The 113,463-nt window shown below is 47.1% G+C and overlaps 3 protein-coding genes, 1 long non-coding RNA gene and 1 pseudogene across 4 annotated transcripts in view; 2 read left to right on the top strand and 3 right to left on the bottom strand.

The window, feature by feature from the left end:
* Positions 1-13,631: 13,631 nt before the first annotated feature.
* On the top strand, positions 13,632-18,296 carry LOC123623888. Its single transcript, XR_006730037.1, has 6 exons — positions 13,632-13,739; positions 15,065-15,089; positions 15,201-15,254; positions 15,443-15,517; positions 15,621-15,719; positions 18,118-18,296. It is a non-coding gene; the product is annotated as an uncharacterized LOC123623888 (long non-coding RNA).
* A 39,089-nt stretch (positions 18,297-57,385) lies between these two features.
* On the top strand, positions 57,386-60,006 carry CRX (cone-rod homeobox). Its single transcript, XM_045531293.1, has 3 exons — positions 57,386-57,485; positions 58,487-58,638; positions 59,359-60,006. The coding sequence occupies exons 1-3, from the start codon at positions 57,386-57,388 to the stop codon at positions 60,004-60,006; spliced, it is 900 nt and encodes a 299-aa protein (XP_045387249.1).
* A 6,858-nt stretch (positions 60,007-66,864) lies between these two features.
* On the bottom strand, positions 66,865-67,210 carry LOC123623886 (annotated as a pseudogene).
* Positions 67,211-88,027: 20,817 nt separating this feature from the next.
* Positions 88,028-99,672, bottom strand: SULT2A1 (sulfotransferase family 2A member 1). The gene is made up of 6 exons (XM_045531292.1): positions 99,484-99,672; positions 97,905-98,113; positions 96,190-96,316; positions 91,931-92,025; positions 90,302-90,479; positions 88,028-88,515 (listed from the first exon to the last, which is right to left on the bottom strand). The coding sequence occupies exons 1-6, from the start codon at positions 99,617-99,619 to the stop codon at positions 88,403-88,405; spliced, it is 858 nt and encodes a 285-aa protein (XP_045387248.1). The 5' UTR covers positions 99,620-99,672; the 3' UTR covers positions 88,028-88,402.
* A 9,447-nt stretch (positions 99,673-109,119) lies between these two features.
* The window catches only part of LOC123623884 (binder of sperm protein homolog 2-like), an 18,532-nt gene continuing 14,188 nt past the window's right edge, over positions 109,120-113,463 (bottom strand). The window contains exon 5 of the mRNA XM_045531291.1: positions 109,120-109,242. Coding sequence (XP_045387247.1) covers positions 109,236-109,242 — 7 coding nt within the window. The 3' untranslated portion in view covers positions 109,120-109,235. The remainder of the gene's footprint in view (positions 109,243-113,463) is intronic.

The following is a 113,463-nucleotide window of genomic DNA, read 5'->3' as shown; positions in this document are numbered from 1 at the left end:
GAGTTCATGGCCAGATGGGGGGTGGACAAGTGTCCAGTGAAACAAGTTCAGGGTAGAGTCTAAGTGGGGGGGTTAGGAGTGTTCGCAGGAAAATTCTCAACTTTGTTGTTTGAAGATTTTCTTAATGGAGCAGGCACGTTGGGATTTGCGGTGATGCTGATGTAGCTTAATGTATAATGGGGTTTCAGGGTCACATGTTTGCACAGGTCTCTTCCAAGGCCCTGCAACCTGCTTTTAATTCTGTAACTTCATTGTTTTTCCGAAAGAGGATCCCCCAAATTGTAAAGGATTGAGGCATCACAAAACCTAGATCTGCCTCTGATTGTGAGCAACAAAATCAAAAGGACTGTCAGCTGATTGGGGGGTACATCTGTGCTGCCCAGTGAGCAAGACTTGGCTATTGAAAGGGATCATGACTGTCTGCAGGCAGCAGCACAGCCCTGAGTCTGAGTCCCAGCTCTGTTACATGCTGGCTTGGTGACCTTGTGCAGGTCACTCAACCTCTTTGCCTCAGCGTCCCCATCTGCAAAATGGGCCTATGGGCCGGGCACGGTGGCTCACGCCTGTAATCCTAGCACTCTGGGAGGCCAAGGCGGGAGGATCACTTGAGGTCAGGAGATCGAGACCAGCCTGAGCAAGAGCAAGACCCCATCTCTACTAAAAATAGAAAGAAATGATCTGGACAACTAAAAGTATACATAGCAAAAATTAGCCAGGCATGGTGGCGCATGCCTGTAGTCCCAGCTACTCGGGAGGCTGAGGCAGGAGGATCGCTTAAGCCCAAGAGTTTGAGGTTGCTGTGAGCTACACTGATGCTATGCCACTCTAGCCCGGGCAATAGAGTGAGACTGTCTCAAAAAAAAAAAAAAAAAATGGGCATATGTGTGATGGTGCCTGTCTCACGTGGGCTATTGGAAGGATGAACTGAGCTTGCATACGAAAGCACTCAGGACAGGGGCTGGCACACGGATAGTCCTAGGTGAGTGTTAGCTATTATAACAACGCTGGTGGAAAAAAAAACACGTGGGAACTTGCAACTTGTGCCAAAGCCTCCCACAAATGCTCTGACCTTTTGACTCAGTGATTGCTCTCTCAGGAACATGCCCTACAGAAATGGCCGGAAGTTCGGGAAAAAGCGTCATGGCAAAGGCAGGTCTGTCCTGTAGAATGGAAGGAAACGTGGTAATGACCATGGGGCAGGTTCCGTCCACTCGGGGGAGGACTCTGTGGCCGTTAACCCAGGGGTGGGAGCACGTGCGGTGACCGGGATGTGTGTGTGTGTGTGTGTTGGCGCTTTGTGGAAAAAGGCAAAGGATCTGCCGCCGCCCACGGGGGCATTCATGCGACAAGCCCCGTGCTAAGAGTCTCCTGGGTAGGGGGATTTCAGAGGAGTCTTTATCTTACTAGTTTTTCCAGCATTTCCAAACTTTCTATAATGGACCAAGCCTTTAAAAAAAAAATAGAAATCCATCTTAGCAGTGGATCACTCAGCAAATTAAAAAAGGAAAAAACCTAAAATACAGGCATTGAAAATGTTGGCAAGGATTTCCTGAAAAAGGCATATCTGCAAAGATGTCTGCTGTTGTGTTATTTGGAACAGTGAAAACAAAGGCTAATAGAAAAATCAGGAACAGTTTACGTGTAGAACGATAGCAAACAGGTTTTCACCAGTGGTATGTCTACACAATGGGACATTTCACTGCCATTAAAAAGAAAAAAAAAATAGCTTTGGGAAGATTTTTAAGGATCTGAGGAAATACTTGTATCTCATAGAAATGTTAAATGGGGAAAAGGACTCCATATGACCCTGCCTGATTTAAAAATGCATATAAATAAATAGAAAATAATTTGGGGAGGCTGCACACCACGGCGTTAACAGGGCTACCCTCAGATGGCGGATTGTGGGGGGCGTTTATTTCCCGCCTCACATCTGCTCTGCACCTCTGCATTGCACTGCGGTGACACTGGGTGGGCTCGGCTGACTTCCACCCTCCTCCCCACAGCAGAGGCTGATTCCCAGACTCCCCAGCAGCTGGGATTCTGGATGGAGAATTAGGTCCCAACAGTGAGATGCCCTCCTACGAGGTGTGGATGGCAGGAGTGACCCCAGAATCATAGCCAGACCCGGCGTTCTGGAGCCCAGCGCTTCCGGCAGCCGCCTCAGGCAGCAGCGTCCCTGGTGGGTCGGTTCTGTGCTGTCCTGGGTGTCTTTCCTGACGGCCTGGCCTAGAGCCGCTCCTCCAGCCTCCCACGATTGCCTAAGCACCTGCTTCCCTGTATTCAACCCCTTCCTGTTCGAAACACCTGGAGTGGTTTCTACTTAGGCTCTGATCCCTGCCAGAGATGATCTTGCATTACTTCTATAATCAGGAAAATCATTTTTTAAAATTCTAAGGCCTTTCCAAGGTCTGCATAAAATAAAACTAAGCCGCTGTGAAAAGTTGACACTTGCTATGTTCATTTGTTAGCGAAAGAGATGATGGTGGCCCGGAGACGGCAAGGGGCTTGTCACAACACTCACATTAAGTCCCCCAGGCTGGAAACCTGGCAACATCGTGGATTCCTTTCCCTGAATGATAATAATGTCATTAAACAAATTAATCCTTGTTCCATATGTAGAAAACCGTCTCTGTGGCAGGTCTTCCTGGTCTCAGTGCTGCAGGAGATACTGTGACTCCATCTTACACCTGCAGGACATAAGGGCAGAGATGGAAAGTGACTTGCCCAGATTTGAGATTCTAACCCAGGTCATGTCCAGTCTCTTTGAAATAGCCATTTCATCTGTGTCCATTCCACTCACCCACCCAGGTGCCATGCCAAAATACTGCATCCTCTCCAAGGAGTTGACATTTGGGCAGAGGCTGGAATAAAAAGAGAGGTAGCCAGGTGACTATCACAGGAAAGAGCTTCCCAAGTCGAGAGAATAACAAGTGCAAAGGCCCTGAGGTTGGGAACCTCAAGAAGGGCAGGGACACTGGGATGCTGACAGCCACGAGAACCAAGGCAAGAGTGTGGGAGGTGAGGGCCATGGTGCAACCCAGGGCCATGCGACAGGAATCCCTCCTGCGGGTGGGGAACAGACTGCAGGAGGCAAGAAGAGAAGCAGGGAGCGACTGCAACAGTCCAGGCACGAGACAATGGCGGCTGGACCAGGGAGTCAGGCAGTGGAGGTGAGGAATGGTCTGATTGTGGAATGCACGGAGTGGCAAAGGGGCTGCAAGTGACTGTGAGCACTGGGGGGCGGGGCGGGGGGGGGGGAAGCAAGGTGACCCCAAGGGTATTTGGGGCAGGACATTTGGATGGATGGATGGAGATGTCCTGAGATGGGGTGTGGATGGTTTCGGGAACATAAATTCTGGAAAACTAAAGCTCTAATACCTTCTTTGCCCGTGGAGAGATGCCGAGGGAGCCAGAATGAGAGAAAGCTGAGGGCTGAATGGGTGGGAGGGTGGAAGGGAGGGGCACGAGTTGAGGCAGGTTAACCCAGGAGGGACCACTCAAGTGACAGTGGGTTTGCAGCACAGAAACTCGGGTTGAGCTTTGGCCAGAGGAAGCCTGAGCCGCCTGTCCAGCTTGCACAGGATGGTGGCACCGAGGCCACGGGACACAAGAATCAGCTCAGGGGACCCGCCAGGGGGAGATAGGCGTGTCAACACGTGGTGTGGGCAGCTGGGCCGGGTAGGAGTTGAGTGTGGACCAAAGGGGGAGGTGAAATCGGGACGAGTGGGTCGGGGAGGAGAGGAAGATGAGGGTCCCACACAGGGCTCTGAGCAGGGACACCGGGGATGGGGGAGAGTTAGGGCTCGGACCCACCTCTCCCGGACCCCCATGAGGCTGGAAGTACCCCCAGGAGGGAGGAGGGTGGCCAGAACTGTGACAGTGCTGGGAGCAGTCTTGTGGCACTGCCAGTGCCCGTGCGTGAACGTCCCCCACTCTCTGAGGGTCCCGGGTCCCATGTGGACTGTCAGGCAGGGTTTCCCAAGTTCAAGGAGAACGGAGATGCGGGAGACAGTGGCCGCCAGGAGGCGCTGAGAGCCCACGCCAGGAACCAGACAGCGGGGAGGTTCCCGCAGGGCCCAAACTCTCCCCTCACCCCTACTGAGGACCCCCCAAAGGGCCACACGGCAGCGGGCGGGATGACAGCTGGACCCAATGGGGTAGCGCTGCTTTCTGAATGGGCAGGAGACCCCTTTCTAGCCTGCCCAGGAGGGTGTCTGGGGGCCTGGGGGCTGTGGTTTGGGGTCAGTTGATGAGGCTTGAGTGGACTTGTGTCCACACTGGCTACAAACCCCTTCCATCTGGCCCTGACCCAGACCTTGGCCTGGCGGAGTGGGGGTGAGCAGGGGTCCTGGGCCTGGAGAGGTGGGGGAGGGGGGCTACAGGGGAAGGGCCAGTGGGAGGGAAGGACGTGGGTTCTGGCAGTGGACCTGGAGGTGGGCAGGGGTCCCCAGCCATACTTGGCATGTGTAGAGCACTGGGGGCGGTGGGGGCGGGAGGGCAGAAGTTGCTGAGACTGTCTGTACAAGCCCTCATTGCTTTTCAGTGGGCAAAGGGTGTCAGGACTGACCCCTGTGGTGGGACCACATCCAGACCTTGGGCCTGGTCTTCAAGTCTGGCCACCTTGCCCTTTCTCCTCCTGGAACATCAGCCTTGTTCCCCTCTCCCTGGCTCACTGGGTTCCTGCCCCTGTCCTCAAGCCCCTCTACTCCAGGAAGTCAGAGAGCAAGGCAGAAGCCACAATCCTGTTTATAATCTAGTCTTAGAAGTCACATACTGACATTGCTGTGTACAATTGACAAAACAGGGCCAGCCAGTCCCAACTTAGTCGAGGAGACGACACAAGGGTATAAACACCAGATGGCAAGGATCATTGTCCATCCATTGTACTACCCATCCCTCCACCCTTCCATCTATCCATTCATCCATCCACCCATTTATCTATCAATAGGACCATCTATCCATCTATCAGTTCATCCATTCACTCATCCACCTATTGATCCACTCATCCATGTAGCCATCCACCCATCCATCCATTCATCTATCCATCCATCCATCCATCCATCCATCCATCCATCCATCCATCCACCCACCCATGCATCCACCATAGACATAAAGTGCAGGAAAAAAATCTGGATATAAAGAATACACACTATATGATTCCATGTCCGTGAACTTCTAGAACAAGCCAAACTAATCTATGGTGAGATAAGTCAGTCAGGCTAGTGGAGACCCTTATGGAGGATTAATTGGCTGCGAGATGCCTGCAAGAACTTGGGGACCTGGAAATGGCCACATGTGGATCTGGGGTGATCAAATGGCTCATCATGGCTCCTTTGAGTACCATATTCCCCAGGATAAGTCACAACAGATTCCTGTCCCCTCCCGCAAACTGAAGAAGGCTGACCGACGGGAACTCAGGGGGTCTTTGGAAAATTCTGCCCCCAGTGGAGGAAGAGCCTCTGAGCCCTACTTTAAAAAATTTAAAATCTGAAATATGCCTTTTTCCTTTAAGTATGCAAGTCAGCTTCTTATCAGCTGCAGGCTTGTTTGAGCAGGAAATTGAATGGACAGCCCGCCCCCAGCATGCCCGAATTCTAAGTGCTGGGTACTTGCCCAGAGAGAGATAAGAATTATGGCAGGGAGAGGAAGATAAGAATTCTCTTGGTACTAACAAAGGACTGAGTTTGCTTTCCTGTTTCACAGTAAGGTTTTACGTGATTCAATTGTTTTAAATGTTTGTGAACATAGATGGTTTTTGTGAAAATTAAGAATGTTCACAATTGTATCTATTAATGTCCATTAATATAAGTGACATTTAGTAAGATTACTAAGTAATTTCTTAAAGATGCATTTATCTGACAAGCATTTCCTGAGCGCCACTGTGTGCTGTTCTCCTAGATTCTGGGCACGTACCAGGGAAGAGGACCAAAAGGAAGAACTCAGAGTACACATTCTACTGGGAAGAGAGAGAATGCCCAGGGTGGCAGGTGGCACAAGGAAGAGGGTTATGGAGTGCTGAGGGAGGGGCTGCAATTTTAAACAGAGTGTCAGGGGAGATCACATTGAGAAGTGACATTTGAGTGAAGATCTGAAGACAGTGAAGAGAGAGCCCTGTGATTATCTGAAGGAAAAGTGTTCATGGCGGAGGGAACAGTCTATGCAAAAACTCGGAGGGGGGTACGTGCTACGATGTGGATGAACCTCAGAAACACTAAGTCAGACGCAAAAGGTCATGGATAGTATGATTCCATTTGTGTGAAATGCCCAAAATAGGAAAATCCATAGAGGCAAGAAGCAGATTCCAGTGCCAGGGATCGGGAGGAGAGGGGAAGTGGGAGGTGACTGCTTAGGGGGCACAGGCCTCCTTTTGGGGTGATGACAATATTTTGAAACTAGATAGAGGTGATGGTTGCACAAGATTGTGAATGCACTAAATGCCACTAATAGTACATTTTAGGTTATGTGTATTCTACCACAATTAAGAAAACCAGGCTGGGTGCAGTGGCTCACGCCTGTAGTCCTAGCACTTTGGGAGGCCAAGCTGGGTGGATGGCTTGAGGCCAGGAGTTGGAGACCGGTGTGAGCAAGAGCGAGATCCTATTTCTATAACAAATAGAAAACAAAACACAACAACAACAAAAAACTTAGCCAGTGTGGTGGTGCGCGCCTGTAGTCCCAGCTACTGGGGAGGCTGAGGTGGGAGGATCACTGGGGCCCAGGAGTCGGAGGCTGCAGCGAGCTGTGATGACACCACTGCACTCTGGCCCAAAGGAGACCCCGTCTCTAAAAACAACATACAGGCAAGTCCCATCTAGCATCACTATCATTTCCTATGAGAAATGATGACTTACGACCATTTTAAAAAATAGGAAAAAACTTCGTGAATGTCCTAAAAGCCACTGACTCACACACTAACATGGTTAATTTCACGTTATGTGAATTTTACCTCAATTTTTAAAAAAGGGAAAAAAAAAAAAAAGGACAAGGAAGCATGTCTGCTGTGTTCCTGGAAGAGCAAGAGCCGGGTGTGGCTGGGCACCGCGAGGAGGGGTGGGCGGTGAGATCACAGAGCCCAGGGGCCCAGGGCGCGCAGCCTCGGGGTCGGGGTCCGGGTCCGGGTGAGCAGGAGCCGCGCGGCGGGAGCGGCGCCCTCTGGCGGCCGTGTGGGGAACAGGCAGGGCAGGGAGCCCCGCGAGGCCAGGTGGGCGGTGACGGCGGCCCCGCCTATGGTAGCAGGTAGAGGTGGGGAGGAGCGGGTGCATCCGGGCTATATTTTAAGTACCTCCACCAACATTGGCTGACATATGAGGGAAAAAGTAGCCAAAGGTGACTGCAGGGGTTTTGGACTTGGTCTGTAGCTGCCATTTCCTGAGATGGGGCTTCGAGGTAGGTAGGGGGCGGTGGAGCGGAGAAATCAGGGACTCGGGTTTGAAATGCCCGTTAGATGCCCAAGTGTGGACGCCCAGCAGGCAGTTGTTTGTAAAAATCTGGAGATGAGAAAATCCCTGGGATGGAAATATGCATTTGGAATTTGCATTCTATTCAAAACCTTTAAAACGTGGGAGTGTGCCTTGTAGCCCAAGCCTGTGAAAACTGCCCGTTCTTTCCTTACCGAGTGCAGTAGAATTTATTTATTTTTTATTTTTTTTGAGACAGAGTCTCACTCTGTTGCCCGGACTAGAGTGCCATGGCGTCAGCCTAGCTCACAGCAACCTCAGACTCCTGGGCTCAAGCGATCCTACTGCCTCAGCCTCCCAAGTACCTGGGACTAGAGGTATGTGCCACCATGCCCGGCTAATTTTTTCTATATATTTTTAGTTGTTTGGCTAATTTCTTTCTATTTTAGTAGAGATGAGGTCTCGCTCTTGCTCAGGCTGGTTTCAAACTCCTCAGCTCAAACGATCCGCCCGCCTCGGCCTCCCAGAGTGCTAGGATTACAGGCGTGAGCCACCGTGCCCAGCCTGCAGTAGCATTTTTATTTCATAAAGTGATCCCTGTCAGCATTTCTCCTTCAAGTCCCCAAAACAATGAAACAGTGTGGGGTGGTTTGTGGTTTGTTATTAATTTTTTCTTCCCTGTCCTTCCCTCTCCATCTGGGTCTGACCAGGGTGACCAGTGTGTCAGAGACCCCAAACCAACCCCTAAGTTGGGAGATTTGCCAGGAGGACTCACAGAAGTCAGCGTACGGTTGATTTATTACAGTGACACAGCAAGAACACACACCAGATGGTAATGGAAAAATGACCCCATGAGGAGTGACGCAGGGCAGTTTCCCAGCAACAGAAATGTGGCACCTTGCGTGCCAGGTTTCTGCCCAGTGAAGCCCATTAGAGACTCAGCACCCAGGGTTTTTACTGGGGGCTGGTCCCTATGCACTCTTTGTCTAGCGTGCAGCAAAATGTCAGACTCCCAGAAGGAAATCAGGTGTTCAGCAAAAGCCACGTTGTTTTGTACAGTCTAGGTATGTCAAACCAAGCTAATCATTTAGGGTAGTTTTGTGTCACAGGAGGGAACTATTTACTAGCTGATTTCCCAGGTGAAAATTGGCAGGCAGGGGCCAGTCTTGCAAGCAGGACTTTCTAAGAATAGCAGCTCCAGGCTGCTGCGTTCACTGTTTTCTGCATCCCAGACCTCCCCTGTCCCGGCCTGCAGGCTGAATTTTTTTCTTTTTTTTCTTTGTTTTTGAGACAGGGTCTCCCTCTTTTGCCCACGCTGGAGTGCAGTGGCATCATCATAGCTCATTGCAGCCTCAAAATCTTGGGCTCAATCGATCCTTCTTCCTGCCTCAGCCTCCCAATTAGCTGAGACTACAGGTGTGTGCCACCATGCTTGGCTAATTTTTATTTTTATTTTTATTTTTTGTAGAGGCACGGTCTGGCTGTGTTGCTCAGGCTGGTCTCAAACTCCTGACCTTGAATGATCCTCCTGCCTTGGCCTCCCAAAGTGCCGGGATTACAGGTATGAGCTACCCCATCCCTCAGTCTTTATCTCAAAGAGGCCACGTGGCAGTGATTGATTGGACAAGACAGGAAGCTAGATCCGGAAAAGAAATACATAACATCTAGAAGAGCTAAAAGTATACAACTTCTATTAGAAAACATAAGACAGACTCAGTGACCCTGGGTTTGACATGGATACCTTGAGCTGTGACACAAAAAAAGCATGAAGTACGATTAAATAAAGAAAAAATAAATTGGACTTCAGCAAAGTAAACATCTTTTGCTCTTGAAAAGCCACTGTTGCGAAAATGACAAGGCAAGCCACAGCCTGGGAAAATATTTACAAAACATGTATCTGAAAAAGACAAAACCTAAAAAGAACCCCTCACACATCTGACAAAAGACTTGTGTCTAGAACATGTAAAGAACTCCTAAAACTTAATAATAGAAGGCGCAAGTTATTCTGGGAAGAGTTACAGTGGCGAGATTGAGATTGCTGGCTGTTACCAGGGCAACCGGAGGCGACTGACAGTTAATCTGTGGTTTGGACCCGTTAGCAAGAGAGGCTGAGATGCTCAGAGGTCTTTTGGGATGAGTGGAACGGTGATGAGAACCCCCTTAAAAGAAAATTCTCCTGTCATGGGCTTATCTAGTAGTTCCCTGAGGCAGAACTGCTGGACCTGGGGATTTGGTCACTGTCACTTCTGTAGTTTTCTGCCTCCTTTTAGAAAACTGAGTTGAAAAGACAGAGATGAAGTGGATGTGGCATGTGGAGACAATTCTTTCAAGAAGTTTGGCTGTAAAGGACAAAAGAGAAGCTGCCCAAGACCATATAAGCGCGGAGCAGACAGGACACCTTTGCTACCACACGGTGGCTTGTCTAAATTTGGAGCTAAAGAAGCCAAGCTGCAAGAAGAGACCGGAGTCCTGATGACATTGTTTGAACTCAGGGATGCAGGCATGCCGAAAAACTAGCTTTCCCGCTGGACTTCTCAGTTAAATGAGCCAATACACTCTCTTTTTTACTTAAGAAAGAACTTAACAATAGAAGTCAACCCAAGAAAAAATGGGCAAAAGATCTGGACAAATTGACACTTCATCAGAAAAGATATAGGATGGCAAATGAGCATGTAAAAAAGATGCTCGAAGTTACTAATCTTTAGGGAAATGCAAATTAAATCACAATAAGCCAAGAATGGTGGTGTGCACGTGTAGTCCCAGCTACTCGGGAGGCTGAGGCAGGAGGATCGCCTGAGCCCAGGAGTTTGAAGTTGCTGTGAGCTATGGTGATGCCACTGCACGCTAGCCTGGGCAACAGAGTGAGACCCTGTCTCAAAAGGACAGACAGAGAAGGTCTGACCTTCAGCCTCCCCCGCACCCAGGTGTTGAAGACATTTACTTGTGTGAAGGGGTCTCTCTGCCACTCTCCAGGGTCTCTGGGTTGAACACAGAGCCCAAAGCCTCACCTTTCTTGGGGCAGGGATGATGCAGAGGCTGGGCCTCCTGGCCTCTCTGAAGTCCAGGCCTCCCTCACCCCTCAGAGGTTTCGGGGTCTCTGACACACATCTGTGCCTGCCCCCACCTTTCTCCATCTTGCCCCTAGGAAGGTGGCTCAGGGCGCGCAGTCACAGGAGCCAGGCATCTGGGTTCAAACCCATGCTTTAGTTCAAATGCAGGCAAGGGCCTCATTTTGCCCATCTGTAAAATGGGATGATCACAGTTCCCATCTTTTGGGGCCAAAGTCGGTGCTATTTAAGTACTGGCTGCTCTCATCAACAACACGGCTGCCTTCCCTGATCTATTTAGGAAACTCCCCTCCCCACGTCCCTCCTCCTCCCCCAGCTTCCTTCCCCAGGGTGGCCTCACGGAATGCATATTTATTAATGTTTATGCTATCCTGGCTGGGAGCCCCAGGAGGCAGGGACCATGCCTGTTTACCTTGTGTCCTCCAGGCCTGGGCGGGGGCCCCTGTGCAGCTATGGGTGGGACACTGTGCATTGTGGGATTGGGCTATGGTGTCGTCTCTGTTGGGTGTGTCTCCGCAGTGTTGCATAGGTCTGCACCTGTTGGCTGGAAGATGGCGTGTGCCATTGTGTTATTGTGTGGCCGTGTCTCTGCAGGGCAGGTGGGGCTGTGTGTTGCTGTGCGAGTGTCAGTGGCCCTCAGTGATCATGTCTGTGTGCAGCTGTGCTGTTGTGCCCCCACTCCCCATCAGCTGGATCTTGGGGTGGGCTTTTGTGTCCCTGGCTGGATGTATGTGTTATGTTATTGTGTGTCTGGGGTACAGCTGTGTGTCCCACCGCGTGGCAGGGTGGAGGTGGCGGCCATTGTGCGTTGTGCATTTGGATGTGTATTGTGACACCAGCTGGGTAGGGACTGGGCTGTTGTGTATCGAGAGCCTGGTGTGCCTTGTGCTGTTGTGTGGCTGAGTAAAGGTGTGTGCCGATGTGTTGTGTCTCTGGCTGGGGTGGGTTAGTCTCGATGTGCAATTGTGTAGCCGGGTGAGAGTGATCACTTGTGTGTTACCATTGGTCTGCGTGTGTACGTGTGTGTATGAGAGAGACAGAGAGAGAAATGGAGAGAAAGTGGGAGACAGAGAGAGATGGACCCCCAGCCCAGGAGTCATTAGTAATTCCTCCCACGTCCCTCACATCTGGGCAACAGAGACCCCCTTGTTCTCAGTGGCAGAAGAGGGGATGTCCCTTCTCTCTTGAGGCCCCTGGCAAGTTCTCAGCCCCAAGCCTGGTCAACAAAACATCCTCTGAGCTTCTGCATTGAGTGTGGCACTTGCTGGGAGTGCTGGGGTATCAGTGGTGGCCCTGACCTGTGACCACCAGAGTGGTGGGGGCAGAGATGGAGGAGCCCAGAGGGGACCGTGACCCAGCCCGAGGGGCTAAGAGAGGGCTTCCTTGAGGATAGTATTGTTACAAGATAATTGTGGGGGAAAAGGGAAAATCACGACTCTCCTACAGATTTAACATGTGCTAGAGATTTGACTTAACTCATTAATCAGGGAACTGGCAGGTGTTACAAATTCAAAGGAGAATCAAAGACAGACACAGCAGATCAGGAATATTGAACTGAATGTGCAAAGGCAGGGAAAATACCGGAGGGGAGAGGGTTGTCCCTCCACCAGACAGATCTCATCAGCATGTCTGTAGAAGTATTTTACACTGTTGTCGCTTATCTATAATTTACAGAGTTGCAAAATAGATCCCATAGAATCAATCACTCTGAACGATGTTGTTATGGGTTGAATTGTGTGTGTCCCCTCCTGATAAATTTATGTGGTTTAAGCCACTCAATTTGTGGCCCTCTGTGAGTACTGCCCTAGCAAATTAACACAGATGTGCTCCAGACAAGGCATAGTTTTCCATGGATGCGCAAAGATTTCCCTACAATATGTTGGAGCTGATTCTTGGAGGAGGAGCAGGAGTCAGGCAGCAGGAGGGGGCAGGAATAGCATGTGCAAAGGTGCAGAGGCAGGAAAGAGGGTGAGGTCCCTGGTGAAAGGACAGTGGGCAGTGGTTCAATGCTGCTTGGGCATTTAGAGAAGGGACAAGGTGGGAACCATGGGACCAGGTAGGGCCAAGTCCTGCTACAGTTTGGGCTTTTGTTCTGAGGGCCTGGGAGCCACAGGAAGCTGTATTTATGGCCATTCACTCTTAGTCCAGCCCTGCGTTAAGTGTGCTACATAAACTCACTCATTAAATCCTCCCAAGACGACTGGAATCAGGGGTCACACAGCCAGCGACAAGGGTGGAGTGGGACTTGAACTCAGCCTGCCCAGAGCTGTCAGGGTTCTAACCGCTTAAGGACCCAGGGAGGTCGGAGACAGAAGCCCGAGTTTCTCTCGATTGTACCAGACGCTGTTCTAGTTCTTTCTACGTGTATGAACTCATTTACGGCTCACATCATCAGCCCACAAGGGAAGTACTGTTTTCATGTCGCTTCACGCCCTTTAACTCCAGCTGCCAAACCGCTCCCATGAGGGAAGGGCCTTTGTCTACTTCCCGATCGCTGCACCCCTGGAAACTAGGCCTGCAGGCGGTCAGGCAGGGCACATTTGCCTAGTGAGCGGACATTCCCCGCAGGCCATAACGCCCACCATCCAGACGGGGAAACTGAGGCTCGGAGAGAGGCGACCGCACCCTAACCCCTCAACTCGGCTGCCTGGTGCCAGCCCTTTCCAGGAACCCCTCTGCTCGGGGGCGGCAGGAGGGGTTCGCGGAAAGAGAGCCCCACTGTGCGAGGATCAGGTGGCGCCGGGTCAGGTGTCGGGTCTGTAAGGCGGCTGGGGGCCAGGAGCGCCCCCCGGAAACCTCGCCCTCGCGGCCTCGGCCCCAGCGTCCACCCCGAGTCCCGAGGGCCTCGCGCCCTCACTGTCCCCAAGCATCGCGCCTCCCCCACGCGCACCGGCCCCTCCCGGCCCACGCGCTGCCAGTCCCCAGCCCGTCCCCGCGGGGTCGTACCATTCCGGCCCGGGGGACTCTGGGCGGGGACGCGCGGGGGGGCTTCTACCCGGGACTCCCTCTGTCGGGACGCCCCCCAGCCCAGCAGGGGACAGGAAGTAAGCTGGCGAGGGGGCATCGGGATGGCGGATCGCGGGCACCGAGTCCCCCGCCTGGGCGCCGCTCCGCCCCCCCCCACGCGTTGGTTCGCGCCGCGGAGCGCGGGGAACAGGTCGCTCTGCGCAGGCGCCGGCGGGCGCGTCCACACCGCGGGTCGCTCGCTGCCGGGTCCGCTCGGGCGCGGGTCGCGCTCCGCAATCATGGGTCTCCCGGTGCAAGTCGTTTATTGGTAAGCGCGGCGGCCGGAGGATCCGCCGTCCGGTTGGAGCCGGGGTCTGGCAGCGTAGCGGGGAGGACTCGCGGGCACCCCGAGAAAAGGGATCCGAGTGCGGGTGGCGTGGCGCGCGGAGGGCGCGGATCCGCCCGGGCCGGCGTGTGACATGCTGGGCATCTCAGACTGTGGAAGGTGGATCTGGGACGCGTGTGCGTCCCTTGTGAACACCCGACCCCGGGGCTCGGTTGGGGGAAGGGGGTGGGGAGCAGTTCGTGATGGGACTTAAGCTTCCGTCTACCGTTAGGCCCCCCTCCCCCAGTATCCTGAATAGCTAAAGAGTCAGGGAGAGAAGGTTCGAGAATGTCCCTGCCTGTGGTTCGAAAGGAGTTGAATAAATACATTTTGAACCTCCGCCCAGTGGGTTCCCTTGCTTTGCTAACCACTTTCCTTTTCTGGCCTCAGTTTCCCCATCTGTAGTGGGGGAGTAACCTTACTAGTTACTGAGGGTGAAGCGCTTTGTACTCCTCCCCCCCTACTATGCTGGCATGCAGTAAGTGCTTAATAATTACATGTTCAATGAATTTACCCTCCCAGAAATCTCTTCACGGAGAGGAATTTTAGCTCCATCTTACAGATGAGGAAACTGAGGCTGGGAGTGGGTCAGGAGCAGGTCAGTAGCTTGAGGTCCAGACTGCAGGTGACAGGAACATGTGAACCCAAGGCCGTGCCGTGTGTAATGCCCACCCAGGGCTCCGATCTGTCCCGGCATTAGACATGTCTTTGCCTGCTCGACAAAGCAGAGGCGGGAGTGACGTTTTGAGGCCCCACCGGGCCTGTGCACCAGATTCCAGTCCCGAAATAGCCTGCGTGGGGGTTGGGAGCTTGTGTTTCAGCCCCGGGACTGGGAGGGCGTTTAGGATCCAGGGGTAGCAGGGCTTTCCTCGCACCGCGAGGGGGCTCAGGGCACAGGGACAGGGCAGGGTGTCCCGTTCTCCTCCTAATCCAGTCCTCTCCGTTTCCCTGCCTGTTGCCTTCTCTGTGTCCTGGTCTCCTTGTACCTGTCCCCCCTCCACCTTCCCCTTCTCTGTCTCTTGTCTCCGTGCTTGGGTTTCGGTTTTCTTTGTCTGCATACCTCTGGGTGGGTGTCCAACTCTTCCCTGTGTCTCCGCCCCCCATCCCCACTGTTCCACAACACCCTCCGTGTCTCTGGTGTCTGTCTCCTCTCTCGAGGGGATCTGTCGCTGCCTATGTTTTGTCCCCTGTGCCCCTCTTTATCTGTTCCCTGGATCCCCCTGTTTCCTTCTCACCCCGCGGACCCGCTCTCTTGGACCCTCCACCAGTGGAGCTTGAGGCTACAAGTCCAAGGTAAGGGTGGCGACAGGAGATGTCCCTGGAGGTTGGGGAAGGACTGGAGTGCATGCCAGGAGGAGGGCTGGCTGGTGTGACCCGTGTTGTGACCTCCCACCCTGTTTTCAGTATCTTCAGCTCAAGAAGAAGTTAGAAGATGAGTTCCCCGGGTGCCTGGACATCGTGAGTTTCGGGGATGGGGAGGAAGACTCAGCCATGGGCACCTTGTCTGTCCCTCGGGCCTGGATGGCAGTGGGGGGTGGGTTCGGCCAGCCCTGTCCCCTTCTCCCATGTTCTCTGTTCCCTGGGAAGGGGAGAGGGTGTCCCCAAGGGGACATCTCAGCCCTTCCGACACCTCTGTCTTTCCTCAGTGTGGCGAGGGGACTCCTCAGGCCACTGGGTTCTTTGAAGTTACGGTAGCCGGGAAGTTGGTTCACTCCAAGAAGGTATGTCTGTCTGTCCCGCCTCTGTTTTTTGGTTAGTGTGGGGTTGGGCTGAAGTTGGGGTCTTGTTCCCAGCTCACCCCTCCCCACTTCCTCCCCTCCCCAGAGAGGCGATGGCTACGTGGACACAGAGAGCAAGTTTCTGAAGCTGGTGGCCGCCATCAAAGCCGCTTTGGCTCGGGCCTGATGTGCCCTGAAGGCAGAGGTGAGGGGTGGCCGCCGAGGTGGGGATGCTGCCCTTCAGATAGTCCCCTCCCCCATACTGTGACTCCCTGGCCCAGGTGCAGAGTCTGGGAGATGGGGCCACACCAGGTGTGTCCCCAGAGCAAGAGGAATGGAAATTCGACCTGGGGTGGTGCAGGATGACACCCACAATGGTGATGGGGTCAGAGGACTGCCCTAAAACTGCTCTCCTGGTTTGGGAATGAAAGGTGCCAAAGGGACAGAACAGTTCAGAACCTGGAACCGTGGGTCTTTGAGCCATCGCCAGGAAGCAGTTCCCAGCCCGACAGGCCACATAACTGAGTGCCGGCCCGAGTTGCCAGCATGTTTTGAATTCCCGTGTCCAACACCTTTGACCGACTGTGAATTGTTATCAGGCTCTGAACCTGAAAACTGGTTCTAGAAACATTCCAGAGCTGACCCCAGCTCCAGAAACACACCCGCTTTACAACTGACCAGGAGTCTAAGAATGCTCTAGAAACAAATGCTAACTCTAGAACTGATCACCTGCTCCAAAACTACCCTAGAATGGACTCCTAGTTCCCTTATATATAATCTAGAATCAAATATGATACCAGCTCCCAACACAGCATAAACCCGGGCTCCCTTACTGATCCGGTAATTGGGTTCAGAGACCCAATTCTGAGTTCAGAAACTCAGAACTCTGAGGCGAGTTCTAGTTTCTAACCCAGTCCTTGCTGAATAAGCAGCAATTTCCGTGTTGCCCCGGGGCACAGAACTGCCTTCTAGCACCCTCTGAGTCTGATTTTCCAGTTTTGATGCCAGTATGTTCCAGATGAGCTCCAAACCCTGCCTACTCTGGAACTGGGCACCAGTTACTAGCCCTTCTCACAGCTAAGTTCTGGGTCTGCCACTGAAGAACCTAGAACATACTTCTACCCTCCTCTAAACTTCAGTACCAGTACCCACTCCGTGGTGGTCTAGGATGGAGAGTCCCAGCCCAGTACACTGGGGACCCACATACCCGGTCCCAGTGTGCTCCGTGCCAGAAAACTAGGTTCAAATGTTTTAAAGTGAAGTTCCATTTCCTAGAATTCTTTACCAGAGCAGAATGAGGTGACATTCAATGTCAACGGGGACATGCAGATTTGAAGTAGTGCAGTGTGATGATAGAAATAGTGTCTTGCCTCATGTGCAGGTCTGAAATGAAGTGAATTGTCCCCAGATAAAAAAAGGAATTGCATAATTCCAAAGCTGCATAAGCTGCCAAATTGTGGATTGTCGCTGTGAGGAGGGTGGGGGTAGGTGCCACCATAGCAGGATTTGAATCCTGTTTATACACACTGTCTGCCAGTTCCTGTCAATAACTCAGATCTGTTGTCTTAATTCAGCTAGAGATTTACTTGGATTCCAGAAAGGTTAAATCAGTAGATGATTTCATCTAACATAGAAATGGGATTTATTATATAAGAAAAACGAGGGAAGGGAAGAAACCACAGCCAATCTGGCAAGAGTGATCCTAGTTTGCATGTTTTGTGGGTGCAGTTCAGAATGTCCCCAAGACCACCGAGGACCCTGGGAACTTGGCAGAGCTGTGACACTCAGTTTATTACAGTGAAAGGTACAGATTAACATGACCACAAAGGGAAGAGGCACGTGGGCAGGGTCCGGCGTGGTGTGGACAGCGCTGAATTCTCCCAGCCATGGTGTGTGACAACGTGTGTCAAATTTTGCCAATCAGGAAGCGCAGCTGAGCCTTGATGTCCAGGGTTTTTACTGGGGGTGGGTCACATAGACGAGGCTACCCTTAGTCCCCAGCCTCCCCCTGCAGAGGTCAAGCAGATACCGCATGGCCCACACACCTGACACAAATCACGTTGTCAGTGTGGACTGTCTGGCATGCCCCGAGGTCCCTGGTAGACCAAGACCCTCTTACCAGGCAGGACATTGTAGGGGCTTAGAGGAGACCTCCCAGGAGCTGGGCAGGGTGAATCTGGCCTGCCCAGGAGGGAAACCAGTCAGTCGGTGAGGAGCAAAGGGGTCGGTGTGGGACACTCTGTGCCCAGCTGGACCGACGCGGGTATCAAAGAAACCTGGCCACCGATGGGTTGTCTGGAAACCAGGTTTCCCTGTGGGCCGGGCTCATGGTGCTTTCTGTGAGGTCCGCTGCCCGTCAGCCCTGACAACCTGCCTCATTTTCCTCATCAGAATTCCTCACTGCAGACTCCACCGAGGACGAGGTCTCAGTCCAGCTCTATGTTTTCGGTTATAACGTCCTTCCCTTCCGGGGCATCCCATTTCCTTGTGCCTATTTCTCTCTGGGCCTGCATTTCCCTCCATGTCTCTCTCTCTTTGAACTCGGGCCCCCGGCTAGCCTCTGTCCCTGCAGGCTGAGCCCCCTGCACCTTTTCTCTCCGCAGTCCAGAGGCCTTGACCCCGCCCCTCTCGGCAGACGCTTCGTGACAGGAAGGACTGAAATGTCTCGTGGACGCCTGGTCTTTCCTCGATGTTCCTGCGGCCGCCGTGTGGGGGCAGAGATCGACGCCCCTGGTCTTTGCCCGTGTGGGAGTGTGTGTGTGTTTCCCCCAGAATCTCCCTTTCCCCATCACCCTGCCCCTCTCCTGTACCCAATTTCACCACCTCTCCCTGCACCCCCCATATCTCCCTGCTTGCCCCCTCACAGTCTGGGGGAGGTCCTGCCTCCGGCTTCCTGCTCAAAGGGAAGCCGAGAGAGGGATCAGGATGGGTGAGTCTCAATTGCAGTGACATTTGCAACATTTCTCGGTTCAATAAACATTGGACAAGTTTAGCCGAGTGTACCCGTGTCCATGTGTCCTGCTTTGCTCCCAGAGCCGCCTCCTTCCAGGTCCCGGGCCCAAAAATCAGCGACCACGTGTTGTGCTCAGTGTGCCTTTGCTGACGAGTAAGCGCTTTACAGCAATGCTGAGGTTATACAGGGGAGGAAATGGGTGCAACGGTGATTTTAATTCAAACGAGACCCTAGCTGGGCATGTGGCTCGCGCCTGTAGTCCAAGCTGATTGGAGGCTGAGGCAGGAGGATCGCTTGAGCCCAGGAGTTAGAGGCCAAAGTGAGCCATGATCCTATCACTGCACTCCAGCCTGGGCAGTGACAGAACAAGACCCTGACCTCCTCTGGATCCTTTGTTTAAATAAGAAACCTTGCCATGGCCCCAAGTCCTTTGTCACTTGTATTAGTCCATTAGGGCTGCCATAACAAAATACTACAGATTTCAGGGCTTTAAGAACAGAAATTTATTTTGTCACAGTTCTGGAGGCCAGAAGTCCAAGGTCCAGGTGCTGGTAGGGGCTAGTGTTCTCCTCGGCGTCTCCTCGGCTTCTCACTGTGTCCTCACGTGGTCTCTCTGTGCACACACGTCTCTGGTGTCTCTTTGTCCAAGTTTCCTTTTATAAGGACACCAGTCAGATTGGATTAGGGCCCACGCTCATGGCCTCATTTTAACTTCCTCACCTCTTTAAATGCCCTGTCCCCAGACACAGTCACATTGTGAGGCACTAGGAGTTAGGGCTTCAACAGAAGGATTTGGAGGGGACTCAGTTTGGCCAATAACGACTCCCTTTGGCAGCTGGGGTCTACGCTTCTTCCTCTGAATCCCAGTGATTCCTTCCGCCAAGAGCATGTGGCAGAACTGGTACCACGAGATTTCCAGGGTTAGGGTCAGGAGAAGCCACACACAGGCATGCTGGAGTGCTTCCAAACCTCCGTGCACCTCACTCCTGCTGGCGGGTCATAGGCCAAAGCAAGTCACATGGTTGAACCCAAATTCAAGGGGTAGTGACATGTACTGATAATGTACTCCCTCTTTTTGGTGGGAGGTATTGCGAAGTCACGTGGCAAAGTGTGTGGGAACAGGCAGGGTGAAGAATTGGGACTATTCATTCAGTTAGCTGCAGGGTATTGGCAGTCTCTGTTCCAGTTTTGAGGAGACGTGCCTAGACCTCTGTGTTCTTAGACAAATTTCAAGCCACATTTGCCCCATTGGGGTGAACGGGCAGTCGGAAGCAGGAACTGGCCAGGTTCGGTGGTTCACACCTGTGATCCCAGCACTGTGGGAGGCCGAGGTGGGGGTATTGCTTGAGGCCAGGATTCAAATCCAGCCTGGGCAACATAGGGAGACCTCATCTCTAAAAAAAAAAACAAAAACAAAAACCAAATTAGCTAGGCTTGGTGGCGCTCCGGTAGTCCCAGTTGCAGGAGGATGGCTTGAGCCCAGGAGTTTGAGGCTGCAGGGAGCTATGATGACGCCACTGCGCTCTAGCTGGGGTGACTTGGTCATCATGTTTGCCAATAAGCAGTTCCTACTTCTTTTTTTTTGAGAGAGGGTCTCGCTCTGCCGCCCTGTCTGTTGTAATATGTTGTAGATTAATACATATGGTGTTATATTTGTATTCATATCACATTAATATTTATATTAACATTGAAATTATTAATAGATACTAAGGGTTGAATTTTGGCTAGTGGCCAAGGCTAAGGTTGTCTTGGGACAGCACCAGGAGCTTCCGGTGACCGCTGGTTTGAAGTGGGTCCCTGATCCCTGTGTTTGGGAGAAAAACTGCAGCTGTTTGGCAGGTGCTAGGTGGTAGTGCAGGAGACTGTGTTTTGAGCTCCACTATTTCACCCCTCTTCATAGCCGAGACTTTCCGCCTTTGTAACCCTCCTACTAGAGAATTGTTAACTTCCTCCACGCTTGACGGTGGGTTTGACCACGTGACGCCCTTTGGCCAATGGAACGAGGCAGGAGGAGCAGGGCCTGGCCTGGGCTTCCTGTTGCCTTGCTCTTGTGCGCCCCCTGCTGGTCCCAGAGGAGAGAACAAGAGACACGTGGAGCAGAGCAGCCCCAGCCAAATAGCCCTAAGGAAAAATAGAGCAGAGCCACCCTCTCCGTGGACAAAACCCACGGACACAACCCACGGACACACGAGCAAGCCCTGCTGAGCCCAGCCCTGCTGAACCCAGCCGAGAATGTCCTAGATCGAAACAATCCCCCGCCAACCCTCGGACACATGAGCTATAATAATACATTGTTTAGTCCCAGCTACTCAGGAGGCTGAGGCAGGAGGATCACTGGAGTCTAGGAGTTTGAGGTTGGAGTGAGCTATGACACCACTGCATTCTACCAGGGTGATGGAGTGAGACCCTGTCTCAAAAAACAAAACAAAACATTGTTGTAAGCCATTGAATTTTGGGGTGCTTTGTTACACAGCAATAACTGAAGAGTGCAATAGGGAATTGACATCTTATAATGGGAGACATGGATCCCAGATAGAGGCCTTAGCACCTGAAAGCTAGATTAGGAATTGCTTGGGTTTGATCAACCCCTTCTAGCAAGATTCAAGGACTGTTTTCCTAGAACCTGGCTGTCAGCCATTACGCAGTCACTGCTCTGTGTCAGCTGAGGTCGGAGTGCTCTGACATCCTCCATTAGTGCACCGTCATCATCGAACGGGAACCCCAGCCATCACATTGATATTCCACCGAGGAGAGGACACTGGGAAGTGACTGGAAGTCTTACAGGCCCACTTATTAATATTTCATGTGCCAAGGTTGTGAGAGCTATGGGAGTCTGCCCACTTTTGCTTCTGTACAAACCTCAGCCTGTTTGCTGGTTACAAAGTCCATTTAGATATTTCACTACCCAAGCACATTCTGGCTAATGTGGGCCGTACAGATGTTGGTGAATCATTGAGGTTTAAAAAACTTCCTTCAGAATCTGTTTCATAAAGAGTGGGTTCTGGTGGCTATTAATAAATGATGAAGGTATTTCAAAATAAGGAATAGCCTCTTTGAAACGTCCTTTCACTGACAGCCATTGTGTTAACTCTACTAATCTAACGTCTACCGATCCTGAAAAAGTTGATTCAAATTACTGAAATATGTGAACAGAATTTCAGCTGTATAAAATCCACCAGAATATTTGTGAAAGGCAGGAGGATGTTATTGTTTTTGTTTTGAAAGCTCTTCTCTAATTGTCGGCTGACAAATTGGGAGTTCTAACCATCTTGTTAGAAAAAATCTGGAAAGTGTTTTAGTAAATCATTCATGTCTAATTATGCCCAAATTCTCCTCCCTGCTGGGCTGAGTCAGGCCACTGGGTGGCCTAGGTGAGGCCAGAAAACCCATCGGATTCTGCAAAGAGGGATCGGTATGCAGAGGTCTCAGTCTTCGAGGCTTCTAAGTTGAAAACATCTACAAAACCACGTGTGGAAGGGACGGGTCAGATGACCAAGATGAGGGGAATGTGCCGAGAACAAGAAAAAGTCACAGCCTCAGCTATGATGCTTTTTCCTTTTAAAAATAGCTTGATTGAGTTATAGTTCACACGCCATAGGATTCACACATTTAAAGTGCACAATTCAATGGTATTTAGTATATCACAGTTAATCTGAGAATATTTTCATCACCACAAAGAGAAACCTCTATACTCTCTGCCCCCAACCTCTCTCCTACGAAGCCACAAATCTACCTTTTATCTCTGTGGATTTGTCTGCTCTGGACAATGCATATAAATGGTATCATACAATACCTTTTGTGGCTTCTTTCACTTTGCACAATGTTTTCAAGGTCCATCCGTGTGGTAGCATATCACCATTTTGTTACTATTTACGGCTAAATAATATTCCATTTGTTTATTAATTTATCATTTGATGGATATTTAGATTGTTTCCAACTTTTGGCTATTGGGACTAGTGCTTCTATGAACGTTCATGGGCAAGTTTTTGTTTGAATGCCTTTTTGCAGTTCTTTGGGACATACACCTAGGAGTGGAATGGCTGGGGACGTGTCCTTGGGGATACCTTCCAAGATCCGCCCCCAGTGGATGCCTGAAACCATGGATAGTATACTGAGCACGAATTTCTTTTTGTTTTTCACAATTGAAAGGATAGAAGACTTGTTCTTACCGTAGATCTTAGCAACCTCAGCATATGATTTTTTTCTTTCCTTATTAAGTTGGGAACTTTCATCTTTTCACTTCAAGGCAGCACTTTATGTCTTCTCTTTGGCATATCCAAATGGACAGCATCACTACTCTTGTGCTCTGGGGCCATTATTAAGTAAAATAAGGGTTACTGGGATACAAGTGCTGCCATACCATGACAGTCAATCTGATAACCAGGGTGGCAACTAAGTGACTAACGGGCAGGTGACATATACTGTGTGGATACACTAGACAAAGGGATGATTCACCGGGGAGGATGGAGTGGAAGACATGAGATTTCATCCTGCTACTCAGAACAGTGTGCAATTTAAAACTTGTAAGTTGTGTATTTCTGGAATTTTCCATTTAAATATTTTTGAACCATGGTTGATCATGGGTATGATGATCCACTGAAACTGTGGAACGAGAAACTGCAAATAAGTGGGACTCTTGTATTCTATAACCTCCATGGCAGAAGGTCACATGAAGACCACTGGATGTTTCAGTTCCTTCAGAATTGAGGAACTCAATGTTTTTGTAATTTTTTTTTTTTTTGAGACAGGGTCTTGCTCTGTTGCCTGTGTTAGAGTGCAGTGGCATCATCATAGTTCACTGCACCCTTAAACTCCTGGGCTCAAGTAATCCTCCTGCCCTAGCCTCTTGAGTAGCTGGGACTACAGGCATGAACCACCAAGCCTGGCTAGTTTTGTTATTTTTTATAAAGATGGGGTCTTGCTCTTGCTCAGGATGGTCTGGAACTCCTGGCCTCAAGCGATCCTCCCACCTCAGCCTCCCAAAGTGCTAGGATTACAGGCGTGAGCCACCACACCCCGCCTCTGGCCGGGTCATGAAGCACATACTTTCCTCAAATCAAATACAATTCTAACGTGATTAACTTTCAAACCTTGACCCACTCATTCTATAAATAAAATGGCTTCTCCCCCAAGCCAAATGCTGGTGATTCATGAAATCACCCGTGTTCCATGGCTCTATGCCCAGCGACATCTGCGAAAAGGCACAAGATAACCATCAACAATAACAACAAGAAACGAAGCCCCCACATGTCTTTATTTTTAATGACACTGATGATTTTCTTAGTATAACAATCCTTTGGTGGCATTGTTCTAAGCCACGTAGAGAGAGATCATCAAGAGCGACATGCGAGCAACTGAGATCCAATGGAGTTGGCCGTAACCTCAGTTGCCAGCTTCTCTCATATTTGGGGTCAGCGTGGTATCAACATTCTCAGCTCTCAGTTCTCTGCGTTAGCTAAGCCACATTGCGGCACCAGTTGATAATTTCATTGACACAAGACTCTTAAATTCTTTGTTTAAACAAGAAATCTGGCAAGGCCAGGCTAGGTTGGCTGTGCTTCAGTGGAATCTAACAAGAGCAAACTCAAATCTCCAAGGATTAACACAACACATGCAAAGCCCTCTCCCCGACAACTGTCCTCTATGTACCCAGCGAGCGATCCAGAGCAACACTATCCAATAGAACTTTCTGCACAATGGAATTTTTCTCTATCTGCCCTGTCCAACACCATAGCCACTGGCTTCATGTTGTTGCCGAGGACTTGAAATGTGGTGTGACTAAGGAAATGAATGATTCAGTTTATTTAAATGTACATTCAAATGCATGCAATGTGTGGCTAGTGGCTATCTTATTGGACAGTGCAGCTCTACACTGATGCAGGCGCCGTTCTCCTGTTGCTGCACCTGGAACCGCGGCATTTCAGCAGATAGAGCAGGGAGAGCCCAGAGACCCGTGCTTTGGCTCTTAAAGGCCTCAGCCAGGAGTAAAGGTGAGCACATCACCTTTACTCACAGCCCATTGGCCAGAATCAGTTACACAGCCCCGCCCACTGGCCGAGCCCCGCCCACAAGGCCCCTGCGCACCTGCAGCACCTGGCTGGGAAACTCAGTCTTCCTATATTCAGGAAGCGGACGAGAACTTGAAAAACCTGTGAGCCCTAGACATATCTACCACGGCTCTTTGATTTTTATTTTACCGTATGCCTGAAAGTGCCGTGATCCTATTTTGGCTTCACCAAGACAATTCACCCCTTCAGGAAAAGGGAATTCAGCTAGAACGTCACTCAGCCTGAACGGGGCGACACAGTGACTTGCTTTCCAACAGCGACAACATGTGGCTGAGTCTGAGAACTGCATCTTCTCAGTTCACCTGGGATCACCGTCCAAGATTATGGCATCCCAGTGGCTTCCCACGGATCGCTGTGCATCACCAGGAGTCACTCCTGGCCATCGAGATTCAGTATAGTCATGTGAATCACCTCTTTGACTTGGTGATATGACATTTTTAAAAGAAAAAATGTCAAATCGTTCTTTCTTCAGAAACTTTCCTGCTATAACCCATCCCAGCTTTGCTACTTGCTGCCTGTGGGATCTCAGACAAAGTGACTTCGTCTCTCGGGTGAAGATTTGGTGGAGGCAGGAAGGAAGGGAAACGGGAGTGGAGGGTCCAGGCAATTCCCTGCTGAGCTTGGGCACACGAGGGCAGCATGACCAAGGTCTCGTGCAAAATGAGGGACTTTTTTGCCTTCAATGTCTCGTTGACATCTGGGGTCTTCCCGTTCTGACTCAGAGAACTGCCTTTTTCTGGCCTCCCTGCCCTTCCTCACTTTTCTCCACCCAGGAAAAAGGCCAAGTTCTCTTCTTCCCTCAGCCCAACCTCTCTGCAACCCCACTTTGCAGCAAGTACCTTGTCACAGGCAGGCTCTTCCCCGCCCCCCCTTTTTTAACTTCAAGGACATGCTGTCAAGAGGTTTCAAGGTTGGTAGCCAGCTCAAGGTTTCAGAATTTTTCTATCTTTTAATTCTCTGATCTTTAGCTTGGTGGATTTTCATCTGTTTGGTTTCAGCACTTGGCAATGGCTAGACGGCCATTGCATCTCCAGGCCTCAAATCTATGTTTAAAGGAGGAAGAAGGAGGAAGGTGCCCATTCTCCTTTCATGCCTCTACCCCCTGGCCATTTTTTTTTATCGTGCTAAAATACACATGACACAAAACTTACCATTTTAACTATCATAAGTGTGCAAGTGGTTCAGGGTCATTTAGTACCTTCCCACCATTGTGCAACTATCATCACTTTCCAGTTCCAAAATGTTTCATCACTCCAAAAAGAAATCCTGACCCCGTTAAGCAATCACACCCCACGTCCCCCTCACCCCCACCCCTGGCATACATTAATTTACTTTCTGTCTCTATGGATTTGCCTATTCTGGATGTTTTATATAAATGGAATCATGCAATATGTGGCCTTCATGGCTGGCTTCTTTCACTCAGCATAATGTGTTCAGGTTCTTCCACTTTGTAGTGCATATCAGTACCTCATTTCATATTATTATTGACGAATAATATTCCATTGTATGGATAGACCGCATATTGTTTATCCATTCATCAGTAGGTGGACGTTTGGGTTGTTTTCACCTTTTAGCTATTGTATTTATTTATTTTGAGTCAGAGTCTCGCTCTGTTGCCCAGGCTAGAGTGCTGTGGCGTCAGCCTAGCTCACAGCAACCTCAAACTCCTGGGCTCAAGTGATCCTCCTGTCTCAGCCTCCCGAGTAGCTGGGACTACAGGCATGAGCCACCATGCCCAGCTAATTTTTCTATATGTATTTTTAGCTGTCCATATAATTTCTTTCTATTTTTAGTAGAGGCGGGGTCTTGCTCTTGCTCAGGGTGGTCTCGAAATCCTGAGCTCAAACAATCCATCCCCCTTGGCCTCCCAGAGTGCTAGGATTATAGGCATGAGCCACCGCGCCCTGGCCTAGCTATTGTAAATAGTGCTACAATGTATCTGTTTGAACACCTGTTTGGACATTCAGTTCTTTTGGGTATATACTCAGCATCTTCACACCTTTTAAAAATTGATTTTTATTATGGAAGAAAAAGGATACTTTTTTAAAGTTGTCTTTTTGAGTGAGATCCCCAACAAGATGGACACATTGCATTTGGGTCATATGTTCCTTGAGTATCTTTTCACTCTATACCTGTCCTCAGTTTCCTCCTTATTTTATTTCCATGTTTAATAAGACCTGTTTCAGAAGCATGGCATCCTCCCTAGGTTATGAAGCTCCCCTCAGCCCTAAATGCAGTGGTTCTTTGTTTTTTTTTTAAGTGGTGGGGGTCTTACTATGTTGTTCAGGCTGGACTGGAACTCTAGGCCTCAAGTGATCCTCCCACCTCAGCCTCCCAAGTAGCTGGGACTACAGGCCCGTGCCACCCATGCCACCGTGACCGGCTAATTTTAATTTTTTGTTTTTAATTTTTTTGTAAAGATGGGATCTCACTATGTTGCCCAGGCTAGTCCTGGCCTCAAGTGATCCTTCCACCTCAGCCTCCCAAAGTGCTAGGATTACAAGTGTGAGCCACCTTTCCTGGCCTTCTTTCTCTTTTGAGGACCATCATGAACCCATGGACTTCAGTGTATTGGATGGGTTTCAATTCATTGCAGCTGTTTTTCTTTTGAAGCTCAAATTGTTAAATTGTTCTGCCTTTGGCTTCTTCAAGTTGGCGCCTGAGTTCTGCCAACATAACCCCCATCAATTTTTTTTTTTTTTTCCTTTGGAGGCAAGAGACTCACTCTGTGGCCTGGAGTAGAGTGCAGTGGCATCATCATAACTCACTGCAACCCCAAACTCCTGGGCTCAAGCAATCCTCCTGCCTCAGCCTCCCGAGTAGCTGGGACTACAGGCCCGCACCACCACACCAGGCTGATTTTTTCTATTTTTAGGCCGGTCTCGCTCTTGCTCAGGCTGGTCTCAAACCCCTGGCCCCAAGCAATCCTCCCACCTTGGCCTCCCTGAGTGCCAGGATTACAGGCATTTTTGAGAGCTTCCTATTTTCAGGCTTGATGAGATGTTCCAGGCAAGACCTGAGTCAGCCTTTGTGCCAAGGAACTCAGGTTCCTTTCCGAGGGAAATGCTATTGTATGTAGAGACGGTAATCTGTGCACCTAGAAATCTAGATGAGACATAACAAAGTCCCCAGGCCCTCCGTGGTCAAGAGGTAGAACACTGTCCACCCCTCTCTGGGTGGGAGACTCATTCTAATCCTTTCTGTGCCTCTGCCCCTCGGTCTGCTCCGTGTGTGTCTCTTGTGTGTCCCTACCAGGGTCTGTCAGCTTAGCAGGAGGGCTTTTGCCTCTGTCCCCGCCCCCTCTCCCAGTGGCCTGTCATGTGTCTCCCACCTGCAAATCGGATCTAATTCTGTCTCTGCTCTGCCGAGGCTGGCCTGGCCTAAGAGGATTGGAACATTTGCTAACTGGGACCAGGCCAGGGTCAGAGAGCTGGCAGTGGGGAGGCCGCGGCGCCAGGACGGCCACAAGGGGGCGGCAGAGGACGCGGGACGGGAGCCCGGGAAGGGATGGAAAAAGGGGACGTGCCCCCTTGTCAGGGCGGGCCAGCAGGATTCTCATGGTCACCGGACACATATGTAAGAAATAAAATAAGACAACGTATAAATGCCGAGGGTGTGAGGAAGATGAGGATGGAGGAACTGAGAGACAGCAGGAAAACTGTCGGAGTTGGAAGCAGTATGGTCTAGTCATTGTGCTAAGAACTCATTGACGCCTCACAAACTTGTTACGCACACGCAGACACACACATACTACGTTTTTTTCTTTTTGATACACTTTTTAGATTTTTTTTTTTTTAAGAGACGGGGGTCTCACTATGTTGCCCAGGCTGGTCTTGAACTCCCGAGTTGCTGGGATTATAGGCGTGAGCCACTGTGCCTGACAGATTTTACTTTTTTTTTTTTTTTTTTTTGAGACAGAGTCTCGCTCTGTTGCCCAGGCTAGAGTGAGTGCCGTGGCATCATCCTAGCTCACAGCAACCTCAAACTCCTGGGCTTAAACTATCCTCCTGCCTCAGCCTCCCGAGTAGCTGGGACTACAGGCATGCGCCACCATGCCCAGCTAATTTTTTCTATACATATATTTTAGTTGTCCATATAATTTCTTTCTATTTTTAGTAGAGACGAGGTCTCACTCTTGCTCAGGCTGGTTTCGAACTCCTGAGCTCAAACAATCCACCTGCCTCGGCCTCCCAGAGTGCTAGGATTACAGGCGCGAGCCACCACGCCCGGCCAGATTTTACTTTTTAAGAATGATTCTGTTTTTACAGAAAGATTGAGAAGATGGTACAGAGAGTTTCTGTATATATTCCTCCCTTACTTATTATTATTATTTTTGAGATATGGTATTTCTCTGTCGCCTGGGCTAGAGTGCAGTGGCATCATCACAGCTCACTGCAACCTCAAACTCCTGGGCGCAAGTGATCTTCCTGTCTCAGACTCCTGAGTAGCTGGAAATACAGGCTTGCACCACCACGCCTGGCTAAATTTTCTTTTTGTAGAGAAGGGATCTCACTATGTTGCCCAGGCTGGTCTCAAGCAATCCTCCTACCTTGGCCTCCCAACCTGTTGGAATTACAGGTGTGAGTCATCATACCCAGACCAAAATTCACACAACTTTAAAGCATCAACTTTTAAAAAATAGATGTTTTATTTACATTAGATAAAATGCAGTGGTCTTAGGTGTTCAGTGTAATTGACTTGATAAATATATACAACTGTGATATCAACACCCAAAACAAGAAGCGCCCATCCCCCCAAAACGTTCCCTGGGGACTCTCTGTGGTCATTTTCTCTATTTCCCCTTCACTCCCCCTTGGCAACCACTGATCTGCCTTCTGCAACTATAGATTAATTTTGCCTCTTTTAGAATTTCATAAAAATGAATTTGCACCATACGTAGTCTCTTGAGTCTGGCTTCACTCAGCATCATGATTTTGAGGTTCTTCGGTATTATTTTGGGTATCTGTAGTTTGTTTCTTTTCATTGTTGAGTGGCCCCTTGTTGTATGGATGTACCACGACTTGGTTTGCCATTCACCTGGGCTGTTTCCATTTTTGTCTCTTATGAATAAAGTTGCTATGAACATTCTTGTACAAGTCTTTTTGTGGACATATGTTTTAATTTCTCATGTGTAAATACTAGTAGAAGAATTTCTGAGTCATATGGTAAGTTTATGTTTAACTTTACAAAAACTGCCAGGCAGGGTGTGGTAACTCACTCCTGTAATCCTAGCACATTTGGAGGCCGAGGTGGGAGAATCTCTTGAGGCCAGAAGTTTGAGATAAGCCTTAGCAACATAGTGAGACCCTGTCTCTAAAAACAAAAACAAAAACAAAAACAAAAACAAAACCAAAACAAAAAAACTGCCAGATTGTTTTCTGAAGTGATTGTACCATTTGCACTCACCGGCAATGACAATTCTGATTGCTCCAAATCCACGCCAACACTTGAGATTGTCAGTCTTTTTGATTTTAGCCATTCCTATGGGTGTGCATTGGCAGCTCGTTTTGGTTTTAATATGCATTTTCGTGATGACTAATTACGTCATGTGTTTATCGGCCTTTTGTATGTCTTTGTGAGATCTCTTGAAGTCTTTTGCCTATTTCAAACAGTTAGACTGGAGTACAGCCTCTCCACATCTTGATTCTTTTTTCCTCTTCTCTGATGCATCCCCACTCAACCCCAACCCAGGCCCAACTCTCTTCTTCCAGTCGGGGTGACCCTTGGGAGCTGGTGTATGCTCGGGGTTGGGGTTGTGAGTGAGCCCTAACCTTTGGTTCAGAAGCCGACATTTGGTTCTGAATGAACATTCACTCCTCCAAGGATCGGCCGGGCTCTGGCCATTGTGGTAGATCCGTGGCTTCCTGGATGGTTGCCCATGGTGTCGTCCTAGCTTAACTCACGTTCCCTGGTCTCAGTTCGCAAGCCTCACCTGTGTAGGCCTGGCTTGGGAGGTGATAACTGAAACCCAGTCTAACTTCTCAGTAGTTGTCTTTTTGAGTGTCCCGAGGGAGGGAGCCTCTTGGTTGTGGGATTTTTGCTGATCCTTCTGTTTTCCTACATCGTGTTCCTGTTCTTGCCTCGGATCTATCACCCTACCTTGTGGGCTCTCAGTAAATAGGAGATAAGCCTCGGAAGTATTTTAAAGCATGTTGAAGCACCTTTCTTGGTGCTTAAAAATTGGACCTGATAACTCTCTAACTTCTAGAGCCATTTAATCATCATCACTACTTCTCAGGTAAATCTAGCTTCCCATTTGGCACTAGAAGTACTGGCCAGGCACGGTGGCTCACGCTTGTAATCCTAGCACTCTGGGAGGCCGAGGCAGGAGGATCGCTCGAGCTCAGGAGTTCGAGACCAGCCTGAGCAAGGGCGAGACCCCATCTCTACTAAAAAAATAGAAAGAAAGGATCTGGACAACTAAAAAATATATAGAAAAAAAAAATTAGCCGGGCATGGTGGCGCATGCCTGTAGTCCCAGCTACTTGGGAGGCTGAGGCAGGAGGATCGCTTGAGCCCAGGAGTTTGGGGTTGCTGTGAGCTAGGCTGACACCACAGCACTCTAGCCTGGGCAACAGAGCAAGACTCTGTCTCAAAAAAAGAAAAAAGAACTACAGATTGGTGTCAGGTATCCACCACCACTGCATGGTTAAAAAAGGATTCCAGAAATCCTCTGGTGGATTATTGGGTCTGTTAGTCACATTCTGTGCCTATCTGTAGATATTTACTGTAGTGAAGTAATTATCTGCCCTACTTTTTCTGAAAGTGAAAAATAGGTATTTAGAAGGACCATGCAAGGCAGCGGAAATGGTCTAGGAGCCAGAAGATCTGGATTACAGTCTGGAATAGGAGCGATTAACAAGATGCGTTTGATACTTGACGCTTTTGTGCCTCATTTTCCTCATCAGTGAAATGGAAGTAGAATCTGCCAGGCCTACATTACAGAGTTGTTCTGAAGATCAAATGAATGATAAAGTGCTTTATGAACTGGCATATGTGCCAGAGACATTTACAAGTTCTATGCACACTTTTAGCATTGGTGGCTACTCTCAGAATGTTTGTATTAATTTTTTGGCCGGGCATGGTAGTTCATGCCTGTAATCCTAGTGTTTTGGGAGGCCAGGTGGGAGAATCACTTGAGGCCTGGAGTTTGAGACCAGCCTGGGCAACATACTAAGACCCCTGTCTCTACAAAATATAAGAAAAATAAATAAATAAAAATATTTTTAATCTTTAAGATTGTTAAAAAAAAACAATTCAGGCTGTTTATTTTTTTATTGTTGATTTGTAGGATTTAAAAAATGGAGCCCAGATACGAGTTCTTTGTCATGTAGACTCACTATGAATATGTTTTCCAAGTTTGTGGCTTGTTTACTGATTTTGTTAATGAGATCTCTTGATGAGCAGAAATTTTTAATTTTGACAAAGCCCAATTTATCATTTTTTTTCTTTCATGTTTAGTGCTTTTTGTATCCTAAGAAATCTTTGCTCACTCCAAGGTTATGAGAATATTCTTCCATGGAACCTTCTAGAAGCCTCTTGGGTCTAGCTTTTCCTTTGGAGTGAGGTGGCAGTCAAGGCTCATTCCCCTCCCCCCCCCACATAGATATCCAATTGTCTCAAACCGTTTGTTATACACTCTCCCAATTGACTTGCTGGTTTGTTCAAAACAAGTTGATTGCAAATAAGGAGCTATTTCTGGATTTATTCTATTGCTCCGTTGATTCTTATGCCCATAACATATTTTCTTGACTGATGTAGCTTTACAATAAATCTTGAAATTAGGTAGTATAAATTCTTCAACTTTGTTCTTTTTCAAGATTGTTTGGCTATTCTAGATCTGCACTTTCATCTACTTTCAGGATCATCTTAGCAAGTTCATCAAAAAACCTTGCTAATATTTTGATTGGGATTGCATTGAGTTTATAGGCAGATTTGGGGAGAATATTCATGAACATGGGTGCTTTTCTATTTATTTAGGTCTTCTTTTTTTTTTTGAGACAGGGTCTCACTCTGTTGCCCAGGCTGGAGTGCAATGTTGTGGTCACAGCTCACTGCATCCTCTAACTCCTGGCCTCAAGTGATCCTCCTGCCTCAGCCTCCTAAAGTGCTGAGATTTACAGACATGAACCACCTTGCCTACCTATTTAGGTCTTATTTAATTTCTATGAGCAATGTTTTGATAGTTGTAGTTATCTTGCACATCTTCTATTAGATTTCTTCCTAGGTATTTTATGTTTTCAAATCTTTTGTAAGTAATGTAAATTTATTTCTAAAATTTCATTTTCCAATTTTTTGTTGCTACCATATAGAAATATAATTGATTTTTCCTTATTGCTTTTGTATCCTGGGACTTTGCCAAATTCATTTATTAATTCCAGGAGAGAGAGAGAAAGAGAGAGAGAGAGAGAATTCTGTAGGGGTTTTCCTATGTCAGCTACAAGTATTACAGCTTTACTTTATCCAAGATACAATTTTTTAAAGATAAAATCAAAGCACTTCTCTGGCAAGAAATTCCAAATTCCAAATATACAAAAGTGAATGATTACAGTACTAAAAATGAATTTCCATCCTATTCCCATTTCCAGAGCTGAGTGCAGCCAAAAGAGAGAATAAAAATTAGAAGGTTTTACATTTTTTTCATTAACTGTGCAAAGACAATCAAGTGTGTCTGTGAACATGTACAGCATGTCGTTTCAGCCATGGCCCAAGTCATTGATGACAAATCAGGGACAGCATCTCCCTGGGGCTTATGCAGGGGAGGGGATGGAAGAGACCCCGACAGCACCTACTGCTGTAACTGAAGTCTCTGTCACTAAGGCGGTGTGAGGAGGTGCCAGCAGGGGCCTGAGAAGGGTTTTGATGTCATCTGCCAGTATGTCCTGTGTCCCCTTCGACTCTCCCCTGACCTGGCCGGGATTCTGCAGGTGCTGGCCTGGCTCTAAGAGGATTGGGGCAGGTGGTGAGCTCGACTAGGTCAAGGCCAGGGAAACCTGCTAGGAAGAAGCCCAGGGACTGACAGGGAGGGAGAGAGACCAGGGAAGGAGAGGGAAGGGGGAACATGGGTCTGTGCAGGGCAGAGAGGTGGGAGATGAGTCAGAGGAGGGAAGAGATAGAGGAAGGGGGTGTTGTCTAAATGGCAGAATAAAATCACCCCTTTACTCGGTGCTTCCGGCAAGCCAGGCTGTGTGTTGAGTGCATAAGTGGCACAACTCCATGCCGGTCACACCCCACATGCATGGAGAAGGTGCAGTTGTTACCCAGTCTCATGGATGTCCAGCTGTCCACACGTCCTTCTCCAAATAGTCCAAGAAGCAGATGGGCTCGTCCCAGCTCGATAAGAGTAGCGGGGTTAAAGGCTGTGCTCTCCAGCTGGGCGGCCTGAAGGATGCTCAGCTTGGATATTTTCTGTCTACTCAGAAAGGCACTTAAACACTCTGATGTTTGGTGTAACCCTGCATAGGTAAAGGGATTAAAGGCTGCCAACCTCAAGGGACCTTTTGTAAGATTATTAGAGCACACAGGGCAGCTGCTATCACATGAAAAGTGACACATGCTAGGGGGACCGTGCCTGTTCTGGTTTTGAAGGCAAGAAACTCCTGTGCCTCAGTTTCCCTCTCTCCCTGCCCCTCAGTCTTTCTCTGTCCCTCAGTCTGTTTGTGGGGTCTCAGTCTGTTTTTCTGTGTGCCTTCCTATCAGGGTCTCTCTGTTAAGCCAGAGGCTTTTTCATTATATCCAGGCAGTCTGTCCCCACCTCCAACCACGGCCTCTCACATGTTCCTCCAAATCCCCGCTAATTCTCCCTATGTTTTGCTGAGGCTGTCCTGACCTAAGAGGATTGGAGCATTTGCTAAATGAGAACAGGACTGGGTCAGGGAACTAGCTGTGGGAAGACTCAGAGGCCAGGATGACCACAGGGGCTGGCAAAAGATGCAGGAGAGGACAGAGGGAAGGGGCAGGATGGTATTGGTGCAAGGAGCTAGAGACCAAGAACCCAAAATAAAAATTTTGTAGCTACAGACCCATATATTGCTAGGCCCTTGATTTATGAGAAAGAAAATTACAAGCTTCTCAATAACTTAACAATTGGAAATCCATGAGAAAAAAAGAATCCCTACCTCACACCATACACAATCAATTCTAAGTGAATTAAAGACCTGTGAGGGCTGTCCGGAATGTATCCAGCCGTTGTTACATGGAAAACTAAAACTATAAAAATTTTAGAGAGCAAAACATGTTCATGACCATGTGATAATGAAAGCTTTCTTAAGCAGGCAAGCAAGAGAAAACATTAGTCTTAGAAGGAAAAAGAAAATTGAGCAATTTTCAAAGCAGTAATTCAAGCACTTCAGACTAGTGCCACATGTAAGCTGTCTCCAGAGTAGTAGTAACAGAGGCTTCTAGAAACACCAGCTTTAGGAAACTTTTCCGTCAGTTTGAAAGCAGGGATATCTTGTAAAAGTTATTTTAATATGATTAATAATATTGTGTTTTACAACATATGTCTGCCACTGATGGAAATGAAAAACAAAACAAGACAAAACTGGCCCATAGCACCAGGTAATTTGAGAAATAGTAAAATAGACATTAAAATCAAGAAATGCCATTAATGAAAAAAAAAAAAAACAAATGGGAAAGACGTTTGCAGCAAGTTAATTGCCAAAGAATATGAGAATAAATTCAAATAAAGAAAAACAGGTACAAAAGTGGACACATTATGAGGATTTTTATTGTTCAGTGAACATGTGCCAATCTCAATCTCTCAATCATCGGGGGAATTCACATTAAGACCACAATGAAGTCACAAGCTGGTAGCATGGCAAACATTAAAGTCACAAATCCTGAGGAGGGGGACGCTGACCCCCAGAAGCACTGGGAGAAGCCCTTTAGAAAGCTGTTAGGCTAACGCTAAACATAGCCACGAGCGGCAATCCTCGCCTAGTCCACAGAAATGCTCATGCTCCACCCAGATGACCAGGTGGGGACATTCATAGCAGGGCAACCTGTGATGGCTGCACAGGGAAGGCAGCAAATTGGAACTTTGTCAGCAGGCTGGGTAAAAGGCAGTGCATTAGCCTGAAGAAAGGACCTAGCAGTGAAGACGGAGTTGCAGGCACAACACCCTGTAAATCCAGTTAGGACCTGGGGCCTGGGTCATTTTTATCCACAAAATCATGCCCCTCTTGGGGCCCAGACATGGTGATGGAGACCAAGAAGACCTCAAAGGGGTCTTGGGGTGGGAAGAGGTCTGTGATGTCAGAGAATAAATTAGCTGAGAAGTTGGAGGCATGGGGGCTCTGAGGACACAATGGGCCTGCGATTGGGTCTGGGTGTGGGCCTGGGGGTGGGCTTGGGCCCGGGATTGAGAATGGGCCCGGGATTGGGCCTGAGCCTGACAGTGGGCCTTGGAGTGGGTCTGGGATTGGGCCTGGGGTTGGGCCTGAAATTGGGCCCGGGGCGGCCCGGACGCCCTCCTGGGCACTGTACCCAGGGGCCCCCCAGTCCTGGTCGAGGCTGCAGAAGGCGGGTTCAGCTGCTGAGGAGATTCCTGAGGGGCCAGGCAGAGTGGGGTTCTGGAAACCCGGACCCTGCGGGAACACGGGGCCCCCCGGGGCAGGGGCTCCACCGCCCGGCCCCTCTGGTCGCTGCAGTTGTTGCTGGAGCCGAGAGTCTTTGGCCCTGCGGTTCTTGAACCACACCTGGGGGGGGCAGTGGACAGAGGGGAGTGAGGAGGTGTGAGACACACGGGTGGGTGGGGAGGAAGGAGGAAGGCCGGCCTCAGGCCTCTCCCTCCACCCCAAACCCAATTAGAGGTCCCGGGGGTGAAGGGAGGGGTGGTGGGGCAGGAGGGGCAGGCCTGGCTCCCAGGACCCCAGGAGCCCATGGCCTGGGGAGGCTCTGCGGGAGTGGGTCCCCAGGGTCACAGGCGCACTCTGAGGTCCACGCAGAGGGAGGCTCCGTGGAGCCAGTCTGGGCCTGTCGTGTTGGGTTCATGCCAGCACAGGGTTGAAGTGGGACTTGGGGTGCTGCCCTGGAACCCCTTGCTAGCCAGACCCAGGGGTGGGCTCCTCACTTTTGTGGGAGGGAGGGAGGGGGGCACCAGGACAGTGACAGTGATGGGGAACGGTTCTTGTCATTACTGGGGGTGATGGGGGGGCCAGACCTGCACTTGGTACTCCGTTAGGTTGAGTCGTTCAGCCAGGGCTTGTCGGTCCTCTCGGGTGGGGTGCTCGTTCCTCTCAAAGTGTTTTTCTAGCTCTTCCAGCTGCTGTTTGGTGTAGACGGTGCGCTCCTGCCGCTGCTTCTTTGAGGCATCTGAGGACAGTGGGAAGCCGCCCGAGGGAGGGAGGGCAACAGGCTCAGATGAGTCCCAAAGCAGCCCGCAGCCCTCTAGGGACCCCCTTGCCCTGGCCCAGGCTCGGAGCTCACTCAGGGTCTAAGGTGGGAGGTGGCCCCTGGGTGACAGTGGCTACTTGGACCAGAGGTCCTGGGTCAGTCCCTGGCTCGCCACCTCCTAGCCCAGACCCTGCACCTCTCTGGGCCTCAGTGTCCACATCCTTGAAATGGTTGTGACAACAGCTCCTGCGTTATTAGGGACCCCACAGTTGGGGGAGGCAGGCAGGAGGGCTGTGAGGCAGGGAACTGGCAGGCACTACTTCAGGCATTAGTACAATCGTTGCCTGAGGCATTGCTGTGGGCGTTGTCACAGCAGTAACTAACTGAGTCAAGAAGTCTCAAAACAAGGCCGGGCGGGCGCGGTGGCTCACGCCTGTAATCCTAGCACTCTGGGAGGCCGAGGCGGGTGGATCGCTGGAGCTCAGGAGTTCGAGACCAGCCTGAGCAAGAGCGAGATCCTGTCTCTACTAAAAAAAAAAAAAAATAGAAATGATCTGGACAACTAAAAATATATATATAAAAAGTTAGCCGGGCATGGTGGCGCATGCCTGTAGTCCCAGCTACTCGGGAGGCTGAGGCAGGAGGATCGCTTGAGCCCAGGAGTTTGAGGTTGCTGTGAGCTAGGCTGACGCCACGGCACTCACTCTAGCCCGGGCAACAAAGTGAGACTCTGTCTAAAAAAAAAAAAAAAAAGAAAGTCTCAAACCAAAGTTTCAGATTCCCCTAATCAAAACAGCATGGAGACAAGTTCCAATCGGTTAAAACCAAGATGGTAAAAAAATAGAGGGTGTCACCTGATTTCAGGAAAACACCGCCCCTTCTGTAAATATTCCTCCCCTTGTTAATTAAGCCGATACTTAAATAAAAAGACAATAGAATCCAGGGGTGCTGATTCTATTCTACAGAGAACAGAGAACAGAGAACAAATAAATCTCACTTCTACCTTATGCTGTCTGCTGGCTCCTGAATCCTCTTACACAAAGTCAAGAACCTATTCATTTTTTATTTTTTAATTTTTATTTATTTATTTTGAGACAGAGTCTCACTTTGTTGCCTGGGCTAGAGTGCCGTGGCATCAATCTAGCTCACAGCAACCTCAAACTCCTGGGCTCAAGTGATCCTCCTGCCTCAGCCTCCCGAGTAGCTGGGACTACAGGCATGCACCACCATGCCTGGCTAATTTTTAGTTGTCCAAATAATTTGTTTCTGTTTTTAGTAGAGACGGGGTCTTGCTCTTGCTCAGGCTGGTCTCAAACTCCTCAGCTCAAACAATCCGCCCGCCTGGGCCTCCCAGGGTGTTGGGATTACAGGCGTGAGCCACCATGCCCGGTCTCGTCTCAAGAACCCACTTAGACTTCAGGTGGCTCCCAACATGGGGAGTCACTTTCCTGTGCCAGGCTCCTCACCCCACAGCACCCCTGGCTGGTGCCTCAGGCCTGCTCTGCCCTCCCCCAGCTCCCCCTCCCATCCAAGGGCTAAAGGACCCCGGACACTTGGGGGGAGGGGACCATGTGCCCAGTCCTCTGCTCAACTCACTTGCATAATTTCATTTCCCAAACACCGCTAAATCCCCCCCACTCCAGAGGGCAGGAAGCCATCCTACACAAGCCCAGTCCTTCTCTGGGTGCCCCAGCTGCCACTCTGCAGCCAGGGCCACAAGATCAGCCCGGGACCCTCACGTCCCCACCCCCACTCACCCTGCGAAGGGTTGGGGTTGTCCATCCTGCTCCCGCTCTGCCTCGAACGTGCTGCTGCACTCACAGGACCCAGGGCTTAAATATGATTCACCTCCAAGGCGTGCCCACCCAGGCCCACCCTGCTGGGACCCTCCCTTTCCTACCCCACCCTGCAGTCCCTGCCCCCTGAAGGAGCTGAATGATTGATTAATCCTTTCATTATTGAGCAGCTATTGTTTGCGGGGTTTGGGGGGGGGTGGGAGGGCCGGGGGGGCAGGGCTGGGAGACTCCTGTGGCCAACACAACTTTACTTTCACCCCCGTGGGGCTCTAGCCCAGGGGGAGGTGGCATTCTTCCTCGACAAGGGACTCCAGGGTGTCATTCAGCATCATTACCCGTGGTAGGGTCCCCATCCTAGGACAAGCAGCCAGTCCCCTGGGGCCAATGCCAGGGTGCCTGCTCCTTCCACCTCCCTGCTGCCCACCTGGTGCAGCCACCACCCCTCCTGCCTGGGTCATCCAGCAGCCTCCTCCCCAGTCCCTTGAGGCCACTCTGGCCCCCGCCATCCATCCTTGAAGTTGACCCTATGCCTGGGCGTGGGGCAAAGTTCTGATGGGCGTTCAGGAGGACTGTGAACAAACCAGCTTCTGATGCATACATGGGACCCACAAATTTGTCACACGAGTCCAGTCCCTCAGAGGTGCAGCTACTCTGCCAGACACCTGGCTGCCCTCATGGCAGGGTCTGTGTGGGCTCAGGGGTCAGGGAGACCAACCAGGGTCACAGTCGTGGGAGCCAGAGATGACCCAGGCAATCAAATCCAAAATTAAATAAAACATAGACATTGTTATCACAGGTCTATTCATTATTTTCAGTTGCTCCTTGGAGTTCTGTCAAGCAAAGTACCATGTCTATCCACCGTCCCTCATCTCGAATATTGTCACACTTTATATACAGGACACGCTGGGACCACAGGGGTGACCATGAAAGCAATGTCCCTGCCTTCAGAGATTTTTCACTGTGGCTATTTACTTGGCCAATAAAGGCATAAATAGGTGAACAAACTCACTGATAATAATTTGTGAAAATGTAAGTTTCAATATAAAAAGTTCACGGCAGCATTATTCACAAGAGCCTAAAAGGAGAAACAACCAAAACATCCATCACCTGGTCAATGGATAAACAAAAACCCTCAAAACCATTCCACTAAGAATGAAGTGGACACGAAGGGCCACATATTGTATGACTCCATGTATATGAAATGTCCAGAATAGGTAAATCCATAGAGACAGAAAGTAGATTAGTGATGGCCAGGGGTAGATTAGTGATGGCCAGGGGCTGGGGGGGGGACAGTAATTGGGACTTAACTGCTAATAGCTATGAAGTTTCTCTTGTGGGGGATGAAAATGTTCTGAGATTGATTGTGTTGATGGATGTACGACTCTGCAATATACTAAAAAAAAAAAAAAAAACCCAAACATTGAACTGTATACTTTACTTATTTTATTATTTTTTTTGAGGCAGAGTCCCGCTCTGTCACCCTGACTAGAGTGTCATGGCGTCAGCCTAGCTCGCAGCAACCTCAAACTCCTGGGCTCAAGCAACCCTTCTGCCTCAGCCTCTCGAGTAGCTGGGACTACAGGCATGCACCACCATGCCCGGCTAATTTTTTCTATATATTTTTAGTTGTCCAGCTAATTTCTTTCTATTTTTTAGTAGAGATGAGGTCTCACTCTTGCTCAGGCTGGTCTCGAGCTCCTGAGCCCAAATGATCCTCCCGCCTCAGCCTCCCAGAGTGCTAGGATTACAGGTGTGAGCCACCGTGCCCGGCCGAACTGTATACTTTAAATGGGTGAATTTTATGTATGTGGATTACTTATCAATAAAAAATATAAAACCGGCGAGGTGGCTGGCACTTTTAGCCCCAGCTACTTAGAAGGCTTGAGGTGGGAAAATCACTTCAGACCAGGACTTGAAGGCTGCAGTGAGCTAGGATTGTGCCACTGCATTCCAACCCTGGGCAACAGAGGGAGAGAGGGAGACCCTGTATCTAAATGTGTGTGTGTGTGTGCATACATATAAACTAATGCAGTGCTCATTATATTGCCAACTGGACTGGCCAAGAAGAAAGAAATGGATCAAGCACCTAAACCTGGGAAACGCGGCTTTCTCTCGCCATTGGTGGAGTGCAGCTTGGCAGAGATGTTTGGAGATTTTGGAGACCTACTTATTGGCATCTCTTAAAGGATAGAATGTATCTAGTACCCCTTGACTCAGTGATTTTATTGTAAGAGATATATCCTGGGACAATACTTGCCCCCATGTGAACAACCATAAATATATATGGACGTTCAGTGTAGCCTTTATTTGAAATATCAATTAATTCATGCCCATGAATAAGAGGCTGGTTAAATAATTTGTGGCAACTTTATTTTTTTTTTAATTTTTTCTTTCTCTAATATGCTGCTGCTAGGAGGCATTTGTGGCAACTTTAGACGATGGTATGCTAATTCAGAGTTAAAAAAAGGAATGAAGGGGGTAAAACTATTACTAACAACTAATGATTTTTAGTGCATTTATTGTTTTATTTGTGTGGTGGATATCTGTCTTCCTCTTGCTGAAATAAGTGTATCCTGAACACAGGGACTGTCTTAGATTGTTTCTTTTTTTTTTCATTTTGCTTCTTTTTTTGTTTTTTCTTTCTTTCTGTGATTTTTTCTTTTTTGCTCCTGAATCTCCCCATGTCTACAATAGGAAAAGCTCAAAGTTGCTGGCTAACGATGCATGAAATGATTGAGGCTGCAGTTTTTCATATTAAGTGTTATCTCAGGCATATTGTTTATTTTAATTAATGTATATACTTAATAAGCACTTGCAAAAAATATATACACATATAACACGTTTAAATTAACAAAATAAAACACCCAACCAAAATTAATCGCCCAAGGAGTATGGGGAATGTTCATTTTCTCTTTCTCTCTCTTTTTTTTTTTATTATTTCTTTATTTTAAAATTTCTCTTCCATTTTTTTCTTTACCTCATCAAGTCAGTGAACATATTCTTTTTCTTACTGCTTCATTTTTTTTTTTTTTTTAATTTGCAAGCAGGAAAATAGGAAACATTTCTGGCTTTGGATGCCACACCGGGGCACATGTCATGCTGTCCCCCAAGAGGTCCCCCTCTGCCCTCTGTTCTCCTGCTGCCTTCAGGGTTGGATGAAAATCCTGAGAGAGCCCACTCTCAAATGGAGGGGGAGGAATCTTTGAGGATTCCCACTGGGGCTTTCCAGGCAACCAAACGCCATATTCCTAGATTTAGGTGGGTGTAGGGTGGTCATCTGCGGCCTGGCACCCACTTGGGCAAAAGAGATAGGAGTAGGAGTGAAGTCAGTGGAAATGTGTGCTAAGAGGAAAGGGTTAGGGGTTAATCCATTCATTTTTGATTCTTTCAGAACAGAAACAATGGCTCTCTCCTTGTCCTTCAATTCCTTAATCTCTTCTTGTTTTCTTGTTTTTTGACAGAGTCAGTCTGTTGGCTAGGATAGAGAGCAGTGTTGTCATCACAGCTCATAGCAACCTCAAACTTCTGGGCTCAGATGATCCTCCTGTAGCCGCCCAAGCAACTGGAACTACAAGCAGGACCCCTGGCTAATTTTTCTATTTCTTGTAGAGACAGAGGCCTTGCTCTTGCTCAGACTGGTCTCGAACTCCTGACCTCAAGCAATTCTCCCGCCTTAGCCTCCCAGAGTGCTAGGATTATAGGTGTGAGCCACTACACCCAGCCCTTAATCTCCTCTTTCACTCCTTCCCCTGCAAGCCCTGATCCTGGGGCTTCCTGTAGGGTCAGATCATCTCTGCCCCCACCCCGAACACACCCACAGACCCCTCCCCGTCTTCTCTGCACTGTGAGGGTGTCTCTTGATGTATGGGTGGGAGCTCATGAAGGGTGTGTGGGCAATGAAGAGTTTGGGCTTTGAAGACAATGTCAGGTAGATGGAGGGGGCTGAAAGAGCAGGGTTGGTCTCTGCCTTCTAGAACTTTCTGGCCCAGCTGTCTTTTAGTCACTGGGGTTCCTATCAGTGTCTAGACATTGCTGTCTGCCTCCTTCTGTTTACATTCATTCTTGAAATACCGTCAGTCCTTATCTGTAAATTTCTTGGCATTCTAAAATTTCTTTGTAACCCCCAAATCAACACTCAGTGTGCTTTCCTAGTCATTCTCAGACGTGTGCAGAGCTGCAAAAAAACTGAGTCACCCCATAACGACATTCCCAGCAGAGGTCGAACAAAGCCACCCTCTGCCTTGTTTCAGCTCTTATACTGTAAACAAGTGTCCATTTTGAGGTATATTTAGTGCCCTGTTTTTGTATCTTTGTGCTTTTAAAAATTGTGGTAAAATACACATAACACAATAGTTATCATTTTAATCAGTGTATACAGTGGCATCAGATACATTCACAATATTATTACTATTATACACTATTATCACTATCTATACCTAAAACTTTTTTGTTATCCCCAGTAAAAACTCTGTACCCATTATGTAATAATTCCCCTTTCCTCCTCCCCCAGCCCAGATCATCTCTATTCTATTTTTTGTCTCTAAGAATTTGACCAAGTATCTCATTATAAGTGGAATCACGTAATATCTGTCCTGTATCTGGCTTATTTCACTAAGCATGTTTTCGAGGTCCAACTACGTTGTAGCATATACCATAATTTCATTCCTGGCTGGGTGCAGTGGCTCACGACTGAATATCCAGTACTTTGGGAGGCCGAGGTGGGAGGACCGCTTGAGGCCAGGAGTTTGAGACCAACCTGGGGAACATAGTGAGACCCCTGTCTCTACGAAAAAATTAAAAATTAGCCAGGTGTGGTGGCACGTGCCTGTAGTCCCAGCTGCCCAGGAGGCTAAGGTGCGAGGATCATTTGAGCCCAAGAGTTCAAAGTTGCGGTGAGCTTTGATCATGACGCTGTACTCCAGCAAGGGTGACAGAGTGAGACCTTGTCTCTAAAACCAAAACAAAACAAAAAAAATCATTCCTTTTTATGACTGAATGACATTCCATTGTATGTACATACCACGTTTTGTTTATCCATTCATCTGTTGATGGACACTCAGGTTGTTTCTACCATTCAGTCTTATGAATAACTCTGCTATGAACATGGGTGTACAAATAGCTGTTTGAGTCCTTGCATTTAATTCTTTTGCAGCTATATCTAGGAGTGCTTCTGGTTGGGTCATAAGGTATTTTTGTGCTTTTTATTGGTGATTTTCCGGTTTAAAATGTCCCCCAGGCTGGGTGTGGTGTCTCACGCCTGTAACCCTAGCACTCTGGGAGGCCGAGGCAGGAGGATCGTTTGAGCTCAGGAGTTCGAGACCAGCCTGAGCAAGAGTGAGAGCCTGTCTCTACTAAAAAATATAGAAAGAAATTAGCTGGACAACTAAAAATATATATAGAAAAAATTAGCTGGGCGTGGTGGCGCATGCCTGTAGTCCCAGCTACTCAGGAGGCTGAGGCAGGAGGATCACCTGAGCCCAGGAATTTGAAGTTGCTGTGAGCTAGGCTGACACCACCACACTCTACCCTGGGCAACAGAGTGAGACTCTAAAATAAATAAATAAAAACAAAAATAAAATGTCCCCCAAGCATAATAGTGCAGAAGTATTGTCTGGGTTTTCCTAAGCACAAGAAGGCTGTGATGTAACTCACAGAGAAAACATGTGTGTTCGAGAAGATTTGCTGAGGCATGAGTTACAATGCTGTTGGCCCTGAGTTCCATTCAAATGAATCAACAATATATATTAAATAAGATGTCTTTAAACAGAAACACACAGAAACCAAGGTGATGGATTGATCTGTTGATGACAATATTGTGAACAGAGGCTTGTAGGAACCTGACCCTATATTTCCCCTGGGAACAATGGTTCTATATTGGCTAATACAGCGTTCATGGTGACTTCGTAGAACTTAACCAGTAAGAATAATGGGAATTGACTATCAAGTGTCTATCAAGTGCTCAGTGCATTCGAGGGACTGATCTGTGCTCCTCCAGGTGGTCAGCAGACACACTCCTTGTCCTCACTGAGTGCACAGTCCAAGGGGAAGGCAGGATCACAGAATCACAGCGAAGAATGTCAAAAGTTGAACTCACATCAGCACTTCCAAGGGAGGTGGCTTTGCAAAGACTTCACAGGGTCTCTGATCTAATCTGGGTGCGGGTGGGGTGAGTCCAAAAATTCCCTGCAAGGTGTTAGGAATGTAACTCTGGTGCCCAAACAGCTTTCTGCCTCCGGAAGTTCCTCTCACTGTCTCATCCTCACCTATTCAGAAGGTTCTAGAAAGAATGTGATTGGTGGAATCTGTGAGGTCCAGGGGCTGCCTGCAGAATGGTGTCCTTGGGAGAGAGGCCCAGAGCCTTTATCAGATGTCGGAAGGAAAACCGATGCTCTCCCTGCTCCTCTGTTCTGGGGAGCTCCCGACAGCAGCCCGGGGCTCCCCGGCTTCCCGGGCTGGAGGGAAAGGGTGAACGGCCAACACCTGTCCCATAAAAACACACATGCCAAGAACGGATGATTCTGGATGAGAAAGTAAGGCCCTACAGACAGGGGAGATGCTCCAAAAACGCAGGCAGAGGCGTTGGGCGCTGAAGTGTCCACGGAGGTGAGAGCCAAGTTGGGGACACACTTTCCAGTCACGGGGAGCAAGACATCTCAGCTTCCAGGTCCCCTCTCTACCCCTTTGTGTCCCCGTCTTTCTGCCGCTCTGTTTCCCCCTTTGCCCCCCTCCTCTGTCCCTCAGTTTCCCCTTCTGGCTGCCCCTCGCGGGGTCTCAGTGTGTGAGCTGTGCTGGGCCCAGGGGGGTTTCATCATATCCTGGCCACCCCCACCCCCCGTCCCCCAAATCCGATCTAATTCTGTCTCTGCTCTGCCGAGGCTGGCCTGGCCTAAGAGGATTGGAGCATTTGCTAACGGGGACCAGGCCAGGGTCAGAGAGCCGGCAGCGCGGAGACCGCGGCGCCAGGACGGCCACAAGGGGGCGGCAGAGGACGCGGGACGGGAGCGCGCGCGGGCGGGGCGCGCACACCCGGGCTGTTCAGGAAACCCGGTTGAAGGGGTTACAAGGACGCCAGCGTTGTTGATTTTTAAAGTCTGTCATGCACTTACATCTTGACTTCCTACTCACTCTCCTCTCTCTGTCCCTTTGGGGGTAACAGGAGATTCTGGAGACTGGGAAAGGGGGTGCAAGTGCAGGGGTCTGGGGGTGTCAGGCCAGGGGACTCCCGGGCTGGCCATGGTCTGGGAGGGGGTGACATGGAAGGAAACTAGGGGAGCCCAGGGGTCTCTCTCTGACGCGAAGCATCTTGCAGCTTTGAGCTGTCGAAGCAAAACATTAAAAAAAAATTTGATTCAAAATTCAAAGGACATTTTAAATGAAGTTTAAAATATTTAAAAATATTTTTAAAATTCCACAGTTTTAATTTCTAATACAGTAAGTAGCAATAGATATAACTGATATCAACCAAAGGTCTTTGGATCCTCAATTGCTTCAAATTTCGAGAGCTGGGGAGGACCCTGAGGTGTGTTTTGGGGACTTGGGGAAAGTCTTTTTTATTTCCTCAAACTCCTGGGCTCAAGCAATCCTCCTGCCTCAGTCTACCAAGTAGCTGGGACTACAAGCATGCACCACCATGCCTGGCTAAATTTTTTATTTTTTATTGAGACGTGTTCTCTCTGTATTGCCCAGGCTGGTCTCGAATTCCTGGCCTCAAGTGAGCTTCCTGCCTCCCATAGTGCGGGGACTACAGGTGTGAGGCACTGTGCCCTGGCTGGCAGCTGTCCTTAAAGGGGGTCCAGGGACTCCCGGGGACTATCAAGACCCTCACAGGGGGCTGGTGAGATCACAACTATTGTCATAATAATGCTAATATTTTCCCTTTTCACTTCATTCCCTCACCAGTTGACAGTGGCGTGTTCCAGAGGCTGTAAGACACAAGATATCTCAACAGACCCAATGTGGTAGCAGCTATGAGAATTCAGCTGTTTTCAGCTGGGCCCTACATTAAAGAGGTTGGCAACAGCAAGACTATAAACAATGTCACTCTTCTCACTAACATTTCATTTTGGAAAATATGGTTTTTTTTTTTCATTAAAAAACATGCCATTTTATGTTAACATGTCATGGGTTTATTTCAGTTATTTTAAATGGGTCAAATAGATTATGTTGTTTCTCAATTTTAATTTTTATTCAGGTAAATGGCAATAGCTATAACTGATCTGAACAAATGCCCTTTGAGTATTCAATGGTTTTTAAGAACACAAAGAAATCCTGTGAGCAAGGAGGTATAGACCCTTCTCTGCGCAGGATTGTTCTATGTGGATGAAGCAGAAGGAACTTACCTATTCTGCTACTGACGGGCATGTGGGTAGCTTCCAATTTGGGACTATTGTGAAGACTGGTGCTAGGAACTTCTTGTTCTTGTCTTTTTGGTGAAATAAAGACAATTTCTGTTGGGTACCAAGGAATGAAAGCACTGGGTCATACAGTAGGCATGCCTTCAACTTTTAAAAATACTGCCAAACCAGTTTGCAAAAGGGGCTCTAGTATAATACTTTACTTGCAGTGTGTGAGAGTTCCGATTGCCCCACATCCTCGACAGCACATGGTATTGTCAGTCTTTCATTTTAGCCATCCTGGTGGGACATGGAGTTATCACTACGAGCTTTTAATTTGCACTTCCCTGATGACTGATGAACGTGAGCCCTGTGTTATTCATTGACAGATTAGTTGCCATCCTCACTTTTGAAATGCCAAAGTCTTTTACAAACTGGATGGATTTCAAGGCAATGATGTTTCATGACCTCAACGAGTGGAGCCAGAGTCATCAGTGTCCCTGCCCTGGGGTCAACCTGTGAGGCCGGTTCTCAGAGCTCAGGTGTTCAGCATCCACCGAGCCCGGGTTCCCACCGGAGCAGTTGTCCTCACAGGTGAGGTCTGAACACTCACACCCGCCTCGTGGGGGGCAGACATGCGGATGAGCCCATTCCACAGGTGGGGAAACTGAGCCCGGCAAGGAGGAAGGTGCCCACTGCAGGTCAGGCAGCTGATGACAGTAAGGACCTCCAGGGGTTCCGCACTGCTCACTGTGTGCAGCCAGGACCTTGGGGACAAGAGCCTGGGGAACAATAACCCAGTGCAGACTTCCTACAAGTAGCTCCTAGTGTCAGCCCCACTTCACAGAGCAGGAAACTGAAACTCAGAGAAGCTGAGTCTCCAGTTTTATCACACACATCAGTGGCAAGGCCAGGACTGAGCCAGCACCTGCCCCCAGAGCCTGTGCCCTGTTGACCCCCAGGCTACCCGGCCTCTTAGGACGCTCACCACAGCCCCACAGACCTTAGAGGTCCGTTTCTCAGATGAGGAAACTGAGGCTAGGAAAGGTTCTGTCAACTCCTGAGGTCACGCAGGTCATGAGTGGCAGAACCAGGGATGGAATTCAAATCTCTCTGGCCCCAAAGCCCCACTCTTTAGCCCCAAATCTACCTGGGGTCCCTGGAAGTGGAATGAGTCCAGCCCCCTCCCCTGATCCCACCATAGGCCAGGCCTGTGACACAGGTTTCCCATGGCACATCTGACAGGACCGCCATGAAAACTGTCATTGTCCCCACGTTACAGATTAGGAAACTGAGGCCCCGTGAAGGGCCCAAGGCCACACAGTGAGAAAGGGATGTGGTATAAGCCCAGTCTCGTGTGCCTACACATCAGCCCTTGGCAAGACCACCCCCAGCTCTGCCACGTTCAGGGCCCTCCCTTGTCAGCCCCTCCAGCTTCCCTCTGCCACCCCATGGCCACTCTGTCCAGTGGGGAAAAGGAGCTGAGTGGATGGTCCCACTACCGGACATGGCACATGGGGAAAACCTGGATTCATGGCACAGTTAGAGCCTGAACTAATCAGCTCAGCAGTGATGTGATCCCTGAAGCGTCCAGAGTTTTAGACATCAGTGGCAGCCCCACCGTCTGACCTTGCTCTGCTGCAGTCACAAGCCCTTGGTCCTTTTGGTAAAACCACATCACACCTCTTTTCTGTGAGTCACTCTACCTGCTCTGTCCTGGTTCTATTCATTCATTCATTCCATCCGTATTTATTGAGCACCTACTTTGTGTCGGACACTGTCCCAGGCACTGGGAATACAAGACAGGCAAGGTGCCAGCCCTCCTGACAGGGGCAGACAAGAAACAGGGTGTCAAGAGTTTTCCATAAAATACAGCAGGGTGACCGTGCTAGGGAGGTAAGGGGGTGCAGGTGTGAGGAGGCCCACAATCCTGCAGTAGAGTCTGGACTGAAACGTATCAACAATCTGGTCCTACCTAGGACGCTCCAGCATCCCGCAGGGCCTGGGGCTGCCACAGTCTAACCCCACTCCCTGCTGTAGTCACAGACATTATAGTAAGTCTCAGAGTCAGGTAGTATGAGTTCTTCAACTTGCTTTTTCCCCCCAAGACTGTTTTAATTTTTCTAGGTCTTTTCTATTTCCATATAAACTTCAGAATCAGTTTGTCAATTTTTGCAGAAAAATCTTGCTGATTGGGATTGCAGTGAAGCTAAAGAATAGTTTAGGCAGAACTGATGTCTTAATAGTGTTGAGTATGCCAATCCATGAACATGGTATATTTCACTGTTGACTTGGGTCTTCTTCAATTTCTCCCAGCAGTGCTTTGTAGTTTTCAGTAGGACAATTATCTGGTAGAAGAGGTCACAGGACTTATGGATGGATTGGATATGTAGGGTGAGAAGAAGGGGTTGGGGACCAGGCTGAATGCTCAGATTTCTGCTTGAGCCAGTGGGTGTAGATGAGAAAGAAAGCAACTTGCCTCAGGTGACCCAGCTCAGAGGGGGGACACATATTTTGATTCAGCTTAATTGACCCCAGGGCCACATGCATGATCATCTGAAACCCACCTCTCTTCACCCCCATCCCCAGAGCCAACCAGTGCCAAAATTCCCAGGGGAAGTGATTTAGAGTGGCTGACACCTTCTCCCTCCTGCAAAGACCTATTTTCTCCTCCTGTCCCCAAACAGCCAACCTTCCTTCCCTGCTCCAGTGCCACAGGGTCTGTTCCAGGACTGGATTCTCCCATCAGTGCCTCCTGACTGGTCACCAAGGGTCAGACGGCCCCTCCCGCTCTTGCTGTCACCCCTGGCTCTTCAAGCTAATGAGACCTGCCCTGATTCCCCAGCCAGGCCAGCAGCCTTAATCCCTCCTAGCAGGGGGACTGGGGGAGGGGGAGAAGAAAGAAAGGGCCCCTTATGGTGAGACACAATGACCCAGCCACAAGGAGGGATTACTGAGTGTGTGTGTGTGTGTGTGAGAGTGGAGCAGACCCGCGTGGGGCCCAGGAGCCAGGGAGGTACATCCAGAGAGACAGATGAGAGGAGACACAGAGAGGGACAAAGAAAACCAGAAGTGCAGAGCAAGAGTGGTACCAAGACAGGGAGAAAGAACAGAAGGGGGACCCAGAGAGGAAGAAGGGACAGAGAGTGAAGCTCCCCAGAGGCCAGGCTGGATAAGGAAGGACAGAGGGACCAAGACGGGCTGAGGTGCAGGGACAGGAGGACAGAAACAGGGCACAGGGAGGGACAGACAGACACGGGGGAGGGGGAGACAGAGAGGATAAGAGAGACCGAGACAGTAATACGGGTTAATCAATAAGGACAGGGACAGAGAGGAGCAGGCGGAGCATGACAGAGTTCACAGGCAAATAGGCAGAAGTGGCAGAGCCTGAGGGCCCCCAAAAGAGAAACTGAGGCAGGGAGACCCTAAACAAAGACCAAAGGTGTGGGGAGAGGGAGAGGGAGAAGATGGGAAGAGAAAGTGGAGAATTTCTTGTCCGACAAAACACAGGAAGAGAAAAAAGGGAAACTGAGGCAAGAAAAAAAGTGAACAATGAGGGAGGATGAAGATGAGCTACTTGGCAGACAGACTGTTTGGGAGAGAAAGGGGGATCCCAGAGAGCCCTGTGCCCCTTGTTTTCCAAATGATCTCTCAGGAATACCTGGCCTTTCTCTCCTTCCTCTTTGATGTTTCTCTCTTGGGACAATAGCCCAAAGCTGGAGGGACACCAGTTAGACCTAAGGAAGCACTTCCCTGAGGAGTAGGGGGGATTATGGTCACGGGCGGGAGCTGGGGCCTCTCCCTATCGGCCCTAATTGCCAAGATGTCATGGGGGAGGGGAGGGGATTAAGCAGACGGGTGCCCCTCCCCCTCCCAGCCAATGTCACCTCCTGGCGTCCAGTCGAGTCCCCCACCTTGACCAGGATTACCCTCCGAGATCCAGGCCATGGCAAATGACATCACTCCCAGCCTGGGCTTAAAATCTCCCTGTGTGAGGGGACCCGTTTCCTTCAGCCTCTGCTGTCTGGAGACTCTGACCAGGACCTGGGCCACCAGGGGAGCCCCGTCCCTCCTTGCTGAAGGTGAGTGTCTGCAGGAGCAGGGGCACCGAGGAAGGGGCAGGAAGGGGCAGACAGGGCAGAAGGCGGGTGGATTTTATCTGTGGCTGTGCTCTCAGTGGCTGGCGTGTGATGTTTGCTGAACAGTCACACATGGGACAGAGGGGCCGTGCTGGCATTTGGGGAAAGGGGACCGGGCTGTGCCAGCGCCAGGAGGAAGTGAGGTTAGCCAGTGGGGACTGGCCCACGGCACGCGGGGCACTGAGCATTCAGGGGTGGCTTGTTGGCGAGGTGATGCTATCAGGCCCCACGGTGTCCAGGATGGGGGCCTGTCACCTGGTTCCAAGACAACTCCTGATCCCGGTTGTAGTTCCTTTAAAACTCATCGCTGCCTGAAATTTCCCTCTCGTTTGTGCGAGAGGGACTGCCTGTCTCCCTTGCTGAACCTTGATTTCCTCCCAGTGCCTGGCGTGGGGTTGGGATTCGCTTATACTATTTGCTGAGTGGATGGATGGGTGGCAGAAATTGGCCCGAAGAGACACACATGGAGGGGCCGAGGTCTGGGCTGCAGCAGCAGGGACGGAGGGTAGACTTCAGAGACTGCCCGAGGGGGCCGGGAGTATGACGGTTTGGGGGTCACTGTGCGGTGAATTGATCACTGGGGGCCTCGTTGCACCAAAAGGCTCTGGCTTTCCCAGGTCCTATCTCGGGTAGTGGACACAGGCACCCAGCTGCTTGTCCCCACTGGACGAGTGGCCACGGGGGCAGCAGACGGAGGCTGGAGGGGCGGGAGGGGGGCCCTGAATGTGGCAGAGCCGGCCGGGGTGGGGGTGGTCTTGCCAAGGGCTGACATGTAGGCACGTGAGACTGGGTTTACACCACACCATTTTCTCACCTGTGTGGCCTTGGGCCCTTCATGCGGCCTCAGTTTCCTCATCTGTAACGTGGGGACAATGACAAGTTGTCATGCTGATCCTGTCAGATGAGCCATGGGAAACCTGTGTTACAGGCCTGGCCTATGGTGGGATCACGGGAGGAGGCTGGATTCATCCCACTTCCAGGGACCCCAGGTAGATTTGGGACTAAAGAGTGGGGCTCTGGGGCCAGAGAGATTTGAATTCTATCCCTGGTTCTGCCACTCATTGCCCATGTGACCTCAGAATTGACAGAACCTTTCCTAGCCTCAGTTTCCTCATCTGAGAAATGGATCTCTAAGGTTGTGGGGCTGCGGTGAGCGTCCTAAGAGGCCGGGTAGCCTGGGGGTCAGGAGGGCACAGGCTCTGGGGGCAGGTGCTGGCTCAGTCCTGGCCTTGCCACTGATGTGTGTGACAAAACTGCAGACTCAGCTTCTCTGAGCCTCAATTTCCTGCCATGTGAAGTGGGGCTGACACTAGGAGCTACTTGTAGGAAGTCTGCACTGGGTTATTGTTCCCCAGGCTCTTGTCCCCAAGGTCCTGGCTGCACACAGTGAGCAGTGGGGAACCCCGGGAGGTTCTTACTGTCATCAACTGCCTGACCTGCAGTGGGCACCTTCCTCCTTGCCGGGCTCAGTTTCCCCACCTGTGGAATGGGCTCATCCGCATGTCTGCCCCCCACGAGGTGGGTGTGAGTGTTCAGACCTCACCTGTGAGGACAACTGCTCCGGTGGGAACCCGGGCCCAGTGGATGCTGAACACCTGAGCTCTGAGAACCGGCCTCACAGGTTGACCCCCAGGGCAGGGACACTCATGACTCTCGCTCCACCCGTTGAGGTCATGAAACATCATTGCCTTGAAATCCAACCAGGCAGGTGTTGCTGTCAGGCTCATTGTCAGTTCCCAATGAAAGGTAGAAATTGTTCTTGTCGTTGGGCTCCATCATGTCTTGTATCCAAAGCCTTTGGCAGTGTCTGCTGAGTGACTCAAGGCTCTTATATCATCAGCTGTCTCATCTTGTTGCCAAACGTGGGCAAAGGTTCCAATGGATGTTCCATATTATTTTTGTTACTATTCTTTGCTGACATCTTGTCTACATAGCACTTATTGGATGCCGGATGAGTGGGTAAACACTCAGTTCTCAAGGTCATAATCGTTACCAGCTGCTTGGTCTTGGGCAGGTGCCTGTCTCCCCCTGAGGCTCAGATTCCCTATCCATAGAAAGGGATGGTCTTAAGTGTGAGAACTCTTGGCTTTTCTGCAAGGTCAACTGCTTAACTGGGCAACTGGGCTCAGATTTGACGGGGGAGACGATGAAAGTGGGTGCTTTTGTTCCAGCCCCTGCAGATTGTCCCTAGCAGGGCAAGTTCACAAGTCTCCCTGTTTCCACCGTCTGGAGGTTCATATTAAACATTTTTGCATTTTGGAGGAGTGGGAGAGGACAGAGGGAACCCAGGTTAGGGGGCTGGGAGAATAGGACCTTCAGGAGTGCTTCAGAGTTGTAATCCTGGGTCCCCACTGCCAGCCTGTGTGTGGCCCTGGGTGAGTCACAGCACCTGCACCTGAAGATGCCCTCCTCTTAAAAGTGTGAGCATCATAGCAATACAGTCTCGACCTCCCAAGGCTGTGCTGGATTTAAGGACATTCTGCCTAGAGAAGCCTTGTGTATTAGGTAGCTGTTGCTGTGTAACAAATGACCACAAACTTAGTGGCTTAAAACAGGAAACACGTCTGATCTCACACAGTTACTGAGGGACAGGAATCCAAGAGTGGCTTAGCTGGGTGATTCTGGTTCCGGGTATTTCATGAAGTTGTAGTCACATGTTGACCAGGACTGAAGTCATCTGATGGCTTGACTGAGGCTGGGGAGGCAGCATCCACGGTAGCTCATGTGCGTGGCCGTTGGCAGGAGCCCTCAGTTCCTTACCGTGTAGACCTCTCCATGGGGCTGCTTGGGCGTCCTCACAGCATGGCAACTGGCTTTCCTCAGAGCGAGTGCTGGCCTTGGAAACCCCACTGTCATTTCTGCAATATCCTGTTGGTCACACATGCCAGCTTGGGACTGCACGAGGAAGTGAATTCCAGGGTGTAAGGATTATTGGGAGTTACTTTGGAGGCAACCTGATTCTTAGGATTTAATGATGCTGTTTTTGCTTTTATCAGCCCTGATACTCCTATCAGGTTCTACATGACCTTTCCGTGTTCCTCCTTGATCACTCTGCTATGGTCACGCAGGACACTTTGTTTCTCCTCCAGCAAGAGAAAGTGAGCCCAGCCTCCAAGCCTCGCCACTTGCTATTCCCTCTGCCGGGAACCCTCAGATCTTGTTCGACTTCATTAGCTGCCTCTGCCACCCCAGACTCCTTCACTGTTGTATTACCCTGCTTTATTTCCCCATGAGTTCTTTTTTTTTTTTTTTTTTTTTTTTGAGACAGAGTCTCACTCTGTTGCCTGGGCTAGAGTGCCATGGTGTCAGCCTAGCTCACAGCAACCTCAAACTCCTGGGCTCAAGTGATCCTCTGCCTCAGCCTCCTGAGTAGCTGGGACTACAGGCATGCGCCACCATGCCCGGCTAATTTTTCTATATATATTTTTAGTTGTCTGTATAATTCCTTTCTATTTTTAGTAGAGATGGGGTCTCACTCTTGCTCAGGCTGGTCTCGAACTCCTGACCTCGAGCCATCCTCCTGCCTCTGCCTCCCAGAGTGCTAGGATTATAGGCGTGAGCCACCTCGCCAGGCCCCCAGGAGTTCCTGAAACCCTCTGAAAGCATCTTGATTCAAAAAAAAAAAAAATCTGCTTCTTTGTTCCTTTTCAGTTTCTCTGACCGGAACCTAGAAGTTCAGTTCCATGAGAACAGAGATACCATGGGTCTCATTTCCTGCCGCATCCTTAGAGCAGGGTAGGCAATCACGACACATTTACTGAATGAGCAGGAGAACCTCAGCTTGTAGTAAACAGAACCTGCCCCTCAAGTGAGGGATGAGAAGGCCAGGGTGGTGGGAGGAAGGAAGAGGGTGGGAGGTAAAATAAATCTCACCCGGTTTTTATTCATTTCCTTAGTTTTCAAATATTTATTGGGGGTGTGTGAGAAATCCAGCTTGGGGTGCAGGATGGCTTCCCTGGGAAGTTATGTTTCAGCTGAGACATTGGGGAGGAGAAGGGGTTAGTTGGTGACAGGGGCCCTGGGCTTCGGCAGAGACGTTCCTGGCCCAGGAAACAGCTTATGCAAAAGCCGCAGAGGCTGAGGTTGTCTGAGGCCATCATAGCACGGGCAGTGGCAAATCCTCCAAAGGTTTTCATGTTTTGATTGCTTGTTGGAGATTTCATTACTGCTTTTGTTTTTGAAAAAGTAACACACACACACACACACACACACAATGAAAAAGTAACCCAAACTGTAAAAGCAAGGTATGGACACAACACACCTTCCCAGAGGCAGCCGCTGTACCCAGTAGCTTGTTTCCTCCCTGGGAATTTTCTGTGCATATACGAGCATATATTATATACATGGGTACAATCACTGCTTTGTTTTAAAAATCACCATTGACAGCATATTATGCACACTGCTCAGGACCAGCCTTTTATCATTTGAATAAATATATTATTATTTTTATCAAAGTGTAATTAAAAAAAATTTTAAAACCTGACTCTTAAGTCACATATATAATAAGTGTAGGTCAAAGGTTTATTTAAGTCGTTAGTGAGGGAACCAGCTGTTTCAAAGGAGAATTCCATGCACAGAGGTTAATACGATTATTCGGGAAAGGTATGCTTAAAAGAGTTTGCCAGGTTAGATGCAAAACCGGGGAATAAAACTGTACCTGTGAGGTTATCTTCTCTACCAGAGAGAAATCATTTGCAACCAAACTTCCAGAAGTTACTATTTACCATGTCAGAGTCTAGACCCTAACTGAAAATGCATAAGTAGTAAATCGAACACAGGTACAGTCCCCTAGAAAATAATCTATGGGTGGGTCTGTTAGACTAGACTCCAGAATGACTTGGAAGTGACATGTCGTCAGCCCTTTGTCTTATTGCCAAGCCTAGGACAATTTTTCTTAACTGTATACTGGAGATCTTTTACAATCAGTTCACAGAGAGCAGCTTTGTAATTTTTACTGACTTTACAGTATTCCCTTACATGGGTATACCATAATTTACTTAATATAATTTAGTTAATATATCCCCTTTGGTGAACATATAGGCTGTTTCCACATTTTGGCAACTGTAAATATGTTACATTTAAAAATCCTATTGTATTCTGGCAGTGCTTTTACAAGAAATAAACAAAAAAGTCCTAGTGTAGCTGGGCGAAGTGGCACACACCTGCAGTCCCAGCTACTAGGGTGGCTGAGGTGGGAGGATCGCTTGAGCCCAGAAGTTCGGGGCTGCCAGTGAGCTATGATCACAGCTGTGAATAGTCACTGCACTCCAGCCTGGTCAGCACAGCGAGACCCCATCTCTAAAACAAACAAACAAAAAAATCCTAGTGTAAAGTCTGTGCAAACATCTGTTTGCAAATAACAACTACAGCCACTAACAGTTGCATAGCACCTACTATGTGTCAGGTGCTATTCAAAGTCCCTGCGGAGCGTGAATGCATTTAACCCTCACACCTACCTAAAGATATACATGCTATTTTCATTCCCATTTTCCAACAAGGCAACTGAGGTATGCATGGAAGGCAAGTAGCAGGGACAAAAGGAAGATGGCATTTTACTTTGATAACTGTTTCCGGTTTGTTCCGATCTGCACCCCCACCGACCCGCCACAGGGGTGCCTGTCTGTCCACACTGAGGCGGGAGCTGGGAGTTACCAGTCTCTTTCATCTTTGCCAACCTGACAGGTCAAAAGTGGTTGTGGAAGATCATTCCTCACTGTTTTAGTGACTCTCCCTGAGGGTGACCATCACAGTTTGTCTGGGACTGTTCTGGTTTTAGCACTGAGAATCCTGTGTCCCCAGAAACCACCCCTTCTGCATTCCGGCCAAACAGGGACAGTTGGTCAGCCTATTCTCCCCGGTTATTTGTGAGGCTGAACATCTTTTCCTGTGGTCACAGAAAGAAAAGATCTTGGAGAAGGGACTGTGTCGGGATCAGATATTTTGAAAGGATAGAGTAGGAGAAAAGGCTTTCATTTGTGAGATCCCTTGGGGCTTCAGCTGTCTGCTGTACCGAGTCACAGTGAAGCTCCAACAACCCTAAGCAGAGGGCCACGTTACAGGGGAGGAAACTGAGGCACAGAGAGTTGAGATAAACGGTCCCAGGCCACAGACCTAAGAGGAGTCTGAGGCAGGGTTTGAAGCTCCACCTGCATGTCGCCAGACAATTGAGTAACTGGTGAGTGTTTGAGTGTCCCCACACCTTCTCTTGCAGGCCCCCTGACCTGGGCCCCAGTGTCTCCGAGGATCATGATGGCGTATATGAACCCGGGGCCCCACTATTCTGTCAACGCCTTGGCCCTGAGTGGCCCCAGTGTGGATCTGATGCACCAGGCCGTGCCCTACCCTAGTGAGTACTGTCCTTCTCCTCGACACCCCTGGCCGGTCTCCTCTCTTGGAGATCTCTGGGGTCCCTTGCCCTCAGGAAGAAAGCGCTTACAGGGGTGCATCGAGGCCATACACCAGCCCTATGCGTTCACCTGCAAATGCAAAACACTACCACATATATGTCACTTAGGGATGTAGGAAAACATGGACATTACCTAGAAGTTTAGGGTAGTGGTTCCCTTCGGGGTGAGGAAAGAGGAAGCAATCTGGAAGCGGAACCAAGAGAAAGGAGGTTCCAAGAGAAATTGTCATCCGTTAGCAAAACTTTTCTTCTTTTCTCTTTTCTTTCTGACAGAGTCTCACTCTGTCGCCCAGGCTAGAGTGCAGTGGTATCATCATAGCTCACTACGGCCTTGACCTCCTGGGCTCAAGCAATCCTCCTGCCTCAGCCTCCCGAATAGCTGGGACTACAGGTGTGGGCCACCACACCTATCTAATTTTGGTAGTTTTAGTAGAGACGGGGTCTCACTCTTGGTCAGGCTGGTCTCAAACTCCTGACCTCAGGCAATCCTCCCGCATCAGCCTCCCAGAGTGCTAGGATTACAGGCGTGAGCCACCGCGCCTGGTAGCAAAGCTTTATTTCTAAGAGAAGTGAGCGCTGTTATTCCTGGCAGTATTCTTCAGCGTTTTTTTGTTTGTTTGTTTGTTTGTTTTGCATTAAGTTGAACTGTCTGAATGGACTTGTCACTTGGATAGGCTAGAAATGGCTGAAGGTCAGCAATGTCATGCTTTAACTGAAAATGTCTTAGTTTAAGAAAGTTTAAAAGGGGGAAAACACAACTCACACACCTTGCAGGGCTAATGCCAATTCCCCTCGGGGCGAGGCCTGAGCGACAGAACGACAAGCCAGGGAAAGGGCGGGGAGTGTCTACTCCACCCTTAGTTTAGGCAGGTGGGCACCCAGGGGGGGACGTCTTGGCGTCCCGCCCCGATGGCCTGAGGCCCGCTCTCCCCCCGCCCCAGGCGCCCCGCGGAAGCAGCGGCGGGAGCGGACCACCTTCACCCGCAGCCAGCTGGAGGAGCTGGAGGCGCTGTTCGCCAAGACGCAGTACCCGGACGTGTACGCCCGCGAGGAGGTGGCGCTGAAGATCAACCTGCCCGAGTCCAGGGTTCAGGTGGGGTGTTGGTCCCTGGGCCCCTCCCTGTGACCTTCCGGGATCCCTCCTGGACCCAAGTGAAGGGAGTAGTAGTCACGGGGCAACAGCCACTCTTATAAAGCAGCCTAGTAATCCCTCCCTGCACCGTCCCGCTGACCCCTCTCCGCCCCCTCCCCCATGCCCACGCCACTCCGGCCACGCACACTCCTGCCTGTGCACTCGCCGGTCCTCTCCCTGGGTCGCTCATTTTCCAGATAACCACGTGTCTGGCCCCATCACCTTGCTCAGGTCTTTGCTTATGAACCAATCAAGCCACTCTGGCAATCGATGAGACCCACACTGACCATGGCGTTTAAAATGACCACCTTTCCCCACTACTCCAACTCTCTTTGCTCCCCGTTGTCCCGCTCGATGGCTTCCTCCACGGTATTTATGACCTTCTGAAATACTATATGAATTACCGATCGACTGACTATTTATCGTCTGCTTGTCCCAACTGGAATGGCAGCTCCACTGATGGATGCCCAGAGTGGTGGAAGATGGTTAATGCACGTTTGTTCGCTGATTGCGTAGGTGGGTGGGTGGGTGGATGAATAGATGCTCCATAGTTGGATGCAAAGTTGGGAACTGTGACTTCAGCACCTGTTACCAATAAGCGTCCTCATTCCTGGGCACCCTGAGGGTTCTCCTGGGCCTCTTCCCCACGGACCTGCCCCAATCTCCCCTCTTGCCCCCCAGGTTTGGTTCAAGAACCGCAGGGCTAAGTGCAGACAGCAGCGGCAGCAGCAGAAACAGCAGCAGCAGCCCCCTGGGGGCCAGGCCAAGGCTCGTCCTGCCAAGAGGAAGGCGGGCACATCGCCAAGACCCTCCACGGATGTGTGTCCAGACCCTCTGGGCATCTCGGATTCCTACAGCCCCCCTCTGCCCGGCCCCTCGGGCTCCCCCACCACGGCAGTGGCCACGGTGTCCATTTGGAGTCCGGCCTCAGAGTCCCCTTTGCCCGAGGCCCAGCGGGCTGGGCTGGTGGCCTCGGGGCCTTCTCTGACCTCTGCCCCCTACGCCATGACCTATGCCCCAGCCTCCGCTTTCTGCTCTTCCCCCTCCGCCTATGGGTCTCCGAGCTCCTATTTCAGTGGCCTGGATCCCTACCTGTCTCCCATGGTGCCCCAGCTGGGGGGCCCGGCTCTCAGCCCCCTCTCTGGCCCCTCTGTGGGACCCTCCTTGGCCCAGTCCCCCACGTCCCTGTCAGGCCAGAGCTATGGCCCCTACAGCCCTGTGGACAGCTTGGAATTCAAGGACCCCTCGGGCACCTGGAAATTCACCTACAACCCCATGGATCCTCTGGACTACAAGGATCAGAGTGCCTGGAAGTTTCAGATCTTGTAGAAGATTCTCTCTGCATCTCTCCGCACCTCTCCATCTGGCCTCAGGACCCTCTTTGTCTAAATCTGCCTCTCTGCAGCTTAGACGCTGGGACGGCATCCCTGAGAAAACATCAGGGACTAACGACTCTTCCAAGGATGTGGCCTCCTTGGCTCGGGGTGCAGCTTAGCTTGACACAGCCCACCCCTCCCTCCTTAGGGACAGCCCAGCAGCAATTCTCTCAACCCCGGCCCTGCCTCCTTAGCTCCCGACTCCAGAAGCCGGTGCTGAGAACTTGCCCCAAGGAGAAATTAAACCAAGCTGGCAGTTGATTTGGGGTGATGTTTAGGTCAGAATCACCGTGCCCTTGAACAAACAGGTAGGGCGGCTTAATTCCTGAAATTTCCAGAACTTTCCATTTGGGTCCTTTTTTTTTTTTTTTTAGCATAGGGTTAGGGATCTTTCTAGAAATCCCAAAGACAGACTTTAAGAAGCCCCATCAGGAAACCCTAGGCTAATTATACAGTTACATTAAAAAATTCATTAAAAAATTTTACAGTCTTCACAAATGTCAGGCTTACATGTTAGGTTTTTGATATATACATATGTATTTTCTTCTTAGTTTCTTTTTAAAGACATTTTATCATTCATTCACTCATTAGCACACTGGAAATGGGCATATTTGGTAGGAGAATGAAAAGCAAGTTGTCTGTTCTATCTCTACTCTTTTTTATTTTGTTTTAGGATTTTGGTTTTTTTTTGTTTGTTTTGTTTTTTAAATAGAGACAGGATCTTGCTCTGTTGCCCAGGCTGGAGTGCAGTGGCATGATCATAGCTCCCTGGAGCCTCGAACTCCTGGGCTCAAGCGATCCTCCTGCCTCAGCCTCCTGAGTAGCTGGGACTACAGGCACATGCCACCATGCCCACCTAATTTTTCTATTTTTTTGTAGAGATGGGGTCTCTGTATGTTGCTCAGGCTGGTCTTGAACTTCTGGCCTCAAGTGATCCTCCTGCCTCGGCCTCCCAGAGTGCTAGGATTACAGGCGTGAGCCACAGCACCCTGCCTTAGGATTTTCTAAAGGTGAATTTCACCCAAACATTGGTGGAATTGGGGTGATTGCATGGGGTGCACCACCTGTAATTGTAGCTGTTTGAAAGAGAAGACGCAGAGGGATGGGCTTCCCACCTGTAAATAAACAACCGATGAGGGAGAGAGAAATGGATTTGGAGGTAGCTCTGCATTTTAAACGCGTGTTCTCTCTTTTAGATTTTCTGTTTTCAGTTTTGATTGTGGGACTGGAAAATAGAGCTTCGCTTGAGGAAGTTTTCGTGGGGTGGCCCCATTATTTCCTGAAATACAATTTCACACACAGCGACAAAATCACTGTGAGAATTCAAAGAAGGATTCAGGTATTTTGACACTCTAAGAAGTTTGGTGCTTGGTCCCTGCCTCCTCAGTCTGAGTTCTCTTTTCGTTTTTGGAAGGGGAGGCAGGATCCAAAAGCCATTCACTGGGGATGTCTCAAGGCAAGTTGTGAAAGACAGCAGGGCAGGAAGGCAGTGGTGGTGCTCCGGTGGAGGTTTAACAACTGGCTCTCCACGGAAGTGGGAAAGCCCTGATTTGTAGTTTGCCAATTTCCGTGGTGTAAATACCCCCACCATGGCTGATTTCAAGCTATCGACCTGCGGTCACTGAACTTGGAGTTGGGAAGAGATGTGGCATCTCTGAGTTCATGAGCTAGTACAAGCTGGCACCAGCACCCCAGTGTCAGGAGAAAGGCATGGTGTGAAGAGAGAGGCTGGGAGGCATCCAATGATGCCTCCTGCTGCAGACAAGAGATCTGCACACCCGAGACCCCCGGAGGGCCACACGCTCTGATCACTAGAGCACACCAAGATGCTTTATTCAACACCCATCTTGTTCATCTCTCGTGGGCCTGAGTCATGCTGGGCTCTGGGCCATTAAACTCAGGAGTGGCTCAGAGTCCAGTGTGGGACACAAAATATAAACAGAGGAAGACAACACACGGCGGGGTGGAGGCTAGGGGGTCCAGACAAAAGTCACAGGGTGGGGGGACAGGGATGAGATGACATGGTGCCCTGGGTCTGTGCAAAAGTCGGGACGAGCATCCAGCGTCAGTTTTTCTTTCTGCAGAGATGCCAAGCCTCTGTGCTGGAGGCTGGGGACTCAGGCCATGGGCAAGAATCTGCCTCTGCCACAGAGCTCCCAGTTCTGGGGGAGGCCATGTCTTGTGCAGACAGTTCAAAGGCAACTTGACATGGAGGGGTCAAGAAGGGTTTGGAGGACGGATGCAAAGTTCTTGGGAAGCATGGGAAGAAAGAGAGGCTGAGGGGCCCCAGTCACAGGCCAATGGGGTAAGAGTTCAAGAGACCCTGATCCGAGGTCTTCTGAGACTTCTCCAGGAGTTGGATCTGATCAGGAGGTTCCGAGTCCCTTTTCCTGGGCCAGCCTCCCGAACCCGGCTCTTCTGCTGCCGTTTGCCCTGCTTCCTAAAGCCAGGAGGGGTGATGACGAGGCAAGTGGGCGTGGAGGACAGAGGCCTGGAGCCTCCCTCATTCTGTGTCACCTTCTCTGTCCCCTCTTCCCACACACTGGCACCCCAGGTCCCCCTTCTCTGGCCACCCACACAGTGAAACTGATTAAAATGTTGAATCCCATTTAAAGTCTGGGTGATTTTTTTTTTTTTTAATTTCCATGATTTTCCCTGGAAGGGCAGGCTGGGGCAGTTGACACAGGGATTCCTCTGTCCCTTGTGCCTCTGGGGACATGGGCCCATGCATGTGCTTCCTGTCTTATCACCCATCACTTCTTTTCCTTGTTATCTCCCTAAAGCGGATTAAGAAGGAATACAGGCTCCAGGGCTTCTGGCCAGCAGGAGAGCACCGCCCAGCCCCAGGACATCTCCCTCTGCAGCTCTGTCTCTCACCCCTGAAGGGTCTCGAACTTCCCCCTCTTCCTCTCTCATCTCTTCTCTGTCTCTTTCCTTTCTTGCTCCTGGCTCTCAGACTCCCGGGCGTCCCTTTCTCTTTGCTGAATTTTCATCTTCCTTTCTTTCCCCCTCTGTCTTTTCGTTTGCCTCTGACTTTCTGTTTCTCCTGCTCTAAGTTGTCTTTTTCTGCTTCTATTCTTCTCAACTGCTGAGTCCCAGGTTCTTTTCGTTGGTGGGGGGACATCGGACATGGGATTGAGGGGATCAGGCAGGCCTGCTGTCCCAGCCTGGCTCAGTCCCTTCTGGTCGTCTGACTTTGGGGGGTTCATTTCTCCCGGCCTCAGTTTCCCCACCTGTAATATGGAGCCTCCAAGAAGACCCACCTCAAGAGAATGAAAGGAAGTTATTGTATTAAGTACTTGGTCCTGAAGGCTAGTATGTGGTAAGAGCTTAATAAATGCTTATTTATATAATTTTGTGGTAAAATGCACACACCGTGAAATGTACCATTTTTCCCATTTTAAGGATCTTAATTTATTTTGTCCATGTTAAGGTAATTCATTCAGGGGCATTAAGTGTTAATACATTCACAGAAGAAGCCAGACATAAAGGGCCACATACTGTATCATTCCATTTATATGAAGTATTCGAATAGGCAAAGCCGTGAGGCAGAAGGCAGATGAGTGGCTGACGGGGTCCGGGGTGGCCCTCTGAATGAGAGGGTGACTGCTTAATAAATATGGAGTTTCCTTTTGGGACGATGCAAAAGTTCTGAAACTGGATAGTGACCTAACAGTTCCACTCCTAACTCTATACCCAAAAGAACTGAAAGCAACAGGAGTTCAAAGGAAAACACGTACACTCAAGTTCAAGGGCAGATCTACTCACAATAACCCAAAGACAGAAACAATCTGTCCACTGAGGGACAGAGAAACAGAATGTGGTCTAGCTCTACCAGGGAATGTCACTCAGCCATGAAAAGGAACGAAGCGGTGATACATGCTACAACATAGATGAACCTTGGAAACGTCATGCTAAACGTGTGTCTTAACCTGTTATTATTTTTCTTAACTGAACTTGTACTTGGGCCATTCTTGGCTGCTTTGTTCCTAACGGCCCCGAGCTGGAAACGGTGCCAGTGCCCACCGGCAGGTGAACGGAGAAACGGACCGTGGTGCGTCCGTACAAAAGGGTGCTCCCGAGTGGTGACAACGTGGATGAACATCCCAGTGACGAGGAAAAGAAACTAGGCACAAAGTGGTCCGTGTACGACGCCACGCATATGTAATTTCAGAAAAGATGAGCTGATATGGGACAGAAAGCAGAGAGTGTTGCCAGGACCTGGGGAGCAGCCAATGGGCTTGACCACAAAGGGACAACAGGGGACTTTTTTGGGGTGCTAGAAATATCTTTATCTTGATTATGGTGGTGGTCCCGTGACTGTATATAATTACCCAGACTCACCAAACTGTACACTCAGAATGGGTGGATGTTATAGACTGTAAGTTATACCTAAATATATCAGAAGGAAAAGAAAAGAAAGAAAAATTAACGAGCAGTTACTATTTGTCAGACACTGGGGTAAGCTGGTCCTAACTCGTTTAATTCTCAAAACAACCCATCCGATAGATGCTAATTATTATTCCCATTTCACAGATGAGGAAAGTGAGGCAGAGGAGGCTGGGTGACTGCCCGAAGACCCACAGCTAGGCATTTACGTTCACCTTGCCAGGGTGCAGGGCTTCTCTGTGTGTCTCTTTCCCTCCATCTTTAGTATTTCATTTTAGTTCTCTTCTCCCCTGTTTCTTCCTTCCTGGGTCTCGGGTGTAATTCTCTCCTTCTCTCTTTCCCTCTTTCTGTCTCTCTCCTCGCTCCCATATTTCTCTGTCGCTCCCCATCTCTGAACCGCACCCCTCCCACCGCCCCAGCTGTTTCCTCTGTCCCTGACCAGGACTAATTTAGCAAATGCTCCAATCCTCTTATGACAATGGCCCAGCCTCAGCAGGACGGCAGGGGAATTAGGGAGGATTAGGTGTGGACTCATGACCCACAGGGGAGGGGACTTCCTGGAGTTTTAACTAAATGATGCACCCTCCCCCGCTGTCCCTTCCATGTGAAATCAATCGTGCCTGGGACACACCATAATAATCAAATCACAGGCAACACTCTTCATTGGGTGCTTCCCACGTGCCAGGCCCTGTTAAGCAGTTTCCTTGTATTTCTCACTCCTTGAAACCTCACATCTCCCCAGGCCATCCCCCTCCCTGGTTTTAAGGAGTTGCAGAGGTTAAGTGACTTTCCTGAGGCAACAGAACCCAGTCCCAGAATTCCTGGGACTTCTCAAGTTAAAGATGAAAAAAATCAGGTTGGGAGCAGGGAGTGCAAAGGCCCTGGGGTCACATAGCAAGAGAGGCAACCTCTTTGTGAGTAACTTCAAAGACGATGCCTTTAGGCTGTATAAAGGATGGGGGAGATGAAAGAGAGAGAGAAAGAGAGGGCGAAATCAAGAAAGGTAAAAAATGAGGAAGAAAATGTATTTCAGAGAAGGAGAAACAGAAAGCAGGAGGGAGAGATTAGGCTGTCACCTTTTCAACTCCCTCAACAACTCCCTTGTTCCTTGTGTAGCCGCCACCTTGGCTTTCTTTCCTCTCCCCACACTCGAGGGCCTTTGCCGGTGCTGTTCCCTCCACCCAAATGCTCTTCCATGCCTGGTCGGCTCCTCAACTCTTATTTTATATGTCCCTTCCTCAGCAAGGCCTTCCCAGACACCTCCTCTAGCACTCTGCTGCTATCTCACCATCTGCCCTAGCGCCCTTGAACTCTCTTGTTTGTATAATGAATGATGCTCACCCCATGCTAGCCATATTTCTAAGTGTTCAAAGTGTGTTAACTCATTTAATCCTCACACGCGTGCTCTAGGCAATTATTTTTACCTTTTTATTGCTTTTTTCTATTTAAATGCAATTTTAATCCTTATTTTAAGATAAGTGCAATAATAATTTAATACAATAAGCTATATACACACAAAATCTGTATATCCTGAACTACAAAAGTAGTTTCCATAGACATATATGGTTTCCAGCAAGTACATAATTCTACAATGAACAGGGCTTGCGAATATGTTAGTAAAACGCTACCCTAAATGCTTATCTTGCCATCAGCGCCGTTCAGGTTTTTAAGCAATGCCATTCTGGCTACTGAAAGCATTTATTTTTAGAAGCTTTACTCTGATCTGGGAAAAGGAGTTATTCTGAAACTTAACAAATAGTATGTTTTATAATCCCCCAAAGTTTTCAGTCAAAAAAGCCTTCTAACAGAAGCATTCATGTGAAACCTTCAGTTTCTCCAAAAAAATAAAATTATTCTTGTGATCTGAAGAAAAGAATATTAAAACAAATTATCTTTTAAAACAGGTGAACATTCTTACAAAAAAATGTGCGTTTTCCTATATCATCTCCTTAAAAGAAACACAAAAAAGTTCACTATGATAACCTCTCAGACTACTTTTGTATAAAAGTTTCAGAATTACATAAAGCATGTTTTAGAGTCAAAGATGCCATTTGGATTTTGCATATTAAACAGCTACTTACATCGTAAGTATAGCTTCCAATGGCACAAATATACCTAACACATAAATACTATTTCATCCTTTAGATAGTCAAAGTCAGAAGGAACTGCACGGTTTGCAAGGTACTTCAACTTATGCGTGGTCATTAAAACTAAATAAGTAATTCAAGTATGGTCATATAAAGGCAGGCAATCAATCCAATATCACTCTAAAATCCAAAGCATGAAAATAAAGGCAGAAAACTCTATGTTTTTCCACCTTCCATTTAAATAGGTTGCTATCAGGACCTTACTGTAGAATATATACAATTATTATATATGTTTTCCCTAGAACATTACGGAGTTTCAGAAACTACAAAAGGTGTCATGATCCATAGTTTGCTTCATTAAATGCTTTTGTAGCTTGTTTCAATTCTTCATTCATAGGAAGCAAGTCTTTAACCCTAGCAAACTTCCTTGGGTCCTTCTGAATCATGAAGACAATATCTTCAACTTGTACTTGACCTTGTCTTCCAGTTGACATTGCCTTGTGATGAACCCTATGACAAGGTCTTCAAGAATATCTGCTGACTCGGTGCAAGGGTTCTGGCCATCTCCAAAGCAATACATCTCAATTCTTTAGAAAAAAGTCTCTTTCTTTTATCTTGTCCACCTCCTCCAATTTCTTCATTTTCGTCCTCAAAGGTGGGGTCTTCCTTCTCGTCTGCCATCCCACCAGCCCTCAAGCCTACAGCACCCCAGTGGCTTGCTTCTAGCAGGTTTTCCCCTTTCATTGTGTTTATTTTCCAACGCCTGTACTATTCTTGTAAGCCCCGGAAGGCAGGAATTAAGACTGTCTTGGTCACAGCTGCATCTCCGGCACCAGGACAGGGTAAGGCTTGAAGTTGGATCTGAGCAATTATTTGTCTCAGGAAATAACAGAAAGGGAGGTAGTCCCTGCATGGGTCTGGTGGGACTGGTCCAGAACTTGCTAGAAGGACCAGGCTTTCCGACTCAGAGACTCTGGGACTGTGCTGAATAGAGGTCGTGAAAGCAGGTATCCTTGTCTTCTTCCTGCTTAGGCGGGAAGTGTTCAGTTTTGCACCATGAAGTATGGTATTACCTGTAGCTTGTTCATAGCTGCCTTTTATCTGATTACGTAAATTCCATTCTGTTCCTAGTTTGCTGAGCATTTGAAAAATCATGAATAGGTGTAGAATTTTCTTTTCTTTTCTTTTTGTTTTTAGAGACGGAGTCTTATGTTGCTCAGGCTGGCCTCGAACTCCCAGGCTCAAATGATCCTTCTGCCTCAGCCTCCTGAGTAGCTGGGACCACAGGGTGTAGAATTTTATCACATATTTCTTTTACATCTATTGAGATGATCATGTGTTTTCCCTTTTGTTCTGGTAATGAGGTTAATTACATTGATCGATTTATGTTGATTGATTTTTGGATGCTTAACCAACTTGTATCCTTGGGCTAAACCCTACTTGGTCTTGATGTATTATTCTTTTTATTTATTGTTTGACTTGATTTTATTTAGGAGTCTTGCATCTATTTTGTGAGGGATGTTGACTTATAATTTACTTTTTTAAATTAATTTATTTTTTTTGAGACAGAGTCTCACTCTATTGCCGGGGCTAGAGTGCCATGGCGTCAGCCTAGCTCACAGCAACCTCAGACTCCTGGGCTCAAGCGATCCTTCTGCCTCAGCCTCCTAAGTAGCTGGGACTATAGGCATGCGCCACCATGCCTGGCTAATTTTTTCTATATATATTTTTAGATGTCCATATAATTTTTTTCTATTTTTTAGTAGAGACGGGATCTCGCTCTTGCTCAGGCTGGTCTTGAACTCCTGACCTCGAATGATCCACCTGCCTCGGCCACCCAGAGTGCTAGGATTACAGGCGTGAGCCACTGTGCCCGGCCTATAATTTACTTTTATTGTAAAGTCTGTATTAGATTTTGGTGTCACAATTATGCTGGTCTCATAAAATGAAATGGGAAAAACATTCTCTCCCTCTATTTTGTAGGAGAGTTTGTGCAAGATATTATGTCTTCCTTAAGTATGTGATACAATTTACCAGTGAAGCAAATGGGCCTGGAGATTTTGTTAGAAAGGTTAATTATGCACTTAATTTAATGAATATATAATTTTCATATTTTAAAATTTCTTCTTGTGTCAGTTTCAGAAAGTTCTATTTCTCAAGGAATGTGTCCATTTCCTCTAAGTTGTCAAATTTATTGGCATACATTTTTTAATAATATTCTAAGATCCATTTGATTTCTCTGTTGCAGTAAATGTAACAGATATCAAATAAGAAGAAAGACTAACATCAGTCATTTTTAACATCATCTCAAAAAGTTAGAAACAGAACAGAGGGAAGAAATAATAAAGGTGAGAGCAGAAATTAAGAAAATAAACAATGTACAACAGAAAAAAGAAACCAACAGACATACGACTTTGTTTTGTTAAAGACTCATAAAAATCAACAGTGACCTGGCCGGGTGCGGTGGCTCATGCCTGTAATCCTAGCACTCTGGGAGGCCGACGTGGGTGGATCGCTCCAGGTCAGGAGTTCGAGACCAGCCTGAGCAAGAGTGAGACCCGGTCTCTACTAAAAATAGAAAGAAATTATCTGGCCAACTAAAAATATATATATAGAAAAAAATTAGCTGGGCATGGTGGTACATGCCTGTAGTTCCAGCTACCTGGGAGGCTGAGGCTACTTGGGAGGCTGAGGCAGAAGGATCGCTTAAGCCCAGGAGTTTGAGGTTGCTGTGAGCTAGGCTGATGCCACAGCACTCTAGCCTGGGCAACAGAGTGAGACTCTGTCTCAAAAAAAAAAAAAAAAAAAAAAAAAATGCACTCCAGGTGCATTTGGCTTTGTCAGTGAATTCTACCAGTTAAGAAAGAAATAACATTGATTTTATGCAAATTTCCAGAGAATTGAAAGACAGGGACCATTTTCCATTTTATTTCATGGGGCCTGTATAACCTGGGTCTAACAACCCAGGCAAGAACCCTAAAATAAAGGAAAATTATAGGTCATGAACTTAGATACAAAAGTCTAAGACAGAATATTAGCCAATGAAATCCAGAATATATAAAGGATAACACATTCTGACCAAATTGAGTTTATTCCAAGAATGTAAGCATGGTTTAATATTCAAAACAAACTACTAATGCAATTTGCTACATTAACACAATAAAGGGAAAGTGATATCATCTCAATATATGTAAGGGAAGCATTTGATAAAACTCAAAATTCACTTGTGATTAAAAGCAATGAACTCTTAGCAAATGAGGAAGAGAAGTGAATTCTTTCACTTAATAAAGGGACATGCAAAAAAATCCTACAGAAAACATGATGTTTAATGCTGAAATGTTGAAAACTTTCCTTCTGTTACTGGGAATGAGACAGGAACATCCAGTACTTGTTACTTTTATTCAACACTGTTTTTGCAATAAAGAAAGAAAAGGAAATATTAATAAAAGGTACAATGTTTAGAACGGAAGAAATAAAACTATCATTATTTGCAGATGACACGATTGTTTAGGTGGAAAACCCAAAGAATCTATAGATAATCGTTTAAAATTAATATGAGAATTTCACAAGGTCACTGGATACAAGTCAATGCAACAAAACTTGATTACTTTTATATATTCCAGCTGCAAGCAATTAGGAAACAAATTTTAAAAAGTGGATGCAATTTACAGCAATATCAAATAAGTAGAGAAAAAATCTAACAAAATTTGTGTATTTTCTCTACACAGAAAACTATACGCAACATTACAAAAAAAAAAAAAAACTTAAAGTAGACCACAATAAATGGAAAAGGTGCTCAACTTCATTGGTCATCAGGAGAATACAAAATGAAGCCATAATGGTCTTCCTCTATTGCTGTGACAATGCCATCAGCATGGCTAAAATTAAAAGACAGACAATGCCATGTTTTGTTGAGGATATTGAGTAACTGAAAGTGTAAACTGGTAAAATCACTTTGGAAATCTATTAAGTATTATCTATAAATTTGAACCAATGATTTCTCTATCACCCCCAAATTCCACTTCTAGGAATATATTAACAGAAATGCATATATATATGTGTGTGTGTGTGGTGTGTGTGTGTGTATATATATATATATATGCCAGAAGGCTGCACGAGAAACTTCACAACATCATTGTTTGTAACAACCTAATTGGAACCAACCCAAATGTGCCCCAGGGAAAGAATGGATAAATTAAAGGTTCTATATTACACAATGAAAACCACACAGACGTCAGGATGAACCGATCGCTGCTACAGGCAACATGGATGAATCTTGCAAACTATGATGAATGAAGTCAAACACCGTGGAAGGCACACTCTGTGATTCAGTGCATAGAAAGTTCAAAAACAGGCAAAACTGTTCATCAGGAGGCAGGATAATGGTCATCTTTAGTCATCTTTTGGGAGCTATGGGGGGGGGATCTTTGGTGTTGCTGGGAATATTCTGTTTCTCATGCTGGGTGGTGGTTACACAGGTGTGTCCCCTTTGTGAGAATTCATTGATCTGTGCATTGTCCTCACCCAATGTCATACTTCAGTGCCCCTACAGGTGGGCCAAAAATGGAGGCATTTTCCAGTGAAAACCTGAAGCAAAGAGCAGTAGACAGAAAGGGCCTCTTTTCCATGGAGTCAATCTGAGGCTCAGATGAGCTTAGGAAAAAGGAGTTCCTGTCCCAGAAGGAAGAGAACGTGGTCCAGAGAGATCAGAAGAAAGGACGCAATTTTCTAAAACAATGAATAGACTTTATTTTATTTTACTTATACTTTGCATGGTTAATAACTCTGCACCATGGGGAATTCACAGCATGTGCCGTGAAAATTCTCCCCAGCCCCACAGCTGTCCTTCCACGGGGCTGCCACTCTCAGCTGCTTCCTGTGTGTCATCCAACATGACGACATATGGGAGCAAAACGGTACCTATGTCCCGTTTTCAAATTTCTACACGTTCTTGTCTCTCTGCTTTGCTTTACTTATATGTGGAGTCTAAAATAAGTCAAACTCATAAAAGCAGAGTGGAATGGTGGTGGCCAGGGTGGTGGGGAGGGGGAAATGGAACTCGTTTTCGTGTCCCACCCCCAGAGCTGCTGAATCAGAAACCCTAGGGCTGAGGCCCAGGAATCTGCATTTCAGCAGTCTCTCCAGGGGATCCTGGTGCCTGATAGACCTTGAAAATCTCTCACCTCCCCATGCCACGCAGAGGTGGTGGCAGGGAGGCTGGTTTCCAAGGCAAGAATGCTTTTGATCTGTGTTTCCTGCAAGGTGGAAGTCAGGCAGTTACTTTGCCCTGAGGACAGACCTTGGCGACAGGAGAGGGTTCTCTGAGCCACTGTGACTGGGCCTCTCCTGAGCAGATGTCATGATAAGAGATGTTTAGATGCTCCCACCTCTTGGGGGCAGACATTGAGATAATCCCATTGTATCGGTGGGGGAAAAAACCAGAGCCTGGGCATGGAGAGCAACGCCTTTGCCCCAGGTCAGAAAGCTGATAATCATAAAGACCTTTATCTGTATGGAGAAAAACAACAACTTGATCTATACATTGTACTATTCACAAAAAATTAATTTGAGATAGATCACAGAGCTAAATATGAAAGGTAAATTATCTGGCCAACTAAAAATATACATAGAAAAAATTAGCCGGGCATGGTGGCACATGCCTGTAGTCCTAGCTACTAGGGAGGCTGAGGCAGGAGGATCGCTTAAGCCCAGGAGTTTGAGGTTGCTGTGAGCTAGGCTGACGCCACGGCACTCACTCTAGCTGGGCAACAGAGCGAGACTCTGTCTCAAAAAAAATAAAATAAAATAAAATAAAATAAAAAATAAAAAAAAATATGAAAGGTAAAATATAATATTTGTAGAAGAAAATGTGAGATAATATCTTCATGGCCTTGGGGTATACAAAGATTTTTATCTCCATCAGTCTGGGATTGGTGGCTGGTGCCTTCACATTTTTTTCCTCCACTGAATTGTCACGAAGGGTTTGTTGTTAAATCAACATACTGAGTAGAGGGGGGATCAAGTTCTGGACTCTTTTTCTACTTGTCCATATTCTTTTACTTAATACTACAGTTCTTTAATTGATACCACACTATTGTAATTAATAAATCTTTATATTAATTCTTGGAGGAAAAAAAAGACCTTTAGCCATTCCCATCTTCTCTCAGACCTACACCTGCAACCGCAGAGTTCAAGGGAGTTTGCTGAATACCAGAAAGAGAGAAGCAGCCCCCCAAGGTCAGGAGCTGGTCCAGCACTCACAGCCAGGCCCCCCGCTCTCCTGTTGGATAGAAACGATCTCACAGGACACAAATGGACAAGGTCATTCTTTGACTGTGTTGCAGCGATCTGTGAGAAATCCTGTCTGAACACAGAGAAACACACACATTGTCCAAACCACCACTGAGACCAATGTCCCCCTATCCTGGCTAATGTGAGTGACACCGTTTCTATACAAATCAGAGTTCCAGCCACACTCCACTGTCCTCACCTTCAAAGATAAGGTAATCACAGAGTGACCCTCGTTCTCTGACAGCATCCAACCTGCGGTAAAGCCACTTTTCTTTTTTCTGTATAGTGTGGTAAAATAAGCATAGCAAAATCTACCACTGTAGCCGTTTTAGGCATACGGTTCAGGGGTATTGGGCATATTCATATGGTTGCACAACCATCACCACCTCCCATCTCTAAAGTTTTCCCATCATCCTAAACTGAAATTCTGCACCCATTAAACATTAAACGCCCCATTCTCCCCTCCCCCAGCCCTTGGGAATCTCTAGTCTATTTCTGTCTCTATTAATTTGCCTATTCTAGATATGTCATGCAAGTGGAATCACACAATATTTGTTTTTTTGTTTTTGTTTTTTTTTAAGAGACAGGGTCTTGCTTTGTCACCCAGGCTGGAGTGTAGAGGTGCTACCATAGCTCTTGGGCTCAAACGATCCTCCTGCCTCAGCCTCCCGAGTAGCTGGGACTACAGGCACATGCCACCACACTTGGCTGATTTATTTATTTATTTATTTTTTCATTTTTTAAGAGACAGGAACTTGCTATGTTTCCCAGGCTGGTCTTGAACTCCTGACCAAAAGTGATCCTCCTGCCTCAACCTCCCTGTCCTGTTTTGTCTGGCTTATTTCATTTAGCATATTTCCAGGTTCACGGATATTGCAGGATGTGGCAGAACTTCCTTCCTTCTTTCTTAAGGCTGAAGCATATTCCATTGTATGGAGAGACACCCCCTTTTGTCCATCCCCCTCATCCATTGATGGACATTTGGATGGTTTCAACCTTTTGGCTATTGGGAATAATGCTGCCATAAACATTAGTGTGTTTGGGTTCCCGATTTAAATTCTTCTAGGTATAAAAGACATTCTATTTTGAACCCTTTCCCAAATCATCAAACACAAACTCAAATCCTACCCTCCGTTCTTTCAAACACCCTCTTTCTGAGACTCCCCACAGACCCTCTCCTTTGTCCTGTCTTCCTCTTAGCAACAAGACAATAAACCCAACTTGGCTTGACCACTAGTGTCCCCCCTTGATGGTCTCTGGCTGAGCGATGTTGACCAATATCTCAAAAATCAACCTATGCTCCAAAAGCATTTCTGGGAAAACACCAGATTCCCCATCCCTTCACCTACTAATCCCAGGCATGGTCTCTCTTCTTCATTTTCATCAATCTTATAAGCAAAAATTTACATTTAATTTCTCTAAAAATTTATAGAGGGGAGGCCCATTCAGTTGCATCTTAAAGACCAAGGAAATTGCTGGATTATTCCTGTTGATAGTGGAGCCATCACGAGTCTTGGTGACCAATACGTTCCCAGTCACCCAAAAGCAGAATAAAATCTCCAATTATGTTCTCAGAAAGGAAGAATGTTCTAGAATGTTCTCAGAAAGGAAGCAAACTAAATATCCAATTATTGTAGAGTGCTACTATGAGATACTAACCAGCAGTTTGAGAGCAAGTAAATTTAAAACCACAACATCTGTTGGTTTCGTTTAATTTTGTATTTGATTTCCTATTTAATTTTCATCTTCCACTGATTCTAATGTTCAGATGCAGGTCTGTGCAGCTCAGAGGGGCTGGACTCGTGTGAACTAAGCTCATGAGCCCAACATAGAAAGTGGAGTAGACCAGAGCCCAGGTCATTTACTTACAAGGAGAAACCAGCAAGGCTCCACTTGAATACCCATCGGACCACTGCCCAGCGGGCAAATGCCAGTACAGAAACCAGCCATTACCAGGGCCTATGTATACTGAGCCCTCCCACACCCAGGCACCAGGGGGCAACTTCAAGAATGGACAGCAGGGGCCAAAGTGGCCTTGAGGGACCAGGGAGGAGGCTGCTGGATGACCCAGGCAGGAGGGGTGGTGGCTGCACAAGGTGGGCAACAGGGAGGTGTGAGGAGCAGGCAGATTCCCTGGCATTGGCCCCCAGGGACTGGCTACCTGTCCTAGGATGGGGACCCTACCACAGGAAATGATGCTGAATGACACCCCGGAGTCCCTTGTGGGGGAGGAATGCCACCTCCCCCTGGGCTAGAGCCCCATGAGGGTGAAAGCAAACTTGTGTTGGCCACGGGGGTCTCCCAGCCCTGGCCCCCCACAAACAGTAGCTGCTCAATAATGAAAGGATTATTCAATCATTCAGCTCCTTCAGGGGGCAGGGACTGCAGGGTGGGGTAGGAAAGGGAGGATCCCAGCAGGGTGGGCCTGGGTGGGCATGCCTTGGAGGTGAATCATATTTAAGCCCTGGGTCCTGTGAGTGCAGCAGCATGTTCGAGACACAGCGGGAGCAGGATGGACAACCCCAACCCTTCGCAGGGTGAGTGGAGGTGGGGACGTGAGGGTCCCGGGCTGATCTTGTGGCCCTGGCTGCAGAGTGGCAGCTGGGGCACCCAGAGAAGGACTGGGCTTGTGTAGGATGGCTTCCTGTCCTCTGGAGTGGGGGGGATTTAGCTGTGTTTGGGAAATGAAATTATGCAAGTGAGTTGAGCAGAGGACTGGGCACATGGTCCCCTTTACCCAAGTGTCCGGGGTCCTTTAGCCCTTGGATGGGAGGGGGAGCTGGGGGAGGGCAGAGCAGGCCTGAGGCACCAGCCAGGGGTGCTGTGGGGTGAGGAGCCCACCTGCCTGCCTCCCCCAACTATGGGGTCCCTAATAACGTAGGAGCTGTCATCACTGAACCGCTGAGGCCCAGAGAGGTGCAGGGTCTGGGCTAGGAGCCGGAGAGTCAGGGACTGACCCAGGGCCTCTGGCCCAGGTAGCCACTGTCACCCAGGGGCCGCCTTTGGCCTTAGGCGCCTGCTCCTAGCCGGGCCCAGGGGAGGGGGGGTCCCTAGGGGGCTGCGGGCTGCTTTGGGACTCATCTGACCCTGTTCCCCTCCCTCCCTCAGGCGGCTTCCCACGGTCCTCAGATGCCCCAAGCCTCCCAGGGTCCTCAGGTGCCCCAAGCCTCCCACGGTCCTCAGATGCCCCAAGCCTCCCAGGGTCCTCAGGTGCCCCAAGCCTCCCAGGGTCCTCAGGTGCCCCAAGCTTCCCACGGTCCTCAGATACCCCAAAGAAGCAGCGGCAGGAGCGCACCGTCTACACCAAAGAACAACTGAAAGAGCTAGAAAAACACTTTGAGAGGAACAGGCACCCCACCCACGAGGACCGACAAGCCCTGGCTGAACGACTCAACCTAACGGAGTACCAAGTGCAGGTCTGGCCCCCCCATCACCCCCAGTAATGATAAGAACCTCTCCCCACCATTGTCACTCTCCGAGTTCCTCCCTCCCTCCCTCCCACGAAGGCAGGCGAGGAGCCCACCCCCGGGTCTGGCTAGCAAGGGGTTTGTGCTACATGAACCCGACAACACGATGGGCCCAGACTGTCGCTCCACGGGGCCTCCCGGTGCGTGGACCTCAGAGTTCCCCTGTGATCCCGGTTTCCCTCTCTCACGGAGCCTCCCCAGGCCATGGGCTCCTGGGAGCCAGGCCTGGCCCGGCCACCTCTCCCCTCGGCTACCGGAGCCACTGGGGCCTGATGGGTCTGGGGCGGAGAGGCCTGACAGGCCCTGCACCGGTGTCTCACTCCTCCCTCCCCTCTGTCCACCCCACCAGGTGTGGTTCAAGAACCACAGGGCCAAATACGCTCGGCTCCAGCGACAACTGCAGTGCCAAGAGCTGCGAGGCCGCGGAGGCCGCGGAGGCCACGGAGCCGGCAGAGCCAGCGCTGCGCCCACCTGCCCCAGAGCCCCCGCCCCTGGCGGCCCCGTGTTCCCGCAGGGCCCGGGTTTCCAGAATCCCACTCTGCCCGGCCCCTCGGGAATCTTCTCAACACCACAACCGGCCGCCTGCAGCTTCGACCAGATCTCGGGGGCCCCTGGGTACGGCGCCCAGGAGGGCTTCCCGGGTGCCCCAGGCCCCACGCCAGGCTCAAGCCAGGGCCCAATTTCAGGCCCATATCCGGGCCCACTCCCAACCCCAGGCTCAACCCAATACCCATATTCAGGCCTGCAGCCACCCCCAAACCTAACCTCAGGCCCATATTCAGGCCTACGGCCAACCCCAAACACATCCTCAGACCCATATTCAGGCCTACAGTCAACCCCAAACCCACCCTCAGACCCATATCCAGGCCTGCAGCCACCCCCAAACCCACCCCCAGCCCCATATTCAGGCCTGCAGCCAACCCCAAACCCACCCTCAGACCCATATTCAGGCCTACAGCCAACCCCAAACCCACCCTCAGACCCACATTCAGGTCTAGGGCCAGCCCCAGACCCATCCTCAGACCCATATTCAGGCCTACAGTCAACCCCAAACCCACCCTCAGACCCATATTCAGGCCTGCAGCCAACCCCAAACCCAACCTCAAACCCATATTCAGGCCTGCAGCCAACCCCAAACCCAACCTCAAACCCATATTCAGGCCTATGGCCAACCCCAAACCCACCCCCAGCCCCATATTCAGGCCTACAGCCAACCCTAAACCCACCCTCAGACCCATATTCAGGTCTAGGGCCAGCCCCAGACCCATCCTCAGACCCATATTCAGGCCTACAGCCAACCCCAGACCAAACCCCAGGCCCAACTCCAGACCCATCGTGGCTGCAGAGCCTCTATAACCCCCACTTCTCGTCGGACACTTCTTTACCCTCCGATTTATCAGGGCTTTTATCATCATCCCAAGACTCCTTCCTGGGCTCCTCGGTCTCCAACACCTCGTCTGGGCACCTAGAGGGGGATGATTTGGGGGCCAAACAAGACTCAGGAGGACCCAGGTTGTTTCAGGATTTATAGAGTGGAGTGGTTGTGCCCTGAAGATCCCAGGGGCCTGGGTACTTTGTGTTGGCAAATGCAGCTCCTTGTATAGTGGTATCCATGGGTTTTTGCATTTTTGTTTTTTGCCTGATTTTGTAGTTGATTTATTTATTAATGTTTATGATTTCTTAACATAAAACTTATACTGCTAATATCTCCTATGCTGTGGCTTGTTTTACTTTTGCTAAATAAATCACTCTGGGTACCACTAAAAATATTTCGTTGGCAGACTGATACTTTGGTAAAATCCCACTGCACCCCAGAACCCCAAAGATATCCTAAATACAAACAGAACTTAAAAATGTAGATTCAATAGACAAAACCTGTTATAGACATTTCCAAGTTTTAGCCCAGCTTTTATTGGCTTTTTGCCTTTCTACAAAGTTTAAAAATGAACTTTGAAGTTTCTTCAAGAAATTTGTGGGGGGTTTTACCTAAGCACATTTAGGAATAACATTAATCGGGTGTTGGGCAGATGTGAGGGGGGAGGAGGGGATGGGTGTATACATACATAATGAGTGCGATGCGCACCGCCTGGGGGATGGACACGATTGAAGCTCTGACTTGGGGGCGGGGGGAGAAGGGAGGAGGAGCAAGGGCAATATACGTAACCCAAACTTTTGTACCCCCATAATATGCTGAAATAAAGAATTTGTGGGGGATTTTAATTGGAATTAAATGAAATCCATGAATGTGTTCGGGGAGGAATTGACAAGACATCTTTACAATACTGAGCTTTCTAATCTACTTATTTATTCATATTCATTTGGGTCGTTTACAAGAGCTCTCCACGAAGTGTTATTGTTTAACCATAGAAGTCTTGCACACATCTTTCTGTAGATCTAGTTCTCATACTTCCTCTGTTAATGTCTGATATCTCAGATGGTATTTTTAATTTCATTTTTTAATCTGTCTTGTCTGTAGGATTTAGTTGATCTAGGTATTTAGTTTCCAGGAGCCTCACTCAATTCTTTATAATTCTAATAATTTGTCTGTACATTCATTTGAAAGGGAGTAAAGTTCATGGTCAAGTTCATGGTCATGTTCATGGTCACCCTGTAAGCACTGCCTCCTGCGAAGCCAGGGAGTGTACCTGCTCCTTGGTATTTGCTGTCCCTCAGTCCTCTCCCCGCTGTCTCCTGTCCCACTTCCTCTGCCGCCCCCTGGTGGCCATCCTGGCCCCGCGGTCTCCCCACAGCCGGTTCTCTGACCCTGTCCCGGTCCCATTTAGCAAATGCTCTAATCCTCTTAGTCCAGGCCAGCCTGAGCAGAGCAGAGACAGAATTAGATCAGATGTTGCGGGGGGGTGGGGGGGGGAGGGAGGACGGCTGCGAGTGTGGGGACAGACTGCCGGGATAGCAAGAAAGCCTCTCCTTATCTAACAGACCCTGGTAGGGACAGACCGCACAAACACTGCAACTCCACACTAGTCAGACTGACATCGTGGGAAGGGTAGGGAGAAATCCAATTTTCCATGTATGCCAGGTGAGGGAGCAGGGGTGGGGGAGTCCCTGAACACCCTGGGGGCAGAGGGGGAGGTGGTCCAACCTGACAGGTTCACAATCACACCCTGGGGCTGGGGGAGGGACGGTGGTGCTCCAGGGCCTTCCAGGCAGATCGGTGAATGGAAAATGGATTAATTTATTGATGAATGGAGACCGAGTTTGCATTTGCCCTGATTTGCTGAACAGAAAGTGAATGGGTTAAGTACAAAAAGCTTCCTCTCTGCCTCACCCTCTCAATTCTATCTATTTCCATCCCCCAACCCTTTTCTTTTTCCTGAGCCATCCCAGTCCCTCCTGAATCTGGGAATTTTACCATCTCCTGGGAAGCTCTCCCACCTCTCCTCATCATCCCACGCTGTGGGCTGACCACCCCCGGTGGAAGCATCTGGATTTTCCACCCAGCCCAGGAGAGAGGGGAGGAGGTGACTTCCTGAAGGCAGGTGTTGGAACTTCCCCACACCTGTGCTCTTGGGGGCTGTGCCACAGCCAGAATTTCTCTTGGTTTGCCTGTCTGTAGCCAAAACCAAACCCAAAACAACAAAACATACACACAAAAAATCCCCCAATCCTCAAAGTATATATGAGGGTATCTATGAGAAGAGTTCACTGAACCTTCGACACATGGGTCTGGTTCAAGCTGAATTCCATTCTAGGTGCTCTGGGGTGGAGGTGGAGGGGGTGTGGGTGGCAATGCCTTGGCCCTGGCAGGATTGGGGAGAGGGGAGAAAGGACTCACAAGGGAAACCCAGAGAGGCTGGGAGTGAGGGGGAGGGGACAGATGACGTCTTCAAATCAGTAGGGGAAGGGAAGAGCCATTTTGAGACATTCAGGGATGGGTGAGAGACATGGTCAGACTCACAGACACAAGGTGCCGCCTAGTCTGGGTGGAACGAAGTGTAGAAAGGATGATACAAGGACTGCAGTCACTGTCCAGGGGGGCTGCAGGGGTAGTTTCTATTCAGGGAGCTTCACTTCCAGGATGAAAAGACTGGAATCAGAAATAATAGGAGAGGTAACCCACCTTCTGGCAGGGACCAGCTGAGTCTCAGAGTGATGCAGGGGATGGGGCACCGTTTGAGTGGCACAGAAGTGTCGCCTGAGACCGAGGTGTGTGGGCTCCTCAGCCTGGCTGGAAGGACAGTGGGGCATGAGACACCTCACCTGTCCTCACCTGGATTGTGCTCATGGGGAGTCCTCCATCCAACTAGACACCCCAAACTCCAAGTCTGCCAGGGCTGGTTGTGTCCCTGCGGGATGCTCAGCCCAGGGAGGCCACTTAGTTTAACACCCTGTGTCACCCTGCATCCCTGGATCTAGTACATCTGGGTGGGGCTTGAGATTTTTGCAGTTCTAACAAGTTCCCAAGTGATGCCGCTGGTTGGGGATGATACTTTGAGAACCACTGCTCTAAATTGAGGGTCTCAAACTTGCCACACATTAGCACCAGCTGGGGGCAGGGGGGTTAACATTCCCATACCCCAGGCCAGTTAAGCAGTGTCTGGAGCTGGTGGCGCACACCTGTAGGCCCAGCTACTCGGGAGGCTGAGGCAGGAGGATCACTTGAGCCCGGGAGTTCGAGACCAGCCTGGGCAACATGGCAAAACCCTGTCTCTAACAACAAGAAAGCAGTGTGTGTGGGGGAACCAGTATGTTTTGAAGCTCCCAGGTGACACCAGTATTCAACGCTTGAGAACTATTGCTCTCGACTGGGGAGCGGATGGACTTGAGAGTTCACGTATGACTGTCATGACTAAGACCACACCACGACTTTATTTCACTAAAAGAAAGTTCAAAATTGCCTTATCTGATTGTTCCTTTCATAGAAATCCATCTAACTAAAACCAAGGCCCATAAAGAGAAAGATTTGGAATGGTCATTTTTTTATAGTAAGTGAATACAGTAGCCACCAATAGAATTAAAAAGTTAAAAAATGTCTCCAAGCCCATTTAAGATTTTTTTTTTCTTTTTAAAGATATTTTTATCTTGTAATTTGCTGTCTTCATTTTTCCTTTGTGGCAAAACCCATTTTATTTAATAACAGACTCTTTCCCTGAAATTCTGAAGAAAATGCCTGACAGGAAATAAGAAGAGTGTGAGTTTTTTTCTTTCCCTTTCTTTTCTCTCTCTTTTTTGCAACTGACTTAAAGGAGTGTGGGTTTTTATTGTTGTCACTTAGATGTCCCTAAAGACTCAGTGGGGTCCGGTCATTGGTTCACTCAGGAGCACCAACAGAGATGGAGTCCACATACCTGTCATGATGCCCCACGGCCACCAGGGGGCAACAATACACCACCGTTCCAGCCCCAGGGAGCGGCCGGGGCCAGTTTGGTCCTGGGGTCTCCCCGGGGACCCTCCTAGACTTGCTGTTTCCACACAGGGGACATCTACATTCAAGTGGGAGAAAAACAGGGAAAATACACAGAGGCAACGTTGTATTTCTTTCCATTAGTGTAATTTAAGTTAAAACCAAACAGCTAGAAAATACTAATTTGGCAAGGATTTGGAACCATGGCTGGTGGAAGGTTAAACTGGAACAGCCTCTTTGGAAAATAGTTTGGCAACGTCTACTAAATCCTCATGTACACACATCTAATGATCCAGCAGTTCCAGTCCTGGGTGCATGTATACCCAACAGAAATGTTCACCATGAGACATACAAAAAAGACATGTCCAAAGGTGCATTAAGGATTACAACCCCGACCTAGAAACTTCCCGAATTCCCATCAACAAAATAATGGATAAAATAAGCTTTGGTGCATTGACCCAGTGAAATTCGGTACATGAGCATGAATCTCATGTGCATAATGATAAAGCCAGGTATAAAAATGTTGCTGTGATGTTTAATGTATAGAAAGTACAAAAATAAATGACACTTCGTAAGAAACGGTTTTTCCAGAGTGGCTACACAATTTTGCATTTCTACCAGCCATCACTAGGACGTGTCAGCATTTTTTCTTTTAGCCATTCTAATAGGTATGCACTGGTGTCTTATTGTGGTTTTAATTTATGTTTCCCTAAGGGCTAATGATGCTAAATATTTCCACGTGCTTATTTGCCATTGCTAATCCACTTTGGCAAAGTGTTCAAATCTTTTGTTTATTAGAAAACACTGTTTTCTTCCTGCTGAATTTTGAGAATTCTTTGTATATTCTGGGAACAAGTCTTCTGCCGGAGGTTATTTACAAATATTTTCTCTCCATCCTTGGTTTATCTTTTCATTCTCTGAAGAGGGTCTTTTGCAGAGCAAGTTCACTTTATTATTATTATTTTGAGACAGAGTCTCACTCTGTTGCCTGGGCTAGAGTGAGTGCTGTGGCGTCAGCCTAGCTCACAGCAACCTCAGACTTCTGGGCTCAAGCGATCCTCCTGCCTCAGCCTCCCAAGTAGCTGGGACTACAGGCATGCGCCACTATGCCTAGCTAATTTTTTATGTATATTTTTAGTTGTCCAGCTAATTTCTTTCTATTTCTTTTTAGTAAAGACGGTGGTCTCGCTCTTGCTAAGGTTGGTCTTGAACTCCTGAGCTCAAAGGATCCGCCTGCCTCGGAGTGCTAGAATTATAGGCATGAGCCACCACCCCCAGCCTTCACTTTATTATTATTATTTGTAGAGATGGAGTCTCACTATCTTGCCCAGGCTGGTCTTGAACTTCTGATCTCAAGTGATCCTCCCACCTCGACCACCCAAAATGCTGGGATTACAGGCATGAACCACCGAGCCCACTGCAGAGCAAAACTTGAAAATTTTTTTTTTTTGAGATGGAGTCTCACTCTGTTGCCCACTGACCGTGATAGGTCACTGCAACCTTGAACTTCTGAGCTGAAGGGATCCTCCCACCTTGGCCTCTTGAGTAGCTGGGACTATAGGTGTGTGCCACTGTGCCCAGATAATTTTTTCTTTTGTTTTCTTTTTTTCTTTTTTGTAGAGATGGAGTCTTGCTATGTTGCCCAGGCTGGTCTTGAACTCCTGGGCTCAAGTGATCCTCCTTAACCAGCTGTTGGCTTATTGCTGATCTGTATCCTGTAGAACAGCCTCCAAACCCTACAGGTGATTGTTCTCAAGTTCGTACCTTAGACAATGATTTGAGAAGTTATCCCAGTTTTGTATCAAGTCAGCTGTTTTCAGATGATGCAGTATATTGCAGGGCCAGTGAATTCTGAGGTCATGTGCCCATAACTGCAATTCCATTTTCATACAATTGATCTTGTGTTTGGAGCGAATGATTCCCATGTCAGTCAATCTAGCATTCTGTCAGCCCTCTTGGATAGTGGCTGAAGCATCATATACCAGAAGGTACCCAGTATGATAACAAACCACTGCATCTTTTGGGTTGAAATGGGTGTGCTGTGCCGAACTTGCTAAGTGACTGCTTGGCACCCGCTTGAGGGATGTTACCATATCAAGGGCTTAGAACTGGTCCTGGGCCCGACAGGTCACGCATTCAAAAGCAGCAGTAGCTGCATCAGCCGTCCCCATAGGGTGCCCAAGCTTTTGAGCCTGTGTAAAACCTCCTTCCCTTGTAGTTACTCATTCATGAGCCTCTTGTGAGCGCGCAGTGGGGTGGCAGGTGAACACCGTCCCTGCAGCGGAGGGTGAACTTGAGTGGGCACAGATGTGAGGCACAAAGCTCTGGGTGCTTCCGTCCACTCGTAAGTCTGTCCACGTGCTTCTCCCTCAGACCACCTGAGGAAGGTGGTTCTATTCCTTCCAGACCTTGTAAGGCCAAGCCACTTACGACTGCTCATCGCAGAACTGCACAGGCCAGTCCCATGTCATGAAGCAAAATGAATGAAACAGATCGATGTGGTACTGCATGAGCTACACAAATTCATTCATGGTGCAGTCTTACCAAACATTTCTTTCTTTTTTGGGGGGGGCAATTGTTCCCATCTTTTATTTCTTTTTAATTAGTTAACTATTTTTTTCGACACAGAGTCTCTTTCTGTCGCCCGGGATAGAGTGCCACGGCCGGCTAATTTTTTCTAATTTTTTTAGTTACTAGCTTCATTTTTTCTATTTTTAGTAGAGATGGGGTCTCGCTCTTGCTGGTCGCTCAAGTGATCCTCCTGCCTTGGCCCTTGGCCTCCCAGAGGGTTAGGATTACAGGCGTGAGCCACCTCACTCAGCCTTTTGTTTGTTTGTTTTTATTTTTTAGAGATGGGGCGGGGTCTCACTACATTGCCCAGGCTGAATTTGAACTCCTGGGCTCAAGTGAGCCTCCCATCTCAGCCTCCTGAGTAGCTGAGACTACAGGCATGTGCCACCATGCCTGGGTAATTTTTTCTATTTTTAGTAGAGATGGGGGGGTCTCTGCTATTGCTTAGGCTGGTCTCGAACTCCTGACCTCAAGCAATCCTCCCGCCTCAGCCTTCCAGAGTGCTAGGGTTATAGGCGTGAGCCACTACACCCAGCCTCAAACATTTCTAATTTGAATCCTATTATGTCTTTGGGCCTAATTTCCAGTCTGTAAGAAACTATGCAAAGGAGCCCACTAAATGTCACCCCAAGAAAGCAAAACTCCCTGTGTTATGCTACGTGGAGAATGAAACACAGGGTTCAGGCTAATTGGGAGAGATGATATTGTTATGTTTGTAGTTGTGGGTTAACTAGACTCTTTACATACACAGTGCTAACGTGGACTGTGGATGATGTACGGAGAAAATGCATTTATTGACATGCAGAATCTCAAAGCCTATCCTTGTCCATTGCTTCAGAAGCAGAATTCTAGGCAGATGCATCTGAATGGCCAAGTCTTGGCCACCAGAGCTGCTGTAACAGCAGCAAAAATGCAAATATGGATGAGACAAAAGCTGCCCCACCAAGACTCACTGGATGGACACAACATAGTCAGGAAAAGGGTCATCGCCACTTTCTGGGTTGGATGGTATTGGAAGCGATATTTTTTCTGCTGAAGGGGTGTGGTTAACACCGTTTTGCTGGGACTGAAAAAGAGTTGCTAGAGATTTTATGGTCAGAGGGCGCTTTGGCTGTATTTGGGTAACTTTTTGCAGTTGTTGGATGTGAGAACTACAGTTATTAATAATTCAGAGTTGAGTAAGTTTGAGGAGTCCACTAGTTTGCTAGGGTTGTGCTGACACTTGAAATTAATCATCGCAGGCTGCTGTCGTAGCAAAGGGCCACAGCCTGGGTGGCTTAGACGACAGAGATTTATTTTCTCGCAGTTCCGGAGCTAGAAGTCCAAGATCAAGGTGCTGGCAGGGTTGGCTGTTTCTAAGGTCTTTCTCCTTGGCTTGCGGCTGGCTGGCTGCCTTCTTGCTGTGTCCTCACGTGGTCTCTTCTCTGTGAGCCCGTGAGACTCTGTCCAAATTTCCTCTTCTTGTGAGGACACCAGTCAGACTGTATTTGGCTCTGCTCTAAAGACCTCACTTTAACTCAATGACCTCTTTAAAGACCTGTCTCCAAATAGGGTTACATTCTGAGGTACCTAAGGTTAGAGCTTTAACATGAATTTGGGGGGAACACAGTGCAGCCCCTGACAGGTGGCCACCTCTGCTCCCACCTCCCGGCAGAGAGCCAGCTACGTGTGTGAGAAAGATCAGAGGGGGTCACATACAGAGGTGCCATGGGCCCCTTCTTTATCTCCTCTCTTGCTCCTGTCCAGCCTAGGTATCACCTAACACAGTCTTTATGCTTTGTGACACAAAACTCAGATGTGCTCAGGATTCTCTTAAAATTCTTAAACATTTAACAAAAATTAATATTATTTTAAACTGGCAAATCATAATTGCGTACATTTATGGGGTACGATATGGTGTTTTAATAAAACCCTCTAGTTCTTTCCAACGAGCACACAAAGAAGGCCCTTGATGATATCTTAATCTCTTCCCAGAATTCTCTTAATTCTCCAAGGCACTTTCTTCTACTCATATGAGGAACTATTAAGCCCCTAAACAGCACAACAGAAAGAAAGAAAAATGTGTGAGTTGAAGATATATACACACAAAGTAAAAAAATTAATACATGGGCCAGGCGCAGTGGCTCAAGCCTGTAATCTTAGCACTCTGGGAGGCCGAGGCAGGAGGATCGCTCAAGGTCAGGAGTTTGAGACCAGCCTCAGCAAGAGCGAGACCCTGTCTCTATTAAAAATAGAAAGAAATGATCTGGACAGCTAAAATTCTATATACAGAAAAAAGTTAACTGGGCATGGTGGCGCATGCCTGTAGTCCCAGCTACTCGGGAGGCTGAGGCAGGAGGATTGCTTGAGCCCAGGAGTTTGAGGTCGCTGTGAGCTAGGCTGATGCCACAGCACTCTAGCCCGGGCAACAGAGCAAGACTCTGTCTCAAAAAAAAAAAAATACGTATGGGGAAAAAAGTGTCAGAATACCTTTGTAACATTGCTATGAGAAATTCTTTCTGATCACATAATGAAAAATATTGAAGGCAAGTGACATGAACCTTTCTACTGTGCTTCTAACAGAATATACAAATGGATGAAAGGAGAAGCAACAAAGAGAATGTATTTTTAATGCATAAGACTGACAAAGGATTAATAATCAGAAAATTTTAAGAATGTACCAAAAATAAATAGCACAGCAAAAAAAATTGTCAGAATGTATAACTGTGCAGTTGATAAAAGAGGAATACCAATGTTCCATAAACATTTAAAAAATTGTTCAAGCCTGCTAGTCATCTGGAAAATGCAAATTAGGATGACAATGAGATATTTTATGCTCAGAGAGTTGCAAAACATAATTAAATGTCTGAAATATTAATATTTGGAAGTAGCTAGAGCAACTGGAATTATTATGTCTTGTCGATGGGAGTATAAAGTGGTCTAAAACTATTGAAGAAAAATTTGGCAACATTTAATCAAGATGAGGATGAGTGAATCATCAAGTTCACTTCGAGATGTACATCCTAGAAAACTCTCGTCTTTGTGCACATCATGTCCATCAAACCAGTGCTTTAAATGGGGAAAATTGGTGGGAAGAAACCCAAAGTCATTGATAGGAGGACAGGTAACTAAATTATATCATAAATCTGAATACTCAATCCTGAACCAGTCTGCATACACCAACATGGACAAAGCCCCAATATAAAATGCTGAGTAGAAATATACGTCGATGAATGCATTATACCATATGCCATTTATATACATTTTAAAAGCCTGCATAAATGCCATTTATTGTCTACAGTCAGACACCATGGAGGAAGAGAGCAAAACTAGGTGGGAATTGTCCTAAGGGCCCAGGGAGGCCAAAGAAAGAGGCTAAGAAATCCAGTTTCTCAGAAAGAAATATTTCATAGGGACTTACAACCAGAAGTGATGTCTCAGGTGGTTGAGGGATGGTGGATCCCCACTTTTTCCTTCCAGAAAATATCCTTTATATATATATATATATATATATACACATATATGTATATATATGTATATATAGCAAGCTTTTAGGGTAAAAGCAGCTGGTCATGTCTTAGACATTTTTTTTGAAACTTGTGACCACTGGGGAGGTTAGATAAGCAGCTTTATGAGGGATTATCTGGGCTGCAGGCATCGTCTCAAGGCTTTGCTGCAGGAGTTAAAACCTTGGTCATCTTGGTGGTTTTGCTTCAAGATGGCACCACTCTTGCTATGCGACAGGCTGTTCTGCAGGAATTATCCTCTCCAAGTCAGAATGATGATAAATTGTGGAGACACACGGGATGGAAAGAAAAGGAGCCTTAATTGCTTCTGTAATTTTATTTCTTATTTCGATTGTTATTCTTATTTGCTCTAAAATCTACCACTGTAACTATTTCTTATTTTTATAAAAAGACTTTGGACACACTTTTGGATAACATATTATTTCTATAGCATTCTCTATGTTTGAAAAGTTACAAACATTTATAAAAGTCTGGGATGCCATGACATGCGTAGGGGTACCGTGGTCATTTTTAATGAGGAAGTCAAGCCAAAGAGACAAAGATTTGATATTTTAAGGCTCCAGGATGAAATGATAGGTTTTCTGCTAAGACCCCCCCCCCCACCTGTGTCAGGCACATGTACAGGGACAGGAGGACAAATATCAGTATCCGTATGAGATCCAGGATTTTTTGGACATTATTCCCAAGGGAACAACTCTTTAGGAAGGTCTGCCATCTTCTCCCAGAATAGTTTATCAAAGGCTTCAGATTGGGCCACCGTGAAGTAATTTTTCCAGTCTCCAGTTTTGCCTGGAAAACATGAAAGAGAGACTGAGGTCAGATGGAGGGGTGAGCCTTAGCACCCCAACACATCTCCTCCTTGGTTTGTTCCTACCGTCCACCCGTCATGGACATTGTAGCTAATACAGCAGAATGACCAAGGGTTCCTGGGTGGGCCCTGATACTGCCTGGCAACGTGCCGTTTACACTTGTACCTGCCTGGAAATGATTTCCTACCTTCTCTCTCTTAGCCTATTTCTGGTTTTTTTTTGTTTTTTTTTTTTGAGACAGAGTTTCGCTTTGTCACCCTGGCTAGAATGCCGTGGCATCATGATAGCTCACTGCAACCTCAAACTCCTGGGCTCAAGCAATCCTCCTGCCTCAGCCTCTCGAGTAGCTGGGACTACAGGGGCATACCACCACGGCTGGCTAAATTTTTCTATTTTTAGTAGAGACAGGGTCTTGCTCTTACTCAGGTTGGTCTCAAACTCTTGAGCTCAAGTGATCCTCCTGCCTCGGCCTCCCAAAGTGCTAGGGGTGAGCCACTGTGCCTGGCCCAAATTTCCTCTTCTTTTAAGGTTGCCAGTCATATTGGGGTAGTGCCCAACCTATAAGCCTCATTTTAACTTAATTACTTCTATTCAGAGACATTACACCCAAATGTGATTACATTCAGAGGCTCTGAAGGTTAGGACTTCAACATACGAATTTTGGGGGAACACCATTCAGCCCATAACACTCTGCCTTCTGCGCCCCCACTTCCATGTCCTTCTCACATGCAAAATACATGCACCCCATCCCAATAGTCCAAAACTTCTAACCCATTCCAGCATCAACTCTAAGTCCAAAATATCATCTAAATATCACCTAACTCTCACTAAGGCATGAGTGAGACTTGACGTCTGATTCATTCTGAGCCAAAAGTCCCCTCCAGCTGCTGACCTATGAAACCAGACATGTTACCTGCTTTCAAAATACAATGGTGGGACATGTGTAGGACAGATATTCTCATTCCAAAAGAGAAATTTGAAAGAAGAAAGAAGTCATGGATCCCCAGCAACCCAAAACCTGGCAGGGCAAATTCCATTAGATTTTAAGGCTCAAGACTAATCTTCCTGGCCTCTGTCCTGGCTCACTGAGGCGACAGTGGCCCTGTCCTACTCAGGGTCTTTGTTTTTCTTGCATGGATCACCATCCCAGATATATTTGAACTGTAGGATTTTGGAAAAATGGATTCTTTAACTTCATGCAATAGACATTTTCATTCATCTCGAGCCCAAGGGTAGGGATATGATTAAGCTTTTATCACAAGGGGCCTTATTATATCTGATAGCAAAGTCTCTCTTCTCTCCTTTTTCCAGCTGAGTTGTTCCTTCACACGTGTCTTTGTTAAGGATAGTTCTCTATGCTATTTCATCGGTGGGGTACCCTCCACATGACCACCCCCAATTCCATCCTTCTTCCCCAGGTCAATCCCAGCTTGCAAGCTTGGTGGGAGTAGCTCATTAACCTGGTCACTGCTGTGGAAGTGATGGATACCCTCCCATGTCAAATTTGCAGGAGAGAGAATCTAAATGATTTCACAACAGATAACCATCCCAGCACCGATCAACTGTTTCCAAGTGCCTGCAACCCACATCAGCACCATGAAAAGAGACACCCTGATAAGGGCCGTGAGACATTCTCTGGGTCATGAGCAATTAAAGTCAACATATTCCGACACTCCTTCGTCTCAACTGTTTAGTGCCCTGCTTTAAGCACAAGAATGCCCTCTATGTATTCTGATACTTGTTAAAACCAGAGCATTTTCTTTTACCTTTTCTCATAAGTGGTGCTTTGTGAACTAAATAAGTATCATCCAGCACGGAAAAATTGGACATCTTGTTTTCTTTCATGACCTGAAAGGAGCTATTCTTGACGACTAAGTTCAGTTCTTCTGGCTCCATCTTCTTACCCAGGAATTGACAGATCTTCTCTATGGTTCTTTCTGTGTCCTGGAAGAAGAAAAAACAAGGGAGAGGACATGACAGAGAAAAGACAACAGAGAAAATAGGAGAAGGAGGAAACTGCAGAATGAGGAGGGGGAGGGGGAAGAAGAAGAGAGGAACAAGATATGGAAGTGAGAAGTGATTGAGTTGGATGCACCTAAGAGAAGGAAAGAGAAAACGGTAAAGAAGAGAGAGCACAAAGTATGTGAAAGGTGCAAGGTTCATCATGGATTTCCTGGTGTGGCTGAGTTTAGGGTAACCTAACAGTAAGAGGCAGGGTCTAGAGTTTTTAAAGAGACTTTGAGAAAGGCTTCTAGACAGTGATTAGCCTTAACCAAGGAGAGGTTCAGGGAAAACTTGACAAAGATTTGAGGAATTGATTTCAAATCTTGTCTATGCCGTCAAACAATGTACTGTTTCTCATAACTATCATTTGAGTAATACGTAGAGTTTTACACTATCTTCTTGTATATGATCTCAATAATTATAATAGTAATTGGGATCCTGGGAGATTATGATAAGAAAATAGATTATTATACCAGAAAGACTTTGCTTTGAATCATAGACCTTTCTTTTAGAACTATAATGCTTTCAAATTTATTTCATGAGCCTCAGTTGTTACCTAACAAGAGGACACACAACTGTGAAAAGAGCTAACATGAGAGTTGAGTGCGTGAGTTGAAGGGAAACTTATAGAAAGGGACGGGATCATGTACCTGAGGTAGCTTCTTGATTATGATGGAATTCATGCTGAGGCCATCGAAGATTGGACAGAGGCAGCCAGAGGAAGGTGATGGGAAGTAATGTTTCTCAGATGGAAGCAAAATCCAGTGTTTGTGTTATTTTCTCTTTTCTCCATGATACCACTAATAGGTCAAGTTCTTTTTATTAATACAATGGTTCTAATCATCCCTACTGGTTCTAAGCATCACTTGACAGCTTTTCCTGTCCACCAGTAGCCCCTCTAGTACTTGGCATTTCAGAATATTTACATAGATTGATTTCAGGCCTTCATTTTTCCTCTTATCCATCAAGCTGAGATGTCAGACAGTTGGACACATTTCTGGAACTGAACTGTTTCTACCCAGCTCTGTCTCCCTCCGTAGCACCTTCTCAACACTAGGTTAGCAGCAGCCCCATGTGTCCTGCCCACACAAACTTTTACAACCACCAGGGCCTGTGTAAGCCATCGTACTCTGCCTGAGTGCATGGAAAAAGCCCTTTTAGATGTTTTAAGAAGATAAAATAAAGAAGAACATGTGAAGAAAGAACATGAAGCTTGAGAAGGGTCAACCAGAAGTAGAGCAGTGAAGACCAGCGAGCTAGTCTCACTCTTAGTGACTCTTCATGAGGCTAAATTTTGACGAGAAGGTGGAACAGAGACACGGAAATGGAGGGAAGTTAGAGGAAGTGATGGTGGTGAGAGGCTGGGTGCCAACTGTTACAATGATGGTTACCCATTTCAGCTCTTCGTAACTCAGCATCAGGAAGTTTCCCCTCTCTTTCATGGACACCCAGCCGTGAACGTGGTCAAACCATGACCCATATACCACTGCATGGGGAGAGGGCAGAAAGAGAGATAGGTTAATCCGATCTATCATGTTCACTCCTGTACCAGCATGATCAAGATATAATTGACACATTAAACTTGTATATATTTACGGTGTACAACATGATGTTTTGATATATGTATACATTGTGAAATGATAAAATCGAGCTAATTAACATAGTCGTCACCTCACATACTTACCATTTTTTGGTGGTGAGAACATCGAAGATCTACTCGCTTAGCAATTTTCAAGTATATAATATGTTATTATTAACTATAGTCAACCTGCTGTACAGTAGATCTGGGGAATGTAATCATCTTGTCTAACTGAAACTTTGTACCCTTTGACCGACATCTCGCTAATCCCACCCTCCTCCTCACCCCCGTTGACCTCCATTCTACTCTCCAATTCTATGAGTTCAACTTTTTAGTCTACATGTTTTTTTGTTTTTTTTTTTTGAGACAGAGTCTCACTCTGTTGCCTGGGCTAGAGTGCTGTGGCGTCAGCCTAGCTCACAGCAACCTCAAACTCCTGGACTCAAGCAATGCTCCTGCCTCAGCCTCCCAAGTAGCTGGGATTACAGGCATGTGCCACCATGCCCGGCTAATTTTTTCTATATATATATTTAGTTGTCCATATAATTTCTTTCTATTTTTAGTACAGACAGGGTCTTGCTCTTGCTCAGGCTGGTCTCGAACTCCTGGCCTCAAGCAATCCTCCTGCCTCATCCTCCCAGAGTGCTAGGATTACAGGTGTGAGCCACCACACCTGGCCTATTATTTCTTATGAGACAGGTTTGGTCTTGTTTGTCTGGGGAAGTCTTTACCTCTTCTTCATTTCTGAAAGGCAGATTTACCAGCTAAAGTATTCTTGGTTGACAATTTTTTTCCCTCAGCACTTTGATTATATCATCCCACTCTGTTTGCTTGTACAGCTTTTGCTGAGAAGTCTGCTGCTAGCTTTATTGGAACCCCCTTATGTGTAATATGCTTCTTTTATCTTGCTGCTTTCAGAATTCTCTCTTTGTCTTTGATTTTTGACAAACAGTATAATATGTTTGAGTATAATACGTCTTGGTATAATCTTGTTTGGATTGAATCTCATTGGTGACCTTTGAGTTTCCTAAACTTGGATATTTATACCTTTCCCCAGATTGGTAATGTTTTCTGCTTTTATTTTAGTAAGTTTTATGACTCTTTGTCTCTCACTTTTTTCAACTCCTATTATTAGAATATATTCTCTTTTGATGCTGCCCCATGAGTTCTGTAAGCTTTCCTCACTTCTTTTCATTCTTTTTTCTCTTTTCCCCTTTGCATATTCACAACTAACCTGTCCTTGAATTCACAGGTTCTTTCTTCTGCTTGAACATATCTGCTATTGATGCTCTCTATTGCATTTTTATTTTTTTTTTTATTGCATTTTCACCTCCAAAATTTCTTTTTTTTGAAAAAAATAATTTCACTCTCTCTATTAAATATCTCATTTTGGTCATTTATTGTTTTCTTGTTTTTGTTGAATTGTTTTTCTGTTTTTCTTTAAATGCACTGAGCTTACTTAAAACAATGATTTTGAATTCTTTGCTCAGCAATTTATACATCTGCATTTGTTTAGGGTCCATTGTTGGTGCTTTATTTTGTTCCTCAGTGATGTCATATTTCCCTGATTGTTCTTGTTCCTTGTGGCAGTTCATTGGTGTCTGTGGATTTGAAGATACAGGGCCATATTCCAGTCTTTGCAGACTATCTTGGTCTGGGGAAGCCTTTCACCAATCAGCCCATCCAGATATTCCAGGAAGGCTCTCTGGTGTGGTCTGTGAGTCTATTTCATTTTTAACTTTGGACATGCAAAGTGCTGGGAGAAGCATGGGACCGAGAAACTAATGGCCTTCGGTGACTCCTGCAGATAGTAATTATGAGTCATTCATTTTGATTTTCCCTTTGGCCATACCTAGTTCACAGATGCACATGCAGCTGGTGCACATACATGGTCTGCCTTGGGAGGTGGGACCCAGAGCAGAGGACCACACAGTCCCTGACAGCATGCTTGGAGTCTTCTGCATGAGGGATTCCACGGCTCAAGGTTCCCACAGAATACGTAATAAGTAGGTTGAAAGCTCCAAGTAAGCAAGTGCCCTTGTCCCTATAGACTCCTTACTTTGTTGGAGGAAGAAATGTGTTCAGAGCTGACGACCCCTAAGGCCTTGTTATCATGTGTGAGCCAAAGCTCTGCTCTAAGGCCCAGGGTCCAGAGAAAGAACCCATGTTGCCTGGGTCTAAGGATAATATTTCCTGGAACTTGAATTCCCAAGGTTTCTTCATCTGTACAGGGAAAAGGGTTTGGTTTACCCCTCTACGTGGCTATGCACAGCTCAGAATATTTATGTTAGTTGGCAAAAATGAAGATTTTGATGTTGATGGTTCTTGATTGGATAAGAAAGAAAGAGGCCTGTGCATGAGTTTTAAAGCACAGATGGGCAAGATACTGGGATAGTGGTGAGGGTTACAGGATGTGTCTTCATCACTCACCACTATGGGGTGGATTTTACAAGATTCCTGGTGACAGCTGAAGCACAACCCAGACTTCTTTATGTACCAAATGGCGAGATCAAATATAGCATGGAGGAGGGGAGTGTTCTGTTCATGTCTGGGCTTCCATCATATGGTTTCACTGTTTGTCTTTTTCTGAAAGAGTAACCTGGAGCAAGGCAGGCTATATGGCTGCGGAGTTCTGCTAGGATCAATAGTAAATATGACTGTTAGGCTTTGAAGGTTTGACTTTATGCTGAGGGCAAACAATCCAGGATGGTTGTAAAGAGAAAATGAACTGTTCAATGTCTGATAGATAATTGCAATATAGCCTAGAAGGGCCAAAGAGTATGCAGGTAAGGACATCAATAATGCATTTGTTACGTTAAACTAGGTGAGAAGTAACTGGCTCTGCTTAATAAAGGGCCAATAGAAACAGTAGTCAATGGTTATTAAAAAGGTGTGTCCAATAATAACTATGTAGCAAGGGCCTGGGGCCTGGGGTTCAACAATGAACAATTCAAAGAGCTTACATTTTAGTGTGGAGACACATGGAATAAACAAATAAATACATCCCTGTCGGGTGATGAGTACTGCTAAGGAAAACAAAAAGAGAAGGCCAATAGTAATGGGGAAGGTTGCTATTTTATATACTGTTGCAATTGTAGGATTTCCTAAATATAGCAGCATTTTATCAGAGACAAGAATGAAGATATTAATCGAGGTGGTGGGGCCTGATTAATAATTAGATAAAGGAAAGTGGTGAGGGGCATAGGGGAGTGGGATGGGAAAAAGGAGACACGTATACAATGTCAGAATCGCGCCAGCGCTTGGGTGAGGGGAGGGCTGGATCTAGTTACTGAGGAAGATAAACGTGCAGGAGAAGCAGTTTGGGGTGTGAGGGAAAGATGTGTTCAGTCTCGAACATGTTGAATCGGGGGCATCTATGGCTCCCTCCGGCCTGCTAGAGCCTGGGAGACAGATCACAGCTGAGACAGGGGACTCATCACGCAGTTGTGAGAAAAACTGCCACATTGAAAGTGCTAGAGAAAGCCCAGAGATTCTGCATAATTGCATAATCCAAAGTATAGAGATTCCAGAGTCATGCAAACATAGAAATAGAGATTAAGTGAGTTTTGGAAAGAGGCATTTTGTGGGAGGGACAAAATGGTAAGAAGGTCAGGATTGTGTTGTCTGGGAGCCAATGAAAAACTGACTTTCAGGAAGCCCCAAATTAGCAGAGTGGAGGAGAATATAGCAGTCTGTGTTGGCACTGGAGAGGCTGGGGACGCAGGAAATAGCGTGGCCGGTTTCCCAGGGGCGGGCTGAGGGTTGGCCGCAGTTCTGCTGCGAGGCAGGAGAGGAGGGGACTTGGCAGATTTGGGTTCCAGCGGTGACAGAGCCTTACACCCATAGGTTGGTGAGATGTGGAGATGCGAGGCTGGGTGTCAAGTGAGGTCTGATCGCGGTGGTCCCCAACCTTTGTGGCACAGGGACGGTTTCATGGAAGACAGTTTTCCCACGGGAGGCGGGGGGCGGTGCAGCTCCTTGGCCCGGTCCCTAACAGGCCGCCGCGCCGGAATGGGGTGGCGACTCCCATCGCCCCCTAGCGGCCGTATTTTATTACTGCAGCACACTCACCATTGCCTTCCATGAACCACTCGAGGTACTGTGCTATCGACTTCGGTTTCTTAGCGAGGTGCACTGAATTCCAGAAAAAATAAGCAGATACAATAATATCTTTGGGATTTCTGATGAGATAAATCACCTTAAATGGAAAAATGGGAGAATGAAAAATCAATACATTTATTTCCCACTCCTTTTGCTCTTCATAAAAATGGAGAAAAGGCCATTTCTCAGAAGATGCCTATTAAATGTCAATGGATTCTTTTAATAAATTACTGACTTCATTCATTAATCAAATATAAAGGGTAAAGTTCTTAGGAAGTAGTCACTGTGCTAGGAGGCTGACAATAGGAAGAGGAAGGTATGGTCCCTTCCCTCTGGGATATTATAGTCTCACAGTGGGAAGCAACTGGAAGGTTTTAAAATGTGAGTGGCATTATATTTGCATACTATGGCTTAAAGATCACTAACAGAAGAATGGATTAATTATGCTACATTCATAGATATATAGCAATATATATCCATATGGACACCCAAGACCATAGATGAATCTCACAGTCATCTAACAGTTCGTACGGTATGACTCCATTTATATGAAGTTCAAGAACAGACAAAACTAATTTATAGTTATAAGTCAGGGGAGTGTTTACCTCTGTGGGTGGGCACTAGTTGGGAAGGGGCCTGAGGGAGTGGAAATGTTCTAAATTTGGATCTAGATGGGGGTTACTCAATGTGTACATATGTAAATATTCATCAAGCTAATACTTAAGATTACTACCCACACACACACACATACTCACACATACACAAGCAAAATTACTTGGCATTTGAGCATCTAAATTTTACTTTGGATCCAGTACCAACTCTCTTTGTGACATTATTCTAGTTCTCATCCCTCTCTAGGCCTCAGTTTCCCCCACACAGGAATTTATCAAACACTGATAAGACACATGTAAATAGGTATATTGTAACAAATTTATTGTGCTATTGCACAATGTACACTTTCTAAGAGAGGAGAATAGCATGCTAAGTTTCTCAATTTAGTTTAAGCAAAAAGCATTTAAGAAATTCACAAACCAGTAAACACTTTCTAGGAAAGTTTTTTTTTTTTTAAGGAAAGCATGTTTCTAAAAATGGTCTGACATATGTTAGATCCTGAATAATGATTGTCCCGTCTGGTGAACATCGATGAGCCCTATGGGAGATCCGTGTGGCTGCTAATCTCAATAGACAGCCACACACAGGAGGACACAGTGGTTGGAAAAACCAGTCATGACACCAGAGCAGGCACCTGGATTTAGGCATTGATCTACAAATGTCCTGCTTCCCATGTGAATAATTCCATTTCTCTTCAGTGGCAAGAGGCACTAATTGAATTAAGATTGGCTCACTATTTTTTTTTAATGTAGAACAACAAAAAGGGGCTTATTTAGTACAAAATGCAGTTCCAAATTCTAGTTGGGCTTGAAATGTGGTTTTCTGATTCTGGCATTATCACGTCACTTTATTCTGATTTAAATCCGGCTGGGGTAATCTGCAGAAGGGTATATACCTTCGTACTCAAGTATGGTCTGTGGAACAGCCACGCTGACATCACCTAACGCAGAATCTTGGGTCCCCTTCAGCCCTACTGAGTGAGAACGCATTTCGACAGGATCTCCAGGTGATTTACAGGCACATTAAAGTTTGAAAAGCATCGGTCAAACATGTCTTGACCATTATGCACTGACCTTGGCCTTGGAACTGAAGATAGACTTGGGGAAGAGATGGATGGGGAGGTGGGAGTTGAGGAAGCGTGGGCCCTCTTTCTTGTTTAGTAATGTAAACCCATGCTCATTTTCTAACCAGGGTGAGCGTTCCCAGATGGGCTTGGATTGGATCCACTTCGTGTCCCCCTTGGATCGAATCAGACAGAGAATCTCTGTCAACCAGTGTGTTCCTGGACAAAGAAGGAAAAATCATGGTCACTCATTTCAATCTGACTTTAAAAAAATTTACAGTAAAATACACGTAACGTAAAATGTAACATTTTTGAACATACAGTTTTGTAGTGTTAAGTATGTTCCCAGTGTTGCATAACTTTTTCATCTTGCAAAACTGAGACTCTATGCTTATTAAGCAACTCCTCATTCCTCTCTCCTTCCACCTGCTAGCCACCACCGTTGTATTAATACGTTCTGTTTCTGTGAACTTGACTACTCTAGACACCTCACATAAGTAGAATCTCTCAGTGTTCACATTTTGGTGACTGGCTTATTGCATTTAGCGTAATGACCTCAAGGTTTATCCAGGCTATAACATGCATCACAATTCTCTTCCTTTTAAAGGATGAATAATGTTCCATTGTATCTATATGCCACATTTTGTTTATCTACTCATCCGTCAATGGGTATTTGGGTTGCTTCCACTTTTTGGCTATTTGCTGAAGTTTTTTAATAAGTTCCCATTGCTCTTGGCTTTTCAAGGCTATGCCACTCCCAGTGTCTCTGGCCTCAATCTTTGCCCAATTTGCAATACTCCGACCGCCCAGTCCCACTCCCATAGAAATACGATCTACGTCTTCCAGTCCCTTGGATGTAACAGGCTCTTTTCCAATTCTTGACCACTGTCCATGATGATTCCTCTACATGAAAATGTCCCCCTTCACCAAGTAATTTCACTTTTATTCTTTTCTTTTCAATTTAGATTCTGTTTCTTCTATTAGGACTTCAGTGGTCATCCTTCTCCCCGCCAATACCAACACCTGAATCCGCCTTAGGATTCACTCCTATGGGTTCTCCTAATACCTTAGATTATCCCCTCGGAACACTCATCTTACTGTGTAATTTTCTGACTGAATCCTTTTCTCTGCATGTAAATGCTCTCAAGCATTGCTCCAGCCCCCACAACATTGCACATTGCCTGGCATGTGGAAAGCACTCCAATCAGGCCACAGGCAGTGGCTCACGCCTGTCATCCCAGCACTTCGGGAGGCTAGTGTGGGAGGATCACCTGGATTTGAGGCCAGGGGCTCAAGATCAGCCTGAGCAACATAGCAAGACCCTGTCTCTATAAAAATTTAAAAAAATATATTAGCTTGGCTTGGTGGTGCACACCTGTAGATCCAGCTACTTGGGAGGATCATTTAAGCCCAGGAGTTGGAGACTACAGTGAGCTATGATTGGGTCGCTGCACTCCAGCCTGGGCAACAGAGTGAGAGCCTGTCTCAAAGAGGCAACCCCCCCCCCACAAAACTCCAACCCAATTGTCTACTGAATGAACAAAGAACACAGCCACAGCTTTTCTGAGTTCATGATTCCGTTTCCTTACCTGATTTGGGGAAAGTCACTGTCACTACATCTTCATCCCTTAGCACAAACTCATCACGTGTTTTTCTTAGGATTTCAGTGTTGTAACCAACGACAGGGAAAGCTATCCCTTCAAACCATAAGTAGCCGTCTGACATGATGATCGGCTCTTTGTGCTTGGGGTTAGGGAGTCAGCCGCAGCCAATGTTGGAGGCTGTGGCAGCTGGTGGCACATTGGGTTTTATGGTAAAGATAAAACAATCATTAACCTCTGCCCAGTTTGTTGCGAAGTTTGCTGGCTGACACAGAGAAGTAGGTATTATGACTGATAGTCAAAAGGTTAATGACATTGAGCAATTGTGAACTCAGACAACACTTTGAAGATAATCCGAGTTTGAGTTCATAGGAGTGAACTGGAAATTCACTAACAAACACAAGGACATAGAAATGTGTACAGATTTAAAAATATTTTTAATAAACTTTATTTTTATAAGTGTTTCAGAGTTATAGAAAAATTGCAAAGAGAGTACAGAGAATTCCCATAGTCCAGACTTTATTCCGATTTCCTTCATTTTTACCTAATGTCCTTTTTCTGCTCCAAAATCCCATCCAGGACACCGCAATTACACACAGTCGTCAAGTCTCCTCAGGCTTCTCTTGGCTGTGACAGCTTCCAAGACTTTCTTTGTTTTTGATGACCCTGACAGTTTTGAGGAGTACTGGTCAGGTATTTTGTAGAATGTCCCTCCAGGGGGATTTGTTGGATGTTTTTTCTCATAATTGGACTGGGTTCATGGGTTTTGGAGAGAAAGGTCATAGCAACAAATACCATTATCATCACATCATACCAAGGGTACATACTGTCAACATGGCCTAGCACTCATGATGTTGATCCTGGTCATCAGAGGTCAAGTTTTTCAGATCACTGTCACTTCCCTTTTCCCCTCCTCCCTTTCTATGTGAGCATATCTTAAACATAAATTCTAGGCTTGAGTATATTCATAAGGTCACATTGTATCAACCCTAATCAAGAAACCTTCTACAGGTCGGGCGAGGTGGCTCACGCCTGTAATCCTAGCACTCTGGGAGGCCGAGGTGGGAGGGTCGCTTGAGGCCAGGAGTTCAAGACCAGCCTGACCAAGAGTGAGACCCTCATCTCTACTAAAAAATAGAAAAATTAGCTGGGCATAGTGGTGCGCGCCTGTAGTCCCAGCTACTTGGGAGGCTGAGGCAAGAGGATCACCTGGGCCCATGAGTTTGGGGTTGTAGTGAGCTATGATGACACCACTGTACTCTACCCAGGGTGACAGAGCAAGGCTCTGTCTCAAAAAACAACCAAACCAAACCAAACCAAAAAAAGCTAGAAGGAAATTGAGAAACCATAAACTGCAATCTCTTGAGCAAAGAACTTTCTTTCATTACACAGATATGGGGGTGGATTTATATTCAACTCTTACTGGGCTACAAGATCCAGTGTTTATTTGCCATTTAATCATTAACATACTGGGAATTTATTAAGTACTTTCAGATTTTAGGCATCAAGTTGAGAAAATTCTTATATCTACCACATTGAAAATTCAAACAACTACTGTTATTTCCTTGGTCCAGCACTTTTGGCTCCCAGTGGTGGACCATGAGGGCCAATAGCTTCACATTTGCATGCAAAAAGCCAAAAGGAGGATGCCACCGGATGCAGGGTATACTGATTCTAGGAGTACTTGGAGAAACATCTAGAAATGGTTTCTGCCGTTTCCACATGGGCTTCTTTCCATGAGCTGAAATGAAAATCACCTAATGAATGATCTAAATCCCAAATTTGAAGGGGACAGTGTTCAAATTCGAATATTTTATGAACAAGAAAACAATTGCCATCTCTTTTTTCCTATTAATTCCTGGGCAGGCTCAATGGATTGAGCAGTTATGTGTCAAACTATGTACTGATAAATGTAAATCTCAGCCTTCTCTTGGTCTTTTTGTAGTGCTGGGGGTGGGGAGAAAGACAAGAAGACAGGTCACATCTAATATTATTAATATATCTCAAAGATGAGTGGAATTTAGTCAGGCTAAGAGCTGAAAATATACATGTGCTCTATCTAGGCAGATAGAGGAATCTATATATCAATAGCCCAGCCTGGGCAACATAGTGTGAGACCTTCTCTCTACAAAAAATAAAAAAATTAGCTGGGCATGGTGACACATGCTTGTGGTCCCGGCTACTTGGAGGCTGATCAGGGAGGATCCCTTGAGCCTGGGAATTCGAGGTTGCCTTGAATTGTGATCACTCCACTGCACTCCAGCCTGGGTGACAGAGTGAGACCATATCTCTTAAAAAAAAAAAAATCAAACAGTTAAATTTTACCAAACAGTTAAGTTACTTTTGTTTCATATCTTAATATTGAGAAACAACTCTAGATAGTGATGATAATAATTATAAGGACACTGAATGGCCAATAATTATTGAGAGCTAACATGTCAGTAATATTCTGAAGCCTTTACATATACTATACCATTAAATTGCTGCACTGATTATATGGATTGATTTAGAAAGATATGTACCTCACCTACTCCACATCCTGTGAAGAATAAGACACTGGATACAATTGTTAACTTTATTGGAATGACTTTGCTAACCAGTAGTTGAGTGAGATTCTCACCCAGTCCCTGTGACACTGCACTCTATGCTCTGTACGGCACTATGGTTATCCCAGGTGACATCCGAGCCCATGCTCTGTACAAGATTGCCATTGTGCCACGTGACACCTAAGTTTGTGTTCCGTACTGACTACAGTTATTCCTTATTGAAGGTCAAGTTTACGCTGTGTATGGGATTTTATTCATAGCTATCCTTGCTCTCCACAGGAGAAACTATTTTGGTGCCTGCATAAAGTTGTACAACTAGTATTTTACTGGGTTGTTCTTGGTAATATAGTCTTTTTTTTTTAAAAGCATATTTATAAAAAATAAAATTTATTATATAGAAAAGAGTAATTTTGATTTTTCTAGTTATTATGTACATTATTTCTATTGCCAGTTCATTCTAGTGTGCTAGTGTGAAGGCTATTGTTCCTAATAATCAGTAAGGATAAAATAAATGTCATTGTATTAGAACAGAATATATATTTTTTAATTTATTATTTTTATTTCAGAATATTATAGGGGTACAAATGTTTTGGTTACATGAATTGCATTTGTACAGTTTGAGTCAAAGTTATAAGTGTGTCCATCACCCACATACTGTGCATTGTACCCGTTAGGTATGAATTTACCCATCCCTTCCTCTCCTCTCCCACCTGGTTGGTTTCTGATGAGTTTTATTTCCAAATGTGTTGATCAATTAGTTCCAGTTAATGGTGAGTACATGTGGTGTTTGTTTTTCCATTCTTGTGATACTTCACTTAGAAGAATGGTCTCCAGTTCCCTCCAGGTTAGTACAAGAGGTATTAGTTCACCATTTTTTATGGCTGAGTAGTACTCCATGGTATACATATATCACATTTTATTAATCCGCTCATTATTGATGGGCACTTGGGTTGTTTCCACATCTTTGCAATTGTGAATTGTGATGCTATAAACATTCGAGCACAGGTGTCTTTTTTAAAAAATGTTTTTTTTTTCCTTTGGGTAGATGTCCAGTAATGGGATTGCTGGATCAAATGGTAGGTCTACTTTTAGTTCTTTGAGGTATCTCCATACTACTTTCCATAGAGGTTGTACTAGTTTGCAGTCCCACCAACAGTGTAAGAGTGTTCCTATCTCTCCACATCCATGCTAGTATTTGTTGTTTTGGGACTTTTTGATAAAAGCCATTCTCACTGGAGTTAAGTGATATCTCATTGTGTTTTTGATTTGCATTTCTCTGATTATTGGAGTTGTTGAGCATTTTTTCATGTTTATTGGCCATTAGTCTGTCTTCTTTTGAAATGCTTCTGTTCATGTCTTTTGCCCACTTTTTAATGGGGTTGTTTGATGTTTTCTTGCTGATTCGCTTGAGTTCTTTGTAGATTCTGGTTACTAGCCCTTTATTGGGTGTGTAGCAAGCAAATATCTTCTCTCTTCTGCAGGTTGTCTATTCGCTCTATTGATTGTTTCCTTGGCTTTATAGAGCTTTTTAAGTTAATCAGGTCCCATTTATTTTTGTTGTTGCTCTGATTACCTTTGGGGTCTTCTTCATAAAGTTTTGGCATGGCATGAACCAATATAATCAAAAGGTAAGTAAGTTGTGAAAATGTTCATTATGCATATCATAACCAAAGTGCTAATTTCTCGTATTTATAAAAAGTTTCTGTAAAATGATAATTCAAAATATAAAAAGCTAATAAGAACATGAGTATAGGTCATAGTTCATAGTTTCTAAAAAATAAGAATGGCTCTTAAACATACAGAAAGATGAGAAAAAACTCATAATAAAAGACACGCAAATTAAATGACATGGAATTAAATGGTACTTACCAAAATATAAAAATCCAAAAGGTTTGATAGCATGACTTATGGAGATGGTGTGGACCAGGCATTTTCTTTCATTTCTGGTGGAGGTGAAGGTGGATACAGCCTTCAGGGTAGGCAATTTTCAACAAATATAAAGTATGATACTTTTCTCCTTGTAATTCCTCATATAGGAATTTATCCTAGAGATATACTTGTGTATGTTCAAGAGACATGTATACAAAGTTAATAAATGCAGCATTATTTGCAATAAAAGGTTGGAAACAGCCAAAATGGCCATTATTACTGTATAAATTATGGTCCTTCTATGCACTGGAATACTCTGTAGGTGTATAAAAACAGCAACACACCCGATGAGAAAGGGCTTCCAAGATAAATTTAAAAATGAATGTAAAAGAATCTGTATTTTGCATGACTCAAACTATACATATGATCACTTCAGCATTAAATATCTCTGGAAAGATTAAAAATAATAACTATAAAAAAAGACTTATCTAAATACTGTGGAGAAAGACGTGAGGTTAGAATGGTGTCTTTGTCATCCTGCAAGAGTTTGTTTTACGGTATGTCACTCACCGTGATGGACAACTTATTTTCTTCCCTGATGGGAGATGTACTCTACCCCCAAGAGCTAAATAGCATGAGTACATGGGACAGGGGAAGGCCAGCGAAGTGGGCAGGCAGTACTTACGGACAGAAAAAGAAAGTGACCTTCAGGAATAGCCTGATTGGTAACATCCGGGTGTTTGTCCTGTTTGGACATATCTGAGTGGTTGGCCTGGGCTTGGCGCAGAGCCCAGCTGCTATGATTGGCTGAGACTCAGATACTTTCCACAAGAATATCCCATCAAGTGAGGTTGCAGTTTGTTGACATATTAAGTTAGGTTATTGTTTGCTACATACGGAAGCAGCTTTAGGCAAAATTTAATTTAACAGATGAGTTGCTCAAATTTTCAGGAATGTGAGTGCAGAAAGGCCTCAGCAGTTGAGGTGTCAGGAGCAAAATGTCTTCAATCAAGTAGAGCAACCTGAAATTTCAGTGGATCATGTCTGAGAGAAATGCAGCTAAACTCACATATATAAAGTTAAGTAAGAGTGAGTGAAAAAAATGCTGGTTCTTGCTGTTTTACTTACACATGCTTTCATACATACTAAGGAACTATTACTGTATTATCTCTAGAGTTGGAAAATGGAGTTGAGTGTGGTTAAGGGTTTTACTAAGTCATGTGGCCACAAAGTGGCAGAGTTGGGATTCACACCCAGGCAGTGTCATGGCGGAGTCTGTGCTTGTAGTGGCTGGGATTGTGGCCTCTGGAAAGATATGTCCATGTTGTAACCTCTGGAACCTACGAACATGAGCTTATTTGGAAAAAGGGTTTCTGCAGATAGAATGGAGTTAAGAGTCTGGATCAAATGATCCCATTATTGGGCATATACCCAGAAGAACAAAAGTCATTCTTTAACAAAAACACCTGTACCCGAATGTTTATAGCAGCACAATTTACAATCGCAAGGATGTGGAAACAACCCAAGTGCCCATCAATCCACGAATGGATTAGTAAACTGTGGTATATGTATACCATGGAGTACTACTCAGCTATAAGAAATAACAATGATACGACATCTCTTTGGTTCTCCTGGAGAGAGCTGGAACCCATTATACTAAGTGAAGTATCCAAAGAATGGAAAAACAAGCATCACATGTACTCACCAGAAAACTGGTTTCCCTGATCATCACCTAAATGTACATCAGGGAAGGATACCAATTGGATATCAGACTGGGATGGGGGTGGGGGGAGGGGATGGGTGTATGCCTACATGATGAGTGCGTTGCACACCCTCTGGGGAATGGTCATGCTTGAAGGTGCAGACCCGGGGAGGTGGGGGGGGGAGGGGATGGAGGTATGACTACATGATGAGTGCCAGGTGCACTGTCGGGAGAATGAGAACGGACGCGCTTGGGACTCTGACTCGGGGGGATGGGTGGGACATGGAAAATGTATATAACCTAAACTTATGTACCCCCATGATGAGCTGAAATAAAAAAAATATATATATAAAAAAATAAATAAATAAATAAATAAAAAAAATAAAAAAAAAAAAAAAGAGTCTGGAGATGGGATCATTCATAATTATGTTGTGGGCCATAAATTCAATGACGCCTGCATTTAGGAGGGACCAGAGAGGAGAAGACAGGGACACACAGAGGAACAGGCCACATGGAGATGGAGGCAGAGAATGGAGTGTTGCAGCCACAAGCCAAGGAATGTCCACCACTGTAGGGAGCTGGAAGAGGCAGGCAGAATCCTCCCCCAGAGCCTCCAGGGAGAGCCCAGCCCTGCTGACACCTTGATTTTGGACTTCTGGCCTTCAGAACTGAGAGAATAAATTGCCTTTGTTATAAGTACGTTTTAAGTATGTGGCGATTTGTCATGGCAGCCATGGGACACTAATACAGGGCTCTTTAGTCCCACGTGTCAGCGCTTCCTCCAGAACTATGGGAATCTTCCCTGTGAGTTGACATCCATCAGTTCCATCCTGCAAAGCTGAAGTTGTCTCACACCATCTGAATCTCACACCTCCCTGGGGGATATTTAGGCTGTCGAAGCTGCCGGGAGGGGAGAACAGACAGCAGAGACAGCAAGTTCTCGATGTGGAATTCCAAAGTTCTCTTCTGCATGATCTTCTAACTACACATACGAAATTAACCCACAACACTGTTGCATCTGAAAGACATCTGGAGACGTTTGTGCCATTTTCACACGCCTTGCCCAGAAATCTGTAGACTCTGCACGTGTTCCCGCTGATGCAACAGTGGTGAGTTTGAACATTTCAGCAGTGGGTGGGAAGAAGGACAAGGAGGCCTGGGGCCATTCTTTGCCCAGCGACGCGCCATTTAATGTCCCTTGCAGATCAAGTTCCATCTCTGCTTTGGACAGAATGTTCAGACACCCGGGAGACAGAACGAAGCGCCAATCTGTACTCCTCACCTCATTAACCTTGGCAACACTCACGCAACTCCCATCAATACACAGAATGCTATCGACTTTTGAGATACTAGTGGATATTTTATTATTGTCTTGCCATGTTTGTAGGGACCACGTTTGCCGAGCTGAGTAGGAGCTGCATGACTCCTCCAGGAGTGAAGGACCCTGCTTTCCTATAAGGAATTTCCCACAATCCCTTGCTGGCTGCCACAACCCCATCATGTGTCTCCACCCCATCCCTGGTCACTGAGGCCGAGAAACCTCATGACAGGCCATGTGCAAACTGGAGAACCGGGGAGGCCAGTAGCGTGGCTCAGTCCGAGTCTGAAGGCCTCAGAACCAGGGAAGCTAATGGTGTAACTCTCACCTGGAGGTCGAAGGTCTGAAAATCTGGGAGCCGCTGAAGCAATTCCCAGAGTCCAAAGGCCAGAGAACATGGTATTCTGACGTCCGAGCACACTGAGAAGGGTGTCCCAGCTGCAGAATACAGACCACCTTTCCTCTGCCTCTTCGTTCCATCTGGACCCTCAGCCGACTGTACTGTGCTCACCCACGCCGAGGGGGGGATCTTCCTCTCTCAGGCCCCTGCATCTAACGCCATTGTCTTCTGGAATCACCCTCGCAGATATACCTAGAAACAATTCATGCTTCACCAGCTACCTGTGTATCCCTTTACCTAGCGTAGTTGACACTAAAATAAACCAACTGAGGGACATCAGTACATTCTAGGAGTGTAAAGCCATTCTGAGATCAAATGTTTGAGAACTGTTGTGCTAGATTTTTGCTAATTTAGCCCTCTAAAGGAAGGTCTTCTGATTTGAGCAAATTTGGAGTACATTTTCTTACCAGTACAGAATACAAAGAAACGATTGTTATAAAACAAAACAAAACAAAACAAAACAATTCATGGATTACAGAAGGGGAATTTTTTGGTGTGTGTGTGACAGACACTAAAGATATAGAAGTCACAACCAAAGCTTGGTGAGGAACCAGAAGATCTGGTTTCACCCTAGTTTTCCACTTACAGTCTGGGTGGTCATGGGAAGCCACCCTGACTTCAGTTTCCTCACCGTCGTGGTCTGTTTTGCAGCTACAACAATATACCACAGACAGTGTGGCTCATAAACAACAAAGATTTATTTCTCACCGTTCCAGAGGCTGGGAATTCCAAGGTCCAGGCAGATTTGGTTTCTAGTGTAGGCATCTTGGCTCATAAATGGTGTCTTATAGCTGTGTCGTTACCTGGTATAAGGGGTGCAGGGTGTCTCTGGGGGCTCTGTAATGAGGGAACTAATCCCATTAGTGAGAGTTCTACCCTCTTGACTTAATCACTTCCCACCTAGGCTGAGGTGGGAGGGTGTCTTGAAGCCAGGAGTTCAAGACCAGCCTGACCAGCAGCACAGTGAGACACTGTCTCTACAAAAAATAGAAAAATTAGCTGGTCACAGTGGCATGCATGTGTAGCCCCAGCTACTTGGGAGGCTGAGGCAGGAGGTCACTTGAGCCCAGGAGTTTGAGTTTGCAGTGAGCTATGATGATGCCACTGCGCTCTAGCCCAGGGAATAGAGCAAGGCTGTGTCTTAAGGAAAAAAAAAAAAAAAGAAAGAAAAAAATGTTTGGGAACTAGACAAAGGGGACGGTAGCACAATATTGTGAATGTACGAAATTCCACTGAACTGTTCATTTTAAAATGGTCAATTGTATGCCATGTGAATTTTACCCAAAATGATTTAAAAATATATTTTCTACTTGAATCCAAATGATGAGCACTGTCTAGAGAATGGACACTCTTGAAGCTCAGATTTGGGGGGATGGGGGGCATGGGCAATATATATAACCTGAACTTTTGTACCCCCATAATGAGCTGAAATAAAAAAAAATAAAAATAAAAATTTTAAATTCTAATATCAGGGAAAGCTTGAAGTTCTCTGAGACTTTCTTTAACTTGCCGAGAATTATACTGTTAGCAATTCATTAGGATCTTTTACAAAAAATGAAAACTCTATGAGGTGACAGTTTTGTTAATTATACTGATTTCATCATTCCATGTTGTAAACATGTATCAAAATATCCCATTGTACCCCATAAACATATACGATTATTGTTTGTGCAAGTTCTTCCCTGCATATGCCCTGCTGCGTCCCTACTCGGACAGGGACAGCACTGTGCTGGTCACCACTGAGCGCTGGCTGTGGCTTCTGTTCGAGGAAAGGAGTCATCCACATGGCAAGGAGACCAAATCTTTATTGATCACAATGTTCAGGATCGGAAAGGATAGAATTCTGTTTTGACAGGCAGACGCTGAATCTGTAACTTCTGTCTCTTCAGGAACACCAAGACTTATCTAAGTACTGCAGAGGAAAAAGAGAGGTTAGAATTGGTGTCATCATCTGCTACCCTGCAAGGGTCCCTGTCACAGTCTGTCAATCACCCTGATGGATAATTTATTTTCCTTTCTTTTATTTTTTGAGACAGAGTCTCACTCCGTCACCTGGGCTAGAGTGAGTGCCGTGGTGTCAGCCTAGCTCACAGCAACCTCAAACTCCTGGGCTCAAGTGATCCTCCTGCCTCAGCCTCCCGAGTAGCTGGGACTACAGGCATGCGCCACCATGTCCGGCTAATTTTTTTCCTATATATATTTTTAGCGGTCCATATAATTTCTTTCTATTTTTAGTAGAGACAGGGTCTTGCTATTGCTCAGGCTGGTCTCGAACTCCTGACCTCAAGCAATCCTCCCTCCTCGGCCTCCCAGAGTGCTAGGATTACAGGCGTGAGCCACCGCGCCTGGCCTATTTTCCTTTCTGATGGGAGATCTGGTCTACCCCCAAGAACTAAACAGTGAGAGTAGATGGAGCAGGAGACGAGCACAGGAACATGAGAGATCAGTGGTCTGAGAAGGGCATAAATATTTCTTTCTCACTCAAATACCATTATTGATTATTTTAATGACTACATCAGTTATACAGTTCATTATTTGAACAAAATTCATTAAATTGATTATTTTCAGGGTTAAGAAAGTTGTTTAAAGTGGGCAGTCTCATAATGTTGATGGGGATAATTTGGAATAATTTAAAACATACACACACACACACACACACACACAGAAAATTAACATGTACATATCTGCTGACTCTGTGATTTTACTCAACTCTTCTAATAGGAGTGAAAAAACCCCAATTGCAACATTTCCTCCAAGATCAATGTAGAAGCTACCCACTTGGTCATGGCAGTATCAAAATATTTAAAGCAATTCAATTATACTTTAATAGGGAAATGCTATATGTATATTTATTTTATGAACATATATTATTTATATGGTCACATGGAAAATCTCCGTAATGTATATTAAATGAAGATCAAGTCTCAGGTCATAGGGGATAGTATAATTCATTTATGTTTGATACGAACTTCGAAACATTTACGTAAGTGTAAATGCAGAGAATGAATCTGGAAGAATACATCCTGAATTGTTAGTTTTCTTTTCTGCTGTGAAAGGGAGTAGAAGGAGAAGAGGAAATTATTCCCTGTATTAATGTGTTATTTCAATGATTAAATGAGCATTTATTCATGTATTAATTGTGCATATCAAAGTAAATATTTAGAAAATAAAAGCAGTGCATGCATGATTATAAATATTAGACGGTCTGTAAAGATACGTTAAGACCGTGAAACTTGCCAACAATCCAGTACAAATGTGACTGTTAACTAACATTTCCTCATACTTATCTGCCTAGAGAATTTTTCCCCTATATTTATAATATAACTGTTTGGGAGCATTTAAAAATTTTTGATGTCATTCCGGCAACATGGATAAAACTGGAGGTAATTACGTTTTTTAAAATTCATTTATTTCAGCATATTATGGGGGTACAAATGCTTAGGTTACATATATTGCCTTTGCCCCGCCCCAAGTCAGAGCTTCAAGCATGTCGGTCCCCCAGACGGTGTGCACTGCACCCATTAGGTGTGAATACACCCATCCCCTCTTCCCCCCCGTCTGCCCGACACCTGATGAATGTTACTACTCTATGGGCACTTAAGTGTTGATCAGTTAATACCAATTTGATGGTGAGTGCACGTGGTGCTTGCTTTTCCATTCTTGGGATACTTCACTTAGAGTGCGCTCCAGCTCCATCCAGGATAATACAAGAGGTGCTAGATGACCTGTTTCAAACTTTTTGGACCAGGGCAGTGAAAAAGAAAGAAAAGAAGGAGGAAAGAAGAGAGAGATGAGATGTCTGTTTTTAAGACTCTACCCTGTGATAGTTAATACCGAGAGTGGTCCAGGAAAACAGGCATAGGGTGGAGACCTGGACCTGGATCACCGTGGTGGCACCCAGGACTCCAACACTGGTGGCAGTTGGAAAACAGCCCCTTGTGCAAGGTGATGGTTGGATCATTAAGACCCTTCCTGGCCTTGCACTGGGATGGTGTGCCTGGGGAGGGGCACGTGCTGGCTCGTGCCACAGCTCAGGGACTTCTCAAAGTCCTGAGGACACGGTAACTGTATGAACGGTGGGATTGGATGGCTATTGCTAAGCACCACTCATGCCCTAGTCTAAGGTAACAAAAAGCTGCAGGTGAGCATCAGGCAATTGAAAGCAGGTGTGGAAACCAGCCAGGCTCCCTGGCATTTTACCAAGAAGTAAAGCTGCAAACCAGTCCAGGAATAAACCACCGTTAGCTGAACTCCAGAAAAGGTTAAAGGCTCAACAAAGCCAGTCGGGGGAGAAACGGGACTCTGGGCACACATGAAACGACTCAGTTGCTAAGTCTGGGTCATTTCTAGAGACCCAGAAAGAAAGGTGAACACACTTGCTGGAGTCACGATGTATACGGGGAAAAGCAGTTAGCTAGATTCAGATAAAATCTAGCCGATTTCAGAGATAAATCTAGGAGTCTTGATCTCTGTGCCACTGATGTTGTGGAAAAAGACTCCAAAGACATTATCAAATGAATCGTTCTTTTTTTTTTTTTTGAATTTAATTCTTCATTCACATGGCATTTATTAAGCGTTACTGTGGCCCTGGCCTTTTAGGCACTGGCCGCCCCGAAACTGACACTGTACTGAGAGCCACAATCAAAGCGCACAGGGCGGGGAGGGAAAGCTTCGTGTGGACAAGAGGAGGGGGAAGAGGGAGACTTCCCAGACCTGCATCCTCTGAGGACAAATGTGCAGAGTGGGCGGGCGAGTTAGTAAGGACACGGAAAACCGGCTTCCGAGGCTCATGAGACTGGTGTAGCAGCCGCGGGAGCTATTTCATAGCAGTCCAGCTCTCACCTGTGGCAATCGCTTTCCAGGTGAGTTCATCAGGCTACCCCACTCTCCTCCTCCCCAGCGGCCGCCCCCCCAGGCCCCCTCTCTGCCCTCCCCACAGGCTGTCCGCTGGGTCCCCATCTGGGCCCCCTCTGTGCCCCCTCTGTCCCTCACAGGCAGGCCCTACCCACTCAAGTGAACAGTTCTATGAGGTCTCTGTTTTGTTTTGTTTTAGCAGGGGTCTCCCACTGTCACCCGGGCTGGAGTGCAATGGTGCATTTCCCAGCTCACAGCAACCTCAAACTCCTGGGCTCAAGCGATCCTTCTGCCTCAGCGTCCGAGCAGCTGGGACTACAGATGCACACCACCACAACCTTTCTATGAATTTAGACAAATGTAGAGCTGGGGGTAGCAAATGAACACTGACTTTGACCTCCACTGAGTATGGGGGCTATTTGGGGCTTCATCTCGTAGAGGCTGATTGGCTAAGATGGTCTGCCTCTCAGTGTTCAATTCCACATCCATAATGCAGCAATCTTGTTGGAGAGAGAGCTAATCAATGAGAAATCCACAATAGAGCCTCTAGTAGGTGCTCATTTAATGGTGCCTGTTTGTACGTGGTCTCTACATAATGTCTCATTGAGATGATGGGATTTGACACCTGGGTTTGGGCATAGCCTGACTCCTAAGGCTGTCTCCTCCTTTCTGTGTGGGTGTCATGATTCCTATCGTCACCTCTTGAGGTCATGGTGAAGGTTACCTGAGATGCTGTACCTGGCATGGTGGCCAGAGTATATTGAGCACTCCCTAAAATCCTACTCAGCCACAAAAAACAATGGTGATCTAGCACCTCTTGTATTATCCTGGATGGAGTTGGAGCCCATTCTATTAAGTGAAGTATCACAAGAATGGAAAAACAAAGGCCGGGCGCGGTGGCTCACGCCTGTAATCCTAGCACTCTGGGAGGCCGAGGCGGGTGGATCGCTCGAGGTCAGGAGTTCGAGACCAGCCTGAGCAAGAGCGAGACCCCATCTCTACTAAAAATAGAAAGAAATTATCTGGCCAACTGAAAAAAATATATATAGAAAAAAATTAGCCGGGCATGGTGGCGCATGCCTGTAGTCCCAGCTACTCAGGAGGCTGAGGCAGTAGGATCGCTTGAGCCCAGGAGTTTGAGGTTGCTGTGAGCTAGGCTGACGCCACGGCACTCACTCTAGCCCGGGCAACAGAGCGAGACTCTGTCTCAACAAAAAAAAAAAAAAAAAGAAAAGAAAAAGAAAAACAAGCACCACATGTACTCACCATCAAATTGGTA

This window comes from Lemur catta, chromosome 19 (assembly GCF_020740605.2).
Source record: "Lemur catta isolate mLemCat1 chromosome 19, mLemCat1.pri, whole genome shotgun sequence".
NCBI classification, from domain to species: Eukaryota; Metazoa; Chordata; class Mammalia; order Primates; family Lemuridae; genus Lemur; species Lemur catta.
Note: the sequence above shows the minus strand (reverse complement) of the source record. Positions and strands in the feature narration are given on the sequence as shown.

Bases quoted from the DNA above. Each gene is read 5' to 3' on its own strand.
- CRX (XM_045531293.1), top strand. From the start codon at position 57,386: ATGATGGCGTATATGAACCCGGGGCCCCACTATTCTGTCAACGCCTTG. The intron at 57,486-58,486 runs GTGAGTACTGTC...CCCCCGCCCCAG, and splicing joins CCAGGCCGTGCCCTACCCTA to GCGCCCCGCGGAAGCAGCGG. The intron at 58,639-59,358 runs GTGGGGTGTTGG...CTTGCCCCCCAG, and splicing joins TGCCCGAGTCCAGGGTTCAG to GTTTGGTTCAAGAACCGCAG.
- SULT2A1 (XM_045531292.1), bottom strand. From the start codon at position 99,619: ATGTCAGACGGCTACTTATGGTTTGAAGGGATAGCTTTCCCTGTCGTT. The intron at 90,480-91,930 runs GTAACCATCATT...TTCTTCTTCCAG, and splicing joins GTTACGAAGAGCTGAAATGG to GACACAGAAAGAACCATAGA. The intron at 88,516-90,301 runs GTAAAAGAAAAT...CATGTTTTCCAG, and splicing joins AGCACCACTTATGAGAAAAG to GCAAAACTGGAGACTGGAAA.